The 110349-nt window shown below is 40.6% G+C and overlaps 4 protein-coding genes and 1 long non-coding RNA gene across 6 annotated transcripts; 4 read left to right on the top strand and 1 right to left on the bottom strand.

The window, feature by feature from the left end:
• Window positions 1-12862: 12862 nt before the first annotated feature.
• nmnat1 (nicotinamide nucleotide adenylyltransferase 1) lies at window positions 12863-33794 on the bottom strand. Its single transcript, XM_066691425.1, has 12 exons — window positions 33715-33794; window positions 26284-26461; window positions 25703-25886; window positions 25090-25229; window positions 24353-24761; window positions 19522-19643; window positions 18780-19098; window positions 16050-16116; window positions 15843-15936; window positions 15209-15387; window positions 14617-14718; window positions 12863-14039 (listed from the first exon to the last, which is right to left on the bottom strand). The coding sequence occupies exons 2-12, from the start codon at window positions 26399-26401 to the stop codon at window positions 13986-13988; spliced, it is 1788 nt and encodes a 595-aa protein (XP_066547522.1). The 5' UTR covers window positions 26402-26461; window positions 33715-33794; the 3' UTR covers window positions 12863-13985.
• Window positions 21938-24078, top strand: LOC136714049 (uncharacterized). 2 transcript variants are annotated; one of them, XR_010805008.1, is made up of 4 exons: window positions 21938-22218; window positions 22421-22551; window positions 23197-23263; window positions 23614-24078. It is a non-coding gene; the product is annotated as an uncharacterized LOC136714049 (long non-coding RNA). The 2 variants fall into 2 exon arrangements; XR_010805009.1 differs by lacking the exon at window positions 22421-22551 and having other exon boundaries at window positions 21946-22218.
• LOC136714048 (uncharacterized) lies at window positions 27259-32205 on the top strand. The gene is made up of 7 exons (XM_066691354.1): window positions 27259-27545; window positions 28253-28368; window positions 28757-28819; window positions 29126-29205; window positions 29433-29563; window positions 30204-30270; window positions 30585-32205. The coding sequence occupies exons 2-7, from the start codon at window positions 28295-28297 to the stop codon at window positions 30713-30715; spliced, it is 546 nt and encodes a 181-aa protein (XP_066547451.1). The 5' UTR covers window positions 27259-27545; window positions 28253-28294; the 3' UTR covers window positions 30716-32205.
• A 22-nt stretch (window positions 33795-33816) lies between the features above and the next one.
• lzic (leucine zipper and CTNNBIP1 domain containing) lies at window positions 33817-38184 on the top strand. The gene is made up of 7 exons (XM_066691353.1): window positions 33817-33904; window positions 34433-34543; window positions 35020-35155; window positions 35622-35720; window positions 35966-36061; window positions 36314-36395; window positions 36714-38184. Exons 2-7 carry the CDS (start codon window positions 34443-34445, stop codon window positions 36770-36772), a joined length of 573 nt encoding a protein of 190 aa, XP_066547450.1. The 5' UTR covers window positions 33817-33904; window positions 34433-34442; the 3' UTR covers window positions 36773-38184.
• A 5751-nt stretch (window positions 38185-43935) lies between these two features.
• On the top strand, window positions 43936-79398 carry ctnnbip1 (catenin, beta interacting protein 1). The gene is made up of 4 exons (XM_066690734.1): window positions 43936-44118; window positions 54468-54582; window positions 55103-55193; window positions 76491-79398. Exons 2-4 carry the CDS (start codon window positions 54487-54489, stop codon window positions 76547-76549), a joined length of 246 nt encoding a protein of 81 aa, XP_066546831.1. The 5' UTR covers window positions 43936-44118; window positions 54468-54486; the 3' UTR covers window positions 76550-79398.
• Window positions 79399-110349: the final 30951 nt, after the last annotated feature.

Below are 110349 nucleotides of genomic sequence, written 5' to 3'. Positions count from 1 at the left end.
CTGCTTCTAACACATCAACTTTGAGGACAAAATGTTCACTTGCTGCCTAATATATCTCACCCACTGACAGGTGCCATGATGACGAGATTATCAGTGTTATTCACTTCACCTGTCAGTGGTCATAGTGTTATGGCTGATTGTGTATAATGTCACAGGAGTGTTTGTGTGTTGCCCTGCTACCCTGTTGTATACAGTTCACTGAGCCCTTGTATTAAGCAGAGGGCATGGATTTGGTCTGCCCTTGGCCCGCATTGTGAATACGTCTTGGCTACATCACACTAGAGCTTGCCGTTGCCCGCTCCTTGCTGTGCTGGTTAAGCCGGAGGGGGCTTCTCCTGTGATAAGTGAGGGTGTGTGATCTGGTTTCCTGTTGCCCCGCTCCTTTATTTAGCCTTGTTGACACAGTTGAGTTTGCCGTCACTCCGTTCCTAGCTGTACTAGTTGAGCAGGAGGTGGGTGCTAATGTTTAAGTGGAAGGCACAAGTGCTGTCTCTTCTTGCCCCGCTTTGTATTCTATTGCACAGTAGAGCTGCTATCACCCCACCCCTAGCTGTGCTAGTTGGCAGAAGGCGAGTGCTCCTGTGTCCAGCAGAGGGGTACATGAGCTTGCCTGTTGCCTGTTGCCCCACGCTCTGCATATGGTCTTAAGTTATTGTTGAAGGTGAGGCTAGAGGTGCTACTTGCCCCTCCCCTCTCTGCATTACTGTTCCCAGTAAAGCATCACTGATGTCCTTGCTTCTGGGAGGCCTGGATACGGTCCCAAGGGCCACCATTTTATCTGGGGGATCGACGCGTTGCCTCACGTGTGACAGCACTGTTTCCTTTACAGACTAACCCAGGCCCTGGCCCTGAGCGAGACCACCTGATGGTCTGTCAGACTTGTAGTAGCCACTATTCAGTCGGCGAGAGCTCCCTCTATGAGGTCATAGTACTCCTACCGCTGAAAAAACTTTCCAGACTTGGTGTCACGACAGGGGTCATGACCCAGTCACCTCCCATATCAGGGCTATTTTACGATATTTGCAAGAGCTGCTGGACCAGGGTTAGTCCCCGTTCACGCTCAAAGTGTACGAGGTGGCCATCTCCGCCACTGCAATCAACTGACCTCAAGCAAGTGTCGCTGAAGACCACGTTTCTGCTGGTGATCACGTCTGCCAAACATGTGAGTGAGTTACATGCCTCTGAGGGTTACACTCTGATTTAACACTGCGTTCTTTCCAAAAGTTCTGTGTCTGTTCCATGTGAATCAGAGTGTAGCGTTGTTATGCCCTTTGCGGGCCTTCAGGCGCTACTTGAAGTGCACTAAGGACACAGGGCCAGGCATTTTCAAAGCAGCGCCTCTCGCACTGGATTGTGGACACCGAACACAGAACACAGAACTTTTGGAAAGAACGCAGTGTTGAACCAGAGTGTAACCCTCAGAGGCATGTAACTCACTCACATGTTTGGCAGATGTGATCCTCAGCAGAAACGTGGTCTTCAGCGACACTTGCTTGCGGTCAGTTGATTGCAGTGGCGGAGATGGCCACATCGTACACTTTGAGCGTGAACGGGGACTAACCCTGGTCCAGAAGCTCTTGCAAATATCGTAAAATAGCCCTGATATGGGAGGTGACTGGGTCATGACCCCTGTTGTGACACCAAGTCTGGAATGTTTGTCAGCGGTAGGAGTACTATGACCTCATAGAGGGAGCTCTCGCCGACTGAATAGTGGCTACTACAAGTCTGACAGACCATCAGGTGGTCTCGCTCAGGGCCAGGGCCTGGGTTGGTCTGTAAAGGAAACAGTGCTGTCACATGTGAGGCAACGCGTCGATCCCCCAGATAAAATGGTGGCCCTTGGGACCGTATCCAGGCCTCCCAGAAGCAAGGACCTCAGTGATGCTTTACTGGGAACAGTAATGCAGAGAGGGGAGGGGCAAGTAGCACCTCTAGCCTCACCTTCAACAATAACTTAAGACCATATGCAGAGCGTGGGGCAACAGGAGAGCCACTCATGTACCCCTCTGCTGGACACAGGAGCACTCGCCTTCTGCCAACTAGCACAGCTAGGGGTGGGGTGATAGCAGCTCTACTGTGCAATAGAATACAAAGCTGGGCAAGAAGAGACAGCACTTGTGCCTTCCACTTAAACATTAGCACCCACATCCTGCTCAACTAGTACAGCTAGAAATGGAGTGACGGCAAACTCAACTGTGTCAACAAGGCTAAATAAAGGAGCGGGGCAACAGGAAACCAGATCACACACCCTCGCTTATCACAGGAGAAGCCCCCTCCGGCTTGACCAGCACAGCAAGGAGCGGGCAACGGCAAGCTCTAGTGTGATGTAGCCAAGACGTATTCACAATGCGGGGCAAGGGGAGACCAACTCCATGCCCTCTGCTTAATACAAGGGCTCAGTGAACTGTATACAACAGGGTAGCAGGGCAACACACGAACACTCCTGTGACAACATAGGCCTCAACCAGATGCCGTGACTGTACTCTCTCTGGAAGGTTTGGGTGCATCCATCAGACAGGTCTTATCCGAATCCAGCACTCTACTCGCCTGCGAAAACTACAACTAGCGGTGAGTCGACACCATGGCACGCGCACCATGGCAGATTACGGTGACCAACACGTCAACGCCACCCCTATCTCTTCAAAAGAAAGCGGGGCCTCTGGCATCACAGAGTCTGCATCCTGGGCTTCAGCTACCTGGGCCACATAGAAGGCCAGCAGGCTGTATGTGTTGCTTTAGGTGGGCTACTTCGCCTCCAGCCTCGTAGGCCATCCAGAGCAGGGTCTCAGTAAACCGGCACTGCTTGTTGGGCCAGGACAGGTCCGCAGACAGGGGGGCAGAGAGACTAATTCTGCAACGGTGGAGATGACCTGCGGGAAGTCTGACAAAACCTGCCTCACACGCTCCCTGTGTCCTGGGTGGGGTTCGATACCGGGTGGTTCCATGAGGACTGGAGCTCCACCAAGAGGTCTGGCACTGTCACGAGGTGGATGTTGTCTCTGTACCACCCGAGGATGTTGGACTGGTAAATAAACTTCTCCATGTCGTAGCCTTTCCTCCTGATGCACACCAAGCCATACATCCCCACAATCTCTGTCTTCCTGTTTCCAGAGATTCGGGACGCCGAAGGACTCCAGGCGATCAGCTCCACAAACAAACTTTATCCGGGGAGTGTCTAAAAGTAAATTAATAATAGTAGTGGTGGTTGAACTAAATGAATACAACATTTTTATTTAAAAAAATCTATAAATTGAATCTCCAATGTCTAATAAAAGATAAAAAAACGAATACTGAGATACCGAAGACTGAAGTAAAATACACTATGTTCATTTATAACATTAGTTATTGAAAATTGTAATGGAAATAGTCCCTTGTTGTTTCCGTATAGTGGTGCAAAGAACCATAGTGGCATTTGATCTGCATACCAGCTAAAAGGTGTGACCTTTTCTGTGTCAGCTTTTCTCACACCATGGGTTCTGGTCTGACTGGATTTAACACTTTGAGCAGAGCTGCAAAATATCAGATTTTCCAAACAGCTCTTTGTCACAAGAAATGTAATCACAGTTCACAGTGTTTCTCTAGATGTTCTGCTCATTCATTTATAGATCTTATGCTCTTCAAATAAAACAACTGTTTTTTCTCTCTCATTAATCCCCATTACCCTGCACTGGGAAATCAAGGAACTCCTTAACAAGCCCTCCAGGAGGCATGTGGATATTGCGTTTGATAGAGTTTAATGCAGTTTAAGGGCTCGGAAACTGTGCAATCTAGGCTGGCATTGTCCAGTAGATGAAAAGCAGGAAATGAGCATCGGCATGGCTCTGCAAACTCAGAGAAACCACACAAACTCAACTGTTCGATCCATTCCAGGTTTTACACCAGACTGGCCTTTACAAAAGCCAACAGGTACTGGACATTTTGAGCTTTTTCCTTGATTTCAGGTACATTTCCATCAACAGACAAACTGAAATACTATTACATAAAGAAGAGTCTTATGCATTTTCCAGTACTACTGTGGATGGACATGGCGCATGTATGTTGTGTAATGCACACAAAAGGAATAGATGTCCTGTCCTTTTGGCTCAACCAATCCCGCACAAGCCGGGTTGTTACCCCGCCTCTTGAAGAAACACAAAAGGCATGTTTTATGCTGGACCGCCTCGTTTCATGTTTCTAGAAGGAATTCCATTCGAGGGATTGGTGCGTTTACCTGCTTCATACATCCCAGTTTCCCAGTCACAGATGTCCAAGATGTTTCGTATAGTCGCTCAATCCATTGCAGTATTTCTGTTACTTAAACAAACTTATTTAAACAAACTAGGTATTTGTAAAAAGTGTGGAAGTGGTCAACGGGGCATACAGGAGAATCTACAAACACAAGCACACCCTGTAGACTTGAATTGTTTGATTTTGTATCATTGGACAATGCATACCAAATGGCAAATGGAATAAAACCAATCAGACAATTAAATAACTGCAGGATGAGAACCACTAGTCGAGACCTTAAAAGACAAGCTTAAAAATTACTCTGTTATGGACCTGGGAGTTCTCGATTCTGTTGAAGGCAATAACGCACCCACTGCCCTCCATTCCACCTCCAGCAGGAAATGAGCCTGTCATACATGTTGAGATATTCAGCTTCATGTGAGATATACACAGCTTTCAGCAGTGAAATGTCATCTAATCATTTCTATAATCCCCTTACAAATGTGGCAGCCTGAGCTAACCAGCAAATTTGGGCATTTGTGCATGTTACCAACCCCGGAAAGAATACTATGCCTATAAATATGGTCAAATGTGTCTTAGAAATCATCAAAGAAGGCATATTTTAGGCATATTCTGCACCAAACTGAATTTGAATGACCATCATTAGCAAATGAACTGACCTGATGGCCAGTTAATTGGCATTTTAGTTATTGAATAACTCAATAAGGACTGAAGGATGCACTTGATATTACTACGATTAACTCCTCTGCTTCTATAACCCACGTAACAGTACCTATCCACTCCTACCTATGTAACTCACCTGGTTGTGTATAGTGTTGGGCTGGTTGTTGTTGTTGTTGTTTGTGTTGGGGGTCTCGTGGGAAATGCTCTGGTTAACACTGTTGTCCATGTTGACCCCATGTTTGCAAACCTCCATGCTCAGGGAATAAGACTCAATGCTAGGTGAGAGGAAGAGATGCATTATGATTAACCACGTTCTGAGCATTAGCTTCAAAACTGTAGTCAATGCCTAACAGGTCTGGAATAGCACCCAGATACAATTGTGGACCCATTCTGAGCAGTCTGACGAGATTTTGTTTCCATTGCTGTCTAAAAGATAAGGGCAGATTGCTTTATATTTTCATTTGGAGGTCTTCAGAAGTCCTATAATTAGAAACATAAAGAAATTGGCTACTATTCTGCTTTGAAACCAGTCAGGTTACATTAAGGTCAACAAATAGATTTTAAAATCTTACAGCTTATGTGTGGTGTTATAATCATTTGTAGTTTTTTTAATAGGGCATGTTTTATTTAATAGAAACAAATGCAAACGTCCTTTGAATTTTGAATTCTATTATGACGAAAAAATAAGGAATTAAAAAATGTGTATGCATTCACAAAGGCAATTAAAATCTGGTTAATAGCAGCATGTTTCAGACTATTTCCAACGCTTACAATTCAGAAGCTTTCCTGGTATTGATATTCTTATTTATTATACTCCATTGCCAAGATACATATTCATGAATTGAAAACGCAGTGTATCTTGAAATTCAGCTATTCCAAGGTGACACAAAGTGCCTTTAAAAAAAGTGTAGATTTTTTGTTTTTATAATCACCTCTATTAAAACGTACTTATCTAGAATCTCCCTCTGGTGTGTCATAACTCCCAAATTCTTGCTTCCTTCTTGAACAGGTAATATAGTGCCCTGTGGAGTAACATTTGAGGAATTAATCTTTCTTCGTAATGTCTGCTCTTTCCCAAGAAAATTGTCAATTGTAAGGTGAATTTAACACAAATAAAACTTACAAAGGTGAACAAGCAGATTTTAAACAACTTACTTTTTTTTCTGCAAGTAAAGATAAGCTTATCCTGTTATTACTTTAGAAAAGGATGCCTCAGATTTCTCTATAATTTTTGCTGAGAATTCATTAGATTTTTTTTTTACTTTTCACCCAAGCTGCACAAAGGGGGGACCTGGGATTGATGCAAATTCAAGACAAAACCTTCAGTACTATCTTGTAGCAGAGGTCAGTCATTATCATGAGCTCACAAGATTAAACCATGAAAAAAGTAAAAGTAAAACTTATTATCTGTGAACGCCTTGACACCTTACTGCAGTTCAAAACACATCTGTACCATCTGGGTTATTTTGGTGCAGCATGAGTCTCAAAATCTCAAAAAATTTGTGTGCACTCATAATTTCAAACACCTTTTAAAGTAATAAATCGTCAAAGATATCTTGAAGCACAAAAATCTGATTTGTAACAGCTTCTTTCTTCATAACTCTCAATGTGAGATTTAATGGACTTAATCCCTAGCACAAACTAAAATAAGATAATAATGGGGAACCTTCCCGTGACCTTTAGGATTCAAAATATTGGTTTAGAAAAGTTAGAACATACTTTACAAAATGTGTAGAAGATGAGAAGACTTCAGTACTCAAACATGAATTCAAAAGTCAAGTTCTATGTCTTTTGGTCAGAGCATGGAGAACATGGATTTAGCTTTTAGTATGAATTAATGACTTTAGTATTATAGGAAAGGTACAATCAATGTTGCAGCTTAATGGTAAAGCATCTTATTTTAGTACAAGTGTGTGTGTGTATGTGTGTGTGTGTGTTGTTACTCTTGTTCTTACAGATAATTTAGTAGACAACAGGAGGCACAATCTGTAGTGGTATAAATTATACCCTTGCTTAAAATCAAAATTAAATGTTTTGAAGGCATCTATATACACATTTAAAATTCAGCATCAAGCACTACTCCAGGATCTACTGATAAAAACAAAACAAACAAATAAACATAAACATGGTAACGATCATATTTTTTTAGGACAAGCAGTTTAATGAGGCTCAGAAAATATGTTGAGCAGAACAGGGATGGTTTCATAGTTTTTTCTGTTTTTGACTTCTGATGTTGATCTAGCTTTTTTCCTGCAAGTGTTTGAGAGGGCTACATACCTGCACCATGTCGGCAAATGATCGAACATGCCATTCCTCTGCACTTTCAGTTCGAAAATGTCTTCATCCTGGCTATGATTGTAATAGTATGAGTTGTGCACCACGGACACGGCCTCATTGGTGTACAATCTGCTTCGGGCCACCTCTGGACAGGTGCTGAACTCCTGGACTTCATGCTGCTTCACCTGGTGCTCCCCCTTGCTGTAGCTGGAAGGTGCTGCAGAGGTGTTGGCCTCAAATGAGGTGGAGGTGGTGGACCCATAGGGCCTGTTGCTCTCCATCACCTCTCTCTCGCGCTTAAGCTGGCCGTAGGTCTCTGGCTGGATGACTTTGTTGTGGTTCAGGTTGTGGCCAGTGCTGGACTCTTCCCAGCTAAACCACATTCCCTCTGTTACTTGCCCATTCGAGGACGGTCCTGAAGGAAGCATAAATAAGGCAGAAACGTGAGACGCGATACTCAACCAATACACATTGCCTGTTTTCAGGAGTTCATAGCAGTTCCATCACACCAGCCTATACTCAAAGGCCGATTTAACAAACATGCGTCACTATGTTAAGGAAGGGGAAAAAAGGTACAAATGTACAGTACAAGAAATATAATGAACTGAGCCTTTACCCCTTTCTAGGCATGTAACAATTCACTCAACTCACGATGCGATACGATTTTCTCACGATTTGTTTTTAGACAAATTATAATGAAAAGGTATTATTTCTCACTCAGACAAAATGCTGCACATTTCTTTGTGAAATTGAAATATCTTTTGTCAAATAACAAAACAATTCCCAAATCAAATAAATAAATAAATGCATAATACAAATAAAATAAATATATTCATATAAACAAACTAAGGCTTTGCCTGTGCTTTCCTAGCAATATATGTTTTAAGAAATATCAGCATATCCACATTTTCCGGCAGAAGCTGAGATCCCTGCACATTGACAGTGTCCCCTGCTGATTAAAAACCCTTTCACCAGGGACACAGGTGGCTGCTGTGGAGAGGGATGCTTTGCTGGCCTGGAGGGCAGTGGACAGACTAGCATTGTCTTCCCACCAGGCAGGCAGACGTTAATCACAGGAATAGATGCGAGGGCTGAAGATGCAGATTAAGACGTTTCTAGTTTATTTCCGCTGGTCAGCATGAATGTCAGAATCTCCTTTTCAACATAAATAACAGATTAGAAAAACTGACACAAAAGAAAGCTGGTAAGATTAATAAATAATAAATAAGTAGTAATAGTCGGAGATGTATTTCCACACGGCAACCCCGACCGGCCGATTTCTCCGCACCGAGCCGCACACACGCGTTACAATCAATGCAAAGTAAGCTATGTACATATATTAGTAGTAGTATTGGTATTATTATTAAATATTACTGGTAGTAATAAAGACAACAATAATAATCTGTACATTTTGAAGATGTTTTTATATTTCTTCAACACCAGCCGACCGTCCAATTAGTTTCATTCGTGTTGTTTTGCGGTGTAATTGTGTCTGGTTTCTAGACAGGTGCGCTCCTTGCAAATCTTATTATATCTCTTGAACAAGTATTTGTAAACATCTGCGGTTTTTTGTATTTTAAAAAGAACATTCTGGCGATTCATATGAATATGATTTTTTAAGTGTTTATAAGCCAGGTTCATTCTGAAAACTGGGTTGTTTTGAAATTAAAAATGGCGTCTGTATAAGTTTCCTTTCTTTGCCAATGAACCTTTCTGTCCAAAAATAAACGAATTATAGAAGAATGAAAAACGTCAGTGTCTTATGTTTCTTGTGATATATAGGTTTCATATGATGCTTATATGTGTTTATGTAAGATTAAGTAATGTGCTGCGCTATGTTAAGCGCTGTGACGCGTAGAGCTCCCCCTGTGGGCCCACTGCTCCGAGGGGCAAAACGTGTAACTCAACAGACTTGAATCGTCATATATTTTCATCGATTTTCAACCGACTCGGAGTGCATCGTTACATCCCTACCCCTTTCAAAGATCGATCCCCCAAAGAAAATATATCTACAATCGTCTTAACCTAAATAAATATATAAATGAACACAGGATACCTTGACTGGTGAGTTGATCACATTGAGATTCAGTCAAGTGTGTGGCGAGAATCGAATGCACACGCCGAAGTAGAACGCTATTGTTACGTGGTGTCACATTTCCCGAATATTGTATGAAACATGTTTGACATGTATGACTCGGGTCGTGTAGTGTGACGTGAACAAAGTCACACGGAGACCGGCAGCAGTCGATTTAGGCCTATCTTCCGAAACAGGATTAATGAACATTGATTTTCATTTTCATTTTTATTTAAATGCCTCAAATAACAGTGGTTGTTTAGGGACATGTTATTTTAAAATAAACATAGGGTAAATAATATTTTCAAATACAAATACCAATTAGTATCTGTCATTGACCCATCGGGGATCGGGGCGGATTGCAAAACTCATACAGTGTGACCCTAGTATGTAGTGGCAAGATTAGAAATGTAATCTGACACTGTCCCCTTATGGTCAAAATCCAGAAAACTCCCCGCATGTACACTCACCTAAAGGATTATTAGGAACACCATACTAATACTGTGTTTGACCCCCTTTCGCCTTCAGAACTGCCTTAATTCTACGTGGCATTGATTCAACAAGGTGCTGAAAGCATTCTTTAGAAATGTTGGCCCATATTGATAGGATAGCATCTTGCAGTTGATGGAGATTTGTGGGATGCACATCCAGGGCACGAAGCTCCCGTTCCACCACATCCCAAAGATGCTCTATTGGGTTGAGATCTGGTGACTGTGGGGGCCAGTTTAGTACAGTGAACTCATTGTCATGTTCAAGAAACCAATTTGAAATGATTCGACCTTTGTGACATGGTGCATTATCCTGCTGGAAGTAGCCATCAGAGGATGGGTACATGGTGGTCATAAAGGGATGGACATGGTCAGAAACAATGCTCAGGTAGGCCGTGGCATTTAAACGATGCCCAATTGGCACTAAGGGGCCTAAAGTGTGCCAAGAAAACATCCCCCACACCATTACACCACCACCACCAGCCTGCACAGTGGTAACAAGGCATGATGGATCCATGTTCTCATTCTGTTTACGCCAAATTCTGACTCTACCATCTGAATGTCTCAACAGAAATCGAGACTCATCAGACCAGGCAACATTTTTCCAGTCTTCAACTGTCCAATTTTGGTGAGCTTGTGCAAATTGTAGCCTCTTTTTCCTATTTGTAGTGGAGATGAGTGGTACCCGGTGGGGTCTTCTGCTGTTGTAGCCCATCCGCCTCAAGGTTGTACGTGTTGTGGCTTCACAAATGCTTTGCTGCATACCTCGGTTGTAACGAGTGGTTATTTCAGTCAAAGTTGCTCTTCTATCAGCTTGAATCAGTCGGCCCATTCTCCTCTGACCTCTAGCATCAACAAGGCATTTTCGCAAACAGGACTGCCGCATACTGGATGTTTTTCCCTTTTCACACCATTCTAGAACCCTAGAAATGGTTGTGCGTGAAAATCCCAGTAACTGAGCAGATTGTGAAATACTCAGACCGGCCCGTCTGGCACCAACAACCATGCCACGCTCAAAATTGCTTAAATCACCTTTCTTTCCCATTCAGACATTCAGTTTGGAGTTCAGGAGATTGTCTTGACCAGGACCACACCCCTAAATGCATTGAAGCAACTGCCATGTGATTGGTCGGTTAGATAATTGCATTAATGAGAAATTGAACAGGTGTTCCTAATAATCCTTTAGGTGAGTGTATATGAGCAGCTGTAGATATAACACTGTTCCGTTTTATTGCACTGTAACAGAAAAGCAAAAACTCAAATGCACGTCATTTAAAGTAAAATTAAAAAAACAAATTGTAAACAAAAATGTATGCAGTTTACTTTAATGCTTATTTATATACCTGTCATTTATAATGGTTGTACAATATGCTTTCACCTCAAAAGCACCTTAAAACATACACGTACATACATTATATAGCCTATACATATATAAACCTGCTTGTAAACTTGATGGCAAACTTGATCTTCATAGTGTATTTCCTTGGAAACAGAGGGAAAGTGAAAGAGAGAGAGATTGTCAATCATTGGTTATAAAATATCTGATCTTGACGTGACGTGATTGATATCTTTTCTCCATTGTCCCAGGACACCAGAGACTGAGGGCAGAGGTTCATTTAGCATGTTTCTCTAACATTTCAAGTAAAATAACACACCTGTTGGCCACCAATCTTGGGTGGTGTTGTTTTTGGCCCTTTGTAATTATTTAATTGAATTCATTGTGTCCAATTCTTTATCCATTGATGATAAAGATATCTGCAAAAACTAAAGGTGTGATCCTTTCTAAGACCACAGTTGGGGAGTGTTGGTCTGAGCCATGCTTTTGATCCAATCCTTCTCACAGTTACTTAATTGGCTTATTTGGCAGATACTTAGCTGATTAACTAGATTAATTAATTACTTCCATACAGGCTACAAATTATGTTTGAGTTAGCGTACCTTGTTTCAAAATATGTCATTAACTTTTAAATACTTTAAAATAATGTTTTACATGTGTAAATTATAGAATAACTAGAGCTCCAGGTGGAGCGAAAATCTGAAAACACTGAGGGCCCTCATCTAAACATTTGTGAGACATTCGCTATTCAGTGCCCAAGAAAGATCATGCTACTTTGCATTTTATATTCATAACTTCCCAATCTGAGTCCTGGGTTGAGGATTTCGAGTTGTAAGGTAGTGCTTTTCTGCTTTGCTAATATATTGTGGTATAATTAAAAATTAAACAGCATTTAAAGGGAAATGTATAAAATCATTTTGAATAGAGGAATTCTTTCTGGACAAAACCATTTACGTTGCATTGACTGTTACGGAGTCCATATAGTCCAAATACAACACATGAACAAACTAGTTACTTTTAAAAATAATCAAGCGCCATCATGTAACCTTGAAAGTCGACATTGCTGTCCATGTCCCAGGTGCCAGTGTAATTCACAGCCATGCTGAAGCCGGGAGAGGCGCTAAACCAAAGAGCCAGGCGCTTCACTCTACTGCAGCAACAATGTGCACATGAGAAACTGAATGACAGCTTCGTGGATGGCCTCTGAAATGCAACTCAGATCACAGCAATGTTATTGACACGTGTGTATGTGGTTGGGGGGGAAGGGGAAGGGGATCCATATTTCATTGCACTCTATTCCCCTCCCATTGCAAATCTGGGTGAGAGGACTTGGCTCACATTGTGCCTGTGGAGCGAAGGTGACTGCTGATCACACACACAGTGAACTGTCACACATTTGGATTTGTAGCTATTCTGGAGACATTTAAGGAGTAGTGGGAGGTTGGACTTTTTTTACACACTTAACAGTGAACTTTGATTCTATGAATCTGTTCCTAATTGTGCTGCAAGTAAAACAGAAACAGACCGATGCCATGATGCAATGCCCATTTGTGCGCTTAGTTGTATCAGTTTAATACATTTTTATTATTCTGCCTGTGAAGATGTACAGAGTTTTTGTTGTCTTGCAGGATTGTTATTGTTATGATTATACCTGATCTTACAGTTGAAGTTGCCCATTGATTCATTGAATTCATTGAACTGCTTTTACATCATAAACCCTTTGATGTGTCATACATGAAAGTGTCATACTTAACCACAACTTGTCATACAGGACCAAAAAATGCAACACAGATACTGTTCACTTGCAGAATTATTATTAATTGTTATTCTGTTCAAGAAAGACACTTAGAGATGGTCTGCGCTAATAAACAGATGAACAAAAAACTGTGAAGTAACAATCAATTAATTAAGAAACCAGACCAAGACCACAAAGCATTAACACTCTCAAGCCCACATGGAGAAAGTACAATTTTATGGTACTAGTGCGTCTCTCTGTACGAGCCCGTCAGCGGTACTTTAACACAAGTTCATCTTTCTCAGTCTTGTGGAGCTGAAGGATCTGGAGGTACCCGGCCCTTACAACACCAGTCATTGCACTGTAAGGAATAACTAGCGCTCTTCTGCACTCTCTGCTTCGTGCTAAATAATACCTCCTACCCAGCGCCAGCCCAAGCTCTTAGTCTAGGGTCCCTCCTTGATGTATCACATGTGTAATGCCAATTAAAGAGAAATAATAATAATAATAATAATAATAATAATAATAATAATAATAATAATAATAATAATAATAAAGGGAAGTTGTTTTTTTAATAACATTTCACTTCAACTGCAAAATTTAAATCCTGCAGATATTTAAATTGCATTTTATTATTACATCTACTGATATAATTGTGTCCCTGTATATTGCCACTAATCTTACTCTACTCCAGTACGGACAAGTTCAGTAAGTGGTCTAACAACCCTCTCTAGTGTTTCGAGCAGGTATAACATCCAATATGACTTATTGCCTGCTGCAGAAGTTAGGCATTTATTTAGTTTTTGGTCAGTGTCTTCACAGGCATCATTGTGTACCGCAAGCTGTAGCGTAAATAGAATAAGTGCAGTCTACACCCTAAAGCTATTTAGTCATTACATGAAACTTCACTATGAAATTTGAGAACGTATTCAGACTCTCACTCACAAACTATTTAGAAAACTGAGGCCATAAACATGTTCAACTCATGCATCACCTTGAGAAATTTGTAATGATAATTCAAAGTCTAAATCGTGATAAACACCCCAAAAAAACTGCATAACAATTTTAGAATTAAACAGCGGGTATAGACCCTTGAAAAATTAGACATAGGAATGCTGTGCCCTAGTTGCACATGTCTTCTGAACCACAGCATGCTTCTTCATCTCATCCACTTCTCTGTGGTCTTCATGGGTGCTTCTTGAAGACTTGTCTGCAGACCTGATCTTCACAGCGCAACTCCTGGAAATAGAAATTGGACAGAGATACACCATTCCGTCACAATATATATTTTTTATCATGACAGTGGAGGGAAAGTTTATTATTATTATTATCGTCAAGAAACATTTAATTGGTATTTCAGGTTCTGCAAAATGTATTGTCATAATCTGGACAGGAAATCTCAGACTCTACCATGTCTCAGTCACCATGTTTGAATATTGCATTTCCACTGCACCTCAGTTTCGCTTTGTTTCTTCACCCCGCAATAGAGTTTTAAAGTTATCTTGCAATTGTTTAGGAAATCATTTGGAAAGGGCTACAGATGTGAGCAGAATGATGGAAATGGGAAAATTGAGTGTTGACACTGCGAGCGAGAAAGGACGGCACATCTCACACAAAGTTATGCGGTGAATAGAATGACTGCAGCCAGCCGCAATGGAACAGGTGACTAATTTTAAACAAAAGCCGGTGTGGCTGGGCCTGCCGGGAGGCAGCGTAGGTGGTGCATTCTGAGGAATTATGTGCATTAGCGATAGGGTGTAATCTCAGTGACAGCACCACAAAGGCAGCTCTGACATACAAGTGTGAACAGCCTTACCAGGTACAGTTTGTCGTCCTGTATCCAGTGTGTCCAACCCCGATCCTTCTTCTCACCTTTCTGCACACACACCAGGTGGTCACTCTCCCATGTCACTAGAGACTGAGAACAGAGGCACAGACAGTTAAAGTCACTTCGAAGTCACAAAGATATATTGGGAAGACATTGGGCTCGACGTTGGTCATAGGTTTATCCATGAGTAAAACAAGAGATCAAATACAAATTGTCACATTTTGCAGTTTTTCAAATGAAGACAATGTCTGGGGACTTTTTGGAACCATTTTGTGCAAGACGATATGCTGTAAGTATGTTACTGTGACTAATAAAAAAGTTCTACCCTTACGTATTAGTAAATCCCTTTTTTAACCCACCTATTGATTGTAAACTAATTAAAAACTACAGGATACTTAATGGCTATAAGGATATAAGGAAGCATCTTCTGCTAAAAAGACAAACAAAGTGACATCTGAAGAACTGCAACCAGAAAATGGAAATCGAAAGAACATTGAGAAGAATTTCACATGTTGGTTGGTCAAGTGTATTGGGCATGTGCTTCTACTCTAATTGAGAGGGAGATCTTTCTCTGACGCACCTTGCACTTCCGATTGTCCAGTCCTTTGGTGTGCTCCTCGAACTCCTCGCCCACACGGAAATCAAAGGTGTAATTCCTGAAGGGGCTCATTGTTTTCACCATGAAGTAATTGCCCTTCTGCTCCACCACCTTCTTGTGTTTCAGCTTCAACGCAATCTTGCGGATGGTGGGGTCAATACCTGAGTCAGAATAGCGAGTTGCCATTTGTACTGTCTATGTATGTATACATTAATTCCTAATACATAATATTGTTACTAAGATATAGGAAGGAACATTGCAATTCTAAATGTTACAATTCTAAATCTTTTGATATATGAGTTAGCACTCAAAAATAGAAGATTGCAAATAAGGTAATGTAATGATAATGGTTTTCTTGTTTGTCAGCTGTCTAAAATTAGGCTGCAGAGAGACGCCTATAAATAAACATTGGAGGTTGGAGGTTGCACCTTAATGAACAATAGAAATCGAAATCACCTCACCCAACCCTTTCAACTGTCTTTCCAGATTCACACCACCTTGTGGTATTTTTTAGTTTTCTTAGTAAACCAATAGGCTGCTATTGGCATGTTTGTATTTATTTATTTTCTTTTTAAAATACATCACAAGCCTTTACAAATATTGAAACTTCACTCACCGAGCGCCAGCATGTAGCCTTCCAAGTTGACATTGCTCACCATCTCCCAGGTACCACCGAAGTTCGCGGGCATGGTGACAGTGAGGAGGAACTGCTAACCCAAGTAAATCAACGCACAAAGCAGCAGTAGGTGAGGGGCGAGCACTGTGTAACTGTCACACAAGCCTGAGTGTTTTGTGACCGTGTCCCGAGTGCTGCACACCTCACAGCCCCAAACAGCCTTATAACTGCCTCCTCTGGGGGAGGTATGTTGAGGATGCCTCCACCCCATATCCTGGGGTAAAACAAAAGTCTGTCACCACCCATTTAGACAAAGAATTAAAAAGCAAGCAAAAAAACACTACTGCCTCCCTGACACACTGTATACAGTATTAACATACTTTATTATGAATTCATTAATTTAACAGATACTTATGTCCAAGGTGAATTAAAACATCTCAATTAATGCTCAATGTTTAAAAATATATGGCAAAATATTTTCATTCATTAAACAAATACCTGGCAATTTCCTTATAAACTAAACATTCATCTGTTTACATCTCTGTGTCCTACAGGTTTTAAATTTGTATCAGGCAAAAAAAAAAAAAAAAGAAGAAGAAAGTCCCAGATTCTTAACAATGTTCTTTAAAACAAACACCAACTTTATTCCCTACCAGTGAGTTCATGCGAAGGACCTGAAAATCCTGTAGTGTCAGTAAGCACGTGATTATCACACGTGCAGGGATGTGTGAGGTGACAGATGTGGGACAGGGTCTTCGATGCATTGTGACAACAAATCACCAAACCACCATCTCCATCACTAACCATTTAAATTCACTGCAGCTGTTCACAGTCAGTGACATTTTAGGTCAGCAGGCAACAGACTATGGCCGACACAACCTTGACCTTCTTCTGAACTGCAGACTAGTAGTAGAAAATAGTCTCTGACTGGAAAACAAACCATGACTGAGTTTGTATTTTGTATTTAGGTTACAGTTTTGATTTGCTTTGATTGATTTGCTTTGATTGATTTACCACTGTAGTGGGAAAAATTACTTTTATGATTCTTTATATTGTTAATGTTTTCATATTAATTCAGTCTTGTCTATAAAGTAATCATGAGTTTGTTTTTATTTACTCCTTTCTGGGGACTACTTTCATTATTAGTTTCTTTGATTGTATACAGCTATTGTCTTTCAGTTATTTCAATCAACTACAGTCCTTAGAATATTCAATCAGCTATTGCCTTCTAGGATATTCAATCAGCTAAAATGGTTAATCCGTATTAAGGTTCAATTTTTTGGGGCAGAGATATTTGGTTGAGGACTAACAGTGTTGTTGATTACATCTGTTGCCTGAAGAATGCTGACCAGCACTAATCAACACATCAAACAACATCAATAACAGTAACAAATTCAGATACAGGTTTAATATAATGAATTTGTTCAATTATTTTTTTACAACTGTATTTTAATGAGATGTAATCACTTCAGATAGACAATAGGTTGCAGTCTTATCTATCAGAAGATATAAAAAGTCTTCCTCCTCTCACATCCTTTGTTATTTTCTTCACTTCATGTGACAGGAGGGCTCCGGGTTAATCTGCATACAGCAGAACAGGAAATTACATTTTCTCTGGTATTACAGATTGCATTGTAGATCATGGGTTTCACTTATACTTAACCTCGCCCCCCCAAAAAAGGAAACCTTTTTCTTAATAGCCATGATCAATGATCTGGTGAATCCTAGCCAAACTACCGAAGATAAGACAGCCCTCTGACCTACACCTCCACTAATAAAGAGACGCTTTCTAGTCGACAGACAGAAATCAGTTTGTTTTACAGATTTATACCCATTATCAGGCACATTTCATAGTAAGCCACAGAGCAAAGGTGCTTCTTTTCTTGCTTGAGTTTGAATGACATTTCAAAACATTTTCCTGTACAGCCAGAATACTGCTTCCAAGCTGGGAAAAGAAACTGAGATTTCAAGGACATTTGTCTTTTTCTGTCCCCAATAACAATGTTAAACAACCCAGTTTTATTTTTACACTGCTGGAACTCAAAGCAAACGTTTAGAACATTAGACAATCGCTCTGTACAGCACAATTCTTCACTGCACAGTTCTCCAAGACACAATTGGTGTTAAAAGGGATCCTAGGCTTCTCCTACAAGTCCACCACCCTCATTTTAATACAATCAAACATTTAGAAAAACAATAAAGGATAAGCCTGCAACAAAAGTATCCAAATTCATTGTGTTCTAGAACATGTGTTTATTTAATACCCATCACCTAGCAACTTATTCCATATCAACATTGTGGACAAGAGTATCACACACCACTCTTAAGTTCTGAATTAAATTAAAAAGGGCAATTTAGGCGTATATATAGCCGTATATATATAACATAACAACCAGAAAAGTCTTGAGTGTCACGGGTGGACTTGAGACAGCAGCACGTCAGTTATTTCGAGAGGAGGGGACCCTTGCACAACCCTCTATCATCCCCCATGCAGGTTCGGACACGGATCTCGGCACACCAACCACAAAAACACAGAAGGTTAGTTTAAACAGGTTTATTAGTCAAAAATACACGCAGGGCAAGATGTCTCTGTGTTAAATACATCACCTTTAATATGCTGGGAATAAAGTAAATCCTAAAAAACTATGGTCCCTAAACTAATATTCTAAATATCCCAAACGAAACAAAAGCCTAACTAAAATATGCTTCCTCAACCACCAAAATTGCAGTATAAAGAAAGTGCAACAATGCAGTTGATGATGACAGCTCACTCATGGACATCTTCTCCCTCTAGGATTCTGCACTAGTAAGTCCTTGTATAGTCACGGTTCTTCGATGCACTAATCCAGTTAGTTACAGTCTGGATTGGTTTCAGTGCATCTCTGTAATGGTGCCAAGATTATATCTGTGTTTTTGTCCTTGCTCTCTGGACTGTACAGATGGTGGCTGTGAATGTAGTCCACCACTGGATCAGGCACATGGTACTTCACGCTTAGCCCTCGTCTCAGGGCTCTCCTGACCCCAGTGCTGGAGATTTCATTGGACATGCACACCGTCACAAGGTGATTGTTGTTCCTGTACTTCCAGAGGATATCAGACTGGTAAATAAACTTCTCCACATCGTAGCCTTGCCTCGTGATGCACACCAAGCCATACTTCCCCACAATCTCTGTGATGTCTTCTTGTTTCCAGAGATTCGGGATGCTGAAGGACTCCAGGACATTGGCCCCACAAATAAATTTTATCCGGGGAGCGTCTAAAAGTAAATGCAAAATAGTAGTGGCAATTGAACTAAATTAATAAAATCCTCAAGAACAAAATTTGAAATTCCAATGTTTTAAAGAAAAAAGACAAAAAAAGAATACTGACTAAAGTAAAATATGCTATATTAATTTATAACATTGCTTATTGAAATTTTTAATGGAAATTGTCCCTAGTTTTTTCCATATAGTGGTGCAAAGAACCATAGTGGCATTTGATCTGCATACCACCTAATATATTTAAGGTGTGACCTTTTCTGTGTCAGCTTTTCTCATACCAGAGATGTAGTTCTTTCCCATAACATTCATTGAACATCTGCGCACCATTCCTCTCATACTCTCAATTCAGTAACCGTAAATATAATTTGCACAATTTGTCATTGTTGTTACTGGGCTTGTTTCCTGCACTACTTCCTTACCATTACTCGTGGGCTGGGACTCCTGCTTCACAGGCACTCCCTCTCTGCTCTCCAAACTCTGTTTCCTGACAATTTTCACAGTGTTCACATCCTCACACTTTGTCTCCTCCTCCTGGTGGTGCCTGGTAGAAGGCCGAGAGGATAGAGAAAAACAGATCAAGCAATGCGAACCCACACTTCTGTAGGACATGGGTTCTAGTCTCCCAGGGGTCCACCTTCAGCCAGTCAGAGGTTGCGAGCTTCAATCAGGCCCTTCCTCTTGTAACTGTCGCCAACTGGGGAAATTATGCCTTTTACAAATTTGTAATTAGGCCTACCTGGAACATTGAGAACAAGAACAACCACAGAGAGAATAAAATAACCAACGAACATCTGAATATGTTAAAGATGGTAGAAAAGAGGGTCACTGGAACCCCCCACCCCCACAATTAGTGCTTCAGAAAAACTCCACATTTAATACTTATTCATATATAAACAATGATCCATTCATGTAAACGTTTATGTATCGGGTGTATAACTTAACGTGTATTATTATTATTATTATTATTATTATTATTTATTTCTTAGGAGACACCCTTGCCCAGGGTGACTTAAATATAAGAGCAATACAAAATGCAATAATTCAGTGGAGTTCAAGGCATAATACATTTTACGAATTACAAATTACAATTTACACAAGTGTATACGAGATATACAGTAAACAATATATGAGGTTTTACATCCTAGATTGTAAAAGCTGGTAAGTGCAGAGAAGACAAGTCACAGTCAAGGGCCAGGGGAAATGGATCATAGGGAAAATCAATATAAACAATACGAGTACTAGTAAAGCAAAGCAGGAAGTATTTCAAAACGTTGTATAAGTGTTTCTTACAGGAGAGACAAGTACAAGTTACAAGTACTGTCTGAAAAGATGCGTCTTGAGTTAACACCGGAAGGAGGTCAGGGACTCTGCTGAGTCAAGTAGTTGGTGAGGAAGGGTTGGATTCAGCGTATGTTGCTCAGGACGAATCTGCAGGTTCTTGTCAGCATGGTGATGTGCTGAGTGTAGGAGAGCACAGGATCGACGGTGGCTCCTATGTTCTTAGCAGAAGAAGAGGGAGAGAGTGTCACAGATTCCAAGGGCATTGAGATGGAGTGGTCAGCAGAAGGTGAGGAAGGGGGGGGGAAGAGGAGATCAGATTTGGAGAGGTTGAGCTTGAGGTGGTGCGAGTGCATCCAGGCAGAGATAGCAGACAAGCAGGAAGAGATGTGAGAGGTGATGAGAGTGTCAGAGGAGGGAAAAGACAGGAAGATCTGGGCATCATCTGCATAGAAATGGTAAGAGAAACCATGAGATGCGATGAGGGGGCCCATGGAGCGAGTGTAGAGAGAGAACAGGAGCGGGCCCAGGACGGAGCCTTGGTGTACGCCTGTGAGGAGAGGTTGGGGGGTGGATGAGGAACCTTGCCATGTCACTTGGCAGGTCCGGTCGTTCAGGTAGGAGGAGAACCAGATGAGAGCAGTCCCAGAGATTCCAAGGTCAACGAGGCAGGAGAGGAGGATGGAGTTTTGCCTAGTATGAAGTATTTACAAAATATCATTTGGATTGGGGGAGTGACAGTTTTCAGTAATGCTTCAGTGCGCAGAAGTCCTTGAAGCATGGCATCAAATATTGATTTTCAATATTTTGTTGATGTTGATGGTTTTGTATTCTTATTCAAGTATTATAATGTGTAATTCCTTAAACAATTAGCAAAGACCAGTATATACTAATGCAAAGTATTTATAGCTGAGGGAGATTCCATAACTTAAAGACCTAGGCTAAGGTTATTTTAACTTATAGTTGGTTGTTTTGAAGAGAATAAACATGATGATGTTTTTACAGTAATAAGTGAGCATATTGAAGGTACATAGAATAACAGTAAAGAGCTTAAAACATTATCCACTATTTGATATGTGCACATTGAATGTACATGGAAGTACACTAAAAGAAAGTATTTTTGCACTTTTTATGTTTGTGTGTTTAAACCCAGTCACTAAAGATTTAATTGAAACTGAAGTTACTGCGTACTGGTGTTCACTGATTTTGACTGATTGTGTGATTGATTTGTATTGGCCTAAGCCAGGTAACATAACACAATGCCAACTCTACATGAAGGCTCTCATGAAACATTTTGGGTGTTACAGCATAATAAGTAGTGAAATTATAATTTTATGTGCTTAGTTCAGTGCAGAAAAGTGTCCGTTTTAGATGAGAAGGTTGAGTTTACCAAAGCTGCCCGGTGCTGAAAAAGCTTTGACAATACACCTTGAAAGTGCTTGAATTTGACTTTTGAAAAGCTGTATTAACACAGCATTAGTGATATTTCAGGGAACCAGGGTTATGATGGATAACCTTACATTTTATGAATAACGTAAAAGATATGCTTAAATTACACATTGCATTTAAACTTTAGGGGAGCTAAAAATTACCTGCAGATAATGGAATGTTACAAAATAAAATCTGTATAAAAGTCCAAATTTTAATTCTGTTGAGGGGGGGCTGTACAAGGTATTCCTGGTACTTAAGTCATTATTTCTAAATGCAACACTTCAGCTCCAGTATATAACTTTTTCCCCTTTCCTGTTTCCTGATCAGACCCAAATCAGCCCGATTCTGCCAACAACCTCTTCTGGGTAACCTGACATGTTCTATAGCCCTCACATTCATGGCATCAGGTAAGATGGCAGGGAGGGAGGAGCTGCAGTGCTACTGTACACTAAAATGGAATACCTAAACTAGACTAGACTAACCCCTAAGTACAATACGACATGCTCTGTGTGTGTGTGTGTGTAGAAAGATCCCGCAATGCCCCCACTCTGTTTTAACAAGCTGTACCTGTGACTTACTGTGCGCATTAACACAGTACTACTGATCTAGGGTTTGCGGTGGTGCTAACGCTAAAGGATCCTATCCCTCAGGCCCTTAAAGCAGCTTTCCATGCTTTCGGAGTGGCTTCCTTCACGGCGGGGTTGTGCACCACTGTCCTCACTGCCAGCGCAGCTCAGTGTGTAAGTGAGCCAGGGCCTGCAGTCGCAGACCACAGCAACGTTGTACACGGCCCCGTTTCCTCTCAAAGGCAACATGTACGCAAATTGCAAGTGATATGTGCAAATTATACACATTATCTTAATGAGGTACAGTGTGTATAATACATACACTTCTGCTTTCACAGACCTAGATTAGTTCTAGTCTTGAATTGCCAGACCTAAAATAACATTAGGTTGTTTAAGACCTGTGCTAATGTGGGTCTGTGACGCCAGCCCTTAGTGTCCATGTTACAAAGGTTAAGCAAGGCTGTACAATAAAGGTATAGTGTCTGCTGATAAGATTGGGGAACTCTGTATACAAACGCCTGTTTACATGGTGTAGTATGCAATAGGAGTCAGTGTCTCCGTGATAGAAGTCCTGTGTATGTACGTACACACACACACGTAGGCAGGCAGGCACGCACGCACACCAACCCAAGAATGGAAATGTCTAATCCGCTTCCCAAGGTTTCATTGCATCACATATCTTTCTCAAAGGAGACTTGTTTGAATCCAAACAATGAAAATACTAGGGCCTACCTGAAAAACAGAATAAACTGCAACTGCAATAGAATTGCAATTCTCAAATGCCATAATTTCATTTAATCATTTTACTTTTTATTTTAGGCAAAAACAACTCCTGAACTATACTACCTATCCTTAATGCTATCAGTGGGTAGTATGCTGGCTACAGGTAAAGTGTGCATTAAATTCAACTTATGTATTTATTAATTTTTAACCTATTTTGAACTGATCTATTGAACTGTAAAATGGGATTAAATATAATTGGTAGTTTCAACATATACAGTATATTCAAGTCTAATTATATTAACAGCCAATTGTCTACAATTCATGTGTTAAATGTCACATTTCTCCTAATAATTAGTAATATATGATGTGCTGTTTTTTTCACATCCTATATAAAGCCTAGTTAAAAATAAAAATCTGTAATACACGTTCAATTTTAAAAGCAGTTGATACATATTATGTCAAAAATATGGGTAGGCTCAGCTTTCAAATGGCTTTTATTGATTTCCCTTTCAGGGTTTTTCATGGCCATGGGGGGTTTCTGGGCTGTTAATCAGCTGTATCCCTGGTCAGTGTTGAACCTGCGCTCCAGGACTGGGGTTTGCCTTGAGCCCGTCAGCAGCTGCTCCTGTCTCTGGCACATCTGACCGCACATCTGACCTCTCACCGCATCACAGCCCCATCATACTGTGAGCCTTCTCTCCATGGCAACCCCCTAGCAACCAGGGCAGGCTGGAAAATTCCACCTGTGATCACCGAGCTAGAGAACGGCACGGCTCCTCAGCAGAGCGGCTTGACAAGATGCACGCCAGCTATTAATTATTCACCCATTCTGCAATACAGACTGCCTTAGATTTAAGTCAGATCCTAAGATGCGTCTTTCAAGCTACAAAAACAGAGAGACTTCTGGAAGGGGTTCAACCCAGTGGCTGTTTTGTATTCTGTAGATATTGACTGTCCTCCCACACTGCTTCTCCGCAACGATTGGCTTAAGGATTCCCAAGCTCTATAGTCCACTCGAAAGTCGGTCATAAAAATATGTCCAATACCATTACCAATACTAATAAATCAACCAAAACACAGCATACAATCAAGCAATAATACAATCAGTGCACATCTGTAAAGTGAAAACAATAAGAAGAATAAAATAAAAAATAAAAAATTAACCACCACACAATTGAGTAAAAGGGAAATAAAACACAATATATTGAAAGTCATTATAGAGCCTTTATCACCTCCTGTGACATAAGTTTAGGAAATTGGGTCAACAGGCATGGTTTGTGTGTATCGCTGTAACGGCGCTAAGATTATATCTTTGTTTTTCTCCTCACTCTCTGGACTGTACAGTTGGTGGCTGTGAATGTAGTCCACCACTGGATCAGGTACCAGGTACTTCACGCTTAGTCCTCGTCTCAGGGCTCTCCTGACTTTGGTGGCGGAGATTTCATTGGTTATCCACTCCTTCACGAGGTGGATGTTGTTCCTGTACTTCCAGAGGATATCAGACTGGTAAATAAACTTCTCCACGTCGTAGCCTTGCCTCGTGATGCACACCAAGCCATACTTCCCCACAATCTCTGTGATGTCTTCCTGTTTCCAGAGATTCGGGACTGCGAAGGACTCCAGGACATCAGCCCCACAAAGCAACTTAATTCGGGGAGCATCTAAAAGTAAATGAGTAATAGTAGTGGCCATTGAAGAGGAAAAAACATAATACATAATACGATAACATTGCTTATTAAACATTTTAATGGAAATTGTCCCTTGTTATTTCCATATAGTGGTGCAAAGAACCATAGCGGCATTTGATCTGCATACCACCTAATATATTTAAGGTGTGACCTTTTTTGCGTTGTCTTTTCTCACACCAGAGATCTAGTTCTTTCCCGTAACATTCATTGAACATATGTCCACAATTAAGTAACCGTAAATATAATTTGCACAATTTGTCATTGTTGGTCCTGGTCTTGTTTTCCTGCACTATGGCCTTACCATTACTCGTGGGCTGGGACTCCTGCTTCACAGGCACTCCCTCTCTGCTCTCCCACCGCCGTTTCCTGCCGATTTTCACAGTGTCTACTTCGTCTTCACACTTTGAAACTTCCCCTGTATACAGCTCCTCCTGGTGGTGCCTGTTAGAAGGCCGAGAGGATCAAGAAAAACAGATCAAACAATGTGAGCCAAAACTTCTGTAGGACATGGGTTCTGGTCGGACTGGATTTAACACTTTGAGCAGAGCTGCAAAATATCAGGTTTCCCAAACATACAACACACAGATATGGAAAATGTGGTCCTGCACCATCTCTCTTTTGACTTCTTTCTATGGTCTAGCTATTGCAACTGCTACAAAATGCCTGCCAAGAATTATGCCACAAGTTACCTGCTCTTTGTTGCAAGAAATGTAATCGCAATTCACTGCATTTCTCTAGATGATCTGCTCATTCATTTACAGACCTTATGCTCTTCAAAAAAACAGTTTTTTTTTCCCCCTACACTGAGAAATCCAGGAACTCCTTAACAAGCCCTTCAAGAGGATTGCGTTTGATAGAGTTTAGTGAAAACAGGGCCTCCCAACTTTGAAGGAGAGCTAGAATAAGTGATTTACCTGATCACCTTTGCTGTCTCCACCCACTCTGCCTGCTCTCCCTCCCAGGGGTCCACCTTCAGCCAGTCAGAGCTCTCTGTGGCGAGGGTAGCCATGGCAATTCGGTGGTGGGCTTCAATCAGGCCCTTCTTCTTGTAACTGTCGCCAACCGGGGAAATTATGCCTTTTACAACTTTGTAATTACCTGGAACATTGAGAAGAAGAACAACCACAGAGAATGAAATAACCAGCACCCCGATATGTTAAAGATGGTAGAAAAGTGGGCCACTGGAACCCACAAAATGAGTGTTTCAAAATCATATTTTTTTTCATTGCAATGCAAAAACCTCCTCATGTAATACATATTCATAAATAAACAATTGTCCATACATATAAACCACTATTGTTTTAGGGGTTGTATACAAATCTATATTTCAATAACCCCTTATGCAGGTTTAGTCTTCTAAATGTCTATATGTATTGATATTTCATTTCAATGCAGGCTATGTAAAATCTAGATTATTATATTGTCTTCAAAAAAAGGTTATCAAAAACAATAAACTTTTCACCCGGGATTAAAATAGGTATAGAGAGGTGGGTACCACTGTGCTGCAGGTGATCCCGCGCCAGCTCGAACATCCGCAGGTGCATGTGCGTGGTGGGGTTGAAGGACCCGCAGGCCAGGAGCACCACTTTGGTCCTGTCGGCTCGGTTCTCCATCACATCAGACCCGACCACCACAACCAGGGCTGCAGCTCGGACAGTAAACTAATGCAGGATCTGCAAAACAAAATAATACATGCAAATTACACATAACTAAATTCGGATGTTTAGTGGGGCATTGACTTTTTCAGCACCCTGAAATGCACTTGCTCCCTAAGTTTCTACTACATACTGTCACCGTCTCAATCCACACACCCTGCTCACATTTATATGCAAGAGCATAGAAAAAGGCCACAAGAAAACCAAAAGCTTGCATTTTAAAAGTTGTGGTCCAGTACTATTGTGGATGGACATGGGGTGCATTTTTGCATTTTGACTACAACACAACCAGGTTAAACCAACTGCGGAGGTTGAAACTAATAGTAGTAGTAGTAGTTACAGTAATAATTAGTGTTTTATTCCCCTGAGTGGTTCAGATCTCCAGATTTGTAAGCCCCTTTACCTCTTTACTCTGACCTTCAGCACATATTGTTTGCACTTGTTTGCTCTTAGTATTAGAACTAGGAGGTATGAATTATTTTATATTACCTGTATACTACTGTTAATTTAAGTTATATTCTTAAATCATGCAACATATCTCTATATATAGCCAAACGTGTTAGACTGCATTACAATGTATACTACAGTTTGTTTCAAGTAATTTAATTGTATTTTACAACATGTCAAACTTCATTGGAATTTTGGTATAGATATACAATGTAATGTGTCATGTTTCTTTTTCATTTATTTTAAGTGATTCTACCCCACCAAGTCTCGGACCATGTTCTGTGGTGTAAGGCTCACAATGGGATAGGTGTCCCGTCCTTTCGGCTCCACCAATCCCGCACAAGCCGGGCTGTTACCCCGCCTCTTGAGGAAACACAAAAGGCATGTTTCTGCTGGACCGCCTCGTTTCGTGTTTCTAGAAGGAATTCCATTCGAGGGATTGGTGCGTTCGCCTGTTCATACATCCCAGTTTCCCACTCACAGATGTCCAACATGTTTCGTATAGTCGCTCAATCCGTTGCAGTATTTCTGTTAGTTTTCGTTATTTTAACAAACTGGGTATTTGTAAAAAGTGCGGAAGCGGTCAACGGGGCGTACAGGAGAATCTGCAAATAGAATCGCAACACAGCAACGACAACAGACCTTCTCTGCAAAGGTGGGCTCTTTACAGGTTTCCTACTCTCATGATATTAATGATGGGCTGCTGTGTTTTGAAAATGCATTGCACAGTGCGTGGTGACTAACATTACAGATGACCGTATTCCTTGTCTGTGTCTGGGCCGGCAAATTGTGCAAACAAAACAAACCGTTAAGTACGCATATTCTGTTTGATCATCTTTACATTCTTTTGAGAAATATCAACCTATTGGTTTGTAATGATGGAAAGTGAAATTAACCATTTCTGTTTTATATGCGAATGGTGCTGTTTTAACACAGAGTTAAAAACTAGGCTCTATACATGTTAACAATACAGTGGCGACTTCGTAAAGTGCATCTGCTGAAAGCCAGCAATGGGCATCGATGTGTTAAAGTCTGCCTGAAGACATGCAGCTGGGGGAGGGGTGGTGGTATTGCGAGTGCGACGCAGCTTGCAATGTAATAGGACCCGGATCATGCTAAGTTATCGTCCAAGATTACACCATTTTCAAGCTGTGTAAGCACACCTTGCAGACTTAAATTGTTAGGGATTTTGTATCATTGCGCAATGCATAACGAATGGAAAATGCATAAAAAGCAATCAAACAATAGCAGCGGCGAGCATGTATTGGCAAAAGGAGCCCTCTGAAAGACTTCCAGATTAAGAATTCTGTCCATGCACTTGACCCATTGTTGAATCGTCCTCTTTATCTGCCACTTTTACAGATTTGTATGTTTTGGCAGACTCAGCCTAACTAAGCAAGGAAAATGCTGCATTACTGTCTGGCCCACACTGCTCATCACTTGAGCAGGTGGCTTCCTAAACACGATAGGCTGAAATTGTAAGTTCATTGTGATGCACAGTGTGATGTTTGGTTCTCAAAATCATACATATTAAGACAGAACTTCCTTCTTAGGTAGTTAGTTTGACTAGTTTACTTTCATAAGAAATAAGAAAAATAGCTACCTATAGCTTTCCTTAGATATGTCTGTGTGCTGTCAGTGCCATCTCCAGCACAGAGAGAGACACAGACTTGCAGATTTTGCAAATTGAACTTTAAAATGCATGCTCACTTTGTACTGACTGTGTTGTTGTGGAGTGTGTTGAAGCATTTTAATTTTATAACGCATGACTCCCAGTCTGAATTGTGTGGGTGATCTTTTTAACTACAAGTTGTGCAACACAGGATATAATTAAGATGTACTATTTTTCCCCCCTTTCATTTATAGTCAAATTATTGTGGTGACTTTTGTGACGATCGTTCTTGTCCCTCAACTATACGTTCTAATAAGGTAAGCGTACTCAAGTTTATTACACCTTAAAGAACATTCCCCAATGTTTAGAAGAAAAAAAACAGGTTCTAATAATAATAACGTAAAAGATATGCTTAAATTACACATTGCATTTAAACTTTAGGGGAGCTAAAAATTACCTGCAGATAATGGAATGTTACAAAATAAAATCTGTATAAAAGTCCAAATTTTAATTCTGTTGAGGGGGGGCTGTACAAGGTATTCCTGGTACTTAAGTCATTATTTCTAAATGCAACACTTCAGCTCCAGTATATAACTTTTTCCCCTTTCCTGTTTCCTGATCAGACCCAAATCAGCCCGATTCTGCCAACAACCTCTTCTGGGTAACCTGACATGTTCTATAGCCCTCACATTCATGGCATCAGGTAAGATGGCAGGGAGGGAGGAGCTGCAGTGCTACTGTACACTAAAATGGAATACCTAAACTAGACTAAGTGGCTAATTGACTAACCCCTAAGTACCATACTACATGCTCTGTGTGTGTGTGTGTGTGTGTGTGTGTGTGTAGAAAGATCCCGCAATGCCCCCACTCTGTTTTAACAAGCTGTACCTGTGACTTACTATGCGCATTAACACAGTACTACTGATCTAGGGTTTGCGGTGGTGCTAACGCTAAAGGATCCTATCCCTCAGGCCCTTAAAGCAGCTTTCCATGCTTTCGGAGTGGCTTCCTTCACGGCGGGGTTGTGCACCACTGTCCTCACTGCCAGCGCAGCTCCGTGTGTAAGTGAGCCAGGGCCTGCAGTCGCAGACCACAGCAACGTTGTACACGGCCCCGTTTCCTCTCAAAGGCAACATGTACGCAAATTGCAAATGATATGTGCAAATTATACACATTATCTTAATGAGGTACAGTGTGTATAATACATACACTTCTGCTTTCACAGACCTAGATTAGTTCTAGTCTTGAATTGCCAGACCTAAAATAACATTAGGTTGTTTAAGACCTGTGCTAATGTGGGTCTGTGACGCCAGCCCTTAGTGTCCATGTTACAAAGGTTAAGGCTGTACAATAAAGGTATAGTGTCTGCTGATAAGATTGGGGAACTCTGTATACAAACGCCTGTTTACATGGTGTAGTATGCAATAGGAGTCAGTGTCTCCATGATAGAAGTCCTGTGTATGTACGTACACACACACACGTAGGCAGGCAGGCACGCACGCACACCAACCCAAGAATGGAAATGTCTAATCCGCTTCCCAAGGTTTCATTGCATCACATATCTTTCTCAAAGGAAACTTGTTTGAATCCAAACAATGAAAATACTAGGGCCTACCTGAACAATAGAATAAACTAACAAACTAAACATTGCAATTCTCAAATGTCATAATTTCATTTAAGCATTTTACTTTTTTATTTTAGGCAAAAACAACTCCTGAACTATACTACCTATCCTTAATGCTATCAGTGGGTAGTATGCTGGCTACAGGTAAAATGTGCATTAAATTCAACTCATGTATTCATTTTTAACCTGTTTTGTAATGATCTACTGAACTGTAAAATGGGATTATCTATTCAAGTCTTAAGTACATTAACACCCAGTTGTCTACAATTCATATGTTAAATGTCACATTTCAACTAAGCCTTAGTAATATATGATCTGCTGGTTTTTCACATCCTATATAAAGTCTAGTTCTGTAAAAGTAATACATGTTCAATTTTAAAAGCAGTATGTGATATATATTATGTCACAAATATGGAAAGACTCAGCTTTCAAATGGCTTTTATTGATTTCCCTTTCAGGGTTTTTCCTGGCCATGGGGGGTTTCTGGGCTGCTAATCAGCTGTGTCCCGGGTCAGTGTTGAACCTGCGCTCCAGGACTGGGGTTTGCCTTGAGCCCGTCAGCAGCTGCTCCTGTCTCTGGCACATCTGACCGCACACCTGACCGCACATCTGACCACTCACCGCATCGCAGCCCCATCATACTGTGAGCCTTCTCTCCATGGCAACCCCCTAGCAACCAGGGCAGGCTGGAAAATTCCACCTGTGATCACCGAGCGAGAGAACGGCACGGCTCCTCAGCAGAGCGGCTTGACAAGATGCACGCCAGCTATTAATTATTCACCCATTCTGCAATACAGACTGCCTTAGATTTAAGTCAGATCCTAAGATGCATCTTTCAAGCCACAAAAACAGAGAGACTTCTGGAAGGGGTTCAACCAAGTGGCTGTTTTGTATTCTGTAGATATTATACAGCAGCTGCAGACTAGAAGGAAAGTGCAGTAGGTTGGTGCCTAAATGCAATCGCAAAACGTGCCTCCTTTTAGACTTAAATCAAAGGAACGCCCAGGCATTCTTATCATGAAACCGCCATGCTGATAGGACACAATGTGCATGTGTTCCCTCAGTCTCACGCCTGAAGTTTGATTTCATGAGAGTGGTTTGTTGTGACAAATTAAGATAACGGTGCTTCCACGAGTTGAGCTCTGGGGAATATCTTACGTTTTATTTCAATTGCCAAACAGCATTTCAGTTTAGCTACTGTCACCACTGCACAGCTGATAACTTACTCCTGGTAAATGATCTCTGCACATGAAGTTGAGGTAGAAGAACTGAGATGGGCATCTTGCAGGTGTGCTCGTGTCTCTCAAAATATTCCTTTCTCAGTTTTCTATGTAGCATAGAAATTATGATTCACTTTGAAACTTGAATGGAAAATAGTGAGTTTCTATAAAACCTGATGAATTCTATTGAATCATATCTCAGGAATTGTTCAAGGTAAACCTACTGTTTTTATGTTTTTTTATCTATATACGGCAAGACACACCAATGCCCTTAAAATAATCTCTCCACTGCCACACAATATGGTAAAGACTGACAATTTCCTCCCTGGGCACTCTACATTCCAGAAAACAAAAAAGCATTCCAGTTCAGTCTTCTTTAAACTTACAGATAAAATACATAGCATACACTTGCAGGTTTTCTACTATTCAAGAGTCTAAAAGTATTTTGAAATAACACATTTTGTATTTTTGTTTTCTTTTTTTGGGACGATAAAGATCAAATGTATAGCACTGACTTTATTGAGGACCAAAACTACTTGTATTTATACAGATCTAACCTTTTATTACAATAGTATTTTAGCCGAGTGCTTTGTTTGTTTACAAAATGACTGTTACTGAATAACTATATTAACTGCTTCCAAATGACACACCACTGAAAAAGTAGTATCGATGGAGTAACCTAAATACTTATTTTGTATGTCACAATAAATCCTCAGTATTACTGTTGTTTGTTTTGCTGTTGCTTCTGTACAGTGTAAAATAAAATTGTTTAGACCATACTGTTTACCAGCACCCAAGATCTTTTCTTGGGTGTCTTTTTCCTTGTGACAGTCAATAAACATATCTCCCTTTAACTACCTGAGTGTTGTCCTTGTCAAAATATATTTTTCTTGCTTACTTTAGGGTAGATCACAGTTCAGAATAATGAATGAGTATTTTGTAGGTGTTAGGCTAAGTAATTAATCCAGTATTAACTGAATCTGTCCATAAAAATATATATATAATCTTTTATAGGATATGATTTGTGGAAATTTGACAATTACGTTTTTATATTGGTAAAATATGAAGGTAGATATGGTTGCATTAAGGTTGTTTTTGGAATCAATCAAAACTTGTATTTATGCAGGGAAGCCTCACCTCCCATGGGGCCCTGATACAAAGTCAGGCAATTAATAAAACATACGTTAGTAAAAGGAAATACAACACATAATGGATACATGTACATAAGTACAAAAAATATAGTCAAGCATAACAAGAACAACTTTCGGTGAGCTGGATATCGAAAATAGACCTAAAATCACTAAAGGGAACCAGATCCCGTAGAGTTGTGGATATTTAAAATAATTCCAAACGTGAGGAGCATTAAACCAAAAGGCGTCTTGCTAAAATCTGTAAAAGAAAATTGTATTTCTAAAATAAGGCAATCCAGTACACGAGTGCTATACTGAGTGTCTGACTGTTAAGAGCGATGAGATATAAAAAGGTAATTTCAAACACTGCATTTTAAATGCAAAAAAACTATGTTGCTCTCTACAACAGAGCTTAGTTATTGGTCTATAATTATTTAGAGCATTAATATCTTCACTGTTATGAAGGGGAGTGACATGCAGTTTTCCAAACTTTGGGAATACATCACGAAACAATTAAAAATGCGGTATAAGGGCTTTACAATTAAAAGAGATGAAAGTTGCAATAAAAACGGTTCCAGATTATCTGCACCAAGATACACAATTTTTAACACTGATACCAATTAAGGCCTTAAACTCAACAACTGAACGGTTCCAAACTAAATCAGGTAGGACATCAAGGGTACCAAATCGAGAGGTAAATTAGATCGAGAGGTAGGACCAGGACTGTTAAAATCATGCTATCTATCAAAGAGGTGAGATTAAATAAAATACTGACTGAAAACATGACATACTGTCTCCATAACACTTACAAAACCAAAGTCCAAGTTGATTTACAGATGAAGACTAGCAGAGTGTGTACCCTGATGTTACTGTTCTCCAAAAACGCTGGTTTGCTCGGACGATGTGTCAAGGGTTTCAGATAGTAACTAGATTTAGCTTTCTTCACCATCAGGCATCTGAAAACTGACCAGTCGGCGACCTGACTTTCTAGCTTTAACCCAAGCAAATCCAAGAAACCTTCACCTAGCTCAGAAGAAAACCAAGTATTACTAGTATTGTTATTAATCCTGTATTTCGTATACGGGCCGTGCTTGTCAGCAATTACATTAAAAACAAAGTTGAAAGAAGTGTCATTTAAAAAAAGTTCTAAATACTATGTTGTAATTATTCGTGTTAAAAGTAGTAGCAGCAGGAGGAGGAGCAAACATCAAATTAAAAACAAAAATAAACATACTTACTTTAACGACGTGTCAATTTCAGTTGTTGTCTTCAGGTCGAGTTACATTCGTGTTACACCGAAAAAGACACCAGCTGCATTGTGATTGGTCAGAATGGACCGGAAGTTGGTGTAACGTCTTACTCCTCCCCCTTACCAGTGACAACAAATAATCAAAACTGCTCCGACAAAGCCAACAAAATAAAATAAAGGTAAGGAATGTATATATTTTTAAATCAGTACCAAGTTATACATTTAATAAACGGCAAATCTGTGATTGATGAAATACAGCAGATTCGTCTGGATCTATGAATATATCACTGGCACGACTATTTTTGTTTAGCAAAATAAATCTTAAAATATTTCGTATTTAAAATTACACGGCCGTGAGTATGTTTGTAAAAGAAGCACATTTTCATCTATCTCTCTCCGTTTTTGTGTTGACTATATCAGGAATATGCTTTTGATGTATCGGTGGCTTCGGTAATTGCATGGGGCGTGTCCGGTGATTTGGTTACAGCTTAGATATGCTTTTAAAGTTTCGATTGACTCGAAATGCGTAATAATGTGTCATGGCATGTGTCTCCTGAAGATCATGTATAATTCAACCTATGCGTATTTATAAATGTACACGTACACATGTAAAACATTCCGCCTTACAGTGCTCCAAACAAACAAACAAACAAACGACGATATTTCCTGCATATTTCGGTGACTGTTTATGCACCTATCTGTTTTAGACTGAGCAGGATGGCTTCCCGGGGGAAATCAGAAACCACGAAATTAAAACAAAACATGGAGGAGCAGCTGGACAGGCTAATGCAACAACTGCAGGACTTGGAGGAGTGCAGGTAACAACATTGGAGACCAGGATTGAAAAGATGTGTAGGAACTATCATATTATTTTACATGTACCTGACTGTTAAAGCCAACATACACTGGAAATTCACATCTAAAGTGAAAGAGAATAGGTGTTTGCTATGGAGAATTAGCTTATGCACAGATTTTCATTGGGGCTAGGGGTGCATTTATACTGGGTTAAATGAGACAGAATTGAACAGTACACGTAACTTAACATTTTGATGTTGGCCAGGGTTCAGCTAGTGCCAATACAAGTAAAGTGTCTTATTGGTGCAATAAACTGTGTCAGCTCTGTCTATTCAGCGCCATAGGGGCAGTTTCCCAGTTCAAAATTGAGGTTCACAACAATCTGATGTTTTTGTTTCTGTATGTCGTAAAATATTGAATCCCTTTCATGTTATTTCTTCATCCTGATGACTTAAGACACAGCTTACCATCACTCTTCACGATTTTCTCGTGTTTGCAGGGAGGAGCTTGAGGAAGATGAATATAAAGAGACCAAAAAGGAGACTTTGGAACAGCTAAGCGAGTTCAATGAGTCCCTGAAGAAAATTATGTCGGGGAACATGACTTTAGTGGATGAACTCGGCGGAATGCAGCTGGTAAGAAAGAAGAAAGATCTTGATAAGATACTGGCTTAGATTGATTTATTTTAATTGGCCTGACAGGGATGTAGGGCTAGCATAGTCATAATTCTTCTCTAAGACGTTAATAGGTTACATTGAGCAGCCCACTTTGACCTTCATGTTTGCAGTACATCAGAGTAGCATCGGGCAGTATGAACGGTAGGACCTCGAAAAGGATTAATACAATCCAGTTGTAGTTGGAAATAAAATCAATAAACAATGAGGGCATGTCAAGCATATATTGTTTCAGATTACACAGGTAGTTGAGCATGAGTAACAAGATAGGTGTAGAAAAGGAGGAACAGTTTTGCTCTTGGTATTCTACTGCTCTGAAGGTTTAATCATTTCACCAGAACCTCTTTAGAGAGGTGTTATAGTTTTTGGGGAGTTTATATTTTATTTTAATGTAATTGCTTTATTCTTATTTATCTTCTTCCACAAGGCAATCCAAGCAGCTATCAGCCAGGCCTTCAAGACCCCCGAGGTAATCAGACTGTTTGCAAAGAAACAGCCAGGACAGCTGAGGATCAGATTGGCAGAGGCAAGCAAACCATTATTAATCCTTCATCAAATAAATACATTGATTGCCTTGAATCCATACTGTAGTTGCAAATACAATAGCATACGCAAAACAGAGATGAATAATGATTTTGTGTGGACTATTCTAAAAACATATTGTACCGAATGTCCAACCTTTCAGTGATGTGTTTTACAGGCTTCATTTTACAAGCCTGTATTTAAATGGTTAAATGAAAAGTACTGGAATTGTTTCTGTTTTGCTTGTAGATGGACAGAGATGTCATGGTGGGGAAGCTGCCCAGGGATGTTTACACCCAGCAGAAAGTTGAGATTCTCATGGCCCTGAGGAAACTAGGAGAGAAGGTAAAACTGCAATGCCATATTTAGATAGAAGTGGACATAGGGCTGGAGTCTGAGTCAGAGTTTGGATTCTGTCATGCGTCCCTGGCTTACACGGGGGGTCAGCCGGGTAATTAAGGAACTTAACAGTAAAGGGCGGTGCTGGTTTGAACCGCATCTGGGGCTAGGTGCTGGACATTATTGTCACTCACTTCCAGCAGCGCCCGAGACTTCCTGTGTTTCACCACGGCCTGTTTATCTGCTCCTCTGTTTTAGCTGACGGTGGAAGATGAGTCGTTCCTTTCTGCCAATGCTAGCGCCACCCTGAGCCAGTTTGAGAAAGTGTCTGCCTGTATTGGTGAGTTTTGGATCCAGCTTTCACACGTTTAGATCCAACTACTTCAGAATCAAGATTTAAAAAACTCTATATGTGGTAATGAATTTGCCGTTCTCTTGCATCCCTGTGTGTCTGATCGTAGTCTGACTCGTTTGTTGTTGAATTTTCTACTTGAAATCTGAAAGGGTCCATGTCAGCTCTTAAAATAAAATTGTGTCCCTTTCATATTATTTTATTTATTGCAATATATTCTTCTTCTTCTTCTTCTTCTTCTAGACAATGTAGAAATACCTCTCTTTATGTTTATTCATGATTTTGATTTATTCCTGGTGTTTTCAGGCTCTGGAGATAAGATCCTTGCAATGGCCAGTTCAGGAGTGGAGATAAGCAAGACCTAAAGGTGTGAATGTACAACTCCGTGCTCTTCCTTCTTCACTACATTGGCTGTGACTGATCTATAATGGCTTCTTCGTGGCAGAGTAAGCGATGGCAGAGTGCACTGGTCCAGAAATTGACAAGAAAAACATATTTTCCTGCTCCCAGCGTCACAACAGTATTGATAACAGAATGTTTGCTTGGGCTTATCAGTTGTATCATAAGGTGTCCAGTTCACTGTAAATTAATTTTGTGACTTTTTTAAACTAAAATCCTGCATTCCATAACTTCTTAGATAAAATGTGTCCTTGTTTTATGGTTGTTATATATCTTTTGTGTTTTTTAATGTAAGTCAGTAAGATGTCAAGGATGTTTTTTTTTTTTTATATAAATTAATCTGTATTCTTCAAATCAAGAATGTGTCTATTCTCTTATGTTTACAGATTTAATGGGGGTGCCCTGTTAGATGTATTCAGGTATTCATGTTAACTTAACTTAATCTTCAGTTATTTTAAATGCAATGAAAACAGTATAAAATGTAGTGTGTATGCTTGTGCTGCTTGAATTCAGCTTTCCATAAGCTTAGAAAACAAAAAGGACACAATTGTGAATTGATGGGATATAGATGTTGGGCTAATATTTCCTCTGTGTAAATGTCTTAGAAAACAGTTACCAGCAGCTTTTAGAAAGGGAAAAGATTCACAAAACACTAATTATATACATGTTTTATTTCTTTGCACAACAATCTATCTTTTGAATTTAGATTTTATTTCACCATATACTCATTAAAAGGTCAATTATTTAATTTGGATCCAAAATGGTTTAATAAATCGTTGCAAAAATAAATAAAGAACTTCCTTCCTCATGTGGAAAAAATTAATCCTGACTCAAATCCAGGAAAACCCAATGGAGCTGCCTGTTTTGACAAAGGCTGCTGGTGACTAATAGTCACTGCTGAGAAATGGATGTCTAGTCCTGTAGTACATTTTCTTTCATTCCATTGTCTCAGTTGCCCTTTCACTAACTCTTTGTGCAACTGAGAGATATTTGAGGGATTTGTAGTGTGTGTGTGTTCATTGTGATGGAGAGAGAATGCATTGTCATGTATTAATATATTAGTTATTTTTCCTAGATCCAAATTAAGTCTGCAAGATACGAAAATAGATATTAGGGTACTTTTAGTCAACAGTAAATTTAAATTCTAGATCTGTTATGCAGTTTCTGTGAAGTTTGTGATTGCACTAAGTGTGTTTAGAGCACTTGCCTTTTGTAGCGCATGATGTGGCTTGTGTAACACAGAATGTATGGCTTATAAACAAAGCCTGTTTCTTAAATGTTTTTGTACAATCTTGTACTGGGAAAATTGATCACACAGGCTGCTTTCTTTGATAAAAATAATAATAACAATATAAAAACTAAAATGTTTGTACTTTTACATCATGCAGTGTATAGTGTTTTTCATTTGTAACAATCACTACTGCTTTAAAAATATATATATTTGTGGTGGTGTTTCTTTTAAAAGCCAGCAGAGGGCGCTTTCAAGGCAAATGTGTGTTAGTGCTGCTTGAAGGTGACACTCTGACATTGCTGTTTCAGACGACATTTAAGTGCTTTTCCAGACAAATGCACAACTGGAAATAGCCCCTTATACTTGCATATGCTTAACAATTCTGTGAACCGTACTTGACTGTATTCAAGAAAGTGGTTAATGGTTAATGCTGTTACTGTACGTTTCCATCTCTTGCAGTACATTGACAGCAGCACCATATATATATATTTTTTAAAGTCTTTGTCTAGAAAGTAAGATGAAAAACCTGTGTTTGAATAAGATAGGGGTGACACTCTTAGAACTCAAAAGCTTTTCATTTTAGTTTTTTTTATTCCCCTTTGAAACATTTCTAGCCTAATGTAGGAAGGTGGTAGGATCACTCGCAAAACATTTCTACGGATTAAAAAAAAATCAACTGGCAGTTAGAATAAGATGTGTATTTTGTAAAGCAGATTAAAAAAGCAACCTGCATTTTTTTATTTTTTTAAGAAAAGTCTTCCACAGCAAATTACCGGAGTTTGCTTTTACATTTGCTACTGGTTTCAAGATGAACTGTCACCAGACTTCTAAGCTGCCCGAGACGGTGATTTAAAAGAACACCTCCAATCCCAGCCTGACAGCCTTTAATGTCTCTGCTGCAAAACCCTGCATCGGTGCACCAGATCCAGCAGGCTGTGTGCTATCTAGTCTAACATTAAACAGGGTGAAATGGCAGGAGACTCTAATCTTCTAGAAAAACATACATCCTGCTGCTGGGAGAGACGCACTGCGACAATCCACTTTTATTTATTTATTTTCCAAAAGGAAATTGAGCTGTAATGACTGGAAGCTGTGACCTTCATCTATGGTGTTTGATTTGTTTTTTTAATGGAAAAGAAAATAAAGTTGGGTCTTTGTGACGATGCTGAAGCTTACCAGGTAGAGCTTCAGCAGACGGATCAATGCAAGCCGCTCCAAAAGCATTATAATACTTGTTGAGCGGCTTGCATTGATCCGTCAGTTTACAGTGACGGACTGTGTGAATTTGCTGAAGACCCCGTCATGCCTCTCTGCTCCAGAGTCCTAGCTACTACTCCACACAGTGAACCAAATCCTTATTTTTCTGACCAGCTGAGGTCAGGGCTAATTTGAACTGGTTAAACTATGAGCACAGATTTTTGCTTTTCATTGAGTGGACAGATGTGCCCTCCAATGACCAAAAAGTAGACAAAAGGGGGTTCTGTTTGTCCCTGTACGTTCCCAAAGACTTTCTGAGTGAAGAGGAATGAGGAATACACAAAGGAAGACCTGCCCCATCATTGTTAATCAAATTCTGATAACTTCTGTTCATTATTTTCTCCTTCAACATATAAAGTTACATTTAGAATTCTGCTTGGCTGTCGCAAGCAAATGCAATATGCAACAAGGACAAAAAAGTAACTAAGCAACCCAGTGTTAATAGAGTGAAAAGGTGCTTTAATATGAGATTGTAACAAGTGATCTATTTTCAAAGTGGCACAGCAGGTGTGCCAGGGCAGAAATTTTGAGAGATTTGTGGATGCTGTCTATATTTGTAGCTGGGCACCGTCCTGTGGTTTGAACCCACATGCAAGAGTGGAGCTGTTGTTTAATTATGGAATACAGTGCTCATGGCTATAGAATGCTGCCCTCTGCCCTCAGACACAGAAGAGACCAAAGCAATGGAGCACGCCTGGCATTTCGTGGCAGGTTAAGGCTGGTTTTATTTCTCTTGTTACATTCCTGATTCTCTTGTCAATATTTTCACGTCCCCTCTAAGCCAAAGGAAACTCAGGAAACCCCAATGGCCTGACGTGTTCCTGGGCTAACAGTGTGGTATCTATTCTACTGTACCTTCCTGCACTGGCCATGGGGGGATTGATAGATATGTATTTCGTTGGAGATCTGAACAGCTGAAGATTATGGTCGTGCCCAGAGGAATGAGGGAATCTCTGCCGAGCTTTCTACTCCCACTACTGCTCTGACACAATCCCTTGAAATCGTAACTAGACAGGCCATCCGTAAACAGTCGTGCAATACGATCATCTTATTATAAGACAGATGGGATGAGAAAAGAAGGATATGTTTCCAGCTTATTTCTCAATTTGCAAGCAGCCTATTGGGGTTTTTGAGATGGGGATTAGGATCAAAATATTTCACACAAAACTGTTCTTCTCCAAATACGGGTTTTGAAAATCTCCTGTTTTTTTTCTTCTTCTCCTCTCAGCAGTGGAATCAGGTGACAAGCACTTAGTCACATGGCTTCCTGGGGGGAAGGAATGATGTATGATGTATGAGGTGAATAATGTATCCAAAGAACTGCATTTCCCAACAGGCTTAGAAATGCCCTATTAAATCCAGTCATCTTCTGATTTCCATAGTGACCTGTTTACAACTCTCCCAGCCTTCCTGCAGCCAAAAAGAGAGCAAACACCCACAGACCCACAAACACATTAGCTTTGGACTGCGTGGAGTGCACAACAAAAGTACTTTTCTTAGAGATCTGACTATAGAATATCTATTATAAATTGAACAGAAGAGCTGCAGGACTTTTTGCTGGATCCTCTTTATTCTCTGCTTGCCAAGCTGGGTTTGGTGCGATTTAGCTTCTGCGCTTCATAAGTTTGCATATATTACCTCATTAGAGAACTGCCTGCTGGGGATCACATTCCTCTTTAATTACCTCTCAATTAGCATAAGGAGTGTGTGGAGCCTCCCTACTGATCTGTGCACTAAATGTTAAATGGGGGGGCTGACATTTGCTTTGTGTGACAGGAGAAATCCTGTGCTAATTGTGCCAGGAGTGCATAGAGGAGCATACCTGCACAGTAAAAATTAAAAATTGTAGAAACAGTTGCATACTCAGCCAGGTTTTAAATGGAGCCACAGTGGTCAGTTAAGCCTATGCAAACAGTTGACCATCAATAAAATAAAATTTAAACAAATAAAAAAAAGATATCTTCGTCTGTTTTTGTATTGCATTCATTAATCTTTGAGCTACAGCATCAAAATCAGATATCCTTGGTGTATGTATAGAAACACCATGGATTAAGGTAATGTAGTTGTACTGTACATTACACACACACATTCACACACATCCTCTCACTGGTTTTATTTTCAGCAAACTGAACGTGTAAATATTTGTATGAACATAAAAAGATTCAACAACTAAGACATAAACTGAACAAGTTTCACAGACATGTGACTAACAGAAATGGAACAATGTGTCCCTGAACAAAGGGGGGACAAAATCAAAAGTATCTGATTTTCAGTATCTGCTGTGGCCACCATCTGCATTAAGTCCTGCAGTGTATCTCTTCCTCATGGACTGCACCAGATTTGCCAGTTCTTGCTGTAAGATGTTACCCCACTCTTCCACCAAGGCACGTGCAAGTTCCCGGACATTTCTGGGGGGAATGGCCCTAGCCCTCACCCTCCGATCCAACAGGTCCCAGACGTGCTCAATGGGATTGAGATCCGGGCTCTTCGCTGGCCACGGCAGACACTGACATTCCTGTCTTGCAGTAAATCACATCCAGCAAAGGTGGGTTTGTACCCATATGCGACGTTGTTGCCGGTGATGTCTGGTAAGGACCTGCCTTACAACAGGCCTACAAGCCCTCAGTCCAGCCTCTCTCAGCCTATTGCAGACAGTCTGAGCACTGATGGAGGGATTGTGCGTTCCTGGTGTAACTCGGGCAGTTGTTGCCATCCTGTACCTGTCCCACAGGTGTGATATTCGGATGAACTGATCCTGTGCAGGTGTTGTAACACATGGTCTTCCACTGCGAGGACGATCAGCTGTCCTTCCTGTCTCCCTGTAGCGCTGTCTTTGGTGTCTCACAGTAAGGACATTGCAATTTATTGCCCTGGCCACATCTGCAGTCCTCATGCCTCCTTGCAGCATGCCTAAGTCACGTTCATGCAGATGAGCAGGGACCCTGGGCATCTTTCTTTTGGTGTGTTTCAGAGTCAGTAGAAAGGTCTCTTTAGTGTCCTAAGTTTTTATAACTGAGCTTAATCGCCTACCCTCTGTAAGCTGTTAGTGTCTTAACGACCTTTCCACAGGTGCATGTTCATTCATTGTTTAAAACCTTTACAATAAAGATCTGTAAAGTTATTTGGATTTTTACAAAATTATCTTTAAAATAGTGTCCTGAAAAAGGGACGTTTCTTTTTTTGCTGAGAATATATATACACTCACCTAAAGGATTATTAGGAACACCATACTAATACTGTGTTTGACCCCCTTTCGCCTTCAGAACTGCCTTAATTCTACGTGGCATTGATTCAACAAGGTGCTGAAAGCATTCTTTAGAAATGTTGGCCCATATTGATAGGATAGCATCTTGCAGTTGATGGAGATTTGTGGGATGCACATCCAGGGCACGAAGCTCCCGTTCCACCACATCCCAAAGATGCTCTATTGGGTTGAGATCTGGTGACTGTGGGGGCCAGTTTAGTACAGTGAACTCATTGTCATGTTCAAGAAACCAATTTGAAATGATTCGACCTTTGTGACATGGTGCATTATCCTACTGGAAGTAGCCATCAGAGGATGGGTACATGGTGGTCATAAAGGGATGGACATGGTCAGAAACAATGCTCAGGTAGGCCGTGGCATTTAAACGATGCCCAATTGGCACTAAGGGGCCTAAAGTGTGCCAAGAAAACATCCCCCACACCATTACACCACCACCACCAGCCTGCACAGTGGTAACAAGGCATGATGGATCCATGTTCTCATTCTGTTTACGCCAAATTCTGACTCTACCATCTGAAAATCTCAACAGAAATCGAGACTCATCAGACCAGGCAACATTTTTCCAGTCTTCAACTGTCCAATTTTGGTGAGCTTGTGCAAATTGTAGCCTCTTTTTCCTATTTGTAGTGGAGATGAGTGGTACCCGGTGGGGTCTTCTGCTGTTATAGCCCATCTGCCTCAAGGTTGTACGTGTTGTGGCTTCACAAATGCTTTGCAGCATACCTCGGTTGTAACGAGTGGTTATTTCAGTCAAAGTTGCTCTTCTATCAGCTTGAATCAGTCGGCCCATTCTCCTCTGACCTCTAGCATCAACAAGGCATTTTTGCCCACAGGACTGCCGCTTACTGGATGTTTTTCCCTTTTCACACCATTCTTTGTAAACCCTAGAAATGGTTGTGCGTGAAAATCCCAGTAACTGAGCAGATTGTGAAATACTCAGACCGGCCCGTCTGGCACCAACAACCATGCTACGCTCAAAATTGCTTAAATCACCTTTCTTTCCCATTCAGACATTCAGTTTGGAGTTCAGGAGATTGTCTTGACCAGGACCACACCCCTAAATGCATTGAAGCAACTGCCATGTGATTGGTCGGTTAGATAATTGCATTAATGAGAAATTGAACAGGTGTTCCTAATAATCCTTTAGGTGAGTGTATATAGGGAGACATATATGTTCTTTTGACAATAAGGTTTATAATGCCATTCTACTACCAAAGTTTAATGCCAATAATATTTAAATATAATTCGCCTTGGACCGACAACATTTTTTAACATAAACAAATCATCAGTCAAACACATGAATTGATCACACAGCACCATGAAATCATTTTATTTGATTTGCTCTTTTCCCGACAGCGCCCCCCAGCGGCAGACAGGGCTCACGGCGCGGCAGGAACTGATTCAGCGCCCAGGAGCCTCAGTGTGAGTCACGCAGCTCCGACTCGCTCTACAGACTGTCGGGATGTGACCCCGGAACAGGACGCCTCCTCAGAAACACAACACACCATTCAAATACAAGGCAGGAGAAGAAAAAAAAAAGCGGATCTGGAGCAGGAGAGGTAAGCAAACAAATACAGAATTTTTCGGCACTCATTCACCCCCCCCCCCCCCCCCCCACGCACACGCATCCACCCGGTCGCGCAGGGATCCGGTAACACAGCGGAATTAGAATGCAGACCCTTTTCACGGAACGTTGCGGCACCTGGATGGAACTGCAACAGGAACTTCATTCAAGGCTTTTGTCTGCAGCGCTCCCCGGTGCACTTCTGCCTTGCCACTCGTTTTCTCGGTTTATCCCAGTTTTTTTTGTATCCAAGTTATAATTGTTTTTCTTTGCACGGGATGGGTCGTATGCAGTGCGATCGTGCTGGGCTACTCCCAATGCATCCCGATCGTTTAAAATCCCTTTCAGTGAGCGGCATGTGTATTTGAGTGTGGTCCCGGGTATCGGCCGGCAAGATCTGCACAGTGCTGTCGATGCGCTGCCTTTAAACTGTATCGTGTGGAAGTAGGCTTCTGCTTTCATTCCTGTGCAATGCTGCAATGCAATGCTCCAGAAACGGACAACCGTGCCTTCAATGGCTTTATCAAAACTTAGTTGATTTGAGTCCTTACCCGCGGTATTGTGTAGAGCTTTTTGTCTGAGATGTAGTCTCACTGTATTGTGTGCTACACTGAGAAAGATAATGGGGGTTTATTTTGAGCTCTAAAATATCAACTTGCCTTGTTTAGAGCGCATTTTGCATTCAGTAATGAATTTATTCTTATTAGTAGGCTTTAGGATTTCATAGGTGTGTTTATTATTATTTTTTAACTTCTGAATTCACACTTCAGTCTTTAAGCAGTGTGATAGCATTTGGATATCTTGTTTATTCTAGGAAGAGGTTTAAACCACATCCTGCCTATACAAAAGGAAATGCAGAACTGCTACTGATAATATTGCAAATGAGCAGGCATTGCAATGATGTACATTTGTATGTACAACAACAAATACACCTATATGTGAAACTACACAGTTTCCCCTCACTCTACTGCCTAATACAGAATTGCTTGCTGATAATAGATGCTCTTCTGTTGCTGGTTAACTTCACACCCAAACAAAACCTGAGTGCTCTGAAGTACTGGCTCCAGGGATTGGCTCCCAGCATCTCGTTCCCCCGGGTTGCCTAACCTCGGACCCGGTACGCTATCGGGATGCCCGGGGCGGGTGCAGCTCCCAGTGAGTAAACCCTGTACAATCTCTGCAGATAAAATGCCGTGGGCACTGCCAGAGAAATCCTCAGCTGTTTTTCGTCAGCTGAAAAGGGAAGATACCATTTGTCCAGCTCCGCGATCCCTACAACTTAACTCCTCACACCAACAGCAGGTCCCATCTCCCAGAGATCTCCAGCCAGGGTTGGGGTTACTCTGATTGAACAGGGCTGGGTGGGTCAGCTGTTTAGATGAGAGCCACTCTACAGTACTGGCAAAAGTCCGTCCACTCCTCAGATTCTAGGAGAGTGACATCACTGATTCAATGGCTTGTCAGCATAATGCATCGTGTTATTTTTTTTGAAGTACTTAATGGAGTAAGTGTGCTCCATACACTGTATATTGATGTGATTTGTGTCACTATTTGTGATCACTTGTTTATTTTCTAGTATCATATGAACACAATCGTCACATGAAATTCATTACTTTTATTTATTTATTTTTGAATGGTTGATTTTATCTTGTGTATGATTCTGAACACATCAAACAGATTTTGCTAGCTCTGATGCGTACGTAGCAAGATTGGAAAGATGCTACAGAAAAAGAAAGAAAATGGACAGTCTTGTCTTCATGGGCTTCTCCTTTAGGAGCAGTTCACGGTGCCTGGGAATCTGGGAGTTGAACAGAAAGATGGACAGCCGTTCTTGTTGTGTGCTTTGTTGACAGAATATGACCTACTTATCAATCACAATTTCACAATCCAGTACTTCACCATTGTCTTGGGATACTGCGGCCATTGTTTGAAGGCAGCACATGAGATGGATGAGGCTGAGAACAAAGACGACTCTGACACACGCACATTTGGGCATGTAAGGATGGCGGTCTGTTAATAAAACAGCCAGTAAAGAAATAGTATCCAACATACATACATCTGTACATCCCTACATAAATGCATGTGGATATTTTGCAAAATATACAGTTCCCGTGAAGCAACATTATGTCAAGGGCTGATGTAATGCTACTTGTTGTGTCCGGATCTCTCACTGTACTATATGCTGCCTATTTCTCCCCCAGATCTGAGTAAGTGTGAGCTCCCTGCTGTGCTGTGTGGTCACACAGTGTGAAACTGGGATTTCCATGCTTCCACAGTGAGCTTGCACACTGCCCCCCTCCAGTGAATGCTGATAGACACACCTCAGCCTCTTGACCTCTTCCCATCGTGTCAGGATACCCACGTTAACTGCTCGGTGACCTTCGTGTCGCAGTATTTACTGCTTGGCACATTTGTGATTGGTTGAAAAGCATGGCCGCAGTCACGGTAGAGGGCTAGCGCCGAGTGGCCCCGGTGCCCTGCTTAACTGCATGGGTGTATCGCATTGCCGGCTTTAATCCCATTCAGGAGTTATCGCATTCCGAAATGAGAGGTCGGTGTAAGAGGAGACTTTCACACGTCTGAAGCACCGACAGACACACACACACACGCCATGCAACCCATGAGCACAGCAGGGAAAGTGAGCCCTGCAGGGCACTGGAGGTCCGTGTCAAAGAGACTTCCGACACGCTTGCTCTCCATTTCAAAAGGAGTAAAAGGAAAAAACACACGGCTCAGAGAGAGGAGGCACAAACACATAATAAAGGCTCCTCTTCCAATCCTTGTTTTTGATGTAGAAATCAAATGTCATTCATCCTCTCCAGCTTTTTAATTTTTCCAGACTGGAATCGAGAGAAAAATGTCACCCCTCATCTGCTGATTGGCTTGTCATCACAAGCGTCAGTGCTGCATCTCTAGGCATCCACCTCCTTTGCTAGGCCTACATTACTAAAGCAAGTCACGTAACGACATAACCGCTAACCCAAGTGTTGTAGGTCTCTGTTTTTCCACTGTGGGAGAGTGGCCCATTCCATAGTAAATTAATTAAATATCCAGTTTAAATTGTGCGTCACTGGGCCTGTACTGGCTAACAGAAGATAGCTAGTGAATGGTGACACAATGCTATTTATAGCTGATGTGAAATACTCTCTATTCCCCTGGCATTGAAATCAAAGTCTCTTGTACATATTGCTACAAGTGATCATCTTTCCTTTTCTTTTTTTTAGTTTTTATCCTTCATAAGTTGTCTGACAGACCTGTTTTTGAGAAGAGTACAGTATTTTTTGGCAGTGTGTATTACCATGTTTGCCTTCACCTCGTCTGCATAATGCTTTGTGACTCTGAACTGGAATGCAACGTTATTTATTTATATGAAATGAGATGATAGTGAGAGAGATTTGAGGAAGAAGAAGAAGGAGAAGAAGAAGAAAGGGCATTCATTTCCATGTAATTATCTGGGGATATAGCTTAAAAATAATCTAGACAAAGGCGATGAAAAGAAATCTGAAGCGTCTGACATGTGAACTCCTGTCCCGTTCCACTAAGTTGTCTTGCGTAGGACAGATGTGCAGACAAGCTTGCTATTGCGCCACTCGTAAAGGATAAGTACACGTATTTCAGGACGGATTAGTGTGTTATTATCTCTGGGTAAACACGGCACTGATCCCAAATTAAGAGAGTAAGGCAGCGCTGCTTAGATCCCCCCCATTTAAGCCCCGTAAGCTCAGGTTTTAGCCAAGCAAAGACTAGTTTAATGGAGGCTCAGACAGCTTCTTATTGATTCATTTATTTTTAACTTCAGAGTAGAAAATAAATCCACGGCATAGTGACATATTTGCAAGGATTGAAAATAAATTAATGGGATCTAAAACAACGGATTCTGGCCAGGTGAGTTTGGTTTACCCACCCTGGTCATGCTGCAGTGCTGGGCCACAGGAATGCAGAAAGAGGGATCCGTTCAGGTTTTGACGCACTGCACCGTGTCAGATTCTAGGTCACAGTTTGTGCTCCAGTACCGTCGATGTTTTCCTCAAAGAGAAAGCCCGGAGATCATTCATACTCGCAAATGGGTTAAGCTGTTCATAGCCTGAGCTGCTTATCTTTGAAGCCCGCATGATTCTGCCCAAAGTCTGATTTTGTTACAAAGTTAATAACCGATCAAACCAAGCAAATTTACCCCCCCCCCCCATCAAATACACTCTGAAACTAAAATATTGCAGATTGTCTGTATTTGCAAAGACAATTGGAAAGAAAGAAAGAGAGCGAGAGAGAGAACCCTTTCACCCATTAAAATGGAACTTTAGGATTTAACACCAAGCCTTGCCTTTTTAAGATGGGTGGTTTAGGTTTTTTGGAAAAGGAATTTCCTATGAATGAAATCTGGAAATCTAACGGCGCTCTCCTCGGCTGACCCCTGGCTGTTTGCGGTGCTGCTGTGCACAGGAAGTTGGACACAGCTGAGTAAAAAAAAAAAAAAAAAGCAGCCACATCCCTCTATTATAAGAAGTGCTGAGCTACCACGGGAACTCACTGACTAGCAGGGGGGGCATTATTGGCCCCTACTGGCAAGAGAAAACCCTCAAGGTTTGTTTACAGTAAAGGCAGGGGAGTTATAAGCTAGCATTTGCAGAAGATGGCTTAGGCAAATGTAACAGAGGAGGTGGGGGGGGTTTTAGAGTCCAGCAGAGAGCTAAGATTTGTTTTAGGAAATCTTGCACCCCCCCGACCATACTGTCCACTCTGAAAAATGGTTTGAAGTTTGAAATGGGCTGTAAATCTCAGTCCATTGTAGAGGTTCACTTTTTTCCTGCACCTTAGTTTTAAACAGTTCTGCCTATGCTGTGTGTGTGCTGTTTCTCCTGGTCTCGAGGAAGAAAAAAATAAACAAAACAAAACATGCTATGCTGTTTTATTAACTATAATGGGAAGCCTGGACATCCCACTATTAGGGTGCCATCAGGGTCTCAGCTGGGGAAGCTTGGTGAGTGAATGTTAATTCTGTTTATTTGGCTATAATTGGTACTCATCGTGAGAACATAAGAGTGCAAAAGTGAAATGAAAGGGACCACAGTGCTAATATCGAATCCATAGGCGCCCTTCTAGAAATGCAAACAGGAAATGAACATTGAGCAGTTGAGAGAGTGCCTGCTCTTGACTGGAAGTAATGGGGTTTGGGCTATTATGATTTATAGCTTGCATATTTATTTATTTAGCTGCTGATCTGGTCAGGGATTTTGTTCCCCTTTTTATTGTTTCAGCTAACCAAAGTGCACTACGATTCCCTGGCAGAGGCTGTTGGGCCTCTATAAATAGATAATGGTTATGGATTCTGCATCTTTTCCACCCTCTGGAGGATTAAATAAACCCCACCACAGCTGCTGGTTGCTGAAGGTCATGAGTCATTACATTAGAGGAGTAAAAAAAAAAGCAAAAGGAAAAAAAGCAAGAACTTAAGCACTGCTAGCTGATCTGGCTTCTACAGTTTTGGGCTTCGTTTTCTGAGCCGTGTTCTGGAGTGCTGAGGAAGGGATTTGAGGTTTCACCAGTTGTTGGCAGTAGAAATTTTCCTTCTAAATCACTTGGGCTTTCAAATCCCTGTCTGTCTCTCTCTCTATGTCTCTCTCTCTCACTCTCTTTTCTCTTTTACTCTCTGACTGAACTCGGATTGTTAATTTTTGAACTTCAACAGCTAATCCTGAAGTTGTAAAGTGAACAATATATTTGGGCATCACTTCTTTTCCAAACTTCCCTCAAGGACAATTGGTACTGGCAGGGCATTTGATTGGGACATGTTCTGGTATTCCCTTGTAAGAAAGGCTTTGCTGTGATAGATATGACATGCATTGTATTCAAAGTGTTTGTTTTAATGATACTGTAAAAGGTTCAGTTTTATTTAGGTGTTACTCATAATCCTGTACAGATTTATGTATAATACAGTAACAAGAGTAAGGAAGAGAGGTTGTAATTTTCAGCCATTGCAGAATCCTGTGACCCGTGAAGTTTCCACGTGACATAAACTTGCAGTTGCGTGCCTTATGCATCCCAGAAGGGCCTCTTGATTCGCTGCATTTATGAAAAATATATGTCAGCCATCACAATGTTTTCAGGGACTGCATGCAAAATGAAAATAAGCAAATGGAAACCGGGATTCAGTAAGTAAAAGTGTAAATATCTCGTTGCCCCATGTATGCAATACTCCCGACTGCCTGGCTCTTGACAGTTGCGAAGAATGTCAATATTTTCTTTGAGTGAAGTCTCACAGTTTCTTTCCTTTTCATCTTTTTGTTTTCTTGCTTAGCTTCTACAAGACAAAGATTTTGAGTAAAGGAGGGGGATGCAGAATGTTATCAGCTTTTTCTCTGCTGTTTAGAAACTGTTACCCATGATACCAGAGTGGAAGATGTATTTTTTTTCCAGCAGGGAAGCATAAGTCTCCGTGCAGTATGAGTGGTCATTAAAATTTAATCATCTCTGCATTTCAGCTCATGCCGGCTCAGTACTAACTGCATATAGCCTTCTCGAGACGCGTCAAATGAGGGCTGAAAGAAATATGTTGGCAGAACCCCCCCCCCGCATACGTGCAAAACAATAATCTGAGCACTTCATGCTGTTCTGTAAAGATGGAACATGTCCCTCTGCCTTTTTTCTCATTGTGATCCTTTTTTTTTTGTTGCTCTCTCCTTTATTTTAACTTTTGTTCAGTAAAATAGTGTCACTCTGGGTTTCCAACTCCTGCCTCTGTGTGCCATTTCATCTTGCAGCAGCAGGCATGATGATCTGCCTTCCAAGTCATGTGTGTCACAGTTGTCAGAGAGCGAAAGATGGAGACGGTGATCAAAAGCAAGACGCTGCTCGTGTGTGGTGCCTCCCATAGCTGTGCCTGCAGAGCGGCCTCCAACTTAAACTGGGTGGAAACTCAGTCTGCTCTGTTCGGTTCTGTGAACTCTTGTGATCTTGAAAGTTCTTTTTCTTTAAATCTTTTATTTTTCCTTAAACATTGTAATATGTTTAAAGCATTGAATCCTGCCTATGACACCTGAAAGATTTCCATGGCAACAGGAAAGACGACAAACTGGAGTTTGACAGGGATTTATTCATATATATTTTTTTTCGTCTCTTTGAGGGGTCCTCTTATACATGTTGGTCTCCAGTTTGCTATTTTTAAATTCACAGTTCCTTTAGAGAGCTTATTTTGTTTTCAGAAGAAGTTCACCAAATACTCAGGTTGCAGTGCTTTTAATTTGCAACAGGCCAATGTCCTTTTAGAAAGATAATGTCTCTCTGTGTCTCTCTCTCTCTCGTCAGCTCTGTAAAGCCTAAACCGGCCCAGCTGTCTTTTCTTCTGCATATCTTTTGCAATTCATTGCATATGATTTATGGCAGGCCGTGTCCCTGTACGAATTTGCCTATTATAATTGGGGAAAATGGAGCTGATAAATTGGGATATACTGGAAACCTGCAGATTTGTTTTAAAGAGCTGACATTTGCTTTCACGTTGCCTTCTTTGGGTCCAGTGAGCTTTGGTTCAGTTTTCCTGTGCTTTCCTGGAGCAAGAGTCTGTGCCAGCTATTCAATTTAATATAACCCTATATTAAAGAGCCTGTCAGCCTATATTAGACTTCCTCTGTATAGATTAGAAAGCATAGGATTTGCCATGACTACCGGGAGCAGAAGCATATCCCATGGGTTTCTCTGTAACCGAAAAGAGGTAGAAAAAAATAAAAATGTCACAGAAAATTCAAGGGCTTTGCCAGAGATCATCCTACAGACGGGTAATATTCTTTTTTTTTTTTTTTTTTTCTCATAGATTTTTTTTAATCTATAAATTAATAAAAAGGTGAAATATTTTAGAGGTTAGGTGGCCTGTCTTGGCCTTTATTGAGGAGACTCTGTCCCTGTTTAAATACGCCCATCTAGCCACTTGTTTTCTCTGCCCCTAGATGTTCATTTACACAACAGCCGCAACAGCGAGCGCCATTTAATTTATTTGTGATACCAGAGCTCATCCTTCACCCTCATTTGCATAGCGAGATAACAGCTCCCGGTGCCTCGCAGATACGCCAGAGTCTAATTTAGATAGAAAATAGGTCATTACTGAGGGAGAGGGAGAGAAATCCAGCACTGACAGGGAGGAGGGCTTTGCGAAGAAGGTGCATGAAACATTTATGAGTGCAGTGCATACTGTTAAACTGCCAACCAGCAGTACGGTGCCAGATGAGCAATAGGTGGCCATTGTAATTTTACCAGACATTCGATCCTCTCCTTGTATGCATTAATTCAGTCCTGCAGCCTGTTCACTTTCCTTATTTAAAACACAAAGTGGGGATCTTGTGTTTCTACGGTGATGTAAACATGAGAGAGATGCAAACACCGGGCCTTTAGGAATTGAAACATAAGAACATAAGAAAGTTTACAAATGAGAGGAGGCCATTTGACCCATCATGCTCGTTTGGTGTCCATTAATAACTAAGTGATCCAGGGATCCTATCTAGTCTATTTTTTTAAATGTTCCTAAATTTTCAGCTTCAGTCACATCGCTGGGGAGTTTGTTCCTGATTGTGACGACTCACTGTGTGAAGAAGTGTCTCTTGTTTTCTGTCTTGAATGCCTTGAAGCCCAATTTCCATTTGTGTCCCCGGGTGCGTGAGTCCCTGCTGATCTGGAAAAGCTTCTCTGGTTTGATGTGGTTGATGCCTTTCATGATTTTGAAGACTTGAATCAAGTCCCCACGTAGTCTCCTCTGTTCCAGGGTGAAAAGGTTCAGTTCCTCAGTCTCTCAGTAGGACATTCCCTTCAGACCTGGAATAAGTCTGCTTGCTCTCCTCTGAACTGCTTCTAGAGCAGCGATATCTTTCTTGATACCCAGTATTCCAGAATTGGGTGAGTACCTCATCCTGGCACTGCAAAATTGCTGCCCCCTGACAGCAGGACAGATGCCTGAGTTGCTCCCTGAATTACCCAGCCTGTCACCGCTGCCCTTCATGCAGGTTTACAAATCTTTCTTCCTGCGCTAATTGTAACTGGCACCTGTATTATGCTTGGCAATTAAGTGCGGTTAAAGACCAAAATTAATGATTGACCTAATGCTTTCCGTACCTCATGATAAATAAATAAAATGTGTGGATTCGGACTGTGTAGTCTGGCCCGTATGATGGGAAAGCAGCTGAGGCAGCACTGTGGTGTTTAGCCTGAGGAGGCCAAGGTGTCTTCTGACATGCATCATGGAATAGCCAGGTATCGATTGCTTCCACTGCCATAATGTTGTCTCTGTATCTATTGATCTGTCTGTCTGTCTTTACCTATGCATCTTTGTCTGTATCCCTCTGTCTGTCTTTTTATTGAAGTCTCTGTAATTCTTGCTGGGAAAAAAAGAAAGGCTTCAATAATGTATGGGTGAAATTAAAATGCGAATTTGAAATCAAAAGTCAGCACTGGCACTCCTGCCCCCTAAAGACAGGATCACAATCTCCCTCTCCCCCTCCAGAGAGCAGGATGTAGCCCTGCAGGATAAGAGTGTGTGTGTGTGTGTGTGTGTGTGTGTGTGTGTGTGTGTGTGTGTGTGTGTGTGTGTGTGTGTGTGTGTGTGTGTGTGTGTGTGTGTGTGTGTGTGTGTGTGTGTGTGTGTGTGTGTGTGTGTGTGTGTGTCACTCCTAACTGTATACCCAATTCTCCTTTTGAATGAAAGCTCAGAAACCAACCAACCCTTGCACTCAGGAAAGAAACCGCAGCCGCACACTGCCTCCCTGTGCAGATGCGCGCCACAGTGCTGCTGATATACTGGGAACAGCCGGAGCCACCGCCATGTTACTGGATCCATTAATGCTCTTTCGACTAAATTAATTTAAAGCAAGTGTAAGCTGAGCTGTTTTGGTGGGGTCTAATGTATTTCAGGTCCATTGATTTTTGTTTGCAGATCTGTCAAGGGCTCATATCACAGCGAGATATAATCGACATGCTATGTTGAAAAGTCTTTCACATTGTTTGTGGTTTCATGTATTTTCAACATTGTCTTTGTACAAGAGGAACCTGTGCCATTGTGCTCTGTCCTAGGGGGTAGGGGTGGCTGGTCTCCATGCTTTTCAGCTGGGTCATTTATGTACATCCAAAGCATCGGTTCTTAAAATAAAAATAATTCCACATTGAGCAAACCAGGTGCTATAATAGGGGTCCAGTCTGGGATCTGAGAGGCAGATCAAAAGGCTGTAATTCCACACACAAGTTTTCCCTTTGTTTTTTTGTGCGTTTGATTTGTTTAAAAGTTCAATGGAGGTCTGGTTATTCACTCATTCATTCATTCATTCATTCATTCAATCATGTGTTAATGTAGGTGTTTATTTCCTTGTTCAGGGCCACAGGAGCTGGGGGGATGAACCGAGAAGATGGCCCCGGGAAGTCGCCCGAAGAGATGTACATTCAGCAGAAAGTTCGCGTCTTGCTCATGCTGAAGAAGATGGGGTCCAATGTAAGTGGGCCTTTTAGTATTCGTCTTTTCGATAGGCCACACATCTATCTCTTTATATATATGTGGTATATACAAAAAATTATAGTATTGTATTGGTCCTCCTGACGATGAGTGAAATTGGAGAGGAAGAGGTCTGGTTTTGTGCACCTTGTAACCCAGCTCAGCTGTGTTTGGTTTTAATATGACCTGGAGGAAAACTTGCTGAGGATTTTGGCATTGAAACTTACCTTTTCTCACCTCTATAGCATTGCACCTTCACCTCCTGTGAAAAAGCTGTATACATGCCCAAGAAGAAGAATGATAAAACAAAAAGCATTTCAACATCACTTTAACACTTCTAAAATCCAAACTTACACTACACAAACTGTGTTTCATATCGAGATGCCCAACTGTTTTATAACCAGTGGGAATTAAAGTTGTTTTAAACCAGCAGGTTTACTTCATGTTTCAACTGCAAAAACAGTTACTCGCTGTCGCCACCATACATTTTGTTTACCCCCCCTTTCTCCTCTATCCCCAGTTGACACCTAATGAGGAACAGTTTCTCCAGAACTATGCTGGTGTGGTGCACAGCCAGATGAGTCAACTCCCCCAGCACCCCATCGACCAGGGTAAGGGCACTGCTCTCGTCTGACTATGCCTGGGCTCAGACAGAACTCCAGGCCCCTGCTCTACACCTTGATAGGCCGCACCTGCGCATTGCATAGCAAAGCTTCACTTGGTATAATCGCCTCCAGAGTACACTAACTCCTGAGGATGAGCACCCTGTTGTGTGTAATTTGATTGCATTAAACATACTTTTTGGTTCACTTTCTGACAGTCTGAACCAGAACCACATTGGAGCTAAAACACACCTTTCTGAGAGCTTGTGTCCCATTCTCTAACATAAGGGAGTAGTGGGACACTGATCTACAGAGTTCTAGATTTATTGCAGATGCTTGCAGAAGCCACCTGGGAGATTGTGCATGCTGAAATTGCGTCAGGGAGACTTTGTGCCAGTTTATGTCAGTCCACCTTTTTAGCTGGCTTCCATGTTGCACTGAAGTCACACGATTGTCCCGAATGCTTATCATTGGTTCATTATATTTTGTGAACTGCTGATGTAAACGCATTCTGCGTTTTGTTGTTCCCTTTTTCTGGACTTAAAAATGAATAAACAAACTGAGAAATATAATGTAACAGTGTCCTCCGCTGTTAGTGTTTACGGTTAGTTGAGCACGAAAGCTACCACAGGAACTGCACCTCCGCTGGGATCTCGGTAGGTAGAAGGGGTTGCATTGCAGCCAAACAAAGTCGGCCTATAATCAGGCTGCAGCAAAATGAAAATTCGCCACCAGGAATGAGTGACGTCCCAGACATCTGATGGACAGCTTGAACCCACAGTTCAAAAGACTCCTGTGAAGCCAGGGAACGATTTGATTAGTTTTCTGACGCTTTGCCTGCTAGGCGAGTGATTTCTCATTTGTGCACTAATTGGAGCTCATCAAGATCACTCCAGTGATTGCATCCAGTTTATAGATGGATAAATATAGCTGTCTCCAGGGCCTTCCTTGGCACAGGCAATAAAATGTTTGAAATTGAAAGGTAGGATTGTTATGCCGGTTGGTAAAAATTGTATCTTTGCCTTCCATTAGAGAGACAGCGTCAGATTAGAATAATAATGGGAATACGTCTCGTTTTCTTTTTTGGGAGTTTGAAAGACAGGCATGGAAACCAAATTTCCTTTTATGTAGAATTTGTTTATTTTGCTCTCTTATATTTTAGTTCTCTCGGTCTATACACATATTTATCTCTGTCACAGAGATCAGCACAACTGCACAATCACCACATGCAGAGGACGTTAACTCTGTATCCGGTCTCCCCCAGAGCCATAGCATCAGGTGTGGATGGTTGCACTCGTGCCGTCTTGCTGTTTTGTCAGCGAAACCTCTGTTGGGCGTCTGCGGGGCCGGGGCCTTTCCCCTCGGGGCCCTTCCCCTCTCTGAAGAGCCACACACCAGGGACATGGGCATCTCCCTGCTTTTATGTAAAGCCAATTTCCAAATTGTTACATTACTAAGGGGATCTGTGATCTTTCTTTGGTTTCCTTATTCATCTTTTCCCTGCCCCCCAAGAAGGAATTATTCCTTTCATGACCCCCCCCCCCCATGTATTACACAGACAGAAGATAAACCACCTTTATGTATTTTCTTTGTTTCATCTTCTTGCCTCCTGGCTGAGAGACCTAGCTTGTTACGTTCCCTGCAGCCTGACATACTGGATGTATCCAGTATGTCGCACCTTTTCTCCAGAATGTTATTGTGTTGAATTTATTGAAACTCTTGATGTCTGTTAAAATGCAGAATGAAGAATATTCTAGAAACACATGTGGTATGAGGAGAAGATGAGAAGAGGGGAAAGTCTTTTAATATGAAATAGCTTATCACTTTGGTTGTTGTCAAAAATGCATTACAAGGAGCAATGGAGGTGACTGCAGTGTGTGTGTGTGTGTGTGTGTGTGTGTGTGTGTGTGTGTGTGTGTGTGTGTGTGTGTGTGTGTGTGTGTGTGTGTGTGTGTGTGTGTGTGTGTGTGTGTATATTAAAGAAACTACACTTCTAGAATCTCAAAGGTGGATAGATATTGGCTGAAGAGATGGTTTTGTCCAGGGTAGTCTTTATTCGCCACTAGGGGGTGCTGTTTATATAGAAATGGGAAATATGGCTCAATTGCTATTCTGTGCCATTGCCTTGCCTGCACAGGAAGCAAATTGCTTGGATTAGTTCCTTTTGATTTGCCCAAGCTTATCAGTCACCTTCCAGATTTATTGTAATCTGCCTCCGCTGTTAGTTCAAAGTTTTGCACTGCGGTTCCTGAGGGTGCCTTTTTGAGACAGGGCCAGGGAGCCTACCTGTATCCCTGAAACTCCGCTCCAGAAAATTAGCTGCAGCCGTGAGGTATCGCTCCATCATTCCTCTCTGTATGCGGTCAGCTGTGTCACCCCCTTCAATGACAAAGAAAAACAATTCTCCAGATGTGGGATTTTCAGAAACTAATGTTTTATTCTCTCAATAACCATAAGGAGTTCAATATTAACTTCAAATCAATTGCATTGCTAAGTGTATCATTTTAATTAGGTAATTAATCAGGTTTTAGTGTCCACAACCACCTCCCGCATTGCTTGGGTTTAGACCACAAAGTCGGTTTAGATGGATGATTAAAATTGATCTGACGGTAAATGCCCAGGGTTGTCATATTTTTCCATAAATATTAAAAGAGGCATAGAGGTTAGTACCCGGGAAATGTATGCCAACAGGGAAGTTATAACTAACAGAATACTTACATCTATTTAAATCTAAATGTTAATATCCATGTCCTCTTTAAGCAATAGCTCATTCGTTGGCTCGCATTTCCTAAAATAAAATCTGTAGTCTAGGATGAATCCCCAGTGCCCAGTGTCACTGACGCATTCCTAACGATGTCTATTGCAGACTTATTCCGTCCTGAAACGAGAGAGAAGGACAGTGTAAGGAGGCAACGTATAATTGAGAACAACTGGACATAATCTAACATGAAATGAGATTACTGGATGGGAAATGTAGTCTGTGGGAGAACGGCTCAGCACGGAGTAGCAGCCCCTCCCCTGCGAGTGACTATCAGTTCAGAGAATTACAGATGTGCTGTACAGCTGCAGTGTTGGGAGCAAGTGTCTCTTTGCATGGATCTTTTCAAATGTTAACACACCCTGCCACCCCATAGGACCCCTACCTCAGAAGTGCATGCTGGATTTGCCAAGTTAAGTATCTGAGATTTAGAAGGAATCAGCCAAGATAAGCACATTTTAGGAACTTCATTACTAGAAGTTCTAGATAGAGAGGTAAGATACAGGCAGTAGAAGAGTTATTCATGTTTTATTCTCAGTCGTGGGGAAGCACCATTATAGTATTACTGTGACTGAAGTGGCTGAAGGTTGGGATTGGTACTATTGGAATTCGCGACCTATTACAAAAAAATATGGCCAGCATTGAAAAAATTAAAAACCTCCTTTCAAAGCACAAAAAACATTTAAATTTGTGGGTGGTTAATGTGAATAATGGTCCCAGCATTTAACAGAAAAGACTGGCAATTATACTAATCGACAGCACTGATTACTGTAGTGACAGTCTTTGCAGTTAACAACCGCATAGAAATTTGAATGAACCATTTTCTCTTCAGCAGGACGAGTGCTGCAATACTGAGCAACAGTAAAGACACTCTAAACATCTGCTTTAAGAGACCCTAACATCCACAGATGTGCTCATCTCCCACACGTTCCTGCAATAGAGCTGTCACTGCAGAGAGGCTATTACCCCGGTCTGGGTCAGTTTTCTCTTGCAAAGAAGCCCATTAGTAACCACTTCCCTGTTTGGAAAGGATATTCCCTCTGTTACACGTCCTTTATAGCGAGTGTCCCTTGAGTTGTGCCATAATGGGGGTATGTCCATTATGGAAATAGATTATTATAAAATTACCCAGAATGCTGAGAGTCATGAGTCCCATCAGGTCAGGTTGCAAAGAATAGCACTGTTTCTGCGGTGTGCTCAGCAAGCAAAAACAGGCAGAGAGATTATTTAGAAGCAAAATGCATTTCTCATCCTGGCTTTAAATGTTTTTTTTTTTGTCCACTTCATTTTTCGAGGAGTCCATAATGAAGCATTTTGTCAGCTTTCATTTCCTCACTGTTTTATGCGTGAACGGGGAGCGATGTCATTTAAAAAACTACCAAATGAATGACTGCTTCCTTTCAAGTAACTCACAGATTTCTTCGTTAGTGTAACGTGTTCCTGCAAAAATGTACCCGATTACTGCTACCTATTTAAACCGCTTGTTTTGCATCAACATCTATTAATATACGTATGTGATAATTGGGAAGCATCACCGAGAGAGAGAAGACTCAAGTATGTCAACCTGTGCAAGCTCAGGAGAAGGAGCAAGATACTATTAATTGCAAATCCTTCCCGTGTTAGAAATGCTGCACTCAATCCTCTGTCCATGGCTCACTTTAACTATGCTTCTGAAAAATATAGAGCTGTAGTTTGTTTGTTTATTTTATTTATTTAAAACGTGCTTTAGTACACACACATCTTTCCTTAATCCTCTTGGATTTCAGAGGTATTTGAGGGAGTTGGAACACAATGTTTTGTGTTTTTTAGCAGCGGAATTACATAATGCACTCTCATACTGTCCTTCAAATAAGAACTTGCAAAAATAATGCCCAAGAAAGTGCATTTGTGTTTCCTAAGATTTTAGGGAGGTCGTAGATGATGACTCCAAAACAACATAACAGTGATGAAAGAATGCATTGATTGTGACCTTGTTATTACCTCTAGAAGTTGCATACAAACAACACAAGTATTTGAGGGGCTCCGTAATCTGTGCCTTTTAGGTGCACAACCTCTCAGTTTTTGTGTTGTTTTTTTTTGGGTGGGGTTGACTGCCTTGTTCACTTGTGCCTTTCAAAAAGAAACCACGTCAAGAGCTCATTGCCTCTGGTACAATCCAATCCATTATTAGGCAGGATACTGTCACTGTAACCTAGTGCATATATTTATGTAATCCATTGTAAATGTCAGGGGAAGGACATCACTTGTTGTAGACGTAGTATTCACACAAGGGGAAAAAGGACAAGATCATTTACAGATGATTGGGGACTCGAACTTGCTTTGGGCATTTTGAACTGGTGAAATAGGTATTGCGTCTAAATGTCTCTCCGGCATATCCATCCATCCATCGAGTTTCAAAACTGCTTATCCTGGTGAGGGTCGCGGGGAAGCCAGAGCCGATCCTGGCAGGCATAAGGTGCAAGGTCTCTCCGGCATAGCTTTGACTGGAAATGGTCAACTATTTTGGCATTACATGGCAAAGCTCCTTGTTGAGTGAGTATGTCATTGTGATGTCACTCTGATGTAGACTTTCACCACACCCCCTTAACTAGGCTTTACCTTTTCGTGTTGTGCCACCAGGCACTAATGCTCTCAGTACAGCCTTTCTCTAGCTCCGGCCCTGGTAGGAATCAGACTCTTGTTGATCTTATTGGTTGTGAACTGCTCAGCTATGGGAATCAGAAATCGCCCGCTAGCTCTGTTTCTCCTGCTCATGACCACTGTAGCTGAATAATACAAGCAAGGCCTACCACTCTTAGACAACTGGCCAATTGTCTGTATGTACTTAACTCCTAAATCGGCAAAATTAATCAAAACTTCTGCTGGCGGTGGGAGAATTGTGATTAAACAAGTAATCGGTGTGGCTTTTAAGGGGTGATGCTAGGCCACGGCTGTGTAAGTCAGACTTCTGTTCACAGATCTAACATGCAATGTATTGGTGAGAGAGAGAGAGAGAGAGCGCAAGAGTCTTGATGTGTGGTGTAATGGGGGTGGAGGTTGAGGAGGTTGACAAAGCTCTTGGCTTTGGTTTGGCTAGTCCTGGTCCTTCTGAATTAGGGGTGGCCGCCTTCACCCTTGCTGAGATGCACCTTCTCACTTTCTCTCTAGCTCCCCCATCTGGAGAATTTTCATCGTGTTTCCAGTCAACCTCCTCAGCTTGGTGTAAGGCTGGAGGTGGGGTAAGGGCAAAGGGCTTGTTTTATTGTAATTGGCTCTTCAGGCTATTGAGAGAGGCTGGGAGAGACTCAGGGATGGGTTTAGGATAAGGTGAGGATGAAGCATTTGATACAGACAAAATGTATTTCAACTCAACACTTGCAGGGTGACGGCCTTTCTATTAAGAAGAACAATAGCAAGTATTTAATCCTGGGGGGGGGGTGTAAAATCAGGCTGGTTTATTCAGAGAAGAACTTGATTGTATCATACAGTGCCGTCATGTAGCGCTGGGAAACTGAAAGTGCATTTCTGTCGCTGTCGCTGGGTGATAGAAGGACAAAGGTTCTTTGAACCGAGCACAATTGCACCAATTGTTTCTGTGTTTCATCACAGGGAAAAAGGGCATGTGGAGATAGAGTGGAAGAGTCATCATTATGTGAGCCAGAATCTGTTTTGTTTCATTTTCATCATTACACATCGCCTTCACAGCTAAATATGCATTGTCAAAGATTTTTGAAAACATCTGAAATTGTTGGGTAGCTGACTACACGCTTTATTGGAAAAACCCAAACTCTGGGAAAATGCTTAAAGCATCAGGTCTTTCAGATTCCCACAGACTTCTGGTAATTGTTCTTCTCTTGCTGCTTGCTAGTCGGATGGAGAAAGCCTGCTATAACTAGAGTTTTGTCATGCATTTTTGTGGGTGCAAGAAAGGGTAAAAAGAGAAATGCTGCATAAACTAAAAATATTTGTATTTATATTCAAGTGTCGAACTCTTGCTCAATCACATCTGAGCTTTTACTGGCCACTGCTTCTGTAAACAGCCACGAGATGCTCCTGGTGACGGGAATCTGGCATCAACATTTGCATCCGATGTAGTTTTAATTGGGTAATTAGCATAAATGCAAATCATACATCAGCGATGCATATTTAATGACGGCAGAAAGATGGACGGGTTTGGTCTTTCGGAGTGGCAGAGTTAGCAGCTCTACATTTTAACTCGGCTGACTAATAGTCTGCCTGTAATTTGAAGGAATACATTGTTATTCTACAAATTTCCAATTGGATTTAGGTCATGGCTCTGACTGGGCCACTCAAGGACATTTACCCTTTTGCTCCATTGCTCCAGTGTAGTTTTGGCTGTGTGCTTCAGGTCATTATCCTGCTGAAAGGTGAACTTCTTTCCCAGTTTCAGTGTTCTTACAGAGGGCAGCAGGTTTTCCTCAAGGACATTTCTGTACTTTGCTCCATTCAATTTCCCTTCTATCCTGAGAAGTGCCAATCCTTGCCAATGAGAAACATGCCTAGAACATGATGCTGCCACGACCATGTTTCAAAGTATGGATGGTGTTTTTTGAGTGATGCATTGTTAGGTTTGCGCCAAACATAATGCTTTGCATTTAAGCCCAAAATTCTATTTTAGTCAGACCACAATTTTTTTTGCCACATAGCTACAGAATCTCCCGAGTGTTTCAGGTGGGATTTCTTTGGGTATTGCTTCCTTCTTGCCACCCTACCATACAGGTCAGATTTGTGGAGTGCTTGGGACATTGTTGTCTTGGCCATAAAAGCCTGGAGCTCTTGCAGTGTTGCCATTGGCCTCTTGGTAACCTCTGAGCAGTCTCCTTGCTCGGTCATCCATCTTGGTCATGGAGGGATGTCCTTATCTAGGCATACACCTTCCACTTCTAAATAATTATCTTGACTGTGCTCCAAGGCCTTTGATATTTTTTTTTTACCCATCCCCTGATCTGTGCCTTTCAACAACTTTGTCCTGGAGTTGTTTTAAAGCTCCCTTGTGCTCATGGTTGCTTTGAAATGCACTACCCAGCAGAGGGAACCTACAGGAACTGCTGAATACATTCATCTGAAAATTGCATTATTGCAAAGACATTACGTGGTCTAGAAGTAGCTAACTGTGTAACTGACTGTGGAATGCAATATGTTATACATTAGACAACATTTAGTGTAGGAGATGGCAACGGCAGCAGATTACACAAATTATTATAAAATGTTTGAATAGCAATCTGTGGTAGATCTAAGAATTAAATATTAGGTGCTAATGGTGTGAGTAGTATAATCCTTGTGATGACTGTTGATTTAAATCCTGAATAGTTTTCTATGAAGTCATTTCAGAGGAATATTCCAGCCCTGAACACAGTCTCTGTTAAACACGTGGTGCAGATCAAATTTCCAATATTTATCTTGTATTACTTATCATTATTTTTGAATGGAAATTAGAAGCATTAAAACTAACTATGGTTCTATTTATCGGGTCTGATTCATAACTTAAATGCTTAAGTGTGAATGAGATGCACTGAAAAAGCAGAAATAATTGGCAAAATGAATGTAATAAAATGTGTGTGTGTGTATGTATGTGTATATATATATATATATATATATATATATATATATACACACTCACCTAAAGGATTATTAGGAACACCATACTAATACTGTGTTTGACCCCCTTTCGCCTTCAGAACTGCCTTAATTCTACATGGTATTGATTCAACAAGCTGCTGAAAGCATTCTTTAGAAATGTTGGCCCATATTGATAGGATAGCATCTTGCAGTTGATGGAGATTAGTGGGATGCACATCCAGGGCACGAAGCTCCCGTTCCACCACATCCCAAAGATGCTCTATTGGGTTGAGATCTGGTGACTGTGGGGGCCAGTTTAGTACAGTGAACTCATTGTCATGTTCAAGAAACCAATTTGAAATGATTCGACCTTTGTGACATGGTGCATTATCCTGCTGGAAGTAGCCATCAGAGGATGGGTACATGGTGGTCATAAAGGGATGGACATGGTCAGAAACAATGCTCAGGTAGGCCGTGGCATTTAAACGATGCCCAATTGGCACTAAGGGGCCTAAAGTGTGCCAAGAAAACATCCCCCACACCATTACACCACCACCACCAGCCTGCACAGTGGTAACAAGGCATGATGGATCCATGTTCTCATTCTGTTTACGCCAAATTCTGACTCTACCATCTGAATGTCTCAACAGAAATCGAGACTCATCAGACCAGGCAACATTTTTCCAGTCTTCAACTGTCCAATTTTGGTGAGCTTGTGCAAATTGTAGCCTCTTTTTCCTATTTGTAGTGGGGTCTTCTGCTGTTGTAGCCCATCCGCCTCAAGGTTGTACGTGTTGTGGCTTCACAAATGCTTTGCTGCATACTTCGGTTGTAATGAGTGGTTATTTCAGTCAAAGTTGCTCTTCTATCAGCTTGAATCAGTCCGCCCATTCTCCTCTGACCTCTAGCATCAACAAGGCATTTTCGCCCACAGGACTGCCGCATACTGGATGTTTTTCCCTTTTCACACCATTCTTTGTAAACCCTAGAAATGGTTGTGCGTGAAAATCCCAGTAACTGAGCAGATTTGTGAAATACTCAGACCGGCCCGTCTGACACCAACAACCATGCCACGCTCAAAATTGCTTAAATCACCTTTCTTTCCCATTCAGACATTCAGTTTGGAGTTCAGGAGATTGTCTTGACCAGGACCACACCCCTAAATGCATTGAAGCAACTGCCATGTGATTGGTTGGTTAGATAATTGCATTAATGAGAAATTGAACAGGTGTTCCTAATAATCCTTTAGGTGAGTGTATATATATATATATATATATATATATATAAAAATGTATACGATATTTGATTTTTTATATTTATATAAAAATACTGGCTGCATTATATCCCTTTGTCCTTTTGTAGCATTGTAATATAGCATTCAGCATTGTAATATGGCTCAGATGGCTCAGTCTGTTTTGTAGCAGTGATTTTGTTCATTAAAGGTGAGGATTAGGAACAGCTTTTCCAAATTCTACAATCAAAAGTATCTTTATATATGTACACCATTACGCTGAGGTGAGGAGGATAAACAACAACAAAAATCATCCCAGGTTTTGTGGGAGGATTGGGGGGGTTTACCGGATCAGACTTTGGTAACAGCAGTCTTGTCTGCTCTCGAGGTGGGGAATCGAAATGGATTAAATAACATAATCTGGATAGGATTGTTTCCTTCCACTGCAGTACAATGGAGCCGCAGTGTGGTCGTACAGTGCTGAGATTAACCGGGAGCCCGGAGCCTCACGCTGTGGCCTTTGGGATGGAACGAGAGACTACCGCTGAAGGGTTTCCATGGTGACGTTAATAACCGCGGTGAAATTGTCTCCTGTGTCTCAGAGCTTCAGAACCGTGAGGCGAAAAACATAATGCAAGACGAGCACCACCTCATTAGAACAGCCAAAAGTGTGTCTGGAGTGTTAATTATGGACTGATAGCGACAGAGAAAAATAATTTTAACCTTCACTTTTAGGTAATTTTATTTTCCCTCGGCTTCTTTTTTGTAATGCACAGCAATGATCAGTACATCGATAATGTACACGAACCGCTTGTGTACATTAATATACAATTGTGTCTGTGTCAGACAGTGTATGGCTTTGTATTTTTCCTCCCTCCAGACAGCAATCCTAACCCAAATAATTTCCCTCCTGAACGCTTTTTTTGAAATCTCCAGCGCAGCTCACTTGTCGAGGCTCGAGGCCGCAATAGGCAGCAGTCCGGCTCTGGCACAAGTTGACATTTGTTGACATATGCGCTTGTAATGTAAATGTAGCCCTTGCATGATCTACATGCTTGTTACCTGTGTCTGAATTTAGCCCTGTCACTTCTCATTTCCTGTGGCCAGAGCTGCAACCCATCACTAAACTGCAGGGTTGGTTTATTTATTGGTTTTATTTATCTATTCCTCAGTTTCATTATCGCTGTTTTTGTAGTTTAGACCCATTCGGATTTCAAGTCTCACTGATCTGCTTTGAACTTGAAGGCAACAAACAAACAAGCAAGCAAACAAAAACAGACAAATGAGCTCCGAGGGCAGCCCTGTTGATGTCTTCTGTATTTCTTGTTTTGTTTTTGTTCTTGGTATGCTCGGTTATTCCTCTGCATCCCTCATTTAGGTAATAGTTGAATAATTACATCCAATTATTTATATTTTTGTCATTAAATCCACTCAAACTATTTGGAAGTTTCCATATTTAAAGTGTTTATAGCAGATGCTGGGACATTTCTACAGCTACAGAAAAGAGAAAAACATTGATTGGAGCTCCGGGTTAGATAAAAGCATCAATTCTTGCAGTCTGTTTTTCTGTTTTCTGAGTTGTACTTGTAGAAGTGAAATGATTCAAGATATTGGCAGTTCAGGTAAAAAAAAATAATGTATTGGAATCCAGAGCCTGGTTATTCCTTGCTCGGTGGATATGAAGTCAGGTTTGCTGCAAGTCGCTGTGTTCCACATGTCTGTCATCAAGTTCCTATACTGTAGAAGGTGTCCAGTCCATTATTTCCAATTAGGCTTTGCTCTTCCCACACACAGAGAGACTGCAGTATGTGGGAAGCTCTGCCAAGCTCAGACGCCTACGTCAAATTAGTATCTTGCACTGACTTTCATAACACCGAGTCAAATGTTCTATAAGTCTGCAGATACTTATAGCAATGCCGAGCGTTTAGAAGTAATAAGCGTGTCACACTGCCTGCATACATCAAACACGGGAACAGAGTGCAGCAGTCCCAAGCTATTTGCTGAAACCTACTGGATTTCTCCCTATTAAAATTCCATAGTCGTACTGTAAATCAGGAAGGATTTACATAGACCTGGGTTAATAGAAATATATAATGGTACAGACGCCAGCCAGCTAAGCAATCTAGAGCTTCTCTGTAAAATAAGGCACTAATGGTGCCATTAAATGAGACATCTTTTGTATGTTTTACCTTATCTGTGAAATGAACAATTGAAAAGCCGTCTGCCATGAAACGGAACAGCTGACTGCTTCCAGTATTTTTATTTTTAATCCCCCCCACCCACCGCTCTCGTATGATCATAGGCTTGGCATTCAACAACTGCATTAGTTATATATAATTTCTTTTTTTTTTTTTCTTGAAGTGCAACAATAGGATACATTGACCTTGCACAGTCCGTATCAGAATCTCACACTAATCTAGGCTTCTGGCATACGGCTTGGCAGTGAATACTGATCAGGCATTTACTGTATTCTGTTGTTCTGTCTGGAGAAAGAGCTTCATCTCAACCCAGGCGTTCTGTACACCAGATCTTCCCCACGAAAAACTATTAACCTTTCTGTGTAGAAGCACAGGGAAATAGGAAAATATAAAATAGGGGAAGAATAGGTGTTGCATCTCTCTCCCTTTGATATTTTGCTTGAATGATTGTACAAATTTAAGCCTGTTTTGGTGTTGAATTGTAAATGAAAGAGACAAAGGAGAGAGGGCTGCTGTTAATAGTGGGACCAGGGACTTCTGCCTCAATTGAATTATTTTTGAAAGACATCCACAAAGTCTGACAAAAGTCCTGTAATTGCAGTCATGCTAAAGGTGATCGGTGCATTTAGATTCTTCTGAAAATGTGAATAAATCTTGTCATGTCTTTGAGAGTGACATATAAGCGCAGATGCTTGAAGGTGATTAGCTGTAATAATTTATTGATTACATTTTTCCTTGGAGTCGTAATTGCAGTGCTGGTGTCTGTAATTGGTCTGTGTTTGCCCGCTTCCCTGAAAGGAGAGTTATGATTATGGTCTTGACCCCATTTTCTTTCACATGCCTGCAGCTTCGACATGATGTCACTTCTGCAAAGCAGTGGAATCTAATAATTGTAATAATAAATAAAGTAAAAAAATTCTCCCCTAATGTTGCTTTCATCAAATAAATGAATTAAATAAATGAAATAAAATGAATAAATGAAAGTATACCTCCACTTTCTTTTGTTCCGATTTTTCAAAAAGATTTAAACTTCGTTCCAGCTGCCTCTTGAAGGATGAAGTACCCTAGTGGTAACTTAGAAGGAAGCTCATAATTATGTTATTATAATAGCTTGTTTTTGTTTTCCTGGCTTAATTAGGACTTTTGTATCCTTTGGCCATCCAAAAAAACTTTGTCATCATTAACCCCCCAGTGTTTGCAGTATTATGGTGAGTTACATGCACAAATGTTCACATTTTTGCCAGATTGTGTCCTGGGCTTCTGCTGCTTAGTGCTGAATTTGCAGCCAATGTCTGCCTCCCCTGAGCAGGCATATTGAAATTGGTTACTACAGATGTTTCACAAGCATAACTTACAGTTCACAACTGAACGAAAGTGTCTTAAAGCTTCGCACCTGTGCGTTTTAACTGTAAATCTCCCTATGTAGTATTTTTGTAACTTAAATATTGACCTAGTCAGAATATTTTTTTAAATGCAGATTTTCTTTTCATATTTAAGCAATGAAAAAATAACACTGTGAAAGGTGGCCCAGAAGCTGACGTTTGGTCGTTCAATATCAAAACTATATACAAATAGATTGAAAATGGGGTGATGTAGAAATGCCCAGGATCCCCTCCTGTTCTGTTGTCTTGTCGGGAGGCTGTGTGCCTGGGGGCCTCTTGGGTGCTTCTGAAAAGATGTTATTGTAACTTGCATGAGAAAGCTCTGCAAGATGACAGTATCAGTTCTCCCAGTGTGTATGTACTGAGCTCAGTATTCGGCCTTTGAAGCCAATGCCAATCCTGGAAGATACTGTATTTTTATTTTATTATTCCTTTTTTATTTTTATATAATTTTATGTAAAGTTGAGCTTATGTTCCTTTCAGAAATGTTGTTCACCTGTTTTGATAAAAAACGAAAACAAACTTTAAATCCAATGCACTTCAATGGCGCTAATTTGACCGGAATAAGAGAAAGTTTAAAGCCTGAGAGAAAGTGAAACTTGAATCCACCTGCCAATCACAAGTTAAAATCTCTGTACTTATGGCAAACAAGAACCCAAGAACAAGTAGAATGAAAGATTTGATTTAATCCAAACCTATATTGATTTGAAATAAAATGTGGGTAGAAACCAAAATGTGCAGTGAAAATAACGCTTCAGGAAATTTAAAACATACTTTGTTTTCTTTATAATATAATACGTCAGATTATTCCTTCATTTTCGGAATCAACCCTCATCTTTTGTATAGTGCACCAATATGGTAATTAATTATGTTGTAACCTTCTCAGCAGGTCTTTAAATTCTGTTTCTTTTTATTGTTTTTATTATGTGTTGAACACATTCTGTGAAACTGTTAATACAATACAAAATGGCACAGCTATGGGGGTCAGTGGGGGGTGGTGACATATTTCATGTTGCAATTAAGCCAGGGTGGCGCCCTCGCTGAGAGAGGCCCTGCTATAATTTCCGGAGAAGTGTGACCTTCTGGCACCATGGAGCTGCGTGCCGAGAGGTCCTGCTGGCGCTGCTGCTGGCGGTGCTGGCATCCTGAGCTCCAGAAGAGGCCAACCAGTGTCAAACCCAATGAGCGGATGAAGCAGCTAGGAGCCTGTGATACCATGCAGAGAGGGCAAGGGGCGTGGCTTAAGCACTGAAAAGTGGCATTAATCAATCCATCACTAGGTGTCACACTAGCTGGCAGAGGATGCTGTTCACGTGCTTCTGCTTCTGGTCTCCCGCCCTCATTTATATTTGTATCCTGGTAAAGTTGCCTCCTCTCACTTCAATTTGACTTGATTTCACTCTTACTGTACTGTGTTGTACTGGCACGTTACAAGAGCACTAAACCTCCGCTGTTTTCCCAAGCAATTTATAAAGCCAGTCAGTCTTCTCTTTATTATTGTTGAGAAATATCATTGGTTTTATTTATTTTATTATCTGTTTTTCATGGTGTGTTTTTGTGGCTGTACCACAAAATTCTCAGCTTGGGAAAATGAGACCTTGTTCTCACTGCGGCCAAACTGTGGAAAAATGTCTTCTCCACAGTGAATTGACCTCAGTGAGAGATGAGGTTTTCCCATCATGCAATGTTTTTGAGAGCTATCCTGCTTTAGTTTATTTTTTTGATTGTTGATTTAGGCTTTTCATGTATTATAATGTAAGTAAAAACAAACATCTTTGCCAAATAATCAAAATAATAAATATATATCTGCAGATTTTTTTTCTTATTCTCTAAAGTAGTTGATCAACTGAATGTGTTGCAGCTTGTATCCATCTCTTAACTCGTCACTGAAATTGCTCTGTCATGGAGCTGCTGCCTCCTATAAAAAGTATTTACAGCATGACAAATATTTAAAATCCCAGCTCACTGCTGACCCTTTGGCATTATAAAGATAGGGGAATGGGGGAGGCAAGAATGAAGCCAGAACAACGGAGTGGGGTGAAACCCTCTAACAGCTGTTGGTTCTCAGGGTTTAGCAGCCTCCTAGTTGGTGATGTAATCTGATTTTCAGATGTTGCTAGGCGACAGCTCGGTGGACTTGACGTGGGTGTGTGTCAGGCGCTGTCTTGTGTGGCAGGATCAGCACAGTGCGCAGATGCAGGGCCGTAGTGTGGGCTTGGACACACGCACAGGCACGCAGCCGCTCCCCGCCCAAACGCCCAGATGCTGCGTTGGAGAGAGTTGCCCTCTTGTCTATTTATTTTCTGAATCGGTCTCCCATTGTAAAGAATGCACTTGGCTGTACTGTGTCCATTGCCTCTGAAGATCTCGCAGCAGGGTGATGGGGAGAGCATCCTTGCATGCGGCCTGTGCACTGATGCAGATACCCCTGGTGTGATCTCTTGGTTATGCAAGGATGATCTTTGTTATGCAATCAGAATAATCTATTCTGGGAGAGATGGGGCGGGGGGCGTGGAAGGTGTTGACGGGGTGACGTGTAGTGAAGGGATGTCTCTGTGCGTGTGCACACTGGTATCCTATGTGGATTTGCAACAAAATGTCAGCATCTGTGTGGCTCGCTGTCTGGAACAAAAGGCTGCAACACCTGCCTTACTCTGCTGTCACTACACACACTGCCACCACACTATCCCTGTTTCAACCCCTCTGCCTGCCAATTAGAGAACAAGATGGAAAGGCACAAATCAAAGGAGTGTGTTTAATCATAGCCCTGAGTTTTCTGTGCCATTCATTAATCTGTGCCAACACTTTTTTTTATTTATAATTTTTTGTGCTTTTCTTGCTTGAAGATTGCATGCAATCTCTTTTGAAGATTTCCACAAAAGCAGAATTAACTAAAATGATTAAAGGGACATGTATTTTTTCAATAGTTGGCTTATTATGCATTTTATCTTTATTTTATAAACCTTAAATACGCAAGTACATGTGCCATTTTTTCTTAATTTAATTTGATTATAAATCCAAACTGGTTAGATTAATTCCTGATTTACAACCTGCTGTTTGCAATAAGCCATTTTGCATGACTGCAGCGTGCAGACTTCTCTGGGGGTGCTAAGCATGGCGTTGAACAGAGAGGGTGGGATTCTGGGAATGTAGCCTGCAGGCATCTTCTCATTTCAAGGTGAGTTCAAAATAGGGAAATGATGTGACACCCAGTTTGTGCCAGGAGGGCATGTTGCTTTTAACAGCATGGCTGGCTTTCAGAGCATCATAATTCAGGGACACACAGCAGCTCAGGAGAGCATCCCACTGCTGCAGTGTCACTAAGCAACTGTGACGTCACTGTGGAGAGTGCGGCCCTGACTGTGTGAGTGTGAGTGTGTGTTGTGAATGTTTTTGTAATCAAGGGGAGGAGCTTTTGGGCTGTAGCAGCAGCTTGAGGCAGCACTGCTTGAAATTTCTTTTTTTACACCTGTGTCGTTGCTGTCGACACTGCCCACTCCCTTGCCTTCCTCTGCCTGCCCACTTGTGGCAAGGAATGGAGGATACCCTCATCTCTCATCTGTGGTTTCTTCATGCCAGGCTCCTCTTCCACTCCCTTGGGTTTTGACTGTTTAGAATTGATACCATACCTAGATGTAGAACTTTTTTGTTAATGTATAGTCTCATTTGTTTGACATTTCATTGACCCTGTATGATCTAGTGTCCTCTTATACTAAACCACATTGGCAGTTGGCCAAATTTAACCGGTTAAAAAATATTTTCTCCTGTCCCAATGTGATTTAACATCAGTTTTACCAGCTTTGGCCTTTTTAAGGGTTTAAGAACACAGTGAAAGCTAGTCACTGGTCTTTGACAAGCAAACACCAGCAGTATTGTGACTCAAGGAGAGATGGTGTGTGAGGAATTCTTGGCACATGCATGTTGGAGCAGAATTCCACAAGAGCTGTGTAAAATACATGAAATGACTCCATCGTCTCCTCCTGCACACCTGTCTCTTCAGAAGCCAGGTGTCTTTATTGCCGCCCCCCCCCACTCTCCTCCTTTGTCGCTCTGTGCAGGAGCGGAGGCCTGCTACATCTCATTACCATCCGACTCTTCCGCTGGAAGGGCACTTGAAAGGAGACTGTCTGCTTGAAAGCACGCTCACCCTGGATCTGAAAGCCTAGGCCCTTGAAGGTTGTTATTAGGTCAGCGCAATACTTTTATGGAAATGTCCTTATTACTTGTGTTTGATGTGTGATATAGAGGCAACTGATTGCCAAACCGGAAGCTCAATCTACACCATGCTGACGTCTGTGGTGCCTTCTGCAGGGAGACGAATTTTGCTGGGTAAGGGGTTGCAGTGGGATGCTTTCAAAGTAACAGTTGCTATGCTAACCAACAAGGTGCCAGGCTCCCATGTATGTACGTATGGGGGGGAAATAATCACAACAACAACAACCCTCGCAACTTTGTTCCTGTGATAATTTGTCATCAAAGACCCCGTTCACACTTATTAGGCCGGCCCTGGGCCGCCTCAAATTTAGTCCGGCTTTTTTCAGACACCACGTTCACACTTGCGATTTTAGGAGCCTCAGTGCGTCACAGATGCGAGTGAAAAGCGGCCTAAACGAATTGCATGCCGGGAAGTAAACATGTGCTCGAACACACCAGTGACGCAGGACATTAGGTCTGATTACAGGTGTATGTGATGCGTTTATAATCACAACTTATTAACATCGATTGGCTATTGTTCGGTTCTATATTTTATTTGAAAGTAATCTTACCCTTTGCAGCCGAAGCTTTCTAAAATAATTAAAAATGTGCTGGTTCAATGGGGAATCTAATTCATATATTTCCCTTTTCAAATGTCTATATTCGGTTCTGCAAGTTTAAAAGTGCTGTTATACAATCCACCCGAAAGCGAAGCACTTTTATTAGGACATCTGCATTAAATCACAAGAAATCGTGTGTATCGAAAGCAGCCTCTGCAACGCGTCTGTAGTGATATCAGACAACAGCGCTGCGCTCCCTGCAGTTTCTGTTTTAACTTTATCTTCCCCACATTGGAAACAGCGCTTTCATTTCTGCATCGGCCCAGTTTTTACCTCGAACGACGGCATTTGTGATTGTACTGCTCAGCTCAATTTAACTGCATTTCGGATTACATAGGAAATAACTGGTCTCGTATTAAAATGCACTGATGTGAATGGAAACCTGCTTCAGTTAAATTTTATATCGTTTTAATGCAAAATTAGGATAATAAAATTATGGTCCCGTTCACAATTTCATAATGCAATTTCCACGTGTAAAATGCATACTGTTAAATTTCAGACTTCAATCATACTTAGTACAAGAACTAACAATAGCAAGTTTACCAGCTACACACTTTTATTTTAATCGACCGAGTAGTTTGAACTGTTTACATTATAACTCATTACTTAGCCTAGACTTTTATAATTATATAAAGATGTGAGCTAGCAAAATGTATCAGTACATTTAAGGCTATAGATCGATATGACATTCAAACAATACAGAGACAATACTGTGTTCTGCAGTGTGTGAGCTGTGTCGGTGCCCGTGTTTACTCTGTGTTTATTGTGTTTACTCTGTTTATTCCGTGTCTCTGGGGGCGGGGCTTGAGTTGCGTCACACGCTCACGCTTTCCACCGGCCCAGGCCCGGCGCGTACACAGTTACATTTAGGCCGGCATATATATATATTTTTTTTTGTCATGTAAAGGGAGCATAAAAATGAGATGGCATTCACACTTCCTCTGACAAGTGCACGGTCAAGCCAAATTCTGCTTTCCACGGTGCAAGCCTGAGGGACAGTCTACACAGGGAGGGAGACTGACTCAGCTGTTGCCAACTCCACCACAGGCTCCCAGGTGCTCGGCAGAGACCCTTTTCTTCATAACGTGTCCTGCTGCTTGTGTGTTGCACCATTGTGGATTCTGGTGCCAGTCAGATAATTTACCCTAGATTCAAAACATTGAAGTAGAGGGTCCGGACCACACTGAATGGGGGGACTTTGCTGGTTGAGTCACTTGGGAAACTGTGGGTTGATTGCTGAATACCACCTCAGAGCAGCACTAGAAGATGGGGGAAACGTCAAACGCTCTTTTAGATTTAGATTTAGTTTTATGTTTGTTATTTGAACAGGTTTCTTATTCGCATGGCCGTCGATCAGCACATCTGCCATGTGTGTGATGTTTCGGTTCCTGGACTACTCTTGACAGACGGCCCGTTGCCATATGGAGAACAGTCTACAGTAATTGAAAGCCTTTAATAAGGCATGAATGAGAGTGCTTTGCTGTATTCCTTGTATAGTAAATCATTTGTATGCCCAAGTGGGGATTTTTTTTTGGTATATATAGCTTCCTACAGAACAATCAATCAGCCGAAATGCCCATTCCCCATGAGGTATTGTTTAGAAAACGGGCAACGTCAATCTGTCCTGACGCATCCAGGCTGCATGCAAATGAGTGCATTATCAGTGAAACGGTAGAGGGGGAGTGTTGCAGCAGCTCATTTAACAAGATGAAACTTGTTCGCTCTGCGAGGCCTGCATTCTTAACAGCGCCGCAGTCATGGAATTCCACATTAAATAAACACTTATATGCTAATTGCACAGAAGCACAGTTTGCCATGTAAAAGGGTTTAAAAATAGACTTGTAGCTGTTTTGGATTTATTAATTGCCCCCCACACTCTTTTATTTTGGGGGATTCCAGTAAATGTTACAGTGCGAACACTGAATAAAATAGCCGGTGCTGACTGACTGATGTGCTGTCACAACTCACATGATGTCAAAGACACCACTTTTGACCACCGTCGCCTGCAGAAAGCAACCATGCTGGATTTTGTTCTGTGAGGCGGGGGTCTGGCACACACTTTTCTGTCTCCTTGATTACATCTGTCAGTTCCCCTTGCAAAATAGACTGTGACAAGGAGTGAGTCCCCTGCATTGATGCGAATGTACAAAATAAAGTCAAAGCAATAACAAGGTTCAGGAAGTCAGGTGGGATCCATTTGTCCTTTTGATATTAAATTGGGGAGGAGAAAATCGATAATCTGTTGTGGAGGACAGCTAGAGAATAGAAATATAAAGCTCTGCTTCTGACAGCTCCTACGTCTTTTTTTTTTTTTTTTCCCTCTCCACCTCTCAGTTGTGTAAATCAGGATTTTACTTCATTAGCACTCTGCCCGTAGGAGACCAGGTTTGATATCTGACTCAAGTCCCAACTGTGACAATTCTCATGGTTGCCATGCAAGTAAGCCGTCTCCACAGAAGCAGATGAGCAGTTTTGGCAGAGTTCGTTAGTTTCTGTCAGACGCTGTTTTTCAGACTGAGGGGCAGTGATTCACTTGGGGCAGAACTGTAGAAGAGCAAGAAGGTGATGCCAGTGCAGCCAGTACATGGGCACTGTGTATGTGTGACTGCTGATAGGGAGACATTTACTCCCTCAATAGATAGGTGGACAAGGAACATTCAGGGCCTGATTTAATTAGAATAATACCAAAATAGTTTATTCAGCTATACGAAGCACTACGGAGACGTCCAGCCGGGAAGACTTGTCTAAAGGTTTTCCAGAGAACACGCTATCGTATAGAGGATTACTGCTTTGGTTATGAGGTTACTAAGGTACCCCAAAATGTATAACTTTCATCACAGACTCCTCCTTTGTCTTCTGTTCTCTATGGCTTTGGATGAACATGTTTCTCTAAGATTAATCCGCTTCACAGCCCCCCCCCACAAAGCTTGAGCTACATCCAATCCGAGCAGGTAGTTTCACTCCTAAATGCGTTGTGAAAAATGGTCGGTTTAATTTTTCATGCTAATGCCATGCTGCTGTTTAGACCTTTCAGGCAAGGCATTGTGGGAGCTGGGCTTGTTTCCTCCAGCTCTACTGATTAAAAGTTGGGGTTTGGGGTAGATTCACCCTTCTGCTTTAACCCATAACTGAAGCCATAAATGTACATCTAGTGTAAAATAGACTTTGACATATGCCTTTACTACATGTGCTTCAAAATAATGTCTGTAAAGACTGGTGCACAGGTACAGATTGAATTAAGTACCTGAGTGCTTAGCTTGATCAAAAAGCAGAAGACACACCAGCTATACCCAGACCACCACCCTGTGCTACCCTGACAGGGAGTGATGTCTGCCTTGTTTGACATTCCACTGTTGCCCCCCAGGTGCCGAGGACGTGGTGATGGCATTTTCCCGCTCGGAGACGGAAGACCGGCGGCAGTGACCTCCCAAGACGAAACCATGACAACGGCGACGATGACAACACTACAACTACTGCTGAGAGGGGTGGCAGCCTGGGGCAGAGGGGTCCTGGGTGCTACCCAACTCCCTGCCTTCCTCCTCTCTCCTCCTCCTTTCACATGACCGCCAACATAGTATTCAGGACCTGGGGCTTTCTGTTGGGACAGAACTAGAAGAGAAGAACTGAAAAGAAGGAAAAAAAGAATTTGGTGCGTCTCCTTTCTGGTTCTGATTCCAATCCCCTCTCCCCGGTGGGTTTTGTTTTGTTTGTGTTTTGCTTGTTTTGTTGTCTTTTGGTGATAAAATGAACAGAACTCTTGCACAGTGTCTTTATGACTATTGACCAGTAGGACGTCAGGTAGGCAGGGAGGAAGAAAGCAAGCAAGCAAGCAAGCAAGGAAGGAGGGAGGGAGGGATGCACGGAACTCTGAAAGTGAAACTTTGTTGGCAAATTCTTGTTTTTCATGATTAACAGGGAGGTGGGAGCGGGGAAGCGACAGAAATGTTGTTTAGAGGAGATGGTTACAGTTTGTCTGTGAAATGTGATTTTCTTTTTGTATGTTATTATTCAACAGCCCATTGCCTTTTATTTTTTATGCTATTTGGCTGGACATGGACATTGTATATACACCCATTGTGTTGTGTATTTTAGCGACAGGAATCCTTTTATTTAAGCTGCTGTGCAATGTACTCTGCTTTCAAGATAAAAATATTGGAAAAAGAGGTTGGATGGAAAAAAACCATCAGTCAATTATCCTGACCTACAGGAGCCTGAGAGGATAGCGGGGCAGGACAGCAGAGTATCTATCGATCCAGTGTGGGGAGGAGGGAGCGTGTTTAACCGGCATGCACATATACATATCCAGAAACACACACATGCAAACGCACAGCTGAGTTTACAACTGGTTGATGTCACATTTTTAGGTCTAATACAAGGTCACTATGTATTTGTAAAATGATGAAATCTTTTTATTGTACAGAAAAGACTAAATGAAAGCCAAGACGGAGAATTAATGAACTGCTATGTGCCATCTGTAATTTTTTTGTTTTTGTTTCTTAATGATTGTAGAAAAAACTTTGTATCCGAGGATCACATAAGGGGCCTGATTTATTTATTGTTTTTTTAATGATAATTTTTGATTATTGTGTCTTACTTTGAGGTAAATGAAGCCCAAGTAACAAAGAGCAGAGGTGGGGAAATTGGATGGAAAACAGATCTTTGTATCTGGAAGTTTTTAGGGGGGAAAAATGTACCCATATTTGATTGAAATATCCTCCAAGATGCAAATGATCTGGATTGGAGTAGTGTGGATGAGTGGGGTATGAAAAACAAATTAAAGATATGCAAAAACATAATAGGAGGTAAGTGGGACATATATATTTTACATGCCTAAAACTAGAACAGTTAAGAAACCTTTCCAATTCATACACTACACTTCTGGAACTCCCTGTAAGCCCAAACTACAGAAAAAGCTGAGGGATTGTCTCTCAGGTATTTCATTAATCTTTTAAAACTACAAACTACACTGCAAGTAACAGTGCCACCTTCACTGGCAATAAAATCATGATAATTCATCACTTTTTTTAATAGCCTTCAAAATAATTAAGGTTCCTTAAATCTAATGTGTGTATGTGTTTGCTGATTTAACTGGAATTCTGTATGTTTTTAATATTTTGTTTGGATATGTACGCTTTATATAAACGCCTTTTTGTGATGCTCCCACACTAATACTTTGTGTTAAATGTGTGTGTTCTGTTTTGTGTTTTCTTGGTCTTGTCTTGCTTTCAAAACCTTCTTTTGTTGAATTGGAGCATGCGAGTGAGCATGTTTAATTTTTACAGTGCGCGCTAGCCATTCTCGGTCTTAAGAGTATTGTCTGGGTCATTCTTGTCTGTGCATTTCAATGGTCTGGGAAGACTGCTGTTCGTGGATTTATTCTTTGGAAATTTATGTGGAATGGAATGCAAAAAAGATGTTTCAGGCACATGGGGTGGGGGGGAGTAGAAGTGTTATGTATGTGGATATTTTATTTGGTCAACAAGAACAAAGGTAATAATAATAATATGGTGCCATTTCCTCAGATGTTTACTGTAACTTTTTAAATTATTATTATTATGGTAATTGTCCTAGTCTGTTTTGATTTATGCTTCTATGCATTTTCCTAAACGAAAAAGACACTGTCACAATCAGCCCTATAATAAACTGGTGGCGAAAACTTAGTTCTGGAGGACCGCAGTGTCATCTGAATTTTGTTCTACCTTAATGCTCAATTAGCAATTATTTGGTCCCTTGAACCATAGGCCTTGTTCTAGGTTTTGAACAGGTGGGGTGTGTAAAGAGACTTCCATACCCTGCAGGATGGCGATCCTCCAGAACTATATCTGACCCTGGCCCTTACCAGACAAATAACGAAATTAATATTTTATTGTGATTACTTTGCATAAATGATGTGTCCTGTTTTATATTTTCACCCTGTATACTGTGTGTGAAACCTGTGAGTACTGACACAACTGCAAATTCTCTGTCCGTTCTTTTGTGGAAATGCGTTCCTGGCACAAATGCTGTTTCAGTCTTCACTTAATCAAACCAACCGGAGACTGTAAGAGGTAAAAATAAAAACAATCAATCACACGAGCACAATGATTTCATCATTGACATTAAAAGGAAAAAGACAACCATGCATGACAGTTTTATTAATTTACAAACAAAAAAAATGTTTAGACAGGATTATTTGTTGTTGTTTTTTTTTTGTTTCTTTTTTAAGAAATACTGTATTCCTCATAATTATTATAACAACAACAATAAAAAAAAGAAGAAAATGTTTGTAAGCATTGATTTCCTGAGGTGTGTATTATTGTCCTTGTGCTGTCACACTTTGTGTTGTCACTCAGAAACACCTTGCAAAATCCAATTAAGTTTAACTGTTGGATGTCAGTGCTGGGAAGTTTAAAACTTAGAGGTAGTGATCGGGGTGATGAAGTTAGTTTGCTTGTAAAACATTACACTTTACATATAAATAAATTGTCCTGAATATAAATTGCTTCCTTTTGATATTCTCAGAGTTCTTGAAATCTTCCCATATCCAAATCTTTGCCAAATGCATCTCCTTTGAGGCTACAAAGGGGACCTATGAAATTGCCTAATAAATTAATGTTTGGACCCAGATGTGCTTAGAAGATTCACTGTAGCAGGTAAACTGTAGGAGATGTGAACAATAACTCTGAATAAGAACAGAACAGCTTCAAAAACGATAAACCACAAGCATGGCTTACGTCAAATTTTTTTTTTTTTCATGTGTTATCTTCTAAATCATGGTGAGTCACTCTGGGAAGATTAGGTTTTGTTCCTGCAGTACAAGAGACAAACTTGATCAGAATGTGCTAAGAGGCTGACGGGGGGGGGGGGTTGTGTGAGAGCTGTTGACTTGACTAGACCCTTTAACGAGGTCATGCAATAGGAAGGCTACAAGAGAGATCTGAAAAAGCTGAATGGAAAGTAAATGCAAATGGAAGTGTTCTGGCTAAATGTAATAAGTGTGAGGATATTTATTAACCTTTTGGATGTATAGCTCGTATTTGCGCAATATCGAAGAACCTTCATTTCCTTTTCTTGCATGTAATGTATGAAATCCATGTCAGCATCTCCAAGGCGAACTTCAGTTGCTTCCCCCCCATCCTCTGTCTCTCCTCACAGTAGAATACCTCAGAGGCTTCTGCAAATAGAGGCTCCTCCTGTTGCCAGTTACATTTCCCTAAATGCAGCTGTGCATTTATATTTAATTGTTTGTTGATTATTATGGATTTATCCTTGCGCAGGCCCCTAGAATAGAATAATGCTGTGTAAACCTTAGTTTTGTCACAGGAACATGAACCACTGTCCCCCTTACACTTACTCAAATTTTCTGTGTGATTTTGCTTTTGACAAATGTGATTATGCAAATATATTGGGTTAATAAGGTCCCTGTTCAATCACTGCATCTCCATTAAAACTTTCTTTTGGACCTTGTCAATATGAAGAATACATGAAATTCAAATCCAACCTTAAGAAACCTTGCACCTTGAATTAGTAGTCAAATATATAAATGTGTGAATGTATCATCACCCTGGCTTACTTGGCTCTTCAAAGAATCCTACAACCGTTTTGTGTCAATTGTCTCTGGAATTCACAGCTTTTTCTCTTCTTCAACATGAATAATATGTGTGTTCATTTTTATTTTGTGTTGCATTTTTTTCCCCTTTCGTGTTTGATGAAAATGTATTAATATTCTGATATTTTGGAAATCATAAGCCAATTAAAAGAATGGATGACAGATCACTGAAACATCTTGCTTGCTTCTGCACTAGCCTAATTATTATTTGCTTTGCCCGTGAATTTCAGGCCTGTCTTGTTGGGTGAGCTGGAAAGTGTTGCATCTTGGGTGTTAGAACTTCCATCAGTATGAAGTGCGAGAGCAACAGTTTGGAAATAAAGACTTATCTGTAGCTCTATTATCAGTCCTGTACTGTCATCCTTTAATGTTTCTAGCGGTAAAGTGAAGTCCCAGAGCTGTCCAAAGCAGTCGACTTTGATGGCTCCCCCCTTTCGGAATGTATTCAGATCCAGAAATGCAGAAATCTGGCGTGTTTAACCACGTATCAATTTTTCTTTGTGTATTTTCATTTCATGACACTTTCTTCCCTGGGGGACTTAAGTGCTAGGCACTAAGCTAAGTGTATCAGATTCTGAATGATTTGCTCATTATTTAATTTTCCATTATTATTTTTTTACAAGAATCTGGAAATGTTTTATCTCCTTTTCCTCCTCCTCCTTCTCATTCTTCTGTGAATGTGTTCAGTAGGAGCTTTTATTAACTTGACTCCCAGTTCAATTCTCACAAAAACTACTGTATAAATCACAAGTGACTGACTCTCCTCAGGGCTGTCAATCCAGCGCCTGTATTTGTGCCATTGCTATCTTTAGTGTCTGCTCTAATTGGCTTTAGGTACATCATCATTATTATTATTATTATTATATTATTATTATTATTATTATGGTTAATTCTGATGTTAATTGCATATTTCTGGTAGTTTTAATTTTGGGTGTTCATAACCGGTATGTAATAATGTGAGCAATATAATCTATGTTATTAATTCATTGCCTCAAGGATCTATGTGGTTCTATCTTCCTTAGAGATGAGAGAGAAACACAAACTGCCTTTGGAAATGCTGCTTCTCTGAGTGCGTCAGCACACTCAAACATATTTCAGAGCACTGTTGTCCTGTAGGATTAGGTGATCTGAAATATTAGATTAACCAATATCGCAAGGAGCAATGTATGACGTAGGTCCCAGTTTCATTAAAGGGAAGGCACACTATATTCTGTCACCTTTATTTTTAAATATGGCACAATTTTTGCTTGCATTTTATATTGTAATGAGTTAACACAATGATTGCTGTTTTTGTAATGCATGTAACTACACGTTATCATATTGTACCAAGTTTTTACCATGGTACATTGTACGTTACCATAAATTAACCATATTTTACCCATGCTTTAACAATATTTTGTTGACTGTGACAAACAGAAGGCAATCCATTGATCATTCACACGAGCTGGAGGCACATTAGATATGTGTAATGGCAGAGATTCTAAGTGTACATAAGAAGTCTAGTACCTGTTTACAAAGCTAATTGGGAGAAGCAGAAAAGGGAAAAAAAATATTAGGAACTGCAGCAATGGAAAAGCAGTCTGGGAAGGATGCCAAACCATGCTGAGTTCACCTCACAAGGGCCTGCCAAGCAGAATCAAGAAGACGCTCACTTTTTAATTGGCTAGTTATGATGCAAAGTGTTCTGTTGGTTAAGATGCATAAATAACACTGATTGCATCCTTAATGTGCAACATCAGCTCATTAAAGCTGAGCCCATAACACAGGTGAGTCAAGTATAGAATAAATATTGCATCTGGATTGCCAGTAAGTGGAAATGCAATGGGCACATTTTACTAGTGAGGCACTTACAGCACACTTGTTTCTGACAGAGGAGTACTATAACATTAGGACAAGTGTACAGTACAGCTGGGGTTTCCAGAACTGGTCCTGTAATTGTACTCTGTCATGCCTGTGTTCATGCCACACAACTACAGGACAATGAAGAGTCAATCACACTTAGCAGCCTGTCTTTGGGATGTGAGAAGAATGCAGCTTACCTTGGGAAAAGTGGTCGTTCGGCTTTAAAAGATTTGAGCCTAGTGGATGCTTGTTTAATTTTGAAGTAATAAAAAAAGCAAGAAAGGGTTTAACTTCTTCCAGCCTTGTGTGATCAATACAGCTCAGTATTGTGGAGGACACAGTGCTAATCCATACTCTGCAGGATGGCTTTTATAGAATGCAATCAAATTCCAATATCACCTGGGAGAAAAGTATCTGAAGCCGCCACAAAAGAAAAAGTGCCGGCCTAGAGCTGAAAGGCACGGATGATAAGATCGAATAATTCACTTCCCTCCTCCCTGTGCTTTTAGGCTTCCTCACCCTTCCTTGCCATGAATTCATTTTTTCTTTGCAATTTCTTTGTGAGGGCCCAGGTACACAGCTATGTTTTTTGTCCAATCAGAAGAGCACTAAATGCTACAGTTTAGAATCGATCAATGGCAATATCTTTTCTTGACAAAGAATTGAAAAATAGTTGGTACTCTCAGTTTATTGTTCTACAGTCATTCTTCTTGCTATTGACCTTGTTTATCCATCCACGTACCGATCCACAACTTCGTGATTGTGTGATGCACAATGTGACATTACTGCAGGGAGAGAGGGGGTGGTGTGTAGTAGAGTCAGTAGAGTAGTAGAGTAGAGTAGAGTCAGCCAAGCTTTAGAGAACATACATAAATCTGTAAGCACAGCGTGGCAAGTTAGCAGCCCTCTTGGTGTGTAATTACTCTGCATAATACAAATAAACTCTTTATGGATTCCCTGATTTAAAACAAGCATTAACACTGCATTTAGCCCCTCCATATTCAGCTGTTTCAGTGCCTAATGTTAACTCTCACCTGCCATTAGATAACAGTGGATGTTGTAGTTTTAAAAATATTAAATAGCATCTTTGTTAAGCATTAAACATGAATTTGTAATAGTTCAGGCATTGCACACACTGAGGCATGAAGAAAAGCTAATCCTTTATAATAATAATTCTTATTTTATTGTTGTATCGGTCTGTCTGTATTTCTCAATTTAAAACCCAATACTAATTAACAAGATTACATCTTCTTGCGCTTTTGATTCAGAAGACGAACGTGTTGTCAAAACAGTAAAGGCACGTGTGATAAGGCAACAGGCTCTGAATTTCATAATTGTTATTTTGCCTTTTGTCCAAAACAAATTGGGATTCAAAAAAAGAACCTGTCAAATAAGTTACAAGGCATTAAAAATTAGAGTATTGCCAATGTTGTAACTTGTCTGGTTTCTCTTTCTATACTCGGAGAGAAGGGGAATGTAGATCCTGGGAAGTAGCCACTGAACACACTTTACTGTCACTTTCTGACCATCATCTCTGCCCACTTGTGGAATTGTCGTTTTTTTTTTTTAAATGGATCAATCCTGTATTGCCATTTGCAGTATCATTACCATTCCGTTTACTTCTTCTTACTCATTGCCTCACCTGTTGTTTTTCAAATGGTGCAGCAAGCAATTATACTCCAAATAGAACATCAAGAAGCCTACAACTCCAAATGGTATCATGCAGCTTAATGCATAATTAATAGTTAGTTGTTTTTGTTTTAAATCACAGAATACTAATATTCCATGTGTTTTTGAGAGAGGGCTGTGTTCTGTAGCTGCCCGTGTTTCTTGGTGCCGTATTTGCCTTTGTTAGAAATATACCGGCTCCCTCTGCCACTGCAGGTGAACACGGTGGGGTAGAGCAGCAGTCTATAGAATTCATATCGAGGGTGGATTTCTTATCTGCTGCACAGTGTCAGTTTTGGCAGGGTGAGATGTGTGGATAGGGGTGGTTTTAAGCTTGGGTTACTGGGATACATCCACAGGCAGAATTAGATCACTCTGTTATTGAATATCTTACTATAGGCTGACCAGATTTCCAGGGACAGTCCCCAGTTTAGGTACTCTGTCCCTGGCAATAACCTGTCCTCAGAAATGTCTCTGGTTGGCTTTGTCAAACAGTGGATTAAAAATGTGGCAATATTGTCATAGTAATGAATGTGGCATAAATACTGTATATAATTACCTTTCTCAATTATACCCGGTCTATCTCTCTATATATATTGCTGTAACTATGGCTACAACAAAGCTGGCACATGCTAAGGTCTGTTTGAATGTGCATGTGGACTCAATGAGGAATGCAGATGGCACTGTCCAAGAATTGTTAATTCAAAGACCAACTGCAAAAAATATTATTTCTTCTGATCAACTGCAAAACTCACATCTCTATTATGTACAATCTTCCATATTCACAGGGGAGGCAGGGGATCAATAAACTAACAAGGTACAAGTGCACAAATCCACCCTTAAATTCTGTAAATTCATTTCTTGGTAAAGATGGCTACGCAAGAGGGATTATTTGCTTATCACACTATTCGTCACAAGCACAGTTTAAGATCAAAGGACTGCACCTTGAGTTTAAATCGAAGATTCTACAATCACAAATGTATTTGCACTTTGGCAACCGATGAACCAAAACATGATCTGGGCATTGCTGAATTTGTATCACTTTCAGTTGATGCCTCAAATCATTCACATGTAAAACTGTTACCTATCTTGATTTGTTATTTCAAGGCATATAATGGAAACACATCCGTGGAGACAAAGGCACTTGATTTTGTTGAACTAAAAGTAAAACAGCTGAACTAATCACAGGAGAGATGCTTGATGTTATAGAAAAGTTTAGCTGGGAAAATCAGGCTGTGGCTTTCTCTGCTGATAATACAAACAAACTATGTCCGGTTATGCCGAAAATGTGCACAATACTAACTACCATGCCAGCCTTGGCAGGAGATGACAGGCTGCAGATCTCCCACTCTTATCATTCACAACTGTGCCCAAACTGCATTAGATAGAATCCCAATTGAGGCTGCATATATACTAACCACAATTTTCAGATATTTTCACATATGTTTTTGTGAGTTTGTGCAGCAAGAATAATACTCTAATTAATGCAAGTTTGCCATTCAGCCTTAAGGTTAGCACTGGAAAGTAATCATTCTGGGTTTATGGATTGAATGTTACAAATATGATGTAATGACTTTGGCTATAGCTATGTATATAAATATGTTCATGACATCTGTTTCTACATAACATTTAATTTTTGAAAAGCAGTACACACCACCCCACCCCCTCAGGCTCCTACAGATATGTCCCTGGATATGACACAACAAATCTGGTCAGTTGATCTTACAAGAAGGGTGAATATGTATAAGTGTCCATATGTTTATCTGACCTAAACAATATGCACAGCAATCGCCACGGTTCTCTGCAGACACTGAAGAACCCATCGACACAGTAATACTCGAAAATGCATTAAAGTTACAGTGTTTGTTCTTATGTCATCTTAAGTCTTTTACAACTGTGTCTAATTCTTCTCAAGGGTAGAAGTTAGAACAATATTGATTTTCCTATCCTGCTAGGAATCTCTGTTCATGATCCTTCAGCTTGCTGAGAGACATCAGCAAACCCACAATGCCTTTCTTAGGCGTAGCCCTTCTGCCAGCTTTATCCAACGGCAATCTTTGAGACATTAACAGATTATGACAAAATAACAAAGACATTTATCCGATTAATTCATTAATGACTTCAATTCAAATATTTAATTTTGAGTAATTAGATGGGCAAGTGGGAGCATGTATTTGTATTATTCTTTCATGAGTCTTTTGTAATAAGTTAAAGTGATCAGTAATTATCGTGTTTATGAGGCCTTGTGACTTATGGTGGTAGAAACCCTCCCTCGCCAAAGGGATTTTTGGTTTTGTATGACTGGGCAGCAACCCAGAAGAGAAGCATTGCTGCATAGACACACCAAAGATGGACTGTGTTTGATCTCTTGCACTTGTAAGCCAAGAGCCAGAGCAGAAGCTGGGAAGTGATGTCACCATAGCCAGGTCTGCAGCTGGAGTTGGTCTCAGGGCTGGGCTGTCACCAAACACACAGCAGGCCACAGCTATTCTCACTTTTCTATTGAGCCTCCAGGGCAGAGGTCTCCAAGCCTCTGTGGGTGGTGCCCCAATCTGTCTGGGCTTTAGATCATTCCACTCTTGGCCAATCAGGTTCAGGAAAGTGACTGAGGGCTGGATTGTAGAAAGTGATCATCTTCCTTTTGCCCCCTCTATTTTGGAACCTCCATACAATCTTAGTCCGATTGAATCCAGGTTTTACCAAGGATAGCTTTTTAGATATAGGAGGTTGTTATTCTTCTTAATTTATATGCACTGTGTAGGCTTCTTCCAATTAATCTGCCCCAGCCTCCACTGCTATTGTTGGCAGTAAAACAGTGACGAACTCAGGCCTTTATAATGTGTTGAATGGAAAGAAAACCCTTGGATAAGAAAGGGATACAATTGAATTTGCCTATTTCAGTCCAAATACACCTCCAATCCTGTTAGTCTAATTTGGTGAGCAGTTGGGTACAAGAAGGAACCCATACCTTCACAAACTTAAATAAAACCAAGGCCAGTGGGAGTTGTGTTTTTCATTTTGACCCTTTTTCATCTCACCCTTTCAACATTTGCATCTTCTGCTTAACCTCTCTTGACTGGTGTATTTTATTTGGCACAAATATTAGCCCGTCAGCCGTGCCACTTATGATGCTGTTCAGAGAGGAATGGGGGGAGGTTTTACCTTTCTATGCAAGATGTAGATTTATATTGTTAGACTCTCATATTGTATTACATTAGTAATTTTTGGTTCGTTTTTTCATTCTCCCCAGAACACAAACAAAGCAAAACAAGAATACATTTTGTATCTCATTGTCAACAGCAGCACTGCACCGAAGATGGAAAAAAGAAAAAATGGAGGAAAACATTAAAGAAACCTTGGAAGACAACCCTGCACTTGTCTGTGGCTGCCTGAATCTTTGAAGTGGTTTAATCAAGTAAGTTCACAAAGAGGAAAGATCCAATCAATTAAGACATTTTTACATTTTAAATAATTAAAGGTGTAATGTCCTGTCCTGTCCTCCTCCTCCCTTTTCTTCACTTTCTTCAAGGCTGAGCAACAATAAATCAGTATTTCAAACAGTGAATCGTGCTATATTGATTAAATAAAAATACATTGTCAAACTACAGCATGCTCTCTCTTAAAGGTGATGCTGCAGCTGTGTTTATGGCCACAGCAGTACTGTAAGACCACAATAGTGTTTCTGTAACGGGTGTTTCACTCTTCTGTAACCAGTATCTCATGTCCCTCTCAAACTTTTCATCACCAATTTCTATAATTATCTACACGTTTTAATTTGGACTAAAGCTAAATGTTTGAAGGGCTAAATGAGGTACAGGACTCAATATAAGACTACTACAACAGAAAATTCATTGTTTATGTATGATCTCTCCAGGAAGAAATCTCTGGAGAGACCTACCACTCAAAGTAATTAAAAAAACATGCAGTAATTTAATACAAAACTGTTTCAAATGGCTTCAAAGAACCTTTCCAGTTCCAAAAATAGGTTACAAGGTTATGAAAAACATGCGGCCATAACTTCAATGTCTGCTGTAAAACCAATAGAGATAAAAAGACAAGCGAGTCGTCTGACACACAATCAATTGATTAGCAGCCTGTTCGATCAATATTAACAATCCGCTTACATTATTAGCATATTGTTCTACAATAGAGGTGCTACAAACAGGCCAGTTGAAGTATTAAGTTAGAGAAAAAAAACATACCAATTATCCTTTCAAATCTAAAGACTTATTGAACTTCCTCCATTATAACAAAAAGTGAACAAGGTAGTGTCTTGGCTTCTGCTTCAATGGAAGTGATATGATGTCTCGCTGGTTGCTCGCCAACAACCAATTATAGACATTCCCTGGTGATTCTGTGGTCTCTAAGCCTAATAATACTGTGTAATGATGACAGACGGTCTCTGGGAAAATGAGGACCAGCCAGTTATGAAAAGCAGAGGTCTGTTCCTGTGAAGACGTGATCTGTGTCCGCCCACACTCTTTTGGCCCAAAGACTCTTGCTATCTATCAGAAAATGTTTTTTTTTGTTTTTTTTAAGTTCATTGCAGTGTAAGAGCAGAAACAACTAGGTTTCCTAAGACAATGAGTTAAGGTTACGGTTTCTGAAACTAATGACTGCTGGTTAGGTTCTGGATCAATGTTAAAACATCAGCTCATTACAGATCTTATTACAATGTCCTTGGATCTGATATTGCTTCTCTGGCAGCAGAAAAAGAACTGCAGTGCTTTCTGTCATTCTGCTTGAATGTTAATTACTTTAACTTGTTTAATTCCCTACTATGTTTGTGTCTTGCTGCTTAGGTGTTGCCAGTTTTGCCAGTGTAGCCAGATATATTATAGTATATTTCATATAGTTTCTCTGGTGTGGTACAGGTTGCCAGAAGTGTAAAAAGTAGTCGGAATTCATACTTGAGTAAAAGTAAAAATATTCTATGAAAAACTTACTCCAGTAAAAGTAAAAAGTCTCCCATTCAAACGGTACTTGAGTAAATGTAACAATTAGCTACTTTCAAGAGTACTCAAGTACCAAAAGTAAAAGTAAATTGTGATTTTAGTAATAAAGTGAATGTGCATGTGTTTGTGTGTGAGCCTTATGAAGAGGGCATGCAAGAGATTAATTTGATGTTTAAATCCAACATTTTATTTTCCATAAATTATCAAGGTATTTTATTTTTATGGTTCCTCAATTTTATCTTGAAGAAAACCACGTCCAACAAAAATAAATGTTATTTAGGCACGTATCTGGAAATTAATTTGTATTCAATATTAACAAAGGGTAACATTGGGGGATTTATATAATAGCCTATTTTGAGTTTTCGTAGCAAACTCACTGTTCACACACACACACACACACACACACCATATAATAATGTATAATAAAACACAAAACAAAACAAAAAATATGAAATATGTACCCCTGTAGTGATCACATTTGTAATATATTGCACTGTGGTGCAGGAGACTGGGTTTGAATTTCAAAACCCCCAGGATGTTACTAAATTATATATATATGAATATAACTTAAAAGCATCTGTGCACTGCAGTCTTCACTCCCATGAAGTGTTGGCCCAAATAAGGCAAAAATATATAATTAAAAATGTATTTCATAGCCGCACTCTCACTTATTAGGTATTTAGACAGGACTCCTGTATTACAAAAGTTTAATTTTATTGAATAACAAGGCCTTTCAACACAACTGTGTCTTCATCTGGGCTATAAATACCAAATAAGTGAGAGTGCGGCTACAAAATAAATGTTTCATTATATGTATAATTATAAAATTTGATGATGTCTTATCTTAAAAACTTGTGTTTTATATAAAGTATAAACATCAACATGGACATTATTTCGGGACCTTTTCTCATATACAATTGTACTATTTATATCATAAAGTGAATAATAAATTTAATTATGCATATTATTTATCGATACTGTATCTTTTATGGACAGTTGTCATTAAAGTAAAGCTGCTGTGATGTTCACCCAGGCATTATCTTAATGGATTTGTTTGTATTTTGATTTACAATGATCCAGTAATGGATATTGCTGTGCCTCAGAAATTAAAGGTAGGGTATGCAATCTGTTCCAGAAACATTTTTTGTTATACTGGTTGAAAGTCTCTTCACATCCTGATAGCAATCAATAATATAAGTGGTATAAATGTAAAAACATATATATGTATATATATACCTTCTGTGGAAGGGACAGGACTAAAAAAGGATCGACCAATCATTGCATTCGGTCCGAATGTAATGATAGGATGTCCTTCCTGTCTGTCAATCTATATTTGCATACCTCCGCGCAACTTGTTCGCGCAGATAATCACACGTCATCAGCGCGGGAACTTGACGCTGTGCAGAGGGAGCACCAGAATGGAAGGCGAGCCGCAGCTACTATTTTTAAAAACATAATAACCGTAAATAAGATGTTTACGTTGGTTATTATTGTAATGTCTAACCTGCGAATGAGACAGGCGGTCATCTGAAAGCGTGGCGATCGATTCCACCCGCACGTCTCTCCTGGCGCTGAGACTCCGCTGTGTGTGTGCGCATGTGCGATGGAGGGGGCGTGGCTTTGGAGACGCTCTGAAGCGAGGGCGGCTCTGTGCGTTCAAACCTGCTGACTGCTGCCTCGGGATTGCAGACCCGGGCTTTAACTTCTCGTCGTCCACGCGTTTTCTTATGGGGCGCATGCGTACACTATACGTGTTTCCGCGTGGGTTGACGTCACTTCTGATTGGTCAGATTGTTTCCAGTCGCGGCGAAAAAATGTAGAAAGTAGCTCTATCTAGCAATGCTCGATTTCTTTACAGCAGTGTGGAGCTCCTACTGAATACAGGCAGTCCACTTCAGATTTTAGGGGCAATGCGTGAGACCTGAGAACTATACAGGTCACTGCACCGCTTTACAGCATGGACCATTCATACGTTATGACAACGTCACACAGCTACATGCGCAATACCCATCGATCTAATGCCACACAAAACAGCTGCTATTACCAAAACAACACTTCCCCACGCCAGTGCAATGCATTTCCAATCGCGGAAAGCAAACAATACTGTCCACTGCACGCAGGTACGCATGCGCTGTAAGAGTGGGTGTCCGTGTCCTTCTGTTCCTCCCATAACTCGTCAATCTCAGCGGCACATCGCAGTTTCTGCACGCAATTGTGACCACTGCTAAACTATTCATTTTGCATACCCATTATTAAAGTTAGGTGTATTTTTTTCATGCACCGCCTTTCTACTGTGTGAAGGCCAATCAAAAAACGTTTTTTTTCCCAAATGGAAAAATGTATGTGACTGACGTATGAATGGTGCTATGGAATTGCAGAATGAAGCACAGAGCCGGGTTAATATTCATAATAATGACCTAGTGAGTGAGTAACAGTAACGGAGTCTGTGGGAAATGTAGTGGAGTAAAAAGTACATTATTTTGTTCATAAATGTAGTGGAGTAAAAGTAAAAATAGCCACCGATAATAAATACTTAAGTAAACTACAAATACTCGTACAGGAACGAAGGATTTGTATTACGTTACACCCCTGCAGGTTGCAGAGCGAAGTAAGGACGGAGAGTCAATCCCAGAAAAGTCGATTCCTGATTCTGTTTCGTGCATTCGTGGTAATATTGTATTCTTGGAAAGTTGACTCCAGCACTGGTATTGATTCCTAATAAAAATGACATATAATAACAATAAAACCATTAAAACTAAAATTTAAAGTATTGTAAGAAGATTGTAAGAATTTTGTAAGAATTACTTCATAGGAAAAAGACAGGTAGGCATATTGTATTTGATGACAATGTTATTTATTTTTAAAATAAATCCATTTGCGATTCACTTTATTTTGTTGCAGTTAAATGTCAATACAAACTGCTGAGTACTGGGGAATTGTAATCTTAATCAGAGGTTGATAATTCGAAGTACACCACACTACATTTTACTGTGTTTTTAGTATCTATTTACAATAGACTACACCATCATTTTACCATGTTACATTACAAAACTACACTACAACTTTTTAAAATGTTTTTTACACGGGACCTTCTTTTAAAAAAAATCATGGCACACCACCGTTTGTTACATATTTTTAAATTGTTGTTATTTTACATTTAAGTCTTTTGATTTTAACCTTTGATGATGAACCTCATGATTTTGTCATCCTAATAGTTCTGTACGTATAGCATAAATACATTTAATGAATATTATAATTGTTTTGTATGTCTTTATGATGTATATGGTTTACATTTTTGAATTGTTAATCTGTACTGTTGGAGTCTATCTTGTATCTCTACAATCAAAGATATTTCACTAATGGTTTGTTTTTTAAGAACAAACAACTCAAAGCCAATTCCATCGATTCCTAAATGCTTCCCCAGATGGCTTGAGACGGTTGTGCAACATTAATCCCCACCCACTGACTGTGTTATGTTTGTGTCCTCCATTTACTTTCTAGTTTGTTTATATATGTGGGGCTGCTAGGGGTTTGTTGAGGGGAGGTGGGGGCAGATGATAGTTCTAAGTAAGGGCTGCCACACCATTAAACTTCAGAGAGAGATAAATATGAGCATTGCTGTGAGATCATGTCAAATCAGCCCTTCAAGCCAAGTGACTTCAATGGAGTGGCATCTGTTGTCATTAGCACAGAGATTAGAATCTGCGGACAATGCCGGGACTATTGTGCCACAACTGGGAAGACCCACTGACTATACCGCAACAAGAGGATTCAGATCAAAAGGTCTCCATGACATCAGCCAACCATGTAGATTGTATCTGTCTTCAGCTCGCACCACAAACTGTTTTGAGTTTTACTGTTGCACTTATTTCCTTTAATGGGTACAGATTCATTTTATTATTATATATTTTTTTAATGAAATCAGTTTTAGGGTTATACAGCAACTTTAAGGGAGCTTAATGGATACTTTTCTTGGAGCTCAGATAATTATTCTCTGTGTTTCTCAGTGATATTTCTCTTTCATTTCAGCCATTTAATGTGGGCACCAAGGGCAAGATTTGAACTTTGCGAGAAATGGCTCTGCTTAAGAAAGCAAAGCCTTAGCTGATAAAAGTTGTCCTTTGCAATGGCAGATAAAACAGAAATGAAAATAATATATAGACAAGCACACACATCCTGCAGTTGCCATAGCAATGAAAACCCGAAAATGACAGCTAGCTGCAAAGTTCAAAAGCTGCATTTATTACTTTTATTCCCCACTATATTAGATGCAGCCTTTAGACCTCTCACCTAGATGAAAAAAGAGTGTGGTTTGTTACCTTTAGTTTGCTCTGCTGGACCTTAAACTGGGAGTTCATTTTATCCTGCATTGTATCTCCAGCTCCCTGTCTAAGATTGTGTTCTGGTCTCATGACTGGATTGCTAAGCCCAAGCTTTCACGGAAGCATCATCATTTCAGTGGCTAATTAAACAATTTAAGTGCAATTGCAAGGATCTCAATTATCAGTGCCTCAAATAAAAATGTTCTCACTTTCTCATTCATTCCTTACCTTTTTTAAAAGACTTCAGGGAACTGATTGACTCTCTTCTAAGTAACGTCACATTTTAATGCTCACAATTGCACGATTGCAATTCCAAAGATGAAAAACATCTTAGAGTTTTTAATCTAACGATTTATGATTTTGTTTTGTTTTTCATGTTTTATATGCTTTATGCAGAGAGACATTTTCAAGGAGTGTATATAAAACTGATGATGAAGTAAAAAAAAAATGCACCCACCCACCACTTTCATGTAAGGAAGTACCCCCACTGTTCTCAGTCACGAATTGCACTTGCATTGTCTGAATAGTATTTCAATTGTATGGGATTTTATTTTATATTTATATTATCGGGATGTCTACAAAGAATTGTGTGGCCATTCCTACAACCCCATACAGTTTAACTTACTTTACTACCAGCTTTTAACTTACAAATGCTATACAGAGCATTTCAATCTTATAATCCCTGCTCCAGAGATCTCCCTCTTTCTGAAATTAGTTGAGTGTCAGGACTAATTTCCCAAGGGGGATAGTTGGCACTGGCTCTGGGAATACTGTCCTAATCTGAAACAGATATCATGAGTTTTATCAGTTCAGGTTTGAAAAAAGACAAGTTAAGGAAAGATTAAATTGCACAATAGCCAAAGCCAATGTAATAGCTCTGTCTCTTGCCACAGAGAAAGACCTGGACATGGGTGTGAAACAGGCGGACCAATAAATGCCAGGGAGTCCTGCCCTCCACCCGCCAGCACCATGCCTGTAGGAGTGCAGCACAGAGAACTGACATCCTCTGCAGTCTCGCGTGACCCCCCCGCCCCCTCCTTTTTACAAGTCAATAACAGATGGGCAGCTCCGGCCTGCTTCGTGAGCTGGGCTGTAAAGCAATTAGAGGCCTCAGGAAGGATGAGCTATCTGAGTGACGTGTCCCACATCGCCGTCGTTACCCCCCTCCACTCCTGCTCCCCCCCAGACCTTTTACTATTGGTTTGGTGGGGGCAGTCTGGGGGAGAAGGAGAAGGCACACAACAGGGATGAGAGGCCACAGAGGGAGGGAAGGGCCTTTTGAAAGCTACCATGGAATCCACTTATGCTCTGCGCCCTTGTGAGAAGAAGCTGCCTTCAATAAGACCTCTCCCTTGAGAGTCACTTTATCCCACTTTCTTTATCTCTCCGCAGGGCCAGGCCTGTCTCCATGGCGACCATTGCCAAAGTGATAAAAGTAGCAAATCCTGAACGGTAAGTGGTGAAAAGGTGACTTCTCTTCTTCTTGTTCTTGTCATCTCTCTCCCCCCCTTAAAGCGATAGAGTCCTTATCCACATGAGTTGTTTTGTGCTGATGTAGCCCACAGGGTTTTGTTTGTGTTTAGTCATTAAAAAACTTGTTTTGTTTCAAGTGTTTTGTTCTCAAGTTTAAACTCTTACAGTCCCTTCAGCAACCAGAAGGCTTGAGAAATCCATCTCCCCTAGCATGTGAAGTGTAGTGTGTTTTCAAGCAGTTCTGTCCTCGCCGTGATGTACCAGATCTCTAGATTTTTTTTACGGTACACCTGTGGACTCTCTGTTTTATACTGATGATCATTAGAAGGTCCATGATTTGCTAGTCATGGGCTGCCTTTTAAAAAATTGTGATTGAGGCAGAGAGAAGAAGAAAGGCTTCATAGCTAGGTAATGATAGAAGGGAATGGAAAATGTGTGGTACTTTCATCAGTCCTGGAAAATGTTTTTCCCTTTTAAGTTTATTTAACATTTTCACTTCCACAGCCATCCATTTGTGGCATGCCGTGCCATATTTCAATGAGGTCAATTATTTGCTCATACAAGCAGAAAATGAGAAATTTGGCGTGCCAAAACAAAGCAAATAATGTAGACCACAAGCCTTAGAAGAACTGCTCCCCCAGCAGGTACTTGAGTGCTGTTTAGAAGACAAATTCCCCGAATTATCAGAAGTCAGTTTTACAAAGGCTAAGACAGTGGAGGCTGTGATCACAAATGTATCAACTCTCCCTTGACCCTGACTCTTTCACACAGTTGTTAAAACCCTACCCATCTCCACTGCCTTAAAATAAACAGCAGCTGTCCCAAGATTAGCTTGTCTTGCAGTGGATTCTGAAAATATACATCCAAATTTATCAACGAAACTGAGCAAACTGTCCAATGTGAGTTGTCAACATGTGCTAGCCCAATATGAGCTCCTCTTTCAATTGACTGTGTTGTCCTTCAGTCCCCTATCTTTGTGTGATAGGACATTTGATATTGAGGTATATTTTGGGGACATTGTGCTTTGTGGAAAACTACGTTCCCCCCAGTTTGGGGTGTGACTGATGCTTACAGGCTACAGTTAGCTGTGTTCTGCCAGACATTCCCCTCCAACTCTAACCCTCCAGGTCAGTTGTATATAACAGCTGAATTTTAGTTTGTGTCTTAGTCTTCCCCTTAAATCTTTCTAGCATTTAAGGGTGTTACACAAAGTACCATACTATATTCTAGGTATCAGGTCACTGACAAATAAGAAAATAAGATACTTTCCTCATTTACAGAGCAAGTTTCCATCTTTTATCCAGCTGCACACCTTTTTGAAACTCTCTTTTACTGGTTTCCAGGACTTCCCAAATAGTGAGGTGGCTAGTGCAAAAGTTTTCCTCAATTGTATTTAGGCTGTGAAGAGACTCGTATAAACTAGTCACTGTTTGAATGGAATTCCTGCAGCAGCTGTTATCTTGATTAAGTTCTTGGCAGCTTGAGTTGGATCTATAGGCATGTCCCCCACACTAACAGAGCCTAATAATTTAGAGTAATTTTCAGGAGCTGTTAGCCACGCTGGTGAGGATGCTCCTGCCCTTGCTAAAGGTTGATGAACGGCTGGGCTGAGCACTATTTATCATGGGGCGAGACAGCAGAGGCTCAGAGAGGAGAGAATTGACTCTGGCGTTATGCAAGAGGAGGCATCTCCCAGCACGTTGACCTTCTGTCACGATGACCAGGAGGGGCACCTAAGCATGAGCCCCTGAGCATACTGGCTTCTCCTAAAGACTCTGTGCGGTGGAGGGGAACAGTGGAGTGCCCCTCTTAACCTCTTCTAGATGGCAGTGCAGCTGTTTTATATGTGGCGTTAAAAGGTTCTGAATTAGAGAGCTTGAACAACATGTGAACTTGAGCAAATTGAGCGAGACATTCACCCAATTAAGTGAGTCAGAGATCAGCTGGAGGGCAAACCAGAAGACCTTGCAGCTCTCCGGCCTCTGGCATTGCAGAGCCTCACAGCTCTGGCTGATTATACAGGCCTGACATATTTAAACGAGCAGCCTAGATGCAAGGCTAATATGTAAACGTCAAACAAAAAAAGGAAGGTTTTTTCATGCATTTAGCTACTCAAGACGTCCACTAAACCCAATACAATAATTCCTGCTGGGCAACAATCTTGACCAGGATTCCAGTGTTCATTACAGAATGGGTTCTGTGTGGCTCTGGTTGGTTTCCTTTGCATTTGCCTGCCAGCTGCTCTGCCAGGCTAACTAATCCAGAAATCTGTTTTCTTTGTTGTTGTTGTCTTTTTTCTTTTCTTTCATGATCTCCATATTCAGCCTAGTTCTTCCTTTGCAAAGGATGGTTGTGGTCACTTTGCATATTTCTCTGTTTTCTCGTCTATCAATCACACTACCCAGTAGTCCTGGCCCAGCTCTGCTCTACTTTGAAGTGGTATTCCTTATGCAGCTGCTAATCTAAGAAGAGCTTTGTCAGGATTTCAGTGTTTGTCTTTAGACCTCTGCTGTGCTCCTTGGGAAAGTGCCAGATCTGTAATTATTATACAGAATATGCAACAAAGAGATTCAACTAGAAGAAGGAAAAAGCAGGGAATATAATATTCTCTGTGAAGTGGTTCCATACATTACATCTGACGTATTCTTAATGGACCCCACACACTGTTCTTGAAAAATATCTCATCATGCGGTATTTCAGTTTCAAGATGTATTACTTCCTTAAAAAAAATGAGAAGAAAAAGAAAAGACTGCAACCCAGCTTTAGCTGATTGTAGTTAATTTAAATATTGTGCGTTCTAATTTTCATATCACAAGCTGACATCACATCTATTCAGTATGCAAAAATATAATTTGTGTATGGTGGTAGAGTGGACACTAAAGCTGAATTGAAGTGAGTTTGCCTTTTTTTAATCCCTGAGTGCGAGAATCAATTACCCCAGTCTTGTTAAGACTGACTAATTTTCACTTTTTTTTTTTAAATGCAATGATATATGTGTGCCTTTTATTTTATTAACAAAGCACACCTTTCACTTTGCTTAGCTTGCCAGAGCACAGAGCTGGGGGCCTGCTCTGCTTTCTAGTCCCAATTAACATTAATGGTTTGTGCTTGACTGGTTTCACAGGAAGTGTTCCCAGTTCAGTCTTCCCATCTAAGAAACTTGAGAGGAAAAAAAACAATGCATTATTGAACTCAGACCTCATTTATTTGTATCCCTCCTGACTCTGCTTCCCCTTTCTACATCTCTGTAGGTCTAACCTGTGGCTCTCCTGAAACTGGTGGTCTGATATGTCTACTGGCTTTGCTCCAGTTTCTTCTTTTTTTTTGTCTCCACTGCTCTGTAACAGCTCAATTATGAGGCATTCAGAAGCGAGACAGCTATCAAATCATTCTCTTCCTCTTCCAGCGTAATTCTGCTTTCAGGTCCCGTTGGATATTTCACTTCGCGGGAAGCATGAGGTTCCACATGACTTGTGAACCGATCTTCAGATTATATACTGTATACAAACTGTGTGTGTTTGTCTGCTGTATAACACTATGAAAACTATTACTGTTTCATTTTGTAACAGCCCCCTATTGGGTCAAACTACTAGAGTTAATCACAAATCAGTTTTAAAAAGCCTCTTGATGCCTTTGGAGCAATGATTGTAGATGAGGGAAGCTGGTTGGAATCACTTAACTCTCTCCTAGGCATAATAACCTGAGGTGGGCCTCCGTAGTGGTTCAGTTGGAAAAACTGTACAGTCAGCCCTATGAGCTGAGGTTTGCTGGCTCGATCACAGCTCACGTCTTTTGCCGATTGTGACTAGGAGTGCTCAGCGGTGGTACACAATTGGCCTAGTGCCACCAAGGCTAGTGAGAGCTAAATCGTCTGGATCTTTCTAGGCTCTCGGCTAACGATAACGAGCAGGTTTGCAATTCCGCCAAGAAGGATGTGCAGAACTTGTGGCGTGGGCTGTAGAGCCTTCAGTGTGTAAAATGACGGGTGGCTCGAGGGCGGCTGGGATTGTGGGATCCCTGTCATGCTTTCTCACCCTCCCCAAGTGTGGTGGCGTGGGACGTGGCGATGAGCCGAGATGCATTAGCAAGAGTACACACACGGGCAGAATGTTTCTGGTGAAGTGGAAATGTTTACAACTAGGTACTTCCTTCTCAGACAGTTCACCATCTTGCCTGAATTCCACTGCATCACTGCGCTGCTCTTCTCAGAACTGCCACAGACACATTTCTATGACTCAGCAGAGATTATTATTGTCTCCTATCCACTCATCTCCAACCCCCAAGGGAGACAGACAATGGCGGTGACCTGTAGGGACACTGTTTGGAAGAAGGCTCCGACACTGGCTAGCAACCGTGCCAGGAGTGCCTCCAGTGTTGCAGTGGATGGCTTCAATGTTGCTGAAGAGAGCAAGGCCTTCACCAGCCTGTATCGCGGAGTGTCTTATCAGTATTCAACATGCCACTCGCACAATGCTCTGTGTTTATTTATTGATGTATGTATGCATGTTTTATTGCAAATATAATCTTTAAGAGATTTTGGAGAAAACAAAAATCACTTTTGGAACCATGTGACTGATTCATTCAAGCACTACGTGCAGTTTTTTTGATTGTTTTTTTCGTTTTCTTAAGGGGAAAATAAAGCAAGATCTTAATATGCAAAAGCTAAACTAAGTCCTACGCTAAGACACCTCCAATTTATACCTCCGGGCACAATGTTGCCCACATAGCTTGTGTGCCCTGACCAGCCATTTTGCTGATTCCGCTCTTCCTTCTTGTTAACAGAGTCATACATTGGCACAGGCCTGCATTGCACCACCTCATTTAGAACGTCACATGCTCCACTGCCTCTGTGCAGTATCCATTTCACGATAATTGAAAGACATTTGTCAAGTGGAATCATAATAATAATATAGAGTCAGAAGAAAAATAGACTCTTGAGTGGGACTGCTTCAGCTGTGATGTGCTATAGCTCTATGTAGACATTGGGCACTAAAATCGTATATCATGGAAGCCAATGAAAGATTTACCTCTGCTAATGGTCATTTGAAGGATCACAGTAGTCACTCTGATTGCACCGTCCACAGGAAAGACCTCAAGGGAATCCAGGAGAGGTTGCAGTGTCTATTAACCCATGGAAATAGAGACACTTACCTGAGATGTAGCGACTGAGATTAGCAACTGTATTTTTATTTTCAGCATCCCTCCTAGATTTCTCGTGTTCACTTAAATGTCAGTATAATTAATTGAACATATATAGATTCCCCCTCCTCAGTGTTTGTAATTATGAAAAGTATCTAAATCACAGTACAGAAGGTTTGTGTTTAGCTTGACTTGATTCTTTGAATTCACCTTCATTAAGACTTTCTCGCCTGATTTTTGTATTTCTGTGCTTTGAAGGCGAACAGCGGGGGACGCCCTTTGAGATCCAGGCTCACAGAGATCTTTATGAAATGCAGATGAGCCACCGCATGGGGAAACGGCACAGGGAGGGCGCGCGGAGAACTGAAGACCCCACCGTTGGATTTCCTTCAACTGCTGCGGAGAACAAGTGTAATTACGCGAGTCCGACATGAAGGCTTGTTTTTCATGCATTTGTTGTCTGCTGGGATATAGGCTCCTGCGACTGCTGGAATAATTTGCTGACAGAGCACTAATCCATATATCGATTTGAAATTGTACACTCCTCTGTGTGTTCACAGAATTAATAGTCCGACTGGTAAGGGTTGCAAAGGGCAGTGTCCTGTTTGACCGATTGCTGCAGCCTTGCCTCTGGTTTTATTTTTTACTTTGAGATTTAATTATAAAATATCCTAAATCCTTACTACGAAAGGACTATAGTATATTGAGCTCTCAGTGTGGCTCCCATGTCGTAAGCTGTCCTGCACAATGCCCTGCCAAGGAGATAGGAGAAGGCAGTTTAGTCTCTGTGACAAACCAAACTCACATGACATTCTATGAACACCAAAGAAAAAATAAAAACAGGAATTGGTCTTAGCTGAGGCCCGGAAAAACCTTGGAAATGTCAGGAGGCTTCTTTGAAAATTAAACAGCTATTACACCTTAAAATCTGTAGCAAAACATGATGTTGCATATTGCTTTTTATTATAAGTAATAGTTGTGCTATTGACTGTTTTAAGTGTGGGTTGTTTCGCTGCACAAAATGCAGGTGTAAAAGAGATTATGAAGTTGCTTTAAGGAATAATCCTTGCACCCTTTTTAAATATCTGCTGAGTAACAGTGCTTGAGATTCCAAATAAACAAACAAACAAACAAACAGATAAATAAATAAGTAAATAAATAAACACAAGAGCCCAACTGTGAATGTGGTACAGACCAAGTCACATGACATACGGCACTTTAAATGACAGTTATGAAGACAAACTTGCTTCAGTTTCTTTATTGTTTCCTTGCCAATGCACACAGAGGTGAGGAAATTATGCACTGATGACTCTGAACAGGTTTTATAATACACAATCAATAGGACACTAGGCTGCTGTGCAAGTGAGTTTGCTTTCGTTATTAAGCCAGCATCATTAAAGCTCTGGCCGCCCGCTCGATGCAGCTCTGATATCCTAATGTACCACAAACACAGCAGGGTCTCCTGGCAACCAAGGTTCCTACATTCAAGAAGACCAGGGTGATTATAGATCTGATGCCAATGTGTGGTATTGGAATTATTTATTATATATATATATATATATCCTGATTTTAAACAGATTTTAAAATTACTAGACAAACTAACTTAATTTTTATTTTTCTTGTAAATATTTTTCTCTTTTTAACATATTTGGAATGTTCTTTTGCAATTGTATAACACTAATTAGCTTGGTATATATATATATATATATATACACACATACAATGTTGTTATTGTAATTATTATATATGAGTCACTCATCTAAAGGGTTTTGTGTGTGTGTGTTTAAATATCTGGTGTAATGTGTTGTTTTCGGTCTCAGAAAACAACCAAATATTTATTTGCCATTCTCTGACAATACCCTTTATGTGGGAAATAGATTTAGATGCTCAAAGGGAATCTTTAAGGAGCTCCATTTTAATCCAAAAATAAAAGTACTACTGAATAAATTAAAGCCCCTCTGTTTTATCTCCCTAAATGCCCAGGCTTTTATGTTCATTCCCAATGACGTGACGTTTGTTCATTGTTTCGACCTGACACTGATGAATGGGTTCCCTTTTGGAAATTCTACGCCAGGGTTAGGCTGTTCCAAATTTCCAGGGCCGAAGGGGTTTCTGGTTTTCGCTCCAACTCAGGGCCTAATTACTTAATTGAAGTCATTATTAGGAGACAAGAAAAGGAAGAAGTCAAATCACCTGTTTATTCCAGGTCTAAATTAGTTGCTAATTTAAAGGTGCTTAGGAAACCTGCAGGATCTTACCCCTCTAGGACAGGAATTGCTTACCCTGTTCTACACTATGTGACTAAAGATAGATGAGATCAGTAGTGTGAGTGCCAACACATTGGAGAAGTGGAACTATACGGCAGCCATGGGGAAAAAAGAAGCCCTGCTATGCACAGGACACTTCTGATTATTGCTACGTATTAGAGGAAACCATAAAACCAAAGGGTGATTCCAGGAGTCAGAGTTGTGACACAAGTGAAAACTACTTGCTGAAAAATTTAAAAGAAGAAGTAGACTAATTATTCAGAGATGAATCACTGGGGAAAATATTTGGTGCTCTGAGTCTCTGAGTAATCGTAAAGCAGAACCTAGATTGTTACAGTACCGAGTTGTTGTTGTTTTTTTTGACAATGCTGTCCAACATCAAGTGGGGATGGGGTACCTGCTGTCTGTTACTACTCCACGTTTCTTTGACCGCCTGCAGGAAGATGCTCTTGGAACCTTTTTTTTGTTATAACAATTGACTTTTACCTATAATCCTGTGCCGTGACTCAGGATTTTTTACTTGGAAGCATGAAGATTTCTTTAAAAGAGGCACAGAGATCATATGCAGGAGATCAAAATAAACAAACAAATAAAAAATATATATATACAAATACTACAAAAGTAACACATCCTCTGAAGCCTTCTTTTTCCAGCTGTAGATATGTCTTACTTCCTGGCCATAATGGATTATTCAACCACTTATTTTCACACCATTGACTTCACAGTCAAAGCAAGTCGAAAGACATTTCAGCATTCCTAAAACTATGAGCCAAGCCAGTCCCGTCTCTTAGATCAATACTATTAAATGTGTCTGCGGAGATCTATAGCCCCATTATAAACACAAATGCAACCCAAAAAAAAGCAGTATAATTAAACAGAAAGCATTTGTTTTTTATTTTTCTTTTCTTTTCTTTTTTACTATCCCCTGTGGAGTATCATCCAAAGTGAGCCCCGAATAGCACATTGGCACAGCAGAGTGAAGGTAATGGGACCAACAACTAACAATTGCACACCTTAATTTTTTAATAAAGGCCCGTCAATCCTGTTTCCAATCTTCCATTTCCGAATATATTAAAATTGGCAATCCAATAAAGGGGAATGTTTTCCTCATAAGTAATTGTGGCCCTGTTAGTATTTCACACAGAGAGGAAATCGATAGTAGAAAAATATTGTGGCCCAGCTAATATATGTATCTATCCAAAGTGACCTTGATAACTCAAATGTGAAGTTCAAGAACAGAGGTAGGACTGGGAGCTGTGCTTTATAGCTGGAGAATAGATGAATCTTTCTTGCATGTATTATTCTGTCTTGATTTCTGTCTCGGAGATGTGTAATTTATCGTAACTGCACTGTGATTATGCTAATTTGAACAGTCCTCGCCGTATAATTATTTTGTCACAACGTCTGTGTGAATTAAAACACTGGAAATCCTTGTTTTAAGAATCAATGGCGCGTTGGGGTTTTGGCCAGTCATGCACATTCTACGTTTTCCGAAGAAGGATAAAAGCACCCGAATAAATATCATTTGCAATAAAAACAAAAAGATCACATTAATGACTTTTGGTGCTTTTATCCCTCTTTGGTGCTTCTAATCCGCTAGTTACAGACAGAATGCAACCATTTTTTGTATGTTATTTATATGTGTTAAAGTTGAAGTTCTTGTAACCTGTTTCCAAGGAAACGATGTGATTTTGTTAATCATTACTAATGAGGATTAGAAGCTGAATCAAAAACAATTTTAAATGCTCAAATTAATGCTCAAAATAATATACCTTTAATGTCTGTCTCATCACCATTTTATTATTATTATTATTATTATTATTATTATTATTATTATTATTATTATATGGGGTAATTCACTATTAAGAATTTCCCATAATGAGTCACACTTTAATTGCGAAGTGAGGCTGGAGTTTTTTTTTTTTCCCCTTTTCATTTAATTTAATTTCTTACGTATTCACAGTATTACCAAATGGTAAATTGAAAATGTACAATTAAAATCATGACAATGGTAAGTTAATCAGGGATACAAATGTTCAGAGAGCATTATTTTCAGTAATGTAGTTAAATTGTGTACTAAAACTTAGTTTAGTGGTCAGAATCTCCCAAAACTGTTGTGATACAATTCAAGTATTGTGACAGGATGCTTTATCATAGTATTCTGCCAATGCTGGCATTACACTGCTGTCCAATACATATATCACAATATGAACTGGTGGTCATGGTGCTCTTCATAATAAACAAACAAACAAACAAACAAACAAATAAATGCATCTTTATATAGCACCTAACCTCTGACCACTCACATGATCTATCACTAGTGGAGGGACTAAAGTTATTTCACCTTGATTGATTCTCTCAACAATTGTTTGCTTTTCTCCTGAGAGCTATCATATCCTGCTGATTTATTTTTACCCCATTTCCAGGACACCTGCTGAGAAGCAGTAAAGCTGTCTGACATCTCCAAGCATCATTTTGTGAATGCTTTAGAATCGTGATTATACCTGATCTGTAGCAAGTTTCTAGTTTTTTACTGCTTTCATTTGTGATCAGACGTGCACAGACTTTTCTTATTCTCTCTGAAACTGATTTATATACTGTATATATGTTTGCATATATATATATTAATTCCTTGTCCTCAGGCTGTGCTTCAATTTGAAACAGTGTCAACTTACCTGACTTACCTCATCACTGAAATTCAAGAATAAACATCAAGGTGGGTCTTTGTAAGCGGTTTTATTGCTGAGATATTTTTAACAGCGTGAGAGTTTTCCTTCTGTGCCAGAATCTGTTTCCCCCTTTCTCAAATAAAGAGGAATCCTTCAGGCTGTGTGTTGTAGCGCATGTGCCATAGATGTGCTTTGTCCTTGTAATTCTGCACCATGACCTTTCGTCTGATTCAGTTTGTGCCTGAAGAGATGCTGATAGCGCCACACAGATCAATACCGTCTGTTTAAAGCGTGGCCGTGGAAAAATAAGAGGCACTGATACACAGAGCCGAGCTGCACCACGGCAAGCAGCCCTGACCAAGAGAGAATATAATTGCAAATAAAAAAGTAAAAAAAGATAAAAATGCTTACACAAAACAAAGGATCCTGGTCTGTTAGCTTGGCCTTGTGTATCATGCAGGGCCTAATGACGAAGCTATTGCAAGAGAAACTGGCCCATGGAAAGAGTAGGGGTAAACCACAGAGCTTTTTTTTTTTGGTTATTTTTGTAATATGTTAGGGATATGGATCTAATCATCTAATCAACCAGCAGAATAACTTCAAAATGCAAAGTGATGGTAGGCAGACAGCAGCTTGGATGTCCTCCCCTGTTGCACTGATTGGACGCCGACACGTTTGAGGTGATTGCCCATTTCTGATTCAGTCTCTCTAAAGAAGGCTGTGTATTGTGACATTGACCAAATGAAAACTTTAACCCATCCATGATTCGCAAATTACCAAGTTTTATAAATAGTATAAAGTGGCTTCTAACAATGACTTAAACTGTGATAAAGTGCAGATTTGTACTTTGCGATTCGTGGGTACATAACTCCATTATTAAGATTCAAGAGATGCATTTTCACATCTGAAGAACAGAAAGACATGATGCCCTGTTGTATGAAAATGAAACAAACTAGCATTTAAAGAAGTTGTTTTCCTTCTTTAATTATTTCACCTGTGTGCTTTAGATTGATCAGTGTTTGCTGACAGTGTAAACTCTTGCAGTATTTTAATGGTTAAAAAAATCAAAGAGTCACAGTCTTGGCCTGAATTAGAAATATCATATATATCAATATTATGTCATCAACTATATCAACTATTGTCATCTGATGATTAGAAGGGGCTTTGAAACACCATCTAAACTGTCTAATGAAAATGAATAGCCTTGATGGGTTGCTGGTGAGATACCTTACAAGTTAGTGTCTGTGAAGTAAGGTCTGATTCCAATTCCAAAACACCTTGCACACACACACACACACCACCCTGCACACTCATAAACACATCAAAGTCTTCCTTTATCTGCCCCTTAATTGCCCTAAGACTTGTCCCAGCTACATTAATTAGTCTGCGTCACCGGGAATGACCATAATGACTTTGTGGGTGCTGGAACCTAAGAGTCTACTTAAAAAAAATAATAATAATAAAAAATAAAAAATAAAGTAGTTTGTACATGTTCTGGTAGCATGTCTCTGAAGGGAGATGAGAAAGCAGGAGTGCATCAGCTGACTGGTGCCCAGGCTCGCTCTCACCTGATAATTGCTTATGCTGTGGCTAATCTCCCAGGACCCGTTCCACAAAGACTATGCAAAACAACAGCTGAAGCCGAGCAGGACCAGCAGGTGGGGGGGGCGAAGGCCTTTCCGACAGAAAGAAAAGGGGTCCTTTCCCCCCATTTGGATGCGGATAATCAGATTATTTCCCCTTGCTCCTCTGGGGGCTTGTTTATACCCTCCTACAAACAAACTGGAGCTTCTCTGCCATTGCTGCGAGGGGAGCCTCCAGGACGCCTCTTCCTTTGTGTGAAAATAAATCCAGATCACACCCACTGAAAACCTCCATGAAATAATCATAGTTTCTCCCAGCTGGGTGTTTGTTTGTTTTTCTTGCCACAACAACAAACAGATTTTAACATTCTAATGCTTTTAACATGGCCAACATCTCAGAGGAGGCAATACAGGGGGCAAAGGGGACAACAGAGCAAGAGGGCTCAAGATCAGGGGATGGCAACTCCATGTGTACGTTCAGTGCTCCCAGAGTTTAGGTTGTTGTAATTTGTTGACGTTTGTCTCTCAAACGCCTAAAGTAAAACTGCTTTTAGAGAACACAGTGCCAACCAATCAGCCACTATTTAGCTCATGTATATAATACAGTGCAGCCCCCAGTCCAGTACAGTACAATAAAGACCATGCTTTGTGTTTTGCCATGCGACTTGTAATCCAGTGTGCATGTCCCAAGTAAATACATGCAGTGGTCTGTAAGTGCTTTTCAGAGAAACCATCTTGAAAGATCAGGTTATACCTCTGGACTGGGTGGTTCTGGAATAGCATCATCAAAAGTACCTTCTGATTAGTAAGGTGAGGCCACCTTGAAAAGGGAACAAGGCCTCTGGGCTGTGAGGCCCTGCAATGAAGTCAAATCCAGTCAATGCACAGCTGTCTCTGCCAGGCTTGCACATCCCACAAACTGGCACTGTGAGGGGCAGCCCCAGGTCAAATGGATGCAGACTCAAGGGATTCCAACTCCACATGTATGTTCGGTGCTTCCAAAGTTTCGGTTGTTGATATTTGTTGGCATCCATCTCTCATGTTGATGCTCGCTTCAAGTTGTAACTCCATGTAGACTCCCTGTTAGACCTGAACAACATGGAGAAAATAAAATTGGGTAGTGAGGTACAAGGTATGCACACCACCCCTCTCGAACTACCTTCTACACATTCAATGAACAGAGCCATCCCCTCCCATTGCCCAGCCATTCTATTCCTCTTCTTCTTTTTCTGCTAAAAAGGATGAACATCTGTGGGGGGCTTCCCATTCCTCAGAATGAGTTTAAGTCTTGCCAAGCGGGAACAAATGCCCATTGTACTGGACTTCTACTGTTTGCCAAAGACAGCCCCTGTTTATAGACCCGTCAGTTCATGGTGATGTTTCGCTCAGTGATCTTTCTTGTTCTTTGTGGTTGGAGCTGAATGAACAAACAGTCGGCTCTTGTCCTTGTTTACCATGTGCCACCACTGGTTTGATTTTCACAATGTCCATCTGAACTTTTGTTTTTATGCACGGCTCACCTTTCATATTTCATCACTGGTTCACTTGGGTGCCCCCCGAGAGCTTCTCACAGTGATGTGCCAGCTTAATGATGCGTAACTGTCAAAAGTGAAAAGAGAGAGAAAGTTTTCTATGTATTTTTATGCGTAGTTTAGAGAAGACCTACACTTTATAACATATGTGACATGTATGATGAACTCATATTTTATTTACTGCACTAGAAGATATAACACATACAAATCTATATTTTATTTCAATTCTCTGTTGGTGTGTCTATATAACATTTCATTTTATGTATAAGTAACTGTCAACATCAGTAACATTTCCTTAAGCGGAGAGCATGGAATTTTTGGGGGGATGTATTGTTTCCATAGGAAGAATGACAAGATCAAGAAAACACAAATTATCCCTGTGATTGACAGCCCAGATTGTTGTTATTTGCTAGGCCTGCTCGCACTGAGATTAAGCAGCATGCGGATAAACACAATTAAACTCACCTATAGTCTGTCAGTGTCTGTGTGTGAGTTTAAATGTCATACAAAGCAATTCCATAGCTCACTGATGCAACAATAAGCATCACCCCTCCTCCCGTATTTAGTTATCACACTAAATAGCGAATGACTGCATTCAAGAGTGAACGCAGGGTTCTGATTAGCCCTGTTGTAGCTGCTTCGAACTCACCCTCCTGGACAGTAATAAATCCACTTATTATATTAAAGGCAGGGTTCAGGCCTGAGCCCAACATGAATAATGCAGATGTTAATAAAATGTGTGAGAATAAAATCACCATTAGTCTGGGATTCCTGTGCAGGGTAAGGGCAATCAATCTGTCACAGGCTTCTTTATTTGTTTTATCTTTATAATTTTGTTTATTTGGAAAGTATTTTTGGCAGTTAGGGCATATCTTCTCCCCACCCCTGAATGCTAAGTCTCCAGGTAAAGACTGTAAATAAAAGCTAGTTAAGGCTGCCCCTCTTTCCTCACTCCCCTTCTCCAAATAAAAACATTTTGTTCAGAGAATGATCAATGGACATGATTTACTTCTGTCCCAGGTACAGCCAGGCTGGGCTATTTTCTTATAGGAATGAGTACCATCAATATTCCCAGTGTTGCCTCTATTTTCTACAGCTTTAGCATCCTAATTGCTACTTCTAAATTAACCCCGACAGCATTCACCAGAAAGAGCATAATAGACCATCGCCACATGATCAGAAATAATAATGAAAAACACAGATCAGAAATCTGTACTCACTGCTAAAGTCAGTTTCAATCATTCAATAGAAAAGGTCTGGGGACGGGGATCCTCTGTTATACTGCTGGTGGATGGTCCTATTATTTTTTCTGTTAATCAACATGTAATTTGAATCAGCTGTTCTGTTTCCCAGGAGCATTAGCAGCTGTTGTCTTTTTGTGATTCTGGGACGCTGGATCCCCTCCTGGTTCAGCCCCATTAAAATCAGGGTGCCCACCAGGAGCCTGGTAAAAACACATGCCACCCTTTTCTAGGCATTGCGGCCACATGTGCACCACACCTGGAACAAGACACGCGTCAACAGTTGCCATGATAATAAATAAATAAGTAGATAACCATCACAGATGATTTATATAATCAGCTGATTATGTTTATGTACTTATTTATTTATGTATTTTTTCATGCACCTGTTATCTTTAGGATTCAGTATAGCTTTAGTTTATTCAAAGTTAAAAACTTAAAATGTAATTAACACATCACTGAGTTGTGGTTATGCACATTGAATCCACATCTTAAACAAAGAAGAAAATCAAAACATGACTTAACAAAGAGAGTTTGGGGTGCTAAGCTTTGACTATCGCTGTATTGACTTCAATCATTCCTTTTCTGAAAATATATTATGGATAAATAAATCTAGTTTCATGAAAATCGAACTGATTTAAATCTAGTTTATTGAACCACACAAATCACAAATAAAAGGTGTTTAACATAATCTAAACATTTACACTTAATGGAAATAAAAGTAAGCCACAACAAAGAAGAGTACAAATAAAAACTCTCTTACACTGTAAACAGAACAAATAAAACAGACAATATCCATTTTAGTTTTTGTGTGTTGTCATCATGCATGATTGCTTGAAACTCATTTGAATTTGAATGGGAACTGTGAGAAGCTGTCTGGTGCTTTCGGCAGTGATTCCCCCTCCTGCGGCTCCATCTCAAACTGGGAAGTGGTCAAACATAAG

The sequence above is a fragment of the Amia ocellicauda genome, chromosome 18 (assembly GCF_036373705.1).
Source record: "Amia ocellicauda isolate fAmiCal2 chromosome 18, fAmiCal2.hap1, whole genome shotgun sequence".
Lineage (NCBI taxonomy): Eukaryota > Metazoa > Chordata > Actinopteri > Amiiformes > Amiidae > Amia > Amia ocellicauda.
Note: the sequence above shows the minus strand (reverse complement) of the source record. Positions and strands in the feature narration are given on the sequence as shown.

Coding starts and splice junctions, on each gene's coding strand:
- nmnat1 (XM_066691425.1), bottom strand. CDS start 26,401: ATGGAGAACCGAGCCGACAGGACCAAAGTGGTGCTCCTGGCCTGCGGG. Junction 25,230..25,702: donor GAGACAGCAAAGGTGATCAG/GTAAATCACTTA, acceptor GCCTTCTAACAG/GCACCACCAGGAGGAGCTGT. Junction 24,762..25,089: donor GTCCCAGCCCACGAGTAATG/GTAAGGCCATAG, acceptor ATTTACTTTTAG/ATGCTCCCCGAATTAAGTTG.
- LOC136714048 (XM_066691354.1), top strand. CDS start 28,295: ATGCTGCATTACTGTCTGGCCCACACTGCTCATCACTTGAGCAGGTGG. Junction 28,369..28,756: donor AAACACGATAGGCTGAAATT/GTAAGTTCATTG, acceptor TTTCATTTATAG/TCAAATTATTGTGGTGACTT. Junction 29,206..29,432: donor CCTCACATTCATGGCATCAG/GTAAGATGGCAG, acceptor CTACTGATCTAG/GGTTTGCGGTGGTGCTAACG.
- lzic (XM_066691353.1), top strand. CDS start 34,443: ATGGCTTCCCGGGGGAAATCAGAAACCACGAAATTAAAACAAAACATG. Junction 34,544..35,019: donor CAGGACTTGGAGGAGTGCAG/GTAACAACATTG, acceptor TCGTGTTTGCAG/GGAGGAGCTTGAGGAAGATG. Junction 36,062..36,313: donor TGAGGAAACTAGGAGAGAAG/GTAAAACTGCAA, acceptor CCTCTGTTTTAG/CTGACGGTGGAAGATGAGTC.
- ctnnbip1 (XM_066690734.1), top strand. CDS start 54,487: ATGAACCGAGAAGATGGCCCCGGGAAGTCGCCCGAAGAGATGTACATT. Junction 54,583..55,102: donor TGAAGAAGATGGGGTCCAAT/GTAAGTGGGCCT, acceptor CTCTATCCCCAG/TTGACACCTAATGAGGAACA. Junction 55,194..76,490: donor CCAGCACCCCATCGACCAGG/GTAAGGGCACTG, acceptor GTTGCCCCCCAG/GTGCCGAGGACGTGGTGATG.